Raw genomic sequence first — 144179 nt, 5'->3', positions numbered from 1 at the left:
CTAGAAGGGAAAGGGGTAAAATCTACTTTGGGAGAATTCCAGAACAAACAGCGCATCCGCGCAGAAACCAGGAAGCAAAGCCTCCTCCTACTCAGGGAGCAGTTTGGGGGAGAGAAACCCCAATGCTTTCATGGCTATTTTGTGACTCTTTACCCAGAGTCGGACCTGGTAGAATAATCAGTGATTAGATCATAAGCGCAGAGTGGAGAGATCTCAGCGGATGATGGACGATGGACGGCACTGGAAGAGATGTTGGAAAGCCCACCACGTCTTTCCCTGGAGGGTGTGGCAGGCAGGTGAGTTTAAGAGATGTGCCATAGGTGGGACTCCGCCCCACCCCCCACCCCCCCCGCCCAAATCTGTGGAAGGGACCGAACGAATTCAGATACGTCTGAGGAAAGCTGAGAATGCCAGGAGTGTTGAGCCACCGCCTGAACGCAGCACGAGGAGGAAGCGGCACCCCGCTAAGCAGAAACCCTCCCTCCGGCAGGCACGCGAGCGCCGGCCGCTTCAGTCGTGTCTGACCCTGGGTGACCCTGTGGACTGCAGCCCGCCAGGCTCCTCTGTCCATGGGGTTCTCCAGGCAAGAATACTGGAGCGGGTTGCCACGCCCTCCTCCAGAGGATCTTCCCGGCCCAGGGATCGAACTCCACTCTCTTATGTCTTCTGTATCGGGAGGCAGGTTCTTCACCACTAGCACCACCTGGGAACCCCTCCTAGGGCAGGACATACGGCCAAAATGATGCGAAAGGGCCAGGGCAGCTCCAGCCGAGAGAGGCGCTTGGAGAAATGCCCAGGCGATGTGGGTGGCTCCCCGCAGCCGCAGTCCAGAACTCCTGCAGTCCCAGCGGGGGCAGCATGGAGCAGATGGAACTCAGGAGTCCTGAGATTAGAAAAGGGGAGGAGCCCAAGTGTGGGGATTTCATTCAAAAGAGACAGCAACAAGGTTTGTCATCGATTTTGACTATTACGACCTTGAAGGCCAGGTGGCACTGGTAGCAAAACCAGGGATTTGACAAGGATGGAGGCCGATGTAAAGACTTATTCAGACTCCACGTGCAGACACAGCCCAACTACCCCACCGCTGGGGCCACAAGGACACAGAGCCACCCGCTCCCCAAGACCCAAACAACACATGATGGAGAGTAGTGCAGCGGGGAGGAAATAGGAAAAACCCAACATTTACCCCAAACAGACTATTTTGAAAAAGAAGCGATTTGGATGCTGCTAAACAGTATGTTTAAGTAACCCTCTCCAACATCTTCAGTACTCACCAGGGCAGGGAAGCATGAGAAAGATTAGATCAGTTATAGAAAATAATGAAATGTTTTTCTGAAAGTTGTTTAAGATTGGGGAAATTTCTGCCATAATCTCACCAAGATCTGACCTGTACTAGTACCTATTATATATAATCTGAGATACAGATTTAATTTATATAGAAGTAAGCATAATCCACTCCCTTCAGCCCATGATCACAGAGAAGTTAATGAATCCAAGAGAAAATTAAGAAATTTATTGAGAAATCAGAGAAGGATAAAATATGGAAATCAGGCTAAAGACGAGAGAAGCGATACGTTTCGAGGGAAGCGATACGCTTGTCCCTTGTGGAGTCGCCCAGTGGTGTGAGCAGCGCGTGCCCATCTCTACGCACACCTTTCCTTCCAAGTGACCCTTCCTTTGGCTGAGCTTGTGATTCATGGTTACTCGACCTGGGAGGTCAGGACTTTTGTTCAGTGATTGTGGGAAGAGGTGTGTCTGGATGGGAATGAGAACGACTATAACCCTGAATGCTGCTGGAAATTCCCTTGAAACCACACAAGAAACCAGCCTGGGGATGAAGGCAACACAAGGAAGGGTACGGAGCCATGGGTGGGAACTCGTCCTGTTCCTCGCCTGACGTGTGAACTCCCACTGGATTCTTCAGAAACAGAACCGATACACTTGATTTATTATTTAAGCTAGTTTAAGTGGCACTTTCTGTTATATTCAGTTAGCACAGAAATAGGGGGAAGATCCAGAAGGCTGAATATATATTTAACAGGAAACCCATAAAAAGAAAACAAAGCAGATCCAGTTAATGTAATAATATGAGGAACAGTCAAAGACGACTTAGCTGAACTAAAGTAAAGAAACCTCAGTTAGAAAAAGTTCGCTAAGCACTAGCAAAATTAAATAATCCTGTGCCTAAGCATTTATTTTCTTTTAATTTTGAGGATAAAAAACCCCAGAAGCATCCAAGAAAGACAAAAGGAAGAAGCCAAGGGGGAAAGGAAGAGGGAGAGAAAGGAAGTGGGAGCAGGAGGAGGCGAGTGGAGAAGGGGAAGGAAATTCTAGAGGAACAAAGCCTCAGGCTGGCTTCAAACTGCTTGCAACGCTAACAGAAGACATTAGGGAAGAGTCTAGTTTTGAAGGACAAATAATGATAAAACAATTAGAAGACTCTATGCTTAGATATGGAGAAGGAAACGGCGACCCACTCCAGTGTTCTTGCCTGGAGGAGCCCATAGACAAAGGAGCCTGATGGGCCGCAGGCCTAAGGGACTTCCCAGGTGGCGCTATTGGTAAATAGTCTGCCTGCCAGTGCAAGAGACCCTGGGTTCCCCTGGATGCGGATGTGGCAATCCACTCCAGTATTCCCTGGAGAATCCCAGGGACAGAGGAGCCTGACAGGCTGCAGTCCATAGGTCACACAGTCAGACACGACCGAAGAAACTTAGCCCACAGGCATGCTTGGATAAATTGTCTACTTGTGCAAGACACTTACATTTCTGTTTATGAAAAGACCCCGAATTTGAAAATAACGTAAGCAGGATGCACCTGCTGACTGGGAGATGAGCCCATGTACTGGGGTTACAGAGGAACTTCACAAAAATGTTGGTGGAAAAGGATGAAACTCACATTTCTAACCAGAGCTCATGGTAAATAATTATATGTTGAAAGTTTATTAAATAACTGTTGGTTATTAAAAATGATGTTATACTAATATATTATGTTAAATAATTACATGCAATGATAACATTTGAATATTAATCTCAATCTGGATATAAAGTTCCGACACAGAAAACACTGAAAAGAAACAGAGCCTCTGAAATAAATAATTCAGATGCTTTGAACAGAGTTTCAGAGCTGCTGCTGCTGCTGCTGCTAAGTCGCTTCAGTCGTGTCCGACTCTGTGCGACCCCATGGACTGCAGCCCACCAGGTTCCCCCGTCCCTGGGATTCTCCAGGCAAGAGCACTGGAGTGGGGTGCCATTGCTTCTCTGGTGTTTCAGAGCATAGGAAAGTAAACTGCAGGGGAAGGGAAAGCATTGTGCATCAAAGCTAGTGACAAAATCTTACAAAGATGTGACAGAGAAAAAGACTAGGCAACCCAGCTTTTTAATCAGTGTGGAATATTCTAACTAGAATAACTAGAAACAGAACCCAGAAGATAATTCAAAGAAGTACACGTTCTGTGAAGTTGTACCAGAGACTACATCGTGCACTTATCAAGCTCCATTTCTTTTTCCACCTGCGCACACAGCTGCAATACATTTCCCAGCCTGTTTTGTATCTTGGGTGGAATCATGTATCTTAGACGGAATCGTGACCAGTTCTCACCAGCAGAACACGAATGTGGTAGGGAGTGTCACCAGCTGCCAGGGTGGGTGTTCCGTCCTTCAAGCTCTCGTCTTTCCTGCCACAGGCTAGAGTTAAGGGATACAGAAAGAACTCTATGCCCCCCAGAAGATGGTGGCACCTCCAACCAAAGAGCTTGGGCTCCTCAGTGACTATGAAGCGGAGTCCCTCATTAACCAGCATTTGATGAACAGTGAAAGCAGGAAACACTTTATTGCATTAAGTCACTCAGAATACGAAATTTTTGTGACAGAAAGTAATCTCCTCTATTAAAAGCACTTATCCCAACATTTTAAGAATGGCTTAATATGAAAGTAAAATAATATATTACAATAGGAAATTAAAGAAGACAAAGTATATAATTATTTCATTAGCTCTGAAGAAAGCATTTAAGATTTAATACCCATTTCTGATTGAAAACTATTTTTTAATTTAGAGAAACTATGAATAAACAGATGTGTATTTTCAGTTGGCCACAGATACATGAAAACCATATTCAAGCCAATTGTACAACAGAGTGGTACAGTTTTACAGATACTTCAATTAAAGACAAGATGCTAATACCTAAGAGAAAGTTCTAGCCACTGCGTACGGCCGGAAGCTCAACAGTTGTAATCACTGGAAAGGAGACAAATATATAATCCACATATGCTGAAAACCTAGAACCGTTAACTGAGAACTTTTAGTTAATAGTAAAATTCACCCTGGTGGCTACATACAACAGACATAACACAATTCCTGAGAGTTTTAATGCATCGGAAAGATTCAAGGGGGAAAACCCTACAGTGAAGATCCGTGTTAAAGCAGAAAGGAGAACAAAGAGGAAAAAGGGGCTCGGGAGGAATATGAGGAGGAGAGTGTAGGATGTTTATCTGAGAAGTTTCAGGCATTATTGAGCAACACAAATAAAAGTAGAGCATACTGAGAAACACGACAGGCTGTATTCTAGTTAAAAAGTGCAATACTACAGTTTCCAAATCTCCTCAAAGAACATGCATAACACTGTATCTACCCTAAAGGACTTTTTCCCTTTTAGGCTTTGAGCTGATTATATTTTTTTTTCTAGTGGATTTTATGTAATTTTGACTTTTTCTTTACTGAAGATGTACTTTTATCAGAAAAATTAAACTAAAGAATAAAGTTTAGAAGGACAGTTACTTTTAAGTAGGTAGAAATGTTTAAGGGGAAATACTATTCCTGGCCTGCCTGTGTTAAGGGCTTCAAGTCTGATTCCACCCCACATCCAAGCAACATTGCTCCAATGTCCTCAGAAATCTCTCCCAGGTATAAGGGCGCTCCGCTCCTGGATCTGGCCCCTTAACTCTGCTACTATTCTGCAGCCTCCCTGGATTTTTATTCCCTGTCCCTGATGGAAGGGGGTTGTGGTCTTCTGTGTAAGAATGCTTTGAATCCTGATATGTCTTTAATTCTATGCACATGACCCTCTGCATCGGGCCAGCCTCTGCCTGCCATTCCAAGAGAATATCTTCATTTCATTAGAAGAGAAGGAAGAAGCAGGCAGAACCGGAACTCTGTGCTCCCGCCCGGATCGCAGGACAATTTCACTTCTAGTGGCAGAGAGATTTTTGACTATCCTTTGGCCAAAACTGGCTTTTACTCTGAACACCCCAAATTTCTTTCAGAGGAGTGTTCCAAGATGAATTATTCTGATTTCTGGGAAAAATCCTCCATGGCCCCTAAGCACGCTTTCCTTGCCATCCGCAGTGGTATGCATTGGCCCTGAGAAGCGTCCCCACAGTAAGCGGTGATTTCATTAAGGATTGACTGAAGCCATGGCTTTGATTCTCAGCTGCATTGCACTACGTGGATTGCCTGAATTACTTTAGTGCTCTGTGGAGACTAGATGAGCCAAGAAGCAACTGAATTAGGCATCAGAAGAAATTCCATTGTTACTTCGTATTATATTTTAATAAAGTTTTACTTGAATATATGTCTTTGGCACGCTAATATACTTGAATGGTCCTTTAAAAGGATTAGTCATTTTAGGAAAATAGTTTTTGACCCATCCTTCTTACTTTCCAGTTGAGTTGACTGTGACTTGGAGAGCTTCAATGACTTTCCTAGAGTCACACAATGAGTGGCAAGCCCAACCCTGTGACACCCAAGATCTGTCCCACTAGTGAGGAAGGGGCTTTGTGAGTCACCAGCAATAGCAGCATCATAGCCAGCAAGGTCCCAGCCCCGAAACACTTGGCATGACTTGGATGGCGCTTACTTTAGCTTCTAATCTCGCTCAGCCACCCATTCAGCGTGTCTGGACCACTCTTCCCTTTAGCTTCAGGCTTGGGGCCTGGGCCCTAGACTGCTGCTAAATTTTTGTGGTGAGATTAAACTCCAGGCCTCCTAATTTTCAGAAAACAGTTATCTGTTTATACCACACTCTTATCTTCAGTGACACTGGTTACAGAATTGAACCTGTGGCATGTAGCTTTCCAGAAGCCAGTGCTTCATGAGTTAGAAATAATTCAAAAATAGTTTCCTCTGACTGTTAATCTAGGACTTCATTTCCTCTTGTGGCTAAAACTATGATTGAAATAAAATGTAGACTCTTCGGGGCTTCCCAGGTGGCACAGTGGGTGAAGAATCTGCCTGCAATGCAGGAGATGCTGGTTGGATCCCTGGGTCGGGAAGATCCCCTGGGGCGGGCATGGCAGCCCACTCCAGTGTTCCTGCCTGGAGAATCCCATCGACAGAGGAGCCTGGTGGGCTACAGTCCAAGGGGTCACAAAGGGTCAAACACGACTGAAGCAACTGAGCACACAATAGTCTTGTTGACTATCAGGGCACGTTTATCTGGGTTCACAAAGAGGAAGACTGACAATCCCTTGCCAAGCAGCTCCTCGGGGAAGGGTGGGAATCCTGCAGCACCCGAGACTCCAAGCCCCTTGTGCTGGTAGATGGACCTGGAACCCTGTTCAGTTACTGTGCGATACAAAGCGGGAAGTGGGTGGGCCCATCACAGCAACATCGTCCTGCAGAATTACAGAGGCCACTTAGGCCAGGTCCCCAGGAGTTAAGGGTGGGCTAAGATTCCCTGCCAACCCTGCCTGTGCACACACGGGGGACTGAGGACTGTCAGTAAAGACTTGGGAGGACCGCCTCAGCAGGAGACCATCCAGGCCGCCGCGATTCATCTTCAGACCCTGGAATGTCTGCCCACTGCTCTTAGGCACATTTCAGCACCCTGTTGGGACTTAACATTTGGCACACATCTTCCCCAGCTCTGTTCCTAAGCTCTGTTCCTAAGCGGCCATGCCCTCCGCCTGGGCCAGTCTTCCCCTAGCCGCAGTGCCGTTGGGTTCTTCTGCTGCTGCCTGAAATGACGACATGAGAGCGCTCAGCGCCTTCTCATTCTGATACGCAGACACCCCAAGAAGGGTTATAATGGATGAAGACATTGACGGGAATCGTCAGATGATGGTAGCTCAGACGGTAAGCGTTTTGTGAAATGTGTGGTGTGAGGAGGAGGTGCTGTTGGAAAGCCCAGAAGATAAACCTAGCAACTTCTCAGTGTCTTGGGCAAGAATGCTGACACCAGGCTGCAGACACGTCAAAGCAGGGAGAGGGTGGGAGAGGACACCGCTGATGATGGGGCCGCTGCAAGATGGGGTCCGAGCACTGAACTGGGAGTCTGGATACAAGATGGTGGGATTCCACGAGCCAGAGGGACTCTCCCAGCGCAGAAGCGAAGTGTTAGTCGCTCAGTTGTGTCTGACTTTGCGACCCCACCAGGGAAGCCCCAGAGTGTGTGTCAAATATTATGGATGAGGACTTCCCTGAGGAAAAGGAGCATAAAAGACCTGCTTTTCACCTGCACTAGCCAGACCTTGGCTGACATTGATATGATTGATATGTTAATCCACCCCCCCAAAAAAAACCCAATAAGCTGATAAAAGCACAAAAACAGGGCATGAAGAAAATTTAAATGTTTAACTTTGAAAATAAAGTACTTAGAAAACATGAGGCCAGATGGCCAAAGCATTGCTCCACGGCAGGGGAGTTAGACCATGATTAGCCAGTGAATCACCGGTCCGTGCCCTCCCCTCCCCTACCCTGCGGCCAGACGCGGTGCAGGGGCCCCATTTCTGTCTCCCTTGGAGCCACGAGGTAGCCTCCTTGCCTTCTTCGTCACACTCCTGGCAATTATTGCCAAATCAGTAGAAACCAAGACAGAGCTCATTTGTTAGTCTGAGGTCAGCATTATCTTTGGAAGTAAGAGGGAAAAACTAGTATCAAAGGAGAAATTCCATGGAGGGACAGATTTTACTCAACACAAACGACTTTTTTTAAAAAGAGCAATTAGAATTGCTCAACCACGGCATGAGTTTACCTTGTGAAGTAAGCAATCTTCTTTCATGTTCATTTTTTAAGGAAAGGCTGTTTAATTTGTCAGAGAGAACTCTGTGTGGTGGGGCATTGAATTGTGACATCAAGGCTCCTCTGAACTATGATGCTTGTGATTAAAAAGAAGAAAATACAGTTTGCTGTAATTCCAACCCCACCTCCTATCCGCCCCTCATGCAAACATCTAGGCCTCCAGGCTTTAAACTGGAAAGGTCTCCAGATCAGTGGAGCTTGCGGAAACCAGACGATGTTCTCATCCAAGAGGACGACACAGTTGAACGAGGACCCTGATGGATCCCTTAAAGAAGAGAAAGTCCAACTATAGAAAGGGCGGTGGCTTCGCGTGTCCGGGATCCTTCTGGGCTGTCAGGAGAGCGGGACCATTTGGGGAGACCATTGGACCAAAATTAGCTGATGTTTGAGCACGCTTCCTTCATTCACCAGCGCTTGGCTGAGCTCGCTCATCCCCATGAGAAACCTCAATGCTGATACTAGTAGCCCCGTAGTTTACGAAAGAGAGAACTAAGGCAGCGGAGTCAGCTGTTGGACACAGGTCTAGCTGATGCTAGGGCACCTTCTTGTGGCAGAGCAGGAGAAAGAAACAACTGCGAAGCCCTGGTTCTAGAAGGAGCCAAATACCATAGACAGATAACTCAGCAGACCTCAAGTTTGGAAGAGAGGATTTGAGAGGTTGTCACAACCATCTCTTTCTGTCCTATAAGCTACATCATTTGTTTAGTCACAGCAGCCTGTTGTAACCTTGTGGGCTCATCTCTATCTTCAGCAAGCACCACAGATCCCAGCCTGTAGCAGGCCCCATAGCAAGCGTGATAAACCAAGACAACAGCTGCAAGTCTGGCCAGGTGATGGTCCACGCTGGCTGCCTGCGAACGTCACAGGGTGAACTTTCGAAGATACCCAAGCCAGCGCCTCACCTACAGAGCGGTGTACTTTCTGTCGCTTGTCAGATACTCTGAAAGCACACAACTGCCACACATAAGTCCAGCCAGACCGTAGAGCGTTTATTCCTTTGCTCCAGTCCCGTTTTTGTCACCTAAGCCTGTAGAAGTTTCTAACTAAAGGAACGCAGTATGATTTTAACTTTTTTTTTTTTTGTCCGCCCCATGAGTCATGCGGGATCTTAGTTCTCCGACCAGGTATTGAGCACATGCTCCCATCATTAAGAGTGCACAGTCTTAACCTCCAGACTGAATAGAGAGATCCCTTACTATGCATTTTTAACATCTTTTTTTAAAATTAATTTATTAATTGTAATTGGAGGCTGATTACATTACAATATTGTGGTAGTTTTTGCTGTACATTGCCATGACTCCGCCGCAGCTGTACACGTGTCCCCCCGGCCTGAACCCCCTCACGCCTCCCTCCCCACCCCATCCCTCCGGGTTGCCCTAGGGCTCTGGTTTTGAGTTCCCTGCTTCATGCATTGAACTTGGACTGGCCATGTGCTTTGGCATCATGGTTCACTGACATTCCTCTTATTAAGGGAGTCTGTCTGGTTTGGGACCCTGAACTGGTCAGCAAAATTTAATTTCCTGTTGGTAAGATTTTAAAAAAAGAATTCTTAACAAGAAATAAAATTTCATGTTCTCTAATAATCTCACTGGATCTTCAGGGCCTCTGCATGTCAAATGCCTGTTGCAAACTGATACTCTTATCACATTGGAGAAACAAAGTTCCCCTGAAGGGATAGACTTTTGGCAAGTTTGACCTTATTATATTTTTCCAGAAAACACAAGTTAAAATGACTGTGAGTAGAGATGGCTTAAGACAAGTCAGAGACCTGAACTCTGGGCTCCTGGACCGGCAATCTGGCCATTCTTCTGTGAACTTGCCCAAACCACAGGATCCCTCCGGACTCTAGTCCTCTCTGTAAAATAAGGGGAAGCTGGAAGGAGATTCAGTTAGGGCCTTCCAGCTCTGACATCATCAGATCACGAATCTTAATGAGGAAATCAGACGAGCGATCAGCACAATCTACACGGCATGTTGCAAAGCGCGGGGGAAGGTCTTTGGATTTGGAGACAAATGTCTCGTTTCTGCCCAAAGCTTGATGACCTTGAGCAAATTTGGGTTATCAGTTCAATCATGTACATGAATTATGTGAAAGTGTGAAACTAACTACAAGCTCTTTTGCAAAGTGAACAAGCTGAGACCCAAAATCCCTTTAAGAAGTTCAGATTTGCTTCCTGCTTCCTAAATGCCCATGTGAGAGTTTGCTCTTTTGTCTGGGAAAGTCCTCAGTTTGGGGTGAACCTAGATTCACCATTCACTTGCATGTAGATCTTGAGACAAGCTCCCGTGCAGAGTCCTATTTGGCAGAGACCTGCTGCCGCCTTTCTGAAGACCTTTAATTTGGGGGTGGGGGGTGTTTTTTCTTCCTATTGTTCTCAAAACTGCAAGTTTATGGCTTGCCTTTTTCAGCGAGTCGGCAAGTGTACGTCTGTGTGCACACACTTGAGTGATCACGTGCTTACGTTCAAGCAGTCAGCCCCAGAAAACCTGGGGAAGTGGACCACAGGATTGGATATGCTGGCCTGGGCATCATATTTGATCCAGCCAGGGGGTCAGAATAGATGCACCCAATTTGCCAAACCACACTCAGACTGGACTAGCATCAATCTCCAGGTAAAGGTACAGCTGAGTGATTCCAAATATGTTGTTTTGGGACTGTCAGGTTCTTAGTATACTGGTACAAGATCACGTTCTTGTTGTCAGGGGAGAAAACTTCTGTTTCCAAAGTATAGATATTCTTAGCACCAATCATTTTAACCAATCTGTGCTCCTTTCTCAAGTGCAAGGGAGTCGCTTATTTAATGGAAATTAGACTGTGATACCGAGAGCCCAGGAGGAAGGTGCAATACTGTCAAAACCAGTGGTGTGAAAGTACCCTGACCTTGAGCTCAGGCTGTGGCGGCTCCTTACACCAACACCAGATGACTTTCTTGGTAGTTAAGATGCTGCTGGGAAGAAGGATTGATAAGGTGCTTTCTCTTAACTCCTGCACATCTGCATGGCACCAATAGTCGCAAGGGTGGCTGGTTCAATGGAGGCCATCCATAGCTGGACCTAGAAACCCCAGGTCTTAGCACATTTATGACTCATGAAAACAGGAGCTAGAATTTGTTAAGAGGGTTTCATTTTTTTTAATTGGAGGAAAATTGCTCCACAATGTGGTGTGGGGTTCTGCCATCCAACAGCGCAGATCAGTGGTAGCTGCACACATATCCCTTCCTTCTGGGCCTCCCTCCCCTCCTCCCACCCTATCCCACCCCTGTAGGTCCTCACAGAGCACCAGGCTGGGCTCCCTGCGTTATACAGCAGCTTCCCACTAGCCATGCTGTGTACTTTCTCAATTTGTCCCACCCTCCCCTTTCCCCGCTGTGTCCACCAGTGTGTTCTCTTCATCTGCATCTCCATTCTTTCCCTGCAAAGTGGCTCATCGGCACTGCTTTTCTGGATTCCATACACTTAACATGTATTAACATACTGACACTGTGCGTCACCGAGTCAGCTCCTTCTCCCCGTGTGAAAGGACATGCCGCCGCTCAGGAACCGCTGGCACCGAGTGCGGGAGCCATACCTGCCCCCTGTATCAGGAGATGCACTCTGCTACACTCAGCTTCTCTGAGATTGCACACTGGGAGCCCCAGGGTCTATGCCAGGGACCACCTTCTGAAGCCAACTCTCTTTCCAGAGTACACTGCTTGGGAAACTGCCTAATTTGAAAAACGTGATCACTTTTAAACCTAGTTGGGTTATCTTAGCCTTACTATAAAGATGATTTGTAAAACATCTGTGCTTCATATGGACAAAGCCAGGGAAAATATTCAGCTAGGAGCTACATTCGTTTCACATCTGCAACTAAAATGCTCTGCGATTATGCTCTCTCTTGGGAAGAATCCATCCATATGGCCACACGGGAGAGCTGAATAAAATATGTTGCACCTTATTTTCCTATTATACACTTGATTTTCATTAAGGCTCCACATACCTCGTTCTCATGATTTATTTAATGTCCTCCATATTTCTCAAAAGCAGACGGCACTGTGGTATATTTTGTTTCTCCATGAGATAGATAAGGAAACCAAGACATACAGACTGACAGTTACCTCTCTCCACATGATTCACGTGATCTGAGATAAAATCCCTTCAGCCTCTCTTGCTCTCGGCACAGTTGCTCCACCTACTTCAATGTCAAATATGATCACATATGCACAGAATCAAAAGACAGAAAACACAGATTCATATTAGGCAATAAATATGTTTCCTAGCAGGGCACTAGCTCGGCAGTTATGAGTGAACAAGCTTGTCTTCAAATTAATCCCTGCAAAATCTACTTTACTGCATGAATCAACCTCTGTCATACATCTATAGATATTAATGCAAGTATTTTTTCAAATCGATCATGAAGTGCTGATTCAAATTGTGTAAAATTATTCTATCTGTTAAATGTCTAGATGACGAAGTTCCCAGATAGTCTTCGAATCTTCACACACAGACAAACTGCCTATAATCTAAAGAACTTATTGGGTAATAAATATTTCCACAGAATTTATTTACTTTTCTTCCATAGAAAGCTTTGAAGAAGAAACTGTATCAATATCCAAACTAATAATTAGGATTAGATGACAGTATTTATTGAGCCCTTCCTGTGTGCTAGACAGCCTGCTCAACACTTTGCATTAATCAACTCATTTCTTAATCGTAACTCAGCTTGACACTTTGCATTAATGACCGTATTTCTTCCTCGTGATAAACATGCAAGTTGGCCTGGGGTAGAGTAGGGCTGCACCTGAGGAATAATTTCCTCGAGCTCCTAGATCTAGACGAACCAGGGTTTTATTCTAGACACAACCAATTTACCTTAACCTCTAGGCCTGCGCGTCCAGTGCCGTTGCTATGCCCTGTGTCGATGCTTAAATTCAAATTCACTTAAAATTCAGTTCCTCAGTCACACTAGCCACATTTCAAGTGCTCAAAAACTGCACGAAGCCAGTGGTGACTGTATTAACAGTGCAGGTGTAAACCCTCTCCAGCATCACTGATAGCTTTCTCAGACAGTCCTGAACTAGAACATGCTCCATTTCTTGGAGACTACTAATTTCCTCACTTGTATTGGGGCTGGAGGCATGGGATGCGGGGGTCGGGGTACCTCACTTCTATCAGAAGGGTGTTGTACAATGTAAATTTTGGAAATAAATACATTGGCAAACCCCAATCTTCCTTGTCCTCTAAGACCGAATACCGCTTAACTATTATCCCGTCGACGGTTTTTTCCCAAATTCCCTTCACTTCAACCAGAGAAGAGGAGAGGTGGGGAATGGGAACTCAAGTGTATTGAGTTCCAATAAGGGCGCATACGCTCCCCTTTAATCTCTTCAGTGGCGTACACAGGGTGTATTATTATCCCCAATTGCCCATGAGGAAAATAACTTCAATTACTTGTCCAAATTCCCAGATACAACCCGACCCTTGTGGCTTGTAGAGTAAGTGTTGTGAAGCCAAGGGCCCTTAATCCTTCCCTCCTCCTCCTTGCATACCCAGGCAATGCACAGCCTATGGGACCTGCTCCCAGATTGTTAATCAGAATTATAGGGAATCATGGAAAGTATATTCAAACACTTGGAAACAGAAATAGCATTACTATGGAGATAACTGTTCTATTAAAACAGAAAGGTGAATTATGTATAAACTTTTGCATTTTCTGTATAGTCTGGACTGCAAGTCACCAACTGGAATGCCGAGAGAAACTGTGCAGAAAGGGTGGATGGATGGAACAAAGAGCTGCGGGCCCTCGGTGAGAGCAGCAGCGCGGCATCACCTGGGACTTCTTAGAAATGCAACTTCTCCTTCCCTGGACTATTAAATCCAAACATTGGGGGTGGCACCTGCAACCTGTGTCTCAACAAGCCCTGTAGGTAGTTCTGATTCAAGTTGAGGTTTGAGTACCCCTGATTTACACAGCAGGAACTGGCATCGTGATGAATGGATGATGCACACTCCCTCTACCCAGAGGGGCCCACCCATTACCTTACTGGAGTGAAGGTTCGTGTGGCCAGACCTTCTTAGGATTCGAATGTCGCAGAAGCGGAGAGTCAATGTCTCGTGGAGGGGGAGGATGGCTATAAGAATCAAGAAGCTTATTGCAATTTGGAAGCTAATGATACTCTTCTATTTCTCTACAACATTTTTAGTAAACTAAGTGGTATACAGATCAATGCTAAAATTTAATTTTCTCATTATCTCTAATTGTTTGAAACATACCCTCTCCTTTAGACTCTTTTATTACATCCAGAGTCTGTTCCAAAGTTACTCACTGTTAGTACATGGTTTTCAGGACTCCAGTAGGACCCATCAGGTAAAAAACGTCACAAAAGATACGTTATAAGATACAAAAAGTAGGTCATACTCTAGCAACACTAAATATTTAATAAGATCATCAAGATCACTGAAATTTCTCACAGGAGTTCTGTGGCGTCTGAAAGAGAGCGGTGGGAGTTTCTGTTTATCAGCTAAAGCAGTGCTGCTGAGAAACAATAAAGTAAGGACAGTTTGCTGTGTGTTTGGCGCCCCCTAGAATAGAAATTATTCTAATTTTCGACTTTCATTAAAACTTTGGGTTCCTCAAAATACTTCCAATTTTGTACATAAACTGAAATTTTATTAGTAATTTTAAGTAAGCTTTGTTTCCAATTGGCCTAATGTGACTGGACTACATTAGAGAGTTTTTTGTTCATAAAAATTTTATAAATTACTTTCAGTCTACAAAAGATAAAAATAATAAAATAAACATTTGCATATTAACCATTCAGATTAATAAACAAAGCAAAGCGAATATTGCTGAAGCTTTCTGTGCACCATCCTCACTCCCAGGCTTTCCCTTCTCCCAGAGGTAACTTCTCTCCCAAACATGCTATTTTCATTCCTTTGTCCCTTTTACATTCTATCACATACATCTGCATGTCTCCAGAATGCGTTATTCTGCTTTGCGTATTTTTAAACATTTTGCAAATGGAATTGCTCTGTATGAGCATTACTGAAACCTGCATTTTCACTCACTGTTATGTTTGTGAGCCCTGAGGTTGTTGATATTTGTAGGTCTAATTAATTTATTTTCATTACTGGAAAATGTTACGTGAGAAGGAATTCATCAACATTTAATCATCATTCCTCTTGCTGATATGATTTTTGGCTAGCTCTAATTTTGTGCTCTCAGAAATGCTGGTGCCAGTATTTTCTATTTCTACTGACCCTGCATATGGAGTTTTTTAAGTTACATAGCCCAGAGAGGAGGCGCTGGGTTACAGAACGCTGTAAATGATTTTTTCATTAATTAGAATTAGATATTGCCTTATTGTTTTGCAAGTGCTTATAACTGTTTACATTCAAGTGGAGCCTGAGCGCTCTTTTTTGAAATGTTTATTTTCTAATATTTCAAGTTGTCAGACTTTAAAATATTTTTGTTGACATGTGGATTTTTTTAAAAAAGAATAAACTTATGTTCATTATTTATATTCAAGTTGAACTTCTGGAAGCTAAGCATGAATTTAACCACAGGAAGACTTTGTAATAAAGTTAATTTGGTGCTTCTTTACATAACATGGTGGAAAGAATCTTCTCCTTTATTTTTTAAAAATGACATTAAATTCCTGGTTATAATGCTATTTGCATGCTAATTCAAAACTTTCTACACAAAATTAACATTGTGGATTTTATCCTGAATAAAGTGAACTGAATATATTATTAAATAGTTTAATTCTATGGATATTTTCCTCTCTCCAGGTGATTCAAAAACTTAGGAAGGCAAACATTACATACAGTAAAACAGAAAAGCTACATTCCTATCAGGAAAGAAACAGGAAAAATAGTTTTCACTCCCTTTATATAGCCTTTCCCCAACCACAGTCATTTCAAATGGATCTGTGGATGACCTTTTGGTAAATAGCCTCTTTTGTCCACTCTCCTTTCTCAAGGCACCAGAAAAGAAACTAAACATATTCTTATATGATTGAGCAATTGCATTCCTCAGCATCTACACAAAAGAGCTGAAAAACTCATGTCCCTTCAAAAACTTGTACATGAATATTTATAGCAGCTTTACTCAATGTTGTCAGAACTTGAAAGCAATGAAAATGTCCTTCAGTAGGTTAATGGATAAATAAACTTTAGTACATCCAGGAAGTGTAGTATTGAATATTATTGTTGTTGTTTAGTTGCTAAGTTGGGTCCAGTTCTTTTGCAATCCCATGGACTGTAGCCTGACAACCTCCTCTGTCCATGAGATTTCCCAGGGAAGAATGTAGAAATGGGTTGTCATTTTCTTCTCCAGGATATCTTTCCAACTCAGGAATTGAACCCACGTCTCCTGCATTGGCAGGAGAAGTCTTTGTCATTGAGAAACCAGGAAAACGCAGCATTGAATATTATTCAGTGCTAAAAAGAAATGATCTATTGAGCTATGAAAAAATATGGAAGAAACATAAATGCATATTTCTAAGTGAATGAAACCAATACTGTATGATTCCAACTATAGGACATTCTGGAAAAGGTAAGACTATGGCGACAACAAAAAAAATCAGTGGTTGCCAGGAGCTGCGGAGGGGAAAGCTGGTGAAGCACAGGGGGATTTCAGGGCAGCGAGAATGCTCTCTTTATACTATAAGTATTGATACATGCAATTATGCATTTGTCCAAATCAATAGAATGTAAAACTTCAAGAGTGAACCATAATGTAAACCACGGACTTTGGGTGATTAGGCCATGTCAATGTAGGCTCATCAACTGAAAGAAATACACCACTCTCGTGGGGAATATTGATAACATTGATAGTGTGGGAGGCTATGCTTGTGTGAAAGCAGAAGGTGTAGAGGAAACCTGGGTACCCTCGTCGCAGCTTTGCCATGAATCTAAAATTAAATTACTCTTTGAAAGCAGAGGCAAAGTGAAGCAAAAGCGAAGTAAAGGGGGTTCGATGAGAACCAAGCAACATGTAGTGAGACTTTCACACAATAATCACTAAAAAGGAGTTCTAAATAACGCATCAAGATAACAGCATATTTTTAAGCTCTCTTTTAAAATAAGCACAAAAAGATGAAGGGATTGCAGCAGAAGTCACCTGGACAGCAGCGGCCACGTCTGATAAGTGGCCTCTGACACAGTCAGGAAGAGACCCACGTTTCCCTGAATGTTGAGAAGCGCCTAGCAGGTGCCCAGATGGAGTTTTCATGTTGTCCCACACATTTCTGAGGCTCCATCCACTGGACGTGAGTCTGAGTGGACTCCGGGAGGTGGTGATGGACAGGGAGGTCTGGCGTGCTGCGACTCGTGGGGTCGCAAAGAGTCAGACAAGACTGAGCGACTGAACTGAACTGAACTGAACTGAACTGAGAGTAGATGTGCCTGGAGGATCCCAGGGGCGGGGGAGCCTGGTGGGCTGCGATTCATGGGGTCGCAGAGAGCCGGACACGACTGAGTGACTGAACTGAACTGAGCTGATCCATTTTCACTGATATTTTAAAATTTATTTTTTAACGTCAGATAATTTCAACTAATCAAATTCACTAATTATTCTATTTCGTATACTATTTAGAATAATTTAATAGTTTTTTCTTGTCAGCTATTAAAATTTCCATCAGCTTATTTTTTATAATGAATATTTATTTATAGAGCTGTCTTATTTGTGTAGTAACTGTCATTATATTTTCCTTTAATTCTTTAAACATCATTTTTTTAAAGAAATCTTTTAACATATGAGAGCTAGAAGTCTTTTTTGGCCCAAAGCAACATCGAGGGTGTTAAACTAAATATGGAATTCGTTTCTCCTGACTGCTTTTCCCCCCTGAGTCTGGGTCATACTTTTCTATTTCTTTCCCTGTCATACTCTTTTAAAAGGATAGAGTAATGAAATAACAGATTGTAAAAAGTCTGGATTCTGAAACGTTTTGTCTTAAGAGGGTTTGGTTTGTTTTGCATGAACTTGCCTACACTTATCTGTAGTTTCTGCCTCTCTGACAATATGGGGCCACTGATGATTTCCTACCGGCTGCCCCAGTGTCTGAGTAGCTTAGGAATCAGCCAACGATGGAGACGAGTGTGTGCTCGAGTGTGTCTATGCTCAAAATGTAAGGCTTCCACTCTGCAACTAGAGCACTGTGGAAAGGGGGGCACTTTCAAAGTTCAGGCAGTTCTCAGATCTGCCCTGGCTTCTACTTTTCCCGGGACCTTCTTTTATCTTCCATGACCTGCACACACAGATTTCCTGTCTTCCAAGGATGTGCGAAAAGTATTTAACCCTTCTATGGCTCTCCAATTTTCAAAGGATTACCCTTAAATTTCTAGCTGACCTGACGCTCAGTGCAACCGGGACTAACAGGGTAGCAGAGCTATGGATTTTCCCTTTTATTTCCTACTTAGTTTTTTTAATATACTTTTACTGACACCATAAGCCATAAGTTTTTACCCTTTACTCCAAATCAAGCTAACCACCCATGGCAGCAAAGTTATTGGTCTCACAGCTAGTCCAGCCCTGGAAAAACTACAACTGAGCTGGTGGTAGGAAGTTTAGCAGAAGATTCAGGCAAATAGCCTCAGGCTCCCACAGTTTTGGTGTGGGGGGTGAGGGGGGCTTTCTTGTGGCTCAGCTTTAAGAAAGAAAGAAAGCTGAGGGCGGAAGAACTGATGCTTTTGAGCTGTGGTGTTGAAGAAGACTCTTGAGAGTCCCTTGGACTGCAAGGAGATCCAACCAGTCCATCCTAAAGGAAATCAGTCCTGAATATTCATTGGAAGGACTGATGCTGAAGCTGAAACTCCAATACTTTGGCCAGCTGATGTGAAGAGCTGACTCATTTGAAAAGACCCTGATGGTGGGAAAGATTGAAGGCAGGAGGAGAAGGGGAGGACAGAGGATGAGATGGTTGGATGGCATCACCGACTCTATGGACATGAATTTGAGTAAGCTCTGGGAGTTAGTTATGGACAGGGAAGCCTGGCATACTGCAGTCCATGAGGTCGCAAAGGTTGGACAGGACTGAGGTACTGAACTGAACTGAACTGAACTGAACTTGTGGCTCAGCTGGTAAAGAATCCGCCTGCGGTTCAGGAGACCCTGATTGGATCCCTGGCTCAGGAAGATCCACTGGAGAAAGGATAGGCTACCACCCACTATATAGTCCATGGGGTCACAAAGAGTCAAACACGACTAAGGGACTTTCACCTTCACCAACAGTTTTTACCCAAGCTTTCAGCAGCTCTTTATGAGTCCATGCTTAATTTGCTATATGCTTCTGGTCAATCTCCAGAAGCCTGAAATACTTGCTTTTGATAATTTTGCTTCATTTTAAACTAGATTTTGTGGGGTAGAAGGTTTGCCATCCTCTTTTCCATAGTGAGAAGTCCCAACCATTTTCATTTATAATATAGGTACATTTACTACAATTTCCTTTTGATTTATAATTTTGTGGGGTGTTTTTTTTTTAAGAAATCTTTCCCTCTCTCCCTTGGGTGTTAAATATGACTTCTCATATTTCTTCTAAATGTACTTTCTTTATTAATTTAATTTTTCATTCACTTGGATAATTAACTATTGCATAGAGTATGGCATAGATTCTAATTGTGTTTTTTCTTTATGGAGGAATTATTTTATGTTGGCATACCTCTGGGACAATCAGCATGGTCTCTGTTTTGCTAACATCTTTACAAGTCATGATGGAGTTCATTCTCTATCTCATTTTCTTCTCTTTGGCTATTTTTGGCTGCATGCTTTTCAACATAAACTTTAAAGACAGTTTGTCAAATTCGTAATAAATCTTGTTGGACTTTCTGATGCAGTTGCATTATCTATAGATTAATCTTAGGAAAATTTATATTTTCAGAATAAATATGTTGATTTAAATTTTAATATCACTTTTATAGCATTCTCTCTAGCTAGTTGGAGCATGTATAGGAAGATATCAATAATGATGATCATCAACTCTTAATAACAATGTCCTTTATAGAATTTGGCTAACACATTTTAATTTTTTTTTTTTTGCATTCTAAGAGTTTTTTCATCTTATTTTTATAGTGAGTAGGTGTCCAATTTTAAAAGAAAAAATAGTTATTTTTAAAAATGTGTTAAAGAGAAAGTGGCTTAGGAATTAGACTGATTCAGGATCAGTGACCTCTGCGATGGGGGTAGAATACACACGTGGGATCAATTCTTCGGCGCTGTGGTGGCAACGTTCCCAGACCAGTAGAGGGCAGGCAGTTTTGTGGTTCTGATAAGGCATAATTTTTCTAATTAAAAAGAATTGGATTCAAATGCTGGTTCCTACATTGACTCTTTTTGTTGGCCATGCCCCAGTGTGGCCAAAATCCCAGTACGAGGGGACCTTAGTTCCCCCTTGTTCATGTATTCAGTCGAGTCTGTCTTCACAGCCCCACTGACTGTGGCCTGCCAGGCTCCTCTGTCCGTGGTAAGTTCCCCTATCAGGGATCAGACCTGTAACTGCTGCTTTGGGAGCACAGAGTCTTAACCACTGGACCGCCAAGGAATTCCTTTCCTTTATTCTTTTGATCTTCTATTTCCCAGTAGCATGGGATCAATAATCTCTATCCCTAGGATTTTGGTCAGTTTTAATGAAACAAAATAACGTACATCAAAGTAGTCTGGCTCTACTTAAACCCCCGTTTCCACACCCTTGGACGTGAACCCATCCCCACGGTTTCTGCTGGGCCTTGACTTTGAACTTGCCCGGCTCTCCTATGCTGCGTTCCTGTCGCGCTGTCTGCTCTGTCCTCACAGAACCTCAAACGTGAACTTGCGATTATTTGTGAATTTCCACACAGTTGGGTCATGATTAATTCTATAAAAATTTAGGCAGGGCTCGAGTGCACCGTCTTTTGCCATTTTTGCTGATTCTCTGGTGTTTAAACTCTGCTCCGAGCTTCACACCACAAGGACCGGCCCAGAAACTCAGCAGCACATCGGTGCCAACAAAACCGGACAAAGCAGGCAAAATCAAAAAATAAAATTAAGATCACCTTGGAAGCTGATTGTCGTCATGAAATGTCAGTGTATACACCATGTGTGTGTGTCAAGATCAGCACAGTGAATGTCCAGACACTGGTACAGTAAATGTTCACTTTTTCTTCCTTGTTTGGGTCGTCACCTTATAGCAGTATGAGAATCAATTTTAAGAACCCTAAGAGTTCTTATCTAAGAACTCTTAGATAAGTTTCAAGGGCCATGTCCTGACTCCTTCTCTCTTTCCATACACCTCACTTTCATCCTGCTGGGGACAGCTAGTGGCAATATCTTAGTGCCCCAGAAGCATAAATGCCTTCTCTGGCCACATTTTGTAGCCTCAGCTATCACAGGGACTGAAAAGTGGAGACAGGATGTGAGGGTTACAGAACATAACTCCGTTTCTGGAGATAGAATTGTGTGGTCCTTGCCTTGCCAGCCCATCTGCTCAACATTAGCCCCCAAATGAAGTTGTCATGTTCTGTTCATAATGAGCCTCTGTGGTTGGAGCAGAGTGTTTTGGGTCCCATAGTTCTAAAGAGTTTGCTCACCACCGAGGACATCTCTTAGCATGCATCAATGTCCGCAGTCCTCGGGTTCACTTAGAATCCCCTTCTGCGGCTGACAGAGACCCAGGACCCCACATGCATCCACGGACTTCTCTTCCTGATGGCTTCTAGACTTAATGGCTGAGTTCTGCAGTCATCCAACTCACAGTGGAGAAAGGAAACCAGAAAAGCATTCTTGCTCCTGGCTTCAAGCTGTGAAACAACTCCTTTCTCTAGCACTCTGCTGGGTCTGCTGTGTCCCCGCTGCTGTGTAATCATCGCTTATAATCTTTACAACAGATTCTTAAGACTGATCTTCTTAGAGATCATTTTACAGCTGAAGATATGAAATCTTAGAGAGTTTGAAAACTTGCTCAAAAATACACAGCTAATACGTGGTGAGCTAAGATTTAACCCCACTAGAGCTGGCTCTGACCACTCCCCGTGTTCCTGCCCATGGACACGCTACGAACAAGTGAGCAGCACTTGGCATGCTCTTTCTGATGGAAGGTTTAGGAAGAGAGAGGAAGACCCAACTCACAGGGCAATTCAGTGGGCATGCTGGGACCCACTCCCCCAGGCTTACAGCAAGAGATTGCTATTTTCTATATTAGTTAAGGAGGTTGGGAAAGGGCTTAAAATTAAATTCAAACATCAGCATTTATAAGCCGTTTAATTTGGGGCAAGTCACTTTGTTTGAGTGCGAAAATTATCTCTTGAAAATCAAAATGAGAATTCTAAGTACTCATATGATTACCATCAGGATCTAGTTCCTCTCCCAAAATGCTAGATATTCAGAGATTGCAAGGCTGCCAACTACATGCTCATCACACCACCCGCCATTCAGGAAGGTCCACATCCCAGTACGTTCACATCAAGGCCAAACTTCCCATTGTTTTCAAGTTATTATTTCCACATTTGGGGTTTGCAGCCTGACTTTAATTCTCAACATATCTGTTGATGCCCAGCAGACTGAAGTGATGCCCAGCACACTAAGCAGAAGTGTGTGTGCCTGGAGGCCAAAGAATATTCTTCAACTATAATGAAGACACAAGCAGGAGCCAGCGAGTCATCACAATTGGCTGAAATCAATGAAGATGAGACTAGATAGGTAATTAAGACCTTTATTGTCCAAGCAGAACAGGAGAGAACCTCCCACGGCATCACCCTCAACACCCCTACACTTGGCTGCCTGGCTTTGATAGGCTATCATTTCCCTCCATCATGTGCAACGGCAGCTCCAGTCCTCAGGTAGCACCTGACCAAGGTGTGGGCTCTCTAGGAGCAAGGCTTCTTCTAAGCCTCTAACGCAAGGCTCTCTTTCTAATCCTCAGCCCAGCCGCTAGGCTCTGACAGGCAAGAACACAAAGCAAGTTTGAGAAGTGTTTATCCTCTAATCGGGGGCCATATTCCCACTGTAACTCTCACTTCTCCTTTGCCATATCAGAGAGATCATGCTTTTATGGCCTGGCAGGTATTTATGGCACCTTTGTGCATTGATTAGGCTCAGCTGGTTTTATTTTACCTTTCAAAAGATACATGGAGCCTTTTGTGTGATTTTTTTTTTTAATCCTTCGACCAGGAGACAAAGTAAACTGGGGGAAAAAATGTGGTCCTGGAAAAAAATCAAAGGATGTCCTCCAATTTGTGAAATGCCTTTCTTTTTGTAATTCAGTCAGCCTGGGGGGATGTCTCTTTATGGTGTCTCACTTCCAAAGAGTGAGGAAGGGGGATGAAGGACTTGACTTGTACCCAAGCCCATAAAAAGGCTGAGGGAAAGAACAGCTTCCACCAGAAACAGATAGATCTTGCCGCCCCAATCCTGCACGGCAGAGTTTGGAATGTTCTCTGCAATGTGTCCGCATCAAAGCCTGGCTCTTCAGCTCCCTGATTTATCTGGAGGGATTCGCAGGATTAATGGCCTGATCTGGGAAAGCTCACCTTGCGCTGTAGACACAGTGGAAGACGTTTCAGGGATTACTGAGTCAAGGAATACTAATGATAGTGTGGTGGTAATTGTAGTAATGACTGTAAGTGATTATTATTTGTTCTGCACCTGGAAATCTGAGAAGCCATGATCTTATGTAATCCTCACAATGATATTACAACATAGGTTAACACTACATTTAATGTCTTGGCAGGAAAACTGAAAATCTGAGAAATCAGTAGCTAGCTTAAGATCGTCTTTTTTTGTAACTAGCAAAGTCAGAACTCTCCAGCTAAGTTCAGAACAAGCTGGTGCCTCAAGCACCATAGTATACTGCTGCTGGGTAATTAATGCCACTAATAAATGAGCTATGCAAAGCCTGTTGTAAGTGGTAAAGCTCTCCCCAGGGCAGGATGTTGGTGCTAGTACTGGGATGTATGTTGATGCCTGCTTGCCAGCTGCGGGTCAGACTCCTCTGGCTGTGCCCATGGCTAAACATTCAAGGAAAAGCTGTTGTGTCCTTCTGGCCTCTAGCGCTGTCCAGGTCCTGCTTCTCATCCTTCACTCTGGACTCCCTTTCTTCTCAGCCCGCATCCTGCTGCATCTGAGGCCTGACTTTCTTTCTCTAGCCTCCTTCTGATGGGTGATCTTACGTGACTAGCCTTGAATGGCTTTTGCTTGGCTCCACCTGGAGGCAGTGTTCTTAAGACGCGTGCCTCTGCCCCAGACTATAGTCCATCTCCTGCCTGAGGCCGCTCGCAAGTACATCTTCCATGTACCTGATTGCAATATGGTCTCCAGTCTTCACCCTTACCTGTGGTCCCCTCACATGAAACACTCCCTCTGGAATATTCTACCTTCTCTTGACTCAATTTCAATTTCTTTTTGGCCTCAGCATCTGAATCTGTGAGCTGGATTGCTGGCCCTGCCCACACTGTCCACTTGTCAGATTCCATCATGTTGCAGCTTGACAATAAGGGGGTGGTTGGAGTCCTCCTTGCAGGCAGAGTCCAGGTCTTAGAGTAACCCAAGTCTTAGCATCGGCCTGGTACGCAGCAGGGAAGTACTTAATGAGTGAACACCTGGTGCAAACATGAGTGAATTCCACACTCTGTATCAAGCCCAGGACTCTGGAGTCCCTACGTAATGATGTTAAGAGAGCTATACTCCCTCCCTTATCTGGAGCCCTCATCTGAGGACCATGAGAGGCTCAGAGGCAGGGCAGTGCCCTGCCGGCAGGCAGCCTGCTTCAGTTCAGAAAACAAAAAGTCCAAGGGCGCGGTCTACAACCAGAGGCTTTTTCTTCAACTTTTAGTTTTGAGATTGACATAAAGCTGCAGGAAGTTGTATGGAATGTGTCGGGAAGTCCTGGGCGCCCTTCATCCCGTTCTCCCAGTAGCAGCATCTTGTGTAACTACAGCACAATATCAAAACGGGGAACTGGCTTTGGAGAGTTCATTACTGGTATTTCATTTTTTACCAGTTTCCATCCTTTTTTTTCTCATTCACTTACGTATTTGGCTGCTTCGGGACTCAGCTGCGGCACACAGCACCTTTGCTCTTCCTTGCGGCACGCGGGACCCTCAGCTGTGGCACTGGAGCTCTCGGTTGTGGAGTGGGATCTGGCTCCCTGACCAGGGACTGAGCCCAGGCCTCTGCAGTGGGAGCATGCTATCTTAGCCGCTGGGCCACCAGGGAAGTCCCCCCTTGCACACTTTTGTTTGTGTGTGTGCCTGTGTATTCTCCACAAGGTTACCACCCTAGGCAGATTATGGGGCTTCCCTGGTGGATCTCCTGGAGAAGGGAACGGCTGCCCACTCTGGTATTACTGCCTGAAGAATTCCATAGACAGAGGAGCCTGGGAGGCTGTAGTCCATGGGGTCACAAAAGAGTCAGACATGACTGAGGGACTAACACTTTCACTTTCGCTAGGCAAAGTATAGTGACCACCACCACAATATTCTGAACTGTCCCATCACCACAATGCGTTTCTGTGCATCATTTCTTTGTAGCCACATTCACCCCTCTCTCCATCCCTAACTCCTGGCAACCACCGATTTGCTCTCCGTCTCTAAAATGTTATTTCAAGAATGTTATTTCAAGAATGCTGTATAAATGAAACTGTGCGATATGTAACCACTTGAGATTGGCCTTTATCACTCATCTTTATTCCTTTGAGATCATCCAAGCTGTTGTATGTACCGATATTGTATCCGTTCTTATTGCTAAGATAGCACTCCATGGTGTAGATGAACCAATCACCCCACAAAGGATATTTGGTTGTTTCATCTTGGCTATGACAATAAGCAGCTGTAAACTCATGCACAGGCTCTTGTGTGACCATAAGACTTCAATTCTTTGAGATTAAAAATCCAGAAGTACAGCTGTTAGATCATATGATAGTTGAACACTGACTGTTTTCAAGAAACTACCAAACTGTTTTCCAGACTGAAACATTCTAAATTCCCATTAGCCCAGCGTTCATGATCCAGTATCTCCTCACCCTCACTGGCACTGGGCATTGTCGCTTTTTTTTTCTTTTTTTTTAACTGAAGGATGTGCTTTACACAATTTTGTTGTTTTCTGTCAGCATCAACATGAATCGGCCATAGGTATACATATATCCCCTCCCTTTTGAACCTCGCTCCCATCTCCCTCCTCATCCCATCCTTCTAGGTTGATACAGAGCCCCTGTTGAGCTTCCTGAGCCATACAGCAAATTCCCGTTGGCTATCTATTTTACATACGGCAATGTAAGTTTCCATGTTACTCTTTCCATGCATCTCACGCTCTCCTCCCCTCTCCCCATGTCCATAAGTCTGTTCTCTATGTCTCTTTCTCCACTGCTGCCCTGTAAATAAATTCTTCAGTACCATATTTCTAGATTCCCTATATATGTGTCAGAATACAATATTTATCTTTCTCTTTCTGGTTCACTTCACTCTTTATTATAGGTTCTAGGTTCATTCACCTCATCAGAACTGACTCAACTGTGTTCCTTTTTATGGTTGAGTACTATTCCATTGTGTATATATACCACGCTTCTTTATCCATTCACTATTTTTTTTAAATTTCAACCTTTCTATTAGATATGCAGGCTTCCCTTGTGACTCAGCTGGTAAAGAATCCGCCTGCAACGTGGGACACCTGGGTTCAATCCCTGGGTTGGGAAGATCTCCTGGAAAAGGGAAAGGCTACCTACTCCAGTATCCTGGCCTGGAAAATTCCATGGACTGTATAGTCCATGGGGTCGCAAAGAGTCAGACACAGCTGAGCCACTTTCAATAGATGTGCAGTAATATCTAATTATGGTTTTGATTTGCATTTCCCTAATGACATTCTTGAGAAATCTGTATGCAGGTCAGGAAGAAACAGTTAAAACTGGGCATGGAACAACAGACTGGTTCCAAATAGGAAAAGGAGTACGTCAAGGCTGTATATTGTCACCCTGCTTACTTAACTTCTATGCAGAGTACATCATGAGAAATGCTGGACTGGAAGAAACACAAGCTGGAATCAAGATTGCCGGAAGAAATATCAATAACCTCAGATATGCAGATGACACCACCCTTACAGCAGAAAGTGAAGAGGAACTCAAAAGCCTCTTGATGAAAGTGAAAGAAGAGAGTGAAAAAGTTGGCTGAAAGCTCAACATTCAGAAAATGAAGATCATGGCATCTGGTCCCATCACTTCATGGGAAATAGATGGGGAAACAGTGAAAACAGTGTCAGACTTTATTTTTGGGGGATCCAAAATCACTGCACATGGTGACTGCAGCCATGAAATTAAAAGACACTTACTCCTTGGAAGAAAAGTTATGACCAACCTAGATAGCATATTCAAAAGCAGAGACATTACTTTGCCGACTAAGGTCCTTCTAGTCAAGGCTATGGTTTTTTCTGTGGTCATGTATGGCTGTGAGAGTTGGACTGTGAAGAAGGCTGAGCGCTGAAGAATTGATGCTTTTGAACTGCGGTGTCGGAGAAGACTCTTGAGAGCCCCTTGGACTGCAAGAAGAATCAACCAATCCATTCTGAAGGAGATCAGCCCTGGGATTTCTTTGGAAGGAATGATGCTAAAGCTGAAACTCCAGTACTCTGGCCACCTCATGCGAAGAGTGGACTCATTGGAAAAGACTCGGATGCTGGGAGGGATTGAGGGCAGGAGGAGAAGGGGACGACCGAGGATGAGATGGCTGAATGACATCACAGACTCAATGGATGTGAGTCTGAATAAACTCCGGGAGATGGTGATGGACAGGGAGGCCTGGTGTGCTGCGATTCATAGGGTCGCAAAGAGCTGGACACGACTGAGCGAATGAACTGAACTGAACTGAACTGAATGACATTCTAGGAATCAGCGAACTAAAATGGACTGGAATGGGTGAATTTAACTCAGATGACCATTATATCTACTACTGTGGGCAGGAATCTCTTAGAAGAAATGGAGTAGCCAACATGGTCAACAAAAGAGTCCGAAATGCAGTACTTGGATGCAGTCTCAAAAATGACAGAATGATCTCTGTTCGTTTCCAAGGCAAACCATTCAATATCACAGTAATCCAAGTCTATGCCACAATCAGTAACACTGAAGAAGCTGAAGTTGAACGGTTCTGTGAAAACCTACAAGACCTTTTAGAACTAACACCCAAGAAAGATGTCCTTTTCATTATAAGTGACTGGAATGCAAAAGTGGGAACTCAAGAAACACCTGGAGTACCAGGCAAATTTGGCCTTGGAATGCGGAATGAAGCAGGGCAAAGACTAACAGAGTTTTGCCAAGAAAATGCACTGGTCATAGCAAACACCCTCTTCCAACAACACAAGAGAAGACTCTACACATGGACATCACCATATGGTCAACACCAAAATCAGATTAATTATATTCTTTGCAGCCAAAGATGGAGAAGCTCTATACAGTCAACAAAAACAAGACCAGGAGCTGACTGTGGCTCAGATCATGAATCCTTATTACCAAATTCAGACTTAAATTGAAGAAAGTAGGGAAAACCACTGGACCATTTCAGGTATGACCTAAATCAAATTCCTTATGATTATACAGTGGAAGTGAGAAATAGATTTAAGGGCCTAGATCTGATAGATAGAGTGCCTGATGAACTATGGATGGAGGTTCATGACATTGTACAGGAGACAGGGATCAAGACCATCCCCATGGAAAAGAAATGCAAAAAAGCAAAATGGCTGTCTGGGAGGCCTTACAAATAGCTGTGAAAAGAAGAGAAGTGAAAAGCAAAGGAGAAAAGGACAGATATAAGCATCTGAATGCAGAGTTCCAAAGAATAGCAAGGAGAGATAAGAAAGCCTTCTTCAGCGATCAATGTAAAGAAATAGAGGAAAACAACAGAATGGGAAAGACTAGAGATCTCTTCAAGAAAATTAGAGATACCAAGGGAACATTTCACGCAAAGATGGGCTTGATAAAGGACAGAAATGGTATGGACCTAACAGAAGCAGAAGATATTAAGAAGAAGTGGCAAGAATACACAGAAGAACTGTACAAAAAAGATCTTCATGACCCAGATAATCACAATGGTGTGATCACTCACCTAGAGCCAGACATCCTGGAATGTGAAGTCAAGTGGGCCTTAGAAAGCATCACTATGAACAAAGCTAGTGGAGTGATTGAATTCCATTTGAGCTGTTTGAAATCCTGAAAGATGATGCTGTGAAAGTGCTGCACTCAATATGCCAGCAAATTTGGAAAACTCAGCTGTGGCCACAGGACTGGAAAAGGTCAGTTTTCATTCCAATCCCAAAGAAAGGTAATGCCAAAGAATGCTCAAACTACCGCACAATTGCACTCATCTCACAGGCTAGTAAAGTAATGCTCAAAATTCTCCAAGCCAGGCTTCAGCAATATGTGAACTGTGAAATTCCAGATGTTCAAGCTGGTTTTAGAAAAGGCAGAGGAACCAGAGATTAAATTGCCAACATCCGCTGGATCATGGAAAAAGCAAGAGAGTTCCAGAAAAACATCTATGTCTGCTTTATTGACTATGCTAAAGCCTTTGACTGTGTGGATCACAATAAACAGTGGAAAATTCTGAAAGAGATGGGAATACCAGACCACCTGACTTGCCTCTTGAGAAATCTCTATGCAGGTCAGGAAGCAGCAGTTAGAACTGGACATGGAACAATACACTGGTTCCAAATAGGAAAAAGATTATGTCAAGGCTGTATATTATCACCCTGCTTATTTAACTTCTTTTTTTTTTTTTTTTTTTTCAGAAAAGAGCTTGTTTTATTAATCAGTCTGATCAGTTTTACACAATGAAATATTGTATATTTTTATATAAGAAATATAAAAATTATAATATAAACTGTAGTATTAAAACATAAGAAACAATATTATTTTAAAGAAGAAAATTGTAAGAGATATGTTCCTACTGTAAAACCTTTTAATAAAAATTTTAAATGTCATGCTAAAACTAATTTTTCCCTAGTATTAAGCATCAGGTCTTAGAATGTAGGGATGTAGCAAATAAAAATGAAATGTTTATATAGTAAACTTTCTGAATACTATTGTCTGCTTATTTAACTTCTATGCAGAGTACATCATGAGAAACGCTGGGCTGGAAGAAGGACAAGCTGGAATCAAGATTGCCAGGAGAAATATCAATAACCTCAGATATGCAGATGACACCACCCCTATGGCAGAAAGTGAAGAGGAACTCAAAAGCCTCTTGATGAAAGTGAAAGAGGAGAGTGAAAAAGTTGGCTGAAAGCTCAATATTCAGAAAACAAAGGTCATGGCATCTGGTCCCATCACTTCATGGCAAATAGATGGGGAAACGGTGAAAACATTGTCAGACTTTATTTTTTGGGGATCCAAAATCACTGCCGATGGTGACTGCAGCCATGAAATTAAAAGACACTTATTCATTGGAAGGAAATTATGACCAACCTAGGTAGCATATTCAAAAGCAGAGACATTACTTTGCCGACTAAGGTCCGTCTAGTCAAGGCTATGTTTATTCCAGTGGTCATGTATGGATGTGAGAGTTGGACTATAAAGAAAGCTGAGCACAGAAGAATTGATGCTTTTGACTTGTGGTGTTGGATAAGACTCTTGAGAGTCCCTTGGACAGCAAGGAGATCCAACCAGTCCATTCTAAAGGAGATCAGTCCTGGGTGTTCATTGGAGGGACTGATGCTAAAGCTGAAACTCCAATACTTTGGCCACCTGATGCGGAGAGCTGGCTCATTTGGAAAGACCCTGATGCTGGGAGGGATTGAGGGTGGGAGGAGAAGGGGATGACGGAGGATGAAGTGATTTGATGGCATCACCGACAGAATGGACATGGGTTTGGGTGGTCTCTGGGAGTTGGTGATGGACAGGGAAACTGGTGTGCTGAAGTCCATGGGGTCGCAAAGAGTCAGACACGACTAAGTGACTGAACTGAACTGAATGTGTGCTAAAGTGTTAGTAGCTTAGTCATGTCCAACTCTTTGTGACCCTATGGAGCCCACCAGACTTCTCTGTCCATGGAATATTCCAGACAAGAATACTGGAGTGGGTAGCCATTCCCTTCTCCAGGGGATCTTCCCAAGCCAGGGATCGAACTCAGGTCTTCTGTTGCATTGCAGGAAGATTCTTTACCATCTGAGCCACCAAGGAAGCCCAGTCAGGTAATACTGGACTCTAAGATGACAACAAATTAACTCCTAAATGCTCCTGGCTTAATGAATATTTCTATGTTGCTTCCAGAAAGTTGCATTTGAGTCTGATGGCCTCCTTTTTTATGGAGCAAAACCATCTGGAAATGTGATTTTGAAGCTTGCTGAACAGGAAGGAGAGAGCTGAAAAGTGAAGTCGAGACTTTACACGACCTTAGCTCGGAAATGGTGCACGGCTCTCTTGCTGTGGCTCATTGGCCAGATCTAGTCAAATGGCTCCAGGCTAACGTCAAGAGTTAGGGAAATGGAATTGCTGTAAAGAGTGCACATCCCTGCCAATAACAATGAAGACTGAAATTCCTTTCACCCGGAGGTAAAATTGAGCTTGATTTAAAAGAAATGAAGTCATCTGACAATTTCTATGCACTCATTTTGAGGCTGATTTTTTTTTACCCACGCCATATGTTGTAGGCTGAGCTACCTTACGCTGAAGCATGCAGATGATACAGCTTGAATCTGTTTCACGCATATATCCACACAACATTCACTTTGAGTCATGCTAACGCTATTGTTTCATCTCCTTTAAAATACTCTGAAGAAGGAGCAACAGTCAAAACAAGGATTAACCCCACATAAAAGTCAGGTTTCGGATGCTGACTGTCCTCTAGGAGGTGTAAATATCATGTTCCAAGACAGCCAGGCTGCTGTCTGCTCTGCCTCATTGCCAGTGCAGTTGATGTCCACAGACCAGAATCTGAACTACTGCACATTAAATTCAGTCTCTGGATTATAGCACAATAAATGAATTTTTTTTCAAAGCCTTAGTACGTTCATTTAAGGACATGTCTGTGTCTTTAAGAGCTGGATAGAGTCAAACAATCTCAGATGACTATGTAAGCAACATGGTTGTTTTAATAATCATTGGCATTGTTTTTATCTAATTTTCCTGGGGACAACTGTTTGGTCAAACAGGGAAAGAATGAGGCAAGAAATGAAACTTGAGGCCTCCCTTGCCTAGAACTCAGAGGATGACAATCCACCCACATGACTGAAGTGCCCGTTGTCTGGACTGGTGGAGGTATTCTATTCCAGGAGCAGAGATTGGTGAGCTGGACAAACTCTGAGTTATTTCCAAATACCACTTCCAGTTTTTCTTAATGATATTTATATCATTGTTTGGGACATATCCATTTTCCTTTCTTTCCTAGAACTTACTTTTTAGTATTAATATCCCTCGGTGTCCAACATGAAGCTTCCAGCTTTGACACTTGCCATTTTGACAATGGGGCAGGGCAGAAGCAGGTAGTCCTTCTGGATGCGTGTTCCCACCTCTCCCCATCATGACAACCTCTCCTCAGATGGGTTTACTTACAGGCACAGCTTTTGAGTAGCCCTAAATTACGTGTCTGAAACAAAAACGTGTTTCATAATGAAGTGTGACTAACTTTATTTGAAGCTCAGCTCTGCACCTGACATGAGGGATAGAGGGCTTTGCCTCCCTCCACTGAAACCTCCAGGGACCTAGGCCAGCAAGGGGCAGGTCCCTCCCAGGGGGAGGAAGCACTCTCCTTGACACATTCTTAACACAGCAAATGTCTCTGCCACAACCCAGCTCCAAAATTGTTGCAACTTCAATGCCTGGTCCTCAAAGCCAAGCTGTCACATCATGAGGAATCAGTTTGTAAACTTTCCATCCAGATTTCAGTGTGAATCAGCCATCGCCAGTGTATCTGTAGTGGTTCTGAAATAAGTGATGTGTTTGTGTATTACACACGTGTGTATATATATACACATACACACACACATGTGTGCATATGAACACGTGCGTCTTCCATGTGCATGTGTAGGGGCACACGTGTGCCTCTATGCATCTGTATGTGTGTATGTGAATATGTGTGTGCATATGTGTGTGTGCATATATGTGTGTCTGCGTGCGTGCATGCTCAGTCCCTTCAGAAGTGTCCAACTATTCGGTGACCCATGGACGGCAGCTTGCCAGTCTCCTCTATCCATGGGATTTCCCAGCAAGAACACTGGAGCAGGTTGTCATTTCCTCCTCCTGGGGATCTTCCCGACCTAGGGATCAAACCCGCACCTCCAGCGGCTCCCGCATTGCAGGCAATTCTTTACCGCAGAGCCACCGGGGAAGCTCCCTGCATGCGTAAGTATATACACATAAAGGGTGTTTGTATTTAACACAAATCAAACGCTTGTTTCGAATATCAGTTCAGTTCAGTCGCTCAGTCATGTCCGACTGTTTACGACCCCATGAATCGCAGCACACCAGGCCTCCCTGTCCATCACCATCTCCCGGAGTTCACTCAGACTCACGTCTACTGAGTCCGTGATGCCACCCAGCCGTCTCATCCTCGGTCGTCCCCTTCTCCTCCTGCCCCCAATCCCTCCCAGCATCAGAGTCTTTTCCAATGAGTCAACTCTTCGCATGAGGTGGCCAAAGTACTGGAGTTTCAGCTTTAGCATCATCCTTCCAAAGAAAGCCCAGGGCTGGAGTATTAGTATATTTCCTTTATGCTTCAAGGCCGGAAAGAGCATGTTTGCAAGCCTGTGTGCTGAAGGGCTCCATGGAACTCGTGAACGCATAGCTCTGAGGCAAGTGCGCTTGATTGAGAAAGCATATTTGCCTCTTGTGATCAGTCTCTTTTGACCCCCAAGGGCACCACACTCCATTAATGAGATATAAGCTCCATGGAGCTCTGTCCTGTCCCTGGATACAGTGTCCACACCCCACTCTAGGGAAGGAGGCTGCCCAGTGCAATAGGAAAAAGGATGCCTTTTTTTTGAGATCTGGAAATTGTTACCAAGCTTTTATCGATTCTGTTCTCCTCCGCAATTCAGACGTCAGAAGGAAAACCATAGAAGGTAATGTCTGGCTGTATTCTGTTTGGAGCTCAAGACCCAGTGAGGTTCCTAGGGTGGGATTTGAGTGATCACACCCAACTGTAGGCAGCCCTGGAGGTAACTGGGAACTCTGGGACTGTGTCAGGGTGAAGGGGCAGATGAGTCTCACAGCATCCTTCCAACTTTAGGTTTCAGGAGACAAATAAACCATTTTTCCTCGAATTACCTTGGCATATTTGGTATTTGCAATTGCAGAGGTCTGAGCCTTGCTGTTTGTGCAATTTGGCCTGGAAATAGAGACCTCAGCACGTCTAGGGTGAGCTGTGTGTAAGGGCCGCGACTCTGCATACCTCATTTCTTCCCGGCCTTCATAAATTTCACTGCTGTCAGCTCAGTTTTATTCATGGGAGCTAACACAGGCAGCGGCCAGGAAGAGCGGAGTGAGCCAAATTGTCCATTTGAATCTATTTAGCATCTAGTACTGAGAAGTAAAGAAAACTGAGGGAAGGGGGAAGGAAGACAAGATGCTCTGGTGGAAACCTGCTAAACACTGAGAGTATTTGGCATGAGAACCTCAAATTAATCATCAGTGGTCTGCACCTCACAAGGAGACACTTTGGTCCCTGGAAACCTTGGTGGGGGTGAGATATAGGGTAGAAAAGCAAGTCAGTTTTCAGGGAGTGTGGTGAAAGCACAGGCATCCCCAGAGTCCTTACACAAACCACCCTTCCACGCAGCACTCAAGGCAGCAGTCCACAAATCTCTCATCTGCAGACTGGCTGCAGCATTGCAGAGTTGGAGGGGTTCACAGAGGATGCCGCTGCTGGACCCAGGCAGACGCTCCACAGCCCCACTGCCGGCCATCCTGCCTCCGGGACCAGCCAGCTCCACCACCACCCTCCCTGAGTGCAGTGCACACCACTGAATCCAGAGACACATCGGCTACATGAGTAGGTCAGACGATTGCCAGTGTTCCTGAAGCACAGGTAGCCATGCTCCCTTGCAGCTAACACAGCAGTAGCAGTAATCACGCTAATACTTAATGGATTCTATGTTCTCCTCTCCATATAACCACATATAAATTGCTTTATTAAATACTCATTAAAAACTCTTATTTTCTAGAACCTGTCCTTGAAGTTCTAAACTGATGGGAAGGCTGTAGAGTAGACCAGTAGAGTTGACCCTGCGCTAGAGTTGTTTAAAGAGGAAGTGAACATTAACTAGTTTTCCAATAAAAAGTAGTTAAAATTAACTAGTTTTCCATATTTAGTAGCAGCCATATTTTAAAAATCCTAAAGGAAATCAATTCTGAATATTCATTGGAAGGACTGATGCTGAAGCTGAAGTTCCAATACTTTGGCCACCCGATGTGAAGAGCCAACTCATTGGAAAAGATTCTGATTCTGGGAAAGACTGAAAGCAAGAGGAGAAGGGGATGGCAGAGAATGAGATGCTAGAGAGCATTACCAACTTAATGGATATGAACTTGAGCAAACACAGAGAGGCAGTGAAGGACAAAGGAGCCTGGTGTGCTGCAGCCCATGGGGTCGCAAAGACGTAGCAACTGAACAACAACAAAAACAAATAACTTAAAAACTAAAAATAAACAAGAGAGACTAATGTTACTAAACTTTATTTGGTCCAATATCTAAAATATTATCAACACATAATCAATATAGAATGATCAGCAAATACTTTGCATTCTTTTTTCAGTATTTTCTACTATATGCTATACTTATGCTCATCTCAATTTAGGTAATTTTCAAGGGTGGGTAGACGTTTACAGTGTACAATGATAATTTCACTGGGTGTAACATTTTAGATGGACAGATTTTTTTTTCCTTTACTGCACACACACACACAAAATGTTATTTTATTGTATTTTGGCTTGAATAGTTTCAGACAAGAGATCTGCTATTATTTTTATTGTTGGTCTTATGGATATCATGTTTTCCTCCCACCTGGTTACTTTTAGGAATTTTTCTTTGTACCTGGTTATAACAATCTGGTTGTAAAATCTGTAATTTGATTATCACATGTCTTCATGTGATCTTCCTTCTGATTCTCCTGCTTAGTTAGGGCTCATTGATTTTATAGGACTTCTGGGTTTGTAGTTTTCATCAAATCTGTAAAATGTTCTGTCACTTATGTTTTCAAATACTTTTCTCTTTCCTTCTAGATCCTTCCCTTCTGGGACTCACACGGTAGACCATTTCACACTGTGCCGAGGCTCACCGAATCTCTTTTATTATCAGTCTTTGCATCCTCTGGGTGCTTGCTTGTGGTTTTTATGTTGCTCTGTCTTCAAATCTTCTTCTTTTTTTTTTTTTGTAGTGTCAAACATGCAACCACTCCCACCTAGTGAAATTTTCATTTCAAATATTGTGTTTTTCATGCCTAGAATTTCCAGTTGTTTTTTTTTTATATCTGCCATATCCCACATCATGATCACATTTTCTTTAAACACTTGAACATATTTATAATACTTGCTTTAATATTCTTGACTGCTAATTCTATCATTTCTGTTATCATTTCTCAATGATTACATATATTGATTAATTTTTCTTCTACTGAGTTATATTTTTCTGTTTCTGTACATGTACAGTAATTTTTTATTGGATGTCAGACATTGTGAATTTTGCTTTTTAGTTCTCCAGATTTTGTATTCCTTTAATGAGTGTTGGCTTTTTCCTGTAAGGCAGTTAAACTACTTATAGAGTAGCTCAGTCCCTTCAAGTCTCATTTGTTAAGCTTGTCTAGGATGGGGTTTGACGAACGTAGTGTACTCAAAGAATGGTTTAGTCCCATTTCTAAGAGTTAACACTTCTGAGATCTCTATTAACTGACCCATCTATTCAACAAGATTTTCCACTCTGGGTAGTGGGAAATGGGGTGATTTCCAAGCCCTGTGCAAGCTGTGAGGAATTGTTTATCTTACAAGTTCTCTATAGTTGTTCTTTTCTGGCAATTGTTTCTTGCCTGGAATCAAAAGTTTTGCCACGCACACATTTAGATTGGTATTCAGCCAAAGACTCAGCTCAGCCCTCTGGAGCTCTTTCACAGCGTAACTCATTATTTTATGGTATTTTGTTCAACAAATTCTAGCTGACTGAGTCTTCCTGAACTCTGAGCTATGACTCGTAAACTCAAGAGACCACTAGGCTCTATTTGAGTTCCTCCGTCCTGTACTATGGTCTAGAATTTACTTCCAGGCAGGTCAGAGGGCTCATCAGATCGCCTTCATTGTTTCTCTTTTCTCAGATGGCATGGTCTGGTGCTGCCTATTGTCCAATGTCTAAGAGCAGACGTCGCATATATTTTGCCCAGCTTTTTAAAACTGCGTAATTAACAGAAGTCACTTCATGGATAAATACAGAAGATTTTTCTTTTAACTCAAGCTCCTTTAAACTTATTCCAGAAATATCACCTAAATTATTGTTTTAATATGGTAATTAAATTGTTATTACACATATTAAAATAAGTATATATACTAAAATAATGTCATGATTATTAAGAGAAAAGTATGACTTTGAATACCAATTCAATCAACTTGAGGTTCACTAGGGACATAACTACCATATTTTGGGAAACTCTATATAAAGATTTTTTAAGCTTTTAGGAGGACAAAGTCAGCATTTATACAATGGCGATGGCACCCCACTCCAGTCCTCTTGCCTGAAAATCCCATGGATGGAGGAGCCTGGTGGGCTGCAGTCCATGAGGTTGCTGGGAGTCGGACACGACTGAGCGACTTCACTTTCACTTTTCACTTTCATGCATTGGAGAAGGAAATGGCAACCCTATCCAGTATTCTTGCCTGGAAAATCCCAGGGACGGGGGAGCCTGGTGGGCTGCCGTCTATGGGGTCGCACAGAGTCGGACACGACTGAAGCGACTTAGCAGCAGCAGCAGCAGCACGCATGCTAAATTGCTTCAGTTGTGCCTGACTCTTTGTGACCTTATGGACTGTAGCCTGCCAGGCTCCTCTGTCCATGGAACTCTCCAGGCAAGAATACTGGAGTGCATTGTCATGCCCTCCTCTAGGGCAACCTCCTGACCCAGAAATCAAACCAGCATCTCCTGCATTGGGGCAGGCACTCAGCCTGCTTTATGGTCCAACTCTCACACCCATATATGACTACTGGAAAAACCATAGCTTTGACTAGATGGGCCTTTGTTGGCAAAGTGGTATCTCTGCTTTTTAATACACTGACTAGGTTTGTCATAGCTTTCCTTCCAGGGAGCAAGCATCGTTTAATTTCATGGCTGCAATTACCACCCACAGTAATTACGGAGTCCAAGAAAAGAAAATATGTCACTGTTTCCACTTTTCCCACATCTATTGCTATGAAGTGATGGAACTAGATGCCATGGTCTTGGTTTTTTGAATGCTGAGTTTTAAGCCAGCGTTTTCACTCTCTTCCTTCACTATCACCAAATGGCTCTCTTTAGTTCCTCTTTGCTTTCTGCCATTAGAGTGGTAATCTGCATATCTGAGGTTGCTGATATTTCTTCTGGCAATCTTGATTCCAGCTTGGGATTCATCCAGCCCAGCATTTTGCATAATGTATTCTGCATAGAATTTAAATGAACAGGGTGACTATATACAGCCTTGATGCACTCCTCCTTGGGAAGGGCATTATTCTGCTTACCATAGATACCTCTCTGAGAATTTCCTCTACTGATACTACTTGGATTTCCTATCATTCATTTTGTTGCAAAGCAATGTTTTAAAAACTAGAGTAGTATCCACCACTATCTATTTTGCAAACTGTTGGTTCTTCCCTACATTATCAACGTCCCTCTTGAAGTAATAAACTTTATAGACCACATAATGATGAGTTTGGTGATGCTAAATGCCATTTTTTTTACTTTTGCTATGCGTCATGCAAAACGACAAGCGTCATGAATGCTTATACGTAGTATACATAGTCTAATTCAATTCTCATGATACCCCCATGAGATAGGGTGTAATTATCATCTTATGGATGAGGAAGCACCTTAAATATTTATTAAATGATCACTGGGCTTCCCTGGTGGCTCAGTGGTAAAGAATACACCTGCCAGTGCAGGAGACACGGGTTTAATCCCTGATCTGGAAGATTCCACATTGCATGGTGCAGCTAAGCCCTCGTGCCACAACTATTGAGCCTGTGCTCTAGCACCTGGGAGCCACAACTGCTGACGCCCTCAAGCCCTAGAACCCATGCTCCACAACAAGAGATGCCACTGCAGGAAGAATCCTGCTCACACCACTAGAGAGTAGCCCCCGCCCTCGCCACAGCTAGAGAGACGTTTGCGCAGCAGTGAAGACCCAGCAGAGAAAAAATAAAAATAAACAAACAAATAAGTGATCACTATTATTACTATGCCAAATGAAATCTTAGAAAACAGTCAGGTCAGGTCAGGTCAGTCGCTCAGTCATGTTCGACCCTTTGTGACCCCATGGACTGCAGCACGCCAGGCTTCCCTGTCCATAACCAACTCCAGGAGCTTGCTCAAACACTCAGACTCGTGTGCATCAAGCCGATGATGCCATCCAACCATCTCATCCTCTGTCGTCCCCTTCTCTTCCTACCTTCAATTTCCCCAGCATCAGGGTCTTTTCCAGTGAGTCCGTCTTCACATCAGGTGGCAAAAGTATTGGAGTTTCAGCTTCAGCATCAGTCCTTCCAATGAATATTCAGGACTGATCTCCTTTAGGATGGACTGTTTGGCTCTCCTTGCCATCCAGGGGACTCACAACAGTCTTCTCCAACACCATAGCTCAAAAGCATCAGTTCTTCGTTGCTCAGCTTTCTTTATAATCCAACTCTCACGTTCACATCTTAGAAAACAAGTTATTTTAAAAAACAGTGAATTCTAAACATCACCATTGATTCACAATTTTGTCTTCCTAATATAAAATATTAATGGTCACAAAATAAATAGGTAATTTTCTCAAAGTTATACTGACTTGCATTCCTAGCTGACAGACATTAGAGCTTTTCACCTGCTTCTTTTGGGGGCTCTAGCTCATTCTTTCTGATGCCTACTTCTCAGATCTTCTTCTTTACTTTGAGATTTCTTATTTTGAGTTCACTTCTCGAACTGTCTCTTTTGTTCCAGTAACCTCACCCAAATATCCTTTAGTTGTATGTATTATGAATATAATATTACCTCTTTTTCCTTCTAACAGGTAACAATCATTAGCTTTTTGTTGCTTGAAAATCACTTGAACCCTCCACTTCGATAATACTTGACTTCCCTTCAAATCTCATACAATAAAATATCTAAGATCTGCCTGTCATTTCATTTTACATCTTAGTGAGAACTTTTTTTTTTTTTTTTTTTTTTTGGCTTGTGGAGACCTTGGCTTGAAGCTCAAGAAGGAGAGAAAAATAATCTTTTTAGTTTAATTTAAATCATCTTTTCCCACTTGGGACAGCATTATTCAAAGTAGAGATGTACTGTAGAAGTGAATTTTGCTATTACAATGTGAGAGTATGCGACATATATCAAAGATGCTCCAAATCCATAGGCAATTAGAAAATGCTGGAGCCACCGGAGGGAAAACTCCACATGAACCGCAGGCCCAGTTGGTCAAGTAAAGAGTGTCGGGAGGTACAGCCCAGAGCCCATTCACTCATTTCTCTTTTCCCTGAAGCTTTTACCAAATACCTCATTTATTACAAACTCAACTCTTCAGGCCAGAAATCACAGAACAGTCACCATGTGCTGGAGAAGACTCTTGAGAGTCCCTTGGACTGCAAGGAGGTCCAACCAGTCCATTCTACAGATCATTCCTGGGTGTTCTTTGGAGGGAATGATGCTGAAGCTGAAACTCCAGTACTTTGGCCACCTCATGCGAAGAGTTGACTCATTGGGAAAGACTCTGATGCTGGGAGGGATTGGGGGCAGGAGGAGAAGGGGACGACTGAGGATGAGATGGCTGGATGGCATCACCAACTCGATGGACATGAGTTTGAGTAAATTCTGGGAGTTGGTGATGGACAGGGAGGCCTGGCGTGCTGCAGTTCTTGGGGTTGCAAAGAGTCGGACACGACTGAGCGACTGAACTGAACTGACTGAAGGTACTACAAATGCAGAAGAACAGTTCAGACTTAACTTTTATAATAATCCTTTAAACTAGATGAGATATGGTTTAAGCCACCCTAGGAATGGCCAGTGACCCCCAGACTTGGTGCCTTAGTTACTGTGACCTTACCTGTTAGCCTGACCATCTGAGGACCCCCACGTTGCATTGGGCATGGAGAATCATTTTCACCTAATTATTTTTGAGCCACATCTACAGATGGTTTAAATTGTGGTAACTTTAGGACAATGATAATGTTTAAGATCAGAGGAGATGCTGTTTTGTGTATAAGAGGGAAGATTAGCTTATCCTTGTATAACGGCAAAATTTTTCAACAGAGTATGTGAAAAGTATGGTTTTCTTCCATTAAAAGGAAAAAGAAGATCTGTCCTAGGCAACAGCTCACAGAAAGTCTGCTGAGGTAGGAAAAAGGATATACAAAACCGGGGAGTTTGAGACTCTACTGGCCACTCTGTCAGAGGCAGAGAAAGTTGCCAACTACAGGAGAAGAGTTGGGCCCGATGAAGTCGCAAGCGTGCTTACAGCAGCTTAGTGGAAAGCTTGGGGGATGGAGACAGTCCTGGAGCACCGGAGTGATGAAGGCAGAGGTCTTGCTGTCACCAGATAGGAAAGCTCTCTGACCCCCTCCAGCCTGTGCTGGGCAGTATCCTCTTGAAGTTGTTTGCCCAGATCTTTATGGTATTTTCTTCCAGTAGCCAAATATAAAATTTTAGTCTTCGTTTTTATTGCTTGGAAGATGGCTCTTCTGAGCTTCCCATCACTCATACATTATTAGTCTTGATGGCGTTCGACAGGCCAGTGAGGTTCTGTTTTTGTTTATTCTCTTTTTTTTCCTACTCCATAGATTTTATTATCTCTATAGACCTGTCTTCTAGGTTATTAATTTTTTTCAGTTCAAATCTGTCTTTAAGACCCTTTACTGTTTTTTTTTCTGTTATTAATATTGTTCAACTCCAGAATTTCTATCTAGTTCTTTTTAAATAATTTCTATATTTTTGCTGGTGTTCTGACTTTACTGATACCTTGGTATTTGGCTAGATGCTATTGTCACGCTTTTCTTTAGCTCTTTATATATGGTTTCCTTTAATTCTTTGGCAATATTTATAACAGCTGATTTTAAATATTTTTCAACTAAGTCTTTGAGGGACATTTTCTATTGCCTGCCTGTTTTACCTTGGGCTCTGTTCTTGGCCAGTTTATTCCAACTTTGGCAAGAATCTTGCTTAATCAGTTTATCGAAAATCACCCTTGATACCATATCACCCTGGCCTGCCTAAAATCCTAAGTCAGTTTAGCCAAGAATTATCTACCTCTTGTAATTCTGTTGTAGCCACGTGCTCTAGGAAACAAACTCGCTCAGAAGGACCATGCAGATGGTGGAGTGAAGTTTATTACACTGGCGGGCCCAAGGCAGTCTCCTCTTAGGCAAGGACCCCGACCAGTTTATGTGAAAACATTATATACCCTAAGTGTACGTGCCCAAACCCGCCTCCCCAAATTCCCTGAAACTAATCTGAACAACGGAGAAGGCGATGGCACCCCACTCCAGTACTCTTGCCTGGAAAATCCCATGGACGGAGGAGCCTGGTGGGCTGCAGTCCATGGGATCGCAAAGAGTCAGACACGACTGAGCAACTTCACTTTCACTTTTCACTTTCATGCATTGGAAAAGGAAATGGCAACCCACTCCAGTGTTCTTGCCTGGAGAATCCCAGGGACAGGGGAGTCTGGTGGGCTGCCATCTATGGAGTCACACAGAGTCGGACACGACTGAAGTGACTTAGCAGTAGCAGCAGTCTGAACAAGGGGAAAGAAAGACACAAAGTTAACCGTGATTCATATGCCTTAGGCCTAGGTAGTTAACAGTGGACAATATCAATACGCTTGTGGTCATACCCCAATAAGCATAATAGAATGTATGATTCTATTCAGTTACACAGACAATTAGGGTATTCTTTTAGGCAAAGGGGAGTGTAGGTACAAGCCCTGGGACTCTTCCTTCAGGGGGCCTGGTTTTCCAGTTGGTATGTCGTTTCCATAGATACTGGGCCTATAGCTCAGAGTCCACAGTCTGGCCCAAGACGGAGTCGTGCTTTCAAGATGGAGCCTGTTCTGTCTGTTTCCTCCTTCAATTCCATCCATGGACACTGCCTCCACCTTGATCCTTAGCTATAAATCCCACTTTTCCATATTGTATTCACAGTTGAGTCTGACCTCTCTCCCCTAACACAAAACTCTATCATTGTAACACCCCTTAAATAAAGCCTTTCTTGCTATCTCTAGCAAGTGTCATGATAATTTTTCTTTAACAGGAACAGTCTAAAGAGTTACATACCTCAGGCAATAACTGCACATCACTGCTTCATAGCTGCCTCTGTGGGGAAACTTTGTTCTTTCTCCTGGTCACCTCTTGTTCTGCCATTGCCTCATAAAATGTGAGCATGAAACATGAATATCCCAGACCATGAGGCGGCGATTCAGCAAAATATGGAATACAGTTGAACTGCACTTTGTGGTATTTGCCTTGACTCCCAGCGATCAGTCACATGCAGAGAACACGTGTGCCTGGTACCACAAGGCCCTCTCCCTCCAATATCCTTCATACCGAGAGCAATGAAAATGCACAGAGCAAAAGACATCTTCAGGATAGATGAACTTCAAATTAAACGTTAGTGTGCCTCTAAGCAGTATGAAAATGAAATTATCCAGAAAGCAATTTGCAACCTTAGTGAGCTCCAGAATACATAATGAATTCTACGCACTGGCAAGCTTCAGTGCAAGGTTTTTGGAAAGAGAATATTTAGAAACAGCAAAACTACTGGGCTGCTTGGCTTAGAGTTCTTGAACTGCTTTAAAAATGACCCAAGCACTCTCCATTCCTGCAGACAATTTAACATACAATTCAACGCTATGTGTGAAAAGCCTTCCCTCTCCTCCTCCAGCCAAACTCATCTGAAGGAATATGGAAATAGCCCAGAGTATCTCCTCAGGGGCAAAAGGAAAACATTTGTAAATGTTTTTCCACCACCCAAGTTAGATGAGATTCTTACTGGGGCTGCTTGTAGGGGAAAAAAAAAGAGGGAGAGAACAATTATTCTGTCCAAGGCTAAGAAAGGAACACATCAAAATGGGTGCCTTCTCTCCATTTCACTCCTGGAAACATTAAAGCTACAAAAAATGCTGCCAGATATTTATTCTACTAATGAAATATAGATGAGGTTGTGTTGTCATAAAGCACTCCACCAGCCTCCTTTCTTAACACACAGAATATCCAAGCAAGAATACTGGAGTGGGTTGCCATGCCCTCCTCCAGGGGCATGGCACACACACACCTACTCATGTGTGTGCACACACACGTATACACAGACAGGTCTAACATGACAGATGTATGGGTCACTTTTCCCCCGAACTATGACGTGATCTGGAGGTTGGGACGATGTCTGGCTATTTCTTATTGAATATTGAGATAGAAAGGAAAAACTGCGGCATGTCTTTGAACAAAAAAAATGTTTTAATCTTTGTCAAACATTTAGTATCTACAGTATGTAACTGGCAGTGCGAAATGACAAAAGCACAGTACTTCCCTTTTAGGACCTTGTTACTTTAGTTGGGAGAGAGGGATATGGAAGGAAAATGTGTTAAACATCCAACTAATTGGAACACAAAAGCCAACCATCTCAAGGCCGTGCAAAAACCGTGAGACAAGATGAGGTTTGTCAGACTCTCTGTCCCTCCTCCGGCCACAATCAGTTCTGAACCCAGTGCTGGCATCCTCCTACTGACCACCTTCCTTGACCACCAGACAGACTCTCCTTCTTCCAAGGGTGGCTTTACCAGTAAAGCAAGACTTTTCACCCGCCTGCTCCATCTCTGGATAAAATAGGGCCAATATTTTGAGTTGTCTCTCTGTACTCAGAGAAAGCTATGTACCTGGCCAGAGAAGTGAGAAATTTCTCTTTATCAGTCTTATTGCCTGAAGGTCAAATAGTTTAGGGAGCATTGCCCTAAATTATTTGGGGCTTCCCTGTGGTTCAGCGGTATAGATTCCACCTGCAATGCAAGAGTTGCTGGAGACACGGGTTCTGTCCCTGGGTTGGGAAGATCCCCTGGAGGAGGGCATGGAAACCCACTCCAATATCCTTGCCTGGAGAATCCCATGGACAGAAGAGCCTGGCAGGCTACAGTCCAGAGGGTCACAAAGAGTCAGACACGACTGAAGTGGCCTAGCATACATGCATGTCCCAGATGACTAAGTCCGTCCCAGCTCAGCAGCTCTAAGGTGGTGAGCAAGAACTGGAGTTCAGCAAAGGACCAGAATTTCTCTGAGACTTTATTTTGGTCCTTGTATAAGCAGTTTCCTCTGCCTGCTCTGGAAAAAGTCAATTCAAAGAATATTTTAAATAGTAATGGAATAAGCAATTAATTCTATGCTAGAATCAGTTCAGTTCAGTTCAGTTTCTCAGAGGTGTCCGACTCTTTGCGGCCCCATGGACTGCAGCACATCAGGCTTTCCTATCTATCTCCAACTCCTGAAGCTTGTTCAAACTCATGTCCGTCGAGTCAGTGATGCCATCCAAACATCTCATCTTCTGCCATCTCCTTCCTTCCTGCCTTCAATCTTTCCCAGTATCAGGGTCTTTTCTAAGGAGTCAGTTCCTTGCATCAGCTTCAGCATCAGTCCTTCCGGTGAATATTCAGGACTGATTTCCTTTAGGATGGACTGGTCGGATCTCATTGCAGTCCAAGGGACTCTTGAGAGTCTTCTCCAACACCACAGTTCAAAAGCATCAGTTCTTAGTATGAAATTATAAAATAAATAGCCCTTAACATCATTGTTGTGCCCGAAGTCCGAGTCTCCAAAACTGAGAGAATAAGACATCCACAGCAATGCAAACGCATAAAGGGGTTTATTGCTAGCTCGAGCTAGGGCTCAGGTCTCATCCAGCGCAGTGGCGTCTTGACGAGAGCCCGAGCTCTGAATCGCATCTACTTTTATACAGACGGTTCTTTGTTCCTGTAACAGCATAGCTGATTGGCTAAACCATACGCGCGCGCAGGACTTTTAACCTCGTATCCCTATCCGGATTGGCTCGGGTCTGGCGCGGGCGGGGTCTACGGGGATTTTTTCTGATTGGCCGAGCTACACTGCCTGCCGGAGTTCCCAGTGCCTCAGCCTCCCTGGAGACTGAGCCTCAGGCCTCGCCTGCCCCTTAGAGCCTGTCCTGGCTCCAGTTTGGTCCTAATAATCATATTTTCAATAAAAGATGAAGCATTTAAAAAGTGAAGCATAAAGCAGCGTGTAGAATATGGTCCCAAGAAAACACACAAAGCCAATATACTTTACAGGATGTTTTGGTCACAGGAGATCTTTATATTCTTTTTCATCATAGTCTACTTTTTCCAAAATACATATATGTTAATTTTGTGATCAGAATCCAAAAGCACTTAGTAAAAAGAAAAGAGAGAAACATGGTTTGGGATGAGCTATCTACCACTTACAAAAGTGTTAACTAAAGCACAAATATGTTCACAAATTTACAACGAAATGCATATAATAACACAAAAGATATCATACATCTAGAATAAACCATTTACTTTCCCTAAAATATTAGCGAAACACTTAGTTAAGGAGACCCCAAGTAGCATCTGAATTTGAATATTTTCCCAAGTCTTATGGTACATCCTTTCTCTTTCTGATTGTGATCCACCCTGGTGCATGAAGAATCATAAAAAAAAATCTGGTCATTTCTTTCAATCAGAGCTGTAGAACCAGTTAAGAAAACTTCAGATTGCCATTGTGCAAACCTACAATTTTCAAAATAAATACATTCCTCAACCACAAATATACATGGGAAGAAAAGTATCTGTTAACAGACAAAAGAAGAATTTTCCCAGGGACAGAAGTGTATTACTTATGAATACACTTTGGTGGATGTATTTGATTATGACAATGAGTCACTGGTCATTTATTCATTTATTTTCTGTGCTGGAGATTGAGCAAGTTCCTGGTTATAAAGTGGGAAACAATGACGCAAGCCCTGTTTTAATGAAGAGTCTACTTTGAAAGATAAACATGAAGAAAGAAACTGTAATTGCCTACTGGGGGGAATTGCGTGAAACCCTCGATGGCTTCATTTGAATATGGTTCCAGGCAGAGAGATTAGACTGATTATCGTTCTCAGTAATGAACATAACTCTTTGGAGTCAAAGACAACCAAACTATAGACACAGAGATAGAGGTTTTAGGAGGTAACACATGGCGCTTAAGTTCACCAGCATGGTGGGAGGCAGGGCCCAGGGGAAAAGCCCACCACTGAAGGTTTCTCAGGGATGGAAGTATCTGTAGGACATTTAAGAGTAAGGAATTCTACCTTCAGCTCTGAGTTGCTTAGTGTACTTCTCTCAGATATAATCCTCTGCACAGCCTTCAGGTGGCACCACCTTGAAGAATAAAGGGATCGTAGTAACATCCAAAGAAGCATCATCACGCGAAAAGAGAACAGACGCTGGAAATCAGGGCCATCTGTGAGACAGAAAGTCAGGCAAACCCAAACGCTCAGCCTAGAGAACTGGAAGACACACACGCCATTGTGTGTGGCCAGGGTGGGAGCTGGCTGTGATTAGAGTCAGGAGGAGACACAGATAGACTGAGGCACCGTGAAGTCTCCAAACCACTTAGCAAAACGGGAGGCCCCGCCCCCTCTGCTCTCAGCGGGGTCCTCCTCCGTGCCTCCCTCGGCATTGCCCTAGACTGCTCCCCACTCGGTATCTGTACAGCCTGCACTGCAGTTCTTTCCGTCACGTCACGGTGATAAGTGGCTTCTGTGCTCGTTTCCAGGCCGTTTTGTGGCAGCACTTGGAGTTGCTTCTCTGTTTCACTTGCTTTGCTTCTTAGAAGAGGTTTCTTGGCTTCATTATCTTTTTTACGTGTCTACTGGTTCCTAAAATACTGTGCGATGTACCAGAATTTGCATCTTTATATTAATTTTTCCCTTTATGCGTCCTTTATTAACTCAATATAACTTTTCCATGCTTTTGGCTTCTGGTTAAAGGTAAGACATTTTGTATCTCAATGTTTTCCTCGTGATACAACCCTGGGCTTCTCACGGACTCTGAATCGCTTCCCTCCTTGTTCTTTTGACTTTCTTCTATTCATGTGTGTTCAACATGAGATGGAGAAGACGGGGGCTCTTAGACCACTTTCCAAATTTCCAAATATCTTACAGATTGCTCTTTCTAGTTTAGTCTGTTATTCCATATATGCACTATTTTAGTTCACTGACTTTCAACTTCCTTATCTGACCAACTAACCTAAAAATAGTCTACCCTCTTTCAAGACAACTGATTCCCCTGTTACATAATACTCTCTGAATGTTCTCAATTCCTCTCAACATTGTCTATTTAACATTCTTCCCCAGTCACCTGCTACGATTTCTGAAATTTTACTACATTTTATTAACTTTTTCATAGACTTTTCTAATTTAAAGTTTTTATTAAAGATATCTTTGGGTCCATACCCATTTTCCAAACAGGATGGAGTAAGGGGAGCTAGATTTAGCCTTCACATTATAACAAAAATTTTTTTAAAAAGACAAATTATAGGAACTAACATATACAGAGTACATCATGAGAAACGCTGGACTGGAAGAAGCACAAGCTGGAATCAAGATTGCCGGGAGAAATATCAATACCTCAGATATGCAGATGACACCACCCTTATGGCAGAAAGTGAAGAGGAACTCAAAAGCCTCTTGATGAAAGTGAAAGAGGAGAGTGAAAAAGTTGGCTGAAAGCTCAACATTCAGAAAACGAAGATCATGGCATCCGGTCCCATCACTTCGTGGGAAATAGTTGGGGAAACAGTGTCAGACTTTTTGGGGCTCCAAAATCACTGCAGATGGTGACTGCAGCCATGAAATTAAAAGATGCTTACTCCTTGGAAGGAAAGTTATGACCAACCTAGATAGCATATTCAAAAGCAGAGACATTACTTTGCTGACTAAGGTCCATCTAGTCAAGGCTATGGTTTTCCCAGTGGTCATGTATGGATGTGAGAGTTGGACTGTGAAGAAGGCTGAGCGCCGAAGAATTGATGCTTTTGAACTGCGGTGTTGGAGAAGACTGCTGAGAGCCCTTTGGACTGCAAGGAGATCCAACTAGTCCATTCTAAAGGAGATCAGTCCTGGGTGTTCTTTGGAAGGAATGATGCTGAAGCTGAAGCTCCAGTACTTTGGCCACCTCATGTGAAGAGTTGACTCATTGGGAAAGACTCTGATGCTGGGAGGGATTGGGGGCAGGAGGAGAATGGGACAACAGAGGATGAGATGGCTGGATGGCATCACCAACTCGATGGACGTGAGGTGAGTGAACTCCAGGCGTTGGTGATGGACAGGGAGGCCTGGCGTGCTGTGATTCATGGGGTCGCAGAGTCAGACACAACTGAGTGACTGAACTGCACTGAACAATGTTTAGACACTGAGCAGGAGGCATCCTAGGGCAAAAGCTCTAAGTCTATAATTGCCCCAGGTTGCCAAATGTCTTAAAGATGCTAGATGTTTTGAGCTACAGTGGGGGAAGGAAAAACCCAGGAAGAGCATGGCAGTCTCCATGAGCTTAGGAGACAGAGCTGGGAGCCCCAGCTGACCAAGAGAGCTAGAGTTTTCTGGGAAGAGTGCTTTACAGAGAGGGCCCCAGAGACCAGCAGACAGACACTTGAGTCTTTAGCTGAGGCTGATCAGCACACCTGAGCTAAAATGATCAGAGACCAGGGTTGAAACCAGGTTTCCCCTGGTGAAAGTACAAAACTCACATAATACATGGGGGATTAAGTAGAATATTCAGAAGAAAAGGGACAAAATTAGCTCCAAAGACCAACCTAACAAAATTTAAAGCAAATTCTAAAAAGTCAAATGGCTCAGTGATAAAGAATCCGACTGCCATTGCAGGAGACAGGGGAGACACAGGTTTGATCCCCGGGTTGGAAAGATCCCCTGGAGAAGGAAATAGCAACCCACTTCAGTACTCCTGTCTGGGAAATCCCATGGATAGAGAACCCTGGCGGGCTAGAGCCCATGGGGTTTCAGAAAAGTCGGACATGTTCATTTCAGTTCAGTTGCTCAGTCGTGTCCGACTCTTTGCGACCCCATGAATCACTGCACACCAGGCCTCCCTGTCCATCACCAGCTCCCAGAGTTTACTCAAACTCATCTCCATTGAGTTGGCGGTGTGTCTAACCAACTCTCATCCTCTGTCGTCCCCTTCTCCTGCCTTCAATCTTTCCCAACATCAAAGTCTTTTCCAATGAGTCAGCTCTTCATATCAGGTGGCCAAAATATTGGAGTTTCAGCTTCAACATCAATCCTTTCAATGAACACCCAGGGCTGATCTCCTTCAGAATGGACTGGTTGGATCTCCTTGCAGTCCAAGGGACTCTCAAGAGCCTTCTCCAACACCACAGTTCAAAAGCATCAATTCTTCGGCACTCAGCTTTCTTCACAGTCCAACTCTCACATCCATACATGACCACAGGAAAAACCATAGCCTTGACTAGACGGGCCTTTGTTGACAAAGTAATGTCTCTGCTTCTTAATATGCTGTCTAGGTTGGTCATAACTTTCTTTCCAAGGAGTAAGCATCTTTTAATTTCATGGCTGCAATCACCATCTGCAGTGATTTTGGAGCCCCCCAAAATAAAGTCAGCCACTGTTTCCACTGTTTCCCCATCTATTTGCCATGAAGTGACAGGACCAGAAGCCATGACGTGACAGGACCAGAAGCCATGACATGAGTGAATAGCTAAACAAAACCATTTCCATGTAACTGAACTGCATTTCAGAGCAAAGCTCAAGAATAACTTTAATGTACTTCTCATTTTTAAAGAATTATAGATTCCCATGCAGTTGTGAAAAATAAGATAGAGCCTGTGTGCCCTTTATGCAGTTTCTCCCGATGGTGACATGAGGCAAAACTATGGCACAAAATGACGACCAGAATATTGACCTTGATGAAATCTACGAATCTTATTCAGAATTCCCCAGTTTCGCCTGGATTCACTTCTCTGTTTGTGTGTGCATGAACTGAGTTCTGTGCAATTTTATCATAAGGGTAGGTTCGTGTACCCACAACAGCTTACATATAAAATGATTGCAGTTCCACAAGGACCTGCCTTGTGCCTTTTTTGTAAGATGTTGGTCTCCCTTCTGCACTCCTCCTTGCTGTCCCTAATTTCTGACAACCACCAATTGGTTCTCCATTTCTATAATTTTGCCATTTCAAAATGTTATAGAAATAGAATCGTATAGCATGGAACCATCAGAATTGGTTTTTCTATTCAGCATAATTTTCTGGAGATTCAACCAAGTTGTAGCAGATATCTGCAGCTTGTGTACATGCGTGGGTGCGTGTGTGTATGTGCGTGTGCGCGCGTGCATGTTTGGGTTTTTTCTGTAACTGTCCAGCCATGCTGAGTGGTGTCAGGTCACTGCTTTTCCCCGAGTTCACAGTGCTGCTGCTCTGTGTGTGTATTTGCTAAGTTATATTATTTCAAGTTTTTCATTAGATAAATTTGACTTTCTTTTTTGAAATTCAAGTTTGTCCCTTACTTTGTGAAATAACTTTTTTAAAGTTAGTCGACTACTACTCAGCCACAAAAAGAAACAAAATCATGTAATTTGCAGGGATGTGGATAGACCTAGAGACTGTCAGAGAGAGTGAAGTAAATCAGGAAAAGAAAAAACATCATATAATATTGCTTAGACGTGAAATCTAGAAATATGCTGCTGCTGCTAAGTCACTTCAGTCGTGTCCGACTCTGTGCGACCCCAGAGACGGCAGCCCACAAGGCTCCCCCGTCCCTGGGATTCTCCAGGCAAGAAACTGAAGTGGGTTGCCATTTCCTTCTCCAATACCTGAAAGGAAAAGTGAAAGTGAATTCGCTCAGTCATGTCCGACTCTTCACGACCCCATGGCCTGCAGCCCACCAGGCTCCTCCGTCCATGGGATTCTCCAGGCAAGAGTACCGGAGTGGGGTGCCATCGCCTTCTCCGAGAAACGTGATGCAGACGATCTTATTTGCAAAGCAGAAACAGAGACCCAGAGGTAGAGAATAGACATGTGCCTAACGGGAGGGAAAGGGAGAGGGGATGGATCGGAAGAATAGGGTTGATGTGTATACACTGCCACGCACTACTGCGTATGGAATAGGTGCTGATAAGAACCTACCGTGCAGCCCAGGGAACTCTGCTCGGCGCTCTCTGGCAACCTAAACGGGAAGAAAACCAAAAAGAGAGGGGATATACTGACATGTGTAAGGAGAGCTGATTCACTTTGCTGTACAACAGAAACCAACACAACATTGTAAAGCAACTGTACTTCAAAAAATTCATTAAAAACACATTTATATGTCAAGCTATAAAAAATAGTGTCATTTGATAGACATAATTGTTTATGGTAAAGTTGACATACATGTATTTAATGCATATTTCTCTTCTCCTGTTAAACAGTTCACTATAATTTTTTTTAAAGTAGCTATTTTGTGAAGATATGTGATCCAGAAAGGAAAGGTATCATGGGAAGGCTTATCTGAAGCTATTTAGAGCAGATATAGATGATCTCACTCTCTTTTTCTCCAACTGAGTCATACATTCAAACTTCTTCTTTGAAAGGTTAAGGAATACTGATTTTAAAAATACTAAGTGAAGAATCAAGTTCTTATTTTTTCAAATATCTTGGACAAATCACATATGTTTAAAATTTGTTCCTGTGTTTATCAGTTTTGCAAGAGAAGGCTTCATCTTACACAGTGTTTATAATCAAATGCAAATCATTTGTAATCTAAAACAAATCATTTTTTTTTTAAAGAAGTTTACAAAAACAATGCTTTTGGTCTTTTGCAGTTCTCATTGTACTTTCTCATTACTGAGTAGCAGTCTGTGGCGGGACTGTACCATTGTTTTTCAGCGCTCACCCACAGAAAGGCATCTGGGTTGTTTCCAGTTTTGAGCTACTGTGAATGAAGCTGCTATGAACCTCCTTATAGACTATTTTCATGAGAATGTAAATTTTTGTTTCCCTGGAGAAAATCCCAAGAGACAGTCGCTGTTGAGTCATACATTAATTGCACTTAATTTTCTCAGAAACTGTTTTCCAAAACCATTTCACACCTCTACCAGCAATGTTAGAGTGATGCAGACTGCCAGCTTTTGGGGAGATTATCACTTTTATTTCAGCCATTCTATAGGTGAGATCTCACTGTGGTTTTAATTGGCATATGCCTTATGGCCAAGTATGTTGAGCCTCTTCTGTGTGCTTGCTTTCTGTATATAAAAGGTTACTCAGCGAGATCCATTTTTATGATTGGATTCATTGATTTTTTTAACTGTTTAATCTGAAAGTTCCTTATATATTCTAGATAATAATGTTCCATTAAATATGTAGTTAGCAAGTATTTTCTCCCATTTTACAGCTTGCCTTTTCATCTTAATATGGCAAAAGTTTTTAATTTTGATAAGGTCCTATTTTCAATTTTTTTCTTTCATGGATTGTGCCTCTGATGTCAAGTCTAGAAACACCCTACCCCCAAATCCCAAAGATTTTCTCATATATTTAACTCTAATAATTTCATAGTTTTGTGTTTAACATTTAAGTGTATGGTCTGTTCTAAGCTAATTTTTGTAAAAAAAAAAAAAAAAAGTGAGGTTTAGGTCAGTGTTCAGTTGTTTCAGCACCCTTTATTGAAAAGTTATGCTCCTGAGTTGAATCCATTTCTAGTCTGTATAAGGATCAGTCCGCGTATTCACGCGGGACTTTTTCCAGTTCTCTGCACTTTGTCCTGTTGATCCATTTCTCTGCCAGCATCACTGTCCTGATTACTGAAGCCACCAGGAAGCCTGAGCATCAAGTTGGCTAATTTCTCCACTTTCTTATTCTTTTAAAAGTGTTTTATCCACGCACACCTTTGCCTTACCACATAAATATTAGAATTAGTTCATCGATGTCTACAGAATAGCTTGCTGTGTTTTGATTGGGGTTGTGTTGAATATAGACCTTGGCTCAGATGGCAAAGAATCCACCTGCAATGCGGGAGACCTGGGTTCGATCCCCTGGGGAAGGGCATGGCATCCCACTCCAGTATTCTTGCCTGGAGAATCCCCATGGACAGAGGAGCCTGGTGGGCTACAGTCCATGGGGTCACAGAGGGTCGGACACAACCGAGTAACTAAGCACAGCAGTGCTGAATCTCAATCTAGAAATCAACTTGGGAAGAATGACACATTAGCAACACTGAATTTTTCAGTCCATGAACGTGGAAGAGCTTTCCATTTCTTTGGATCTCTTTAAAACTTTTTTTTTTTTTTTAGTGTTCTGTATGCATATAGATCCTGTTCAAATTTTCTTTTAGATTTATACCTCAGTGCTACATTTATTGTGCTAATGTATTGATTTTTTAAAAATTCAAATTCCTATTGTTTGTTGCTGGCAGAATGCTTTTATCATTAATGAATCTGGGATTTTGTTAAAAGACATATTTTTTTGCCAAAAGTTCTACTTTAAATACTGTATATATGATAAATACGTTTTATATAACAAAGGTAAGACACAACCTGGCCCTTTTACATGTTTGAAGCTGAAATAAATGTTTCTACTAATCAGTCCTAGTCATGCTGAGTCTGTGCTTGATGCTGTCTACACAGTTCAGATACACGGAAAGTTTACTTGTGCTGAATGTGGATACATCACATCCACAGAGGATGGATTTATAAATCTGTCAAACTTGTATAGAGCCATTGCTCAGATAATCTAAAAAAACGCCATGTAAACTTCTGGTAATTTACAATCTATAAATGATAGATCATTTTACTGTAGGAGTCACAGGAGAAAGGGGGCATTTTGCAGACTCAAAATCATCACGGGACAGGTCCTGTGGAATTCAATCCGTCTCCAGCACACAGTTTAAAGAGTTAGCAGACATTTGGTGCTGACAAATATGTCCATAAGACATTCGGTCAAATTTCAAGAACCTTTTGGCATAGGCAAATGTCTTCAAGGACATTTGGACAGGACCAAATGGTCTTGTAAATATCAAGAACTTTTTGGCATGAACTGAATGTCTTGTGAACATTTGGACGGGACCAAATGGTCCTGTAAATACCAAGAAGGCTATGGTGCGAACCAAACGTCTTACGGGCATTTTGGGTAGGACAAAATGATCTTGCAAATATCAGGGAACTTTGGGCACGGACCAAATGTCTTATGGACATTTTGGACTAGACCAAATGTCCTGCGAGGAATTTGAGGATGAGATGTCCTGTGCCTGTGTGTACATACATATGGAACGGGTGTTCATGAGGAGAGAAGAAAGGTTTATTTCATCACTTTAGGACACAATCTAAGTCATTTTAATAAAATCTATCTTCATGTTTCAGAGCCATGGAGAAAAGACCCATTGTCTTTGTCAATGTGTTTTCCAAGGGCTATAGGCACTTCATCTACAAGAGCAGGGCATGTTTTTAATGGGTTGGTAGAAAACAGCACTCATATCCAAACACAGGGCCAGTGGTATATCTATCATGCAACTTGGCCTTGCAGTTGGAGTTGAAAGCTGCTCCTGTCAAAGGAAATGTCAGATGACTCAGCCAAGAAGGTGGTTTATTAGTTTTGGCAGCAGACAACAGGTGAATATTTCTTGGAGGAGAGAGGTTTTATACAGTCTGAGAGAGATTGTTTGTACAATCTGCCCAGCCATGGCCATGGTTATTTAGATTGATAAATTGGACAATATTTCATTTCTCATGAGCCTGATGACCTCTGCTGATGGGTTGATATTGCCACTATTTGTTTAACATGATTGGACTAAAGTTCTCACTTCACCAATATACTCTTCAGCTCCCCTGAGGAGCAACATCTAGGGTCTGGGGCATCTGTATGTTCTGTGCCAGTTTGGCAGGAGCCTGCAGAAAATTCCTGCTGCACCTTTTTAATGAGCTGGGAAGTCTAAATGGCTGCAGCTACTCAGCTATAAAGTGTATTTTATCACGAGAGCTTGCCGAGGGGATTATATCACAGCATGGTGGACATCAAATCTCCAAGGACACTGGATATACTCTGTATGCACCACAAGGAAGCCTTATCCACTCTGAGACCCCAGTTTGATTCCTGAGTCGGGAAGATCGCCGGAGAAGTGATAGGCTACACACTCCAGTATTCTTGGGCCTGCCTGGTGGCTCAGTTGGTAAAGAATCCACCTGCAATGAGGGAGACCTGGGTTTAATCCCTGGGTTGGGAAGATCCCCTAGAGAAGGGAACAGCTACTTGCTCTAGTATTCTGGCCTGGAGAATTCCATGGATTGTATAGTCCATGGGTTGCAGAGTCAGACATGACTGAGCGATTTTCACTCTCACTTTCATCCACTCTGATGGGAGAGACAGGTGGATCTGTGTGACAAGTTTCAATTCAGTTCAGTTCAGTTCAGTCGCTCAGTCGTGTCCAACTCTTTGCGACCCCATGAATCGCAGCACGCCAGGCCTCCCTGTCCATCACCAACTCCCGGAGTTCACTCAGATTCACATCCATCGAGTCGGTGATGCCATCCAGCCATCTCATCCTTTGTCGTCCCCTTTTCCTCCTGCCCCCAATCCCTCCCAGCATCAGAGTCTTTTCCAATGAGTCAACTCTTCGCGTGAGGTGGCCAAAGTACTGGAGCTTCAGCTTCAGCATCATTCCTTGTATGCAAAACACACTCACACAGACAAATACTAAAACAAACCAATGGGTCTATCTGAGAAGCCATGCAGTACATTTAAAAGGTATTTCCATTTAACATGGACCATCTGGATTCTGCTATCAACATTTACTAGCATTGTGACTTTGAAAGTCTCTTATTGTTAGGGAAACTTGTTTTCAGCATTGGAAGAGTTGGCCTCTAAGCTATAATTGAGGCCTGATAACTAAGATAACGTTTTTAAATGTGAAGAAACTTCTTTCATCATAGAAAAGCATAAAATCATCACAAGAAAAAGAAGCTTTCAGTGGAGAAGCAGTAAGTATCAGAAGATAAGAGATCTTAGAGGTCTTCGTGTGTTGCAGAATGAAAATGAGGCTGAGGAACGGCTTCCCCTTCTTCACTGAACCTAGGCCCAGGGCGCATCCCTGAAACGCACTCAAGTTCAGTGTCTGCATCGGGGAAACGAGCCACACGCCTGCTAACCTTGACATGAGGGACTAATGAAGCTCATAGTGAAGACGTGCTACCATACAGAGATAACACTGAGCATGCATTCTTCATAGCATCAAAAGAGAATTTGTTCAATTCAGCCCGTAGAGACTCCACATCCCAGTTTCCATCTTTACTGGGACCACCGTATGAAAACGGTCGTTCTAGTCCTAGGAATAGTGACCCTAACAGCTCCATTTATTGTCTGCCAGATACTAACGTGAAAGTGAAGCCACCCAGTCGTGGTTGACAGTTTCAACCCCAGGGACTGCAGCCCACCAGGCTCCTGTGTCCATGGGGTTCTCCAGGCAAGAACACTGGAGTGGGTTGCCATTCCCTTCTCCAGGGCACCTTCCTGACCCAGGGATCAAACCCAGGTCGTGCGCCTCCTGCATTGCAGGCGGGTTCTTTACCTTCTAAGCCACTGAGGGAGTCCGCCAGGTACCAAGCACAGTGCCAAATGTTTAAATGCTTTGTCTCATTTAATTCTCCCAACTCGGCAAGGGCTGTGTCATCAGCCGCACTTTGCATCTGAGGTACTTAGGGTTTAAGGCAGTGAAACACATGTAAGTTCCCATAGCTGACTAGAGTGAAAGCCTTAACTCCAGCACAGCTCTTCACAAAGAAGCAAGGCTGATCATAATCGCTGAACTGAGAAACATTACCCAAGAGTCAGAAAAGTTTACAAACTCTTGAACTCAACTTTTGGATATCTTTTAATATTCTGTAGCACATACCAATACGTACACAACCCCTCCCCCAGATGCGTGCCTCTAGGCAATGACCTACCTGAGGAGGGGTGTGGACAGGTGGTGCGAGGCAGGATAGCCTTGACTTAGCTTACGCTCTCATTTTTCCTCCACAACAATCTATGACATAAAAAGGGCACAATTTCTAATCCTAGTTTTAGAGATGGAGAAACTCAGGCTTAGAAAGTTCCCGTTTGCTATCTCGTCTCTCCCTTCCTAAGGAGTCTTCCCGCAGCCGGTTTCTGTTCTGTGAGATATTTTTATTCTGAGGGTTTGGAATAAGACTTAAGTTATCTAACAAACCCCTGCTGATTCTTCCACTGCCCTGACTTCATTGTTATCATTTTCAATGACCCTTTCACGGGAGAAAGTACATTTTTTTAAAGTGAACCAGATTTAGTCATTTCCAGTATTCATTTTCAGATTAGCTTAGTCATTTCTGTTATTCATTTTCCACCCTTCAGCTGTATGGGCTCTCCAGGCGGCACTGGTGGTAAAGAATCCGCCTCCCAATGCGGGAGACTCAGGAGACATGGGCGCAGTCCCCGGGTGGGGAAGGTCTCCCGGAGTAGGAAACGGCAACCCACTCCGCGTTCTCGGGCACTGATCCGTCCCAGTCACTGTCCCCACCTGTGAGGGTCTCCTGGCCTTGTTCCTGCTGAGGGGCTCCTCCTAGATATGAATGCCTCCCTGCCACGCCGTCTGCGCAGCGAATGACACCGTGCACTGCGTTTCACCCGTGGCCTTGCTGTGCGCCATACACGCGTGCCCGCAGAAGACCGCTTCACCGCCAGGTGAGCAGCATTTTCAGCCCCAACAATGTCTCGTGTACACGTGTATTTACACATACACGTTCTCATGTATTAAATCGTGGCCGTGGCAGTCTTGCATGGACCCACGTAGGTCACGCTCACGGGCAAGCGTGAGACACTGATCCAGGTCTCGGCTGAATGCCTGTGATGGCTCTAGAGCGCAAGAGCATGGGAGGCCATCTTGCTCTCCCCGCCCTCTCTCCCTGCCTCCCTGACGAAGCTGCCGTGAGATTTTCTCATCTCCTCCCAAGTTCTGGTGAAGTAGGAAGGCTTCAGGCTCCCCGCTCAGGATGGAGCGGCAGAATAGAAAGCCCCTGAGCTAGAGCTGGCCCCTCAGCGAAGGGAGTCCTGTCATGCAAGCTGCAGTGACCTCGCCACTTCGGTCTGGGCGTCACCCTGGGAAGGAGCCTCGGGGAGCTGGCACCTTTGGGCGCCCTTCCTTCTGATGTTAGTGTGGGCAATCAGCTGTCTTTATCTGACAGTGGTTGTGTCCCTTTACCAGTTGGATCGGTCAGACCTCACCGTTCGCCTTCTGCTTGACAATGTGTGTGTTGTGTGTGCGTGGATGTGAGTGCACGTGCCTGTGTGTGTTTTAAATTAAAAAGAGACGCCGTCACACCTCACCCTTCTCTATGCCCAGTCCTTGTTCCTTAAGCTGGTCCTTTCGCCTTTTCTGGCTTTAGTTCATCTCTTCATATATTTAAAAACATGAGAATCTTTCCACTCTTTGTCTTGCAGAGCTGGGCTAGTGTCCACAATGGACGTGATGACGCAGCTTTCTTCACACAGCCCTTCCGCTTTCGTTCACGTGAGCCTTTTCAGACCTCACTGTTCATTTATCAGATACTTCTGTAGTCCTTACCATTGCCAGCTACTCTCTAAGGGCTTTCTAAATACTTACTTTTCCATCTTCATAATGACTTTGAGGTAAACATCATTGCCAACTATATTTTACAGATGAGAAAGGAAAGGTGCAGAGTCTAACTTATTTACTCAAGGTAATAAAGCAGTGACTGCCAGAGCTGGGCTTTGAACTTAGCTAGCTGACAGCGGACTGTAGACTTGGAAACACTCGTCTCCACCACCTCTCTCCGTTGGCCTATCAGGTTATTTGTTCATTTAAATAATACATGTGTATTACTGTTGCTTCTCCTGTTTCCCCTCATGAAAGATAAAAATATTTGGCCCTTTTTCTCTCATTTCTACTTTCTAATTTCTGTCAGTTTTATGTTGTCAAGGTTTTAACAGTCTCTGTTTTGTTTTATGATGATAATTACATTTTCCATACTTTGTCCACGGTTGAATTCAAAAGGTAAGAAATGATATTTACATTGTTATTACTAAAAATATTGTTCATTTCATGGTAAAGTGGTCTGCTAGAATTATATCTCTGTATGGTCTCATGATACCATCCCTGGACAGCACATTTTCATAGCACTGAAATAAAATATATTTGGTTTTCTTATTCTGCATCAGTTGCTTGAAATATAGCACATTTGACTTTGTTTCACATTTGGGCCACAGTTTTCAAGCTTTCTGTTTTTCTTGGATTTTCTCATTGTCTTTCTTGTTTTTCCTTTGTAAGAAGAATAATATGCCTTTAACATATCTTCAGTTTCATCCAAATCCTCAATTATAATGTCTGTGGCATGAGATACTCTATTTTTTTTCTCCAGAGAGATCCTTTCTGGAGTTTTGTAATTTGCTGCTACAATCTCAAAGCCTGCTTGCCTTGGTAAGCTGCAGAGCTGTCATCCTAAGACTCTTATTTACTGCATCGCTGGGTCCCCAGGCTGCACTGAAGACCCCGTTTCTGTGTTTGCTCCTTTGCTTCGGGCTTCGCGTTCTGCTGGCGTATAATCTTCCAGCAGCATCAGTCACCAGCTTTCCCCCAGCTCTCTCTGTATGTGGTTGTTGTTCGGATGTTTTCTCTGTCTCACATGTTTTGTCTCCTATTTTCTGCCTTTTTGTCTTTTTTCTACTACATCCTGAGAGTTACTCTTTCTTCCAACAGTTTTTTGCATTTTAAAAAGCTTTTTATTTTGAGATCATTGTAGATTCATGTGCAACTGTAAGAAATAACAGAGATCTTGTGTATACTTTACCAGTTTCTCACTTATGATAATGTCTTGCATAATTATCATACAATAGAACTATCAGGAAATTGACGTTAATAAAATCTATCAACCACAAAAGTACGTCACCAGCTTGATATGTGCTCGCTTGTTTATGTATGTCTGCATCAGTCCTATGCAGTTTTACTGGATGTGCTGATTTACAGGACCACTGCCGCAGCCAAGACAAAGAGCGGTTCCGTCACGAGACCCGTGGTACTGTCTTCAGAAGCTCGTGCGTGCGTGCATGATAAGTTGCTCGGTCATATCTGACTCTTTGTGACCCCATGGAGTGTAGCATACCAGGCTCCTCTGTTCACGGAATTTCCCAAGAGAGGATACTGGAGTGTGTTGCCATTTCCTACTCCAGGGAATCTTCCCGACCCAAGGATCAAAACCTTATCTCCTGTGTCTCCTGCTTTGTTAGGCATGTTATTTACCAACACCTTCTTTTCCCTCCCCACTTAGCACCTGACAAGCACTAATCTGTTCCATCACTATAATTTAAATATAGCATTTCAATAAATAATATAGTACTCTTAAAATGCCTTTTAAGTAGGACTATACTTTTCCATAGTTTATTGTGATCCACACAGTCAAAGGCTTTGGTGTAGTCAATAAAGCAGAAATAGATGTTTTTCTAGAACTCTCTTGCTTTTTCCATGATCCAGCAGATGTTGGCAATTTGACCTCCTGTTGCTCTCCCTTTCCTAAAATCAGCTTGTACATCTGGAAGTTCATGGTTCACGTATTGCTGAAGCCTGGCTTGGAGAATTTTGAGCATTACTTTACTAGCATGTGAGATGAGTGCAATTGTGCAGTAGTTTGAGCATTCTTTGGCATTGCCTGTCTTTGGGATTGGAATGAAAATGGACCTTTTCCAGTCCTGTGGCCACTGCTGAGTTTTCCGGATTTGCTGGCATATTGAGTGCAGCACTTTCACAGCATTGTCTTTCAGGATTTGAAATAGCTCCACTGGTATTCCGTCACCTCCACTAGCTTTGTTTGTAGTGATGCTTTCTAAGGCCCACTCAACTTCACATTCCAGGATCTCTGTGAACTGCAGGAGTTGGTGATGGACAGGGAGACCTTGTGTGCTGCGATTCATGGTGTCGCAAAGAATCGGACACCACTGAGTGACTGAACTGAACTGAACACAGTATGTAACCTATGATGACCTTTTTTGTTCATTTTTTAAAATCCAATTGTGTGGGTCAATAGCTCTTTTTTATTGTTTCTTATTCCATGGCATGGAATCCCAGTTTAACTGACCATCCGCTGAAGGACATTTGGTTATTTTCAATGTGGGCTGTCACTACAAAGTTTCTAAGAATATTCAGGGACAGATATTTGTATGTTTCCATTTCTTTGGGATAAATGCCTGAAAAGAAGTTGCTAGACCATGTGATAAGTGTGTTTTTCACTTTTGTTACAAACGTCTGGTTCTAGAGTGACTATATCATTTTGATTCCCTACGAGCGATGTATGAGTGAGCTGGTTTTTCCACATCCTTGTCAGCACTTGGTGTTAGTACTTTTTTAATTTTACCCGTTTTAAATATCTGGTATATAGTGGTATCTCATTGTGATTTTGATATACACTTTCTTAACGTCCAATGATTTAAATATCACTTAATGCTCTTAGTTGTCATTCGAATTTGCTTTGCAGTAAAATATTTCTTTATGTCTTTTACCCATTTTCTAATCTGATTATTTTCATTTTTACTGCTGAGTTTTTGAGTTCTTTTAGTTCAGTTCAGTCACTCAGTCGTGTCCAACTCTTTGTGACCCCATGGACTGCAGCACGCTAGGCTTCCCTGTCCATCACCATCTCCCAGAGCTTGCTCAGACTCATGCCCATTGAGTCAGGGCTCTTTATATATTCTAAGCACAAGTCTTGATTCTGTATGCACTCTAGGTAGAAGTCCTTGTTCGACATGCAGTTTGCAAATACTTTCTCCCGGTTTTCAGCTTGTCTTTTCATCCTCTTCACAGAGTCACAGAGCAAAAGATTTTAGTTTTGATGATGTCTTGTTTATCAGTTTCTCCTTTTAGAGATCCTGCCTAGTCTAAGAATTCCTCACCTAGCCCTATGATCATTCACCCAGTGAAGGAAGGATCTTTGAATTGTTTTCAGTTTGAGGCTACTACTAATAAAGCATTATCAAAAAAGTTTTACAAATAAATGTGATGCATTTTGAGTTAACCGTTGTGTAAGGTATGAGGTTTAAGTCAAGGTAAATGTTGTTTATGTATTTTTTTGCCTATGGATCCCTGGCTGTCCTGACACCATTTATTCATTTATTGAAAAGATGCTATTTCCTCCATTGAACTGTCTTTTCACATTGGTCAGAAATCAGTTGGGTATGATTGTGTGGGTCTATTTGTGGGTTTTCCATTCTGTTTCACTTTCTATTTCAGAGAGTGTGCCCTCAGTCATGATCTTCATTAGTCTCTCATATCAAGATGAGGCGGGTATTTCGGTTTCAACTGCACTGACATGGTCACTGAGGCTCAGAGGGTTTTGGTGATGTGACCTTGCCAATAAAGAAGAGATGTTCTGTCCTAACACTTACCTCATGCTCATTCTGCAGCCTGTAAATGCCTATTATCCTCTGCAATTTCACTAAGTCCTCCCTTTAATAATGAAGCAATAGTTCCAAGCTCATTCTTTCTATAAGCCCAGCATTACCTTGGTACCTAAATCAGTCAAGGACACTACAAGAAAAGAAAACTAGAGGACAATATCCCTAATGTACATAGATGCAAAATACCAGGAAACTGGATTCAACAGCATATTAAAAGGGTCATACGTCATGATGCAAGTGTGGTTCAGCTCAGTTCAGTCGCTCACTCGTGTTCGACTCTTTGCGACCCCATGAATCGCAGCACGCCAGGCCTCCCTGTCCATCACCATCTCCCTGAGTTCACTCAGACTCACGTTCATCAAGTCAGTGATGCCATCCAGCCATCTCATCCTCTGTCGTCCCCTTCTCCTCCTGCGCCCAATCCCTCCCAGCATCAGAGTCTTTTCCAATGAGTCCACTCTTCGCATGAGGCAGCCTAAGTACTGGAGTTTCAGCTTTAGCATCAGTCCTTCCAAAGAAATCCCATGGCTGATCTCCTTCAGAATGGACTGGTTGGATCTCCTTGCAGTCCAAGGGACCCTCAAGAGTCTTCTCCAACACCACAGTTCAAAAGCATCAATTCTTCAGCACTCAGCCTTCTTCACAGTCCAACTCTCACATCCATACATGACCACAGGAAAAACTATAGCCTTGACTAGACGGACCTTAGTCGGCAAAGTAACGTCTCTGCTTTTGAATATGCTATCTAAGTTGGTCATAACTTTCCTTCCAAGGAGTAAGCATCTTTTAATTTCATGGCTTCAGTCACCATCTGCAGTGATTTTGGAGCCCCCAAAAATAAAGTCTGACACTGTTTCCACTGTTTCCCCATCTATTTCCCATGAAGTGTGGTTCACTATAACACAGATCAATAAATGTGACATGCAACAGATATAGAATTAAGAATGAAAATTAGATAATCATCTCTATAAATGCAGAAAAAAGAAACATTTGACAGAGTTCAACATCCTTTCATGATAAAAGCTCTCAACAAATTAAGTATAAAAAAAATGTACCTCAACATAATGAAGTCCATATCTGACAAGCACACAGCTAACATCATAATGATGACAAGCTAAAAGTTTTATCTCTACAATCAGAAACAAGACAAGCATGCCCACTCTAATACTATATGATCTCATTTGTTATGGAATCTAAAAAAGTCAAACTCATAGGACCAGAGTACACCAGTGGTTGCCAGGGCTGGGGCCCGTAGGATGGTGGTGGCAGAGAAAGGGAGATGATGGTAACAGGGTACAAGCTTCCAGTTATAAGATGAGTAGGTTCTGAGGATCTAATGTACAACGCTGTGATTGTAGTTAACAATGCTACATCACGTACTTAAAACTTATTAAGAGAGCAGGCCTTAAGTGTTCCCATTACACTCAAAAAAGTAACTGTGCAAGGTGATAGGTGTATTACTTAACTCAAAAGTGGTAATCATTTCACAACGTATCGATATATATATATATATCAAATCATCACCCTATACAGCTTTAAAGAATCACGTTGTGTAACCAAAATGCATACAGTGAAATTGGCAATCGCCCTTCAGTAAAGCTGGGGAAAAACAATGGACTCACCATCAAAATTAAACCAGAGCCAAGGACAAGCTCCCACAGTCGACTCTGAACACGGAACCAAGCCTGATTTCATGTGTTTGCTACATAAAGTTTGAGCAGCAGCAGTCTCACAATTCTCAGCCTTATTGCTGGTTGCTTCTTGTTCCAAAACACACCCAGGTATTTGCCTGAATCAGGACCTCACATCCCCATTTCAATGAGTCTGATATCCAGGCTGCTGTTGTGAAGAGATGCCTGTCAGTAAGCGCTTTGGAGGGGACAAGGCACCGTGCATTCAGCCCATGACCTTCCCTCAAGCTCCTGCGGAGAAGCTCTGGAAGGAAGGGGACCGTGTCAGTGAGCACCGTGTGGACAAGTCAGCATGAATCACAGCCGCTCTCGCAGTGATCAGCACCGACTATGCAGACAGCTGCAAGGAAGAGGTCTTCCAGCTGGGATTTATTTTCTGCTGCGTCTCCCGTGGTATACTCTAAAAACAAAACATAAGCAATGTTCACTGTAGGGAAGAACAGCAGACACATGAGAGAATTTTCTTTTTTGCTGCTCAAATCTGATGGCAATTGATTTAAATCATGCTTTTCTATTGATTAATGTTATCTTCCATTTGGAAGTATTGACCTAACTTCATCTCTTGATTAAATAGAAAACTTGAAATTTGAAATTATTTTGTTAATAAACACAGAATCTAAAAATAAGAAAGTCTCAAGAAATGAAACTGTGTGTTTTACCTGAATTATAAATGAAAAAACTATGAGTGACTTACAGATTGCTTTAATCTAGACATTAGCTAGTGTTCTCTGGCTTATCCTCATTTTTAAGTTTCTTGCAGCAGGACATACGAAATGAATGCTAGTCACATATTATGCATTCTAACCTTGGAATGCCTATAAATTTGTGCAAATGAATGTTTTACATATTTACTTTTGCAATCTGAAAAGGGCTTAAGAATATGAACTGCTTAATGCTCATTTAGTTAGGAATGCTGTAAGTGTCACAGTTCAGAAATTTCTGCAAGATTTTTTCTTGAATTACCTGGCAGTTCCTGATTCACACCATGGGGCCAGATGATTTCAAGCTGGGCAGGGTGGTGGACCCATCCCACTGCCATAAATAGGCAAGCATGAAGTGTGGCTCCCTATGATTACTGAACCTAGACCTGCATTTCACATGCCACTTTGAAATTTTCCGCAAGCCTGACTTTACGATGAGAGATACAGTCCAGATTTTCAGTTCTGAAGTGAATTTCCTTATATATTTACAAAGAGCATTGCCAAGAAGCTGAACTCTAATGAAATGTCCTCCTTAAGAGCCAGTCTTGCTTTGTGAAATGTCCACTGAAAGGATGCGCTCAGAGGAATTCAGACTTCGTTCCATCTCTGGGTCCTCTCCAACGAGCACACAGACCCGTTTGGCACCAGTTGTATCCCAGCTTTCCCACGAGGCTCTGGAAGAGCTCCAGGACTTCATTTAGGCTCTGCTTCTGCATATGGGTCTGAGCACCAGGAAGGAATCGTGGAAGACACCGGCCTTGGGAAACAGAGCTGCGGAAGAAACCTGGAGGACAAGGAGGGCACCCGTGCGTTCGCCGTGTTGGTCTACAGAGTGACCTGGGAAGCCAGGTCTGAGGCAGGGACCTCGTCCTGGGCTCCCAGGAGGGAAAAGCCAGATGTTCAGCCGTGGCTCTCAGCTGCTGGTGCTCAGGGACTCCATGCAGCCAGAGACCCCAGAAACCGGACGTGATCATCAGAGGAAACAAGGAAGAGAATATGCATATCTATGTGCGCGTGACACAAAACGAGGCAGCAAAACAGACAGAGACGCACAGAACAGACCTTTGGGCCCTGAGGGAGAGGGAGGGGGAGGGACGATGTGGGGGAACGGCATTGAAACACGTGCACTATCATGTAAGAAACGAATCGCCAGTCTAGGTTCGAGACAGGATACAGGATGCTTGGGGCTGGTGCACCGGGATGACCCAGAGAGATGCTATGGGGAAGGTGGTGGGAGGGGGGTTCAGGGTTGGGAACTCATGTACACCTGTGGTGGATTCATGTCAATGTATGGCAAAACCAATACCGTATTGTAAAGTAAAAAAATAAAAAATCGAGACTAAGAGAAAGAGGGGATGATTATTCTTCAAGAGCCAGTGAGTTGATAGATGGAAAGCTACCTGGGCTTTAATTCCTCGGTGCCAGACTGCGGTAATGACCTTCAGCAAGTCTCTCACAACCTCTGCACCTCAAGCTTCCTTTCTGCACAAAGAAGGCACTGGATAAAGCAGTCCTTTAGATAACTTCTAGTTCTTTCATTTATTTGGACTTAAGAATATTGGAAGAGGGGCTTCCCCGGGGGCTCATTGGAAAAGAATTCACCTGTGATGCAGGAGACACAGGCTCTGTCCCTGGGTCAGGAAGGTCCCCTGGAGGAGGAAATGGCAGCCCACTCCAGTATTCTTGCCTGGGAAATCCCATGGGCAGGAGCCTGGTGGGCTACAGTCCATGGGGTCACAAAAGAGTCAGACATGACTCAGCAACTGAACAACGAAAAGAAGAACGCTGGAAAAGAGTCGTGCTTCCAGTGGCCTTTTCAATCACAAATCCTCAGCAATTCATAGATCACCGTAAGCAGAAATGATAGAAGTGATACAGATGTATTAATATATCCAAAACAGATATTCACTTTCCTTTTATGGAACGTAAATTGTAGCTCTCAAGCCTACTTTCACACACATTAGCAATTGCAAAATATAGGTTAAATGATAAGAACACAATAAAATTCAGTTAATAATTGGAAAACCCATAGCTACTTCCCAATCAATTTAAAAAGTTGAATATTCCAGAAAATGAGCAAAAGATTTGAACTGGGACGTTGCCAAAGATGCAAGTAGTCAATTAACAAGTGAATGTTTTAATAGGTCTAACATAAGTGTTAATTCGTAGAATGATATATCCTTGTCACCAGTGCAGTAAATCAGCCAAATACAGGTAGAACTGTAAATCAGTTCTGTTTTTAATTTCCACAGAGAAATCAAGTAATAGAAAGCAAGAATATTACATGTACACACTGCTCTTTATGAAATGGATAACCTACAAGGTGCTACGGTAGAGCACAGGAATATAAAGCAAGAATCTTAGGTGTACACACTGCTGAATTTGAGATGGATAACCTACAAGGTCTTACTGTATAACACAGGAAAATCTGCTTAATGTTATGTGGCAGCCGGGATGGGAGGCAAGTTTGGGGGAGAATTGGAGACATGTATACGTATGGTTGAGTCCCTTTGCTGTTCACCTGAAACTGTCACAACACTGTCAATTGGCTATATGCCAACATGAAATTAAAAGTTTAAAAGGAAAGAGCGTTAAATGTAATGAGTCCTTTGAGTCAGAAATTCCACCCCTCAAAATACATTCTGAAGAAACGATCAGAAGTGTCCACAATATGTAAGGAGTCATGTTCACTGAAGCACTGTTTACAATATCAAAATGATAAAAACAATTTAAATCACTAAATTTATTTTGATACACCCAAATGCTGCCATTAAAACTTTTGATTTGAACACACTTTTCACTTTCATGCATTGGAGAAGGCAGTGGCTACCCACTCCAGTGTTCTTGCCTGGAGAATCCCAGTGACGGGGGAGCCTGGTGGGCTGCCATCTATAGGGTCGCACAGAGTCGGACACAACTGAAGCGACTTAGCAGCAGCAGCAGCAGTATTGAAAATGCTACAGTGGAAACTGGAAATGGAGGATATATAGCTTGATTGCAGTTCCATAATCCTGTTCTACAGCTGGTCCTCCATATGCGTGGGCAAATAGGTTCCAGGACCCCTGTGGATCCCAAAGCGCACGGATGCTCCAGTCCCTTATGGTGTGAAATGGCCTAGTACTGTAAGCCCTCCCTATTCATGGGTTTAAGGGGTAGGAGAGCTGATTGTATAAAAACAGATTAACGTGTAGTTTTATTTTGCCTTACTTTACTCTCTTTTCCAAATCCCCAACAATGAATGTGCATTACTCGATCATCATAAAAATAAATATTATTTTAAAATGAATCAACGTTCAAAAATCCTTCCATAATATCTACTCCATCTTAACATGCCCTTCCTTATTCTATGACTGAGCAATTCCACTCCTAGGCAGATACAACAATGCATACATATGTTCACCAAATTTTATATCTTACAGCATTCATAGCAGCACTATTTATAACACCCCCAAACTGGAAGCTGTCCCAAGCGGCCATTAGCAATGGAACAAATTGATAAATGGTGGGATAGTCCCACAGTGGAGTACCATAAACAAAAAGATGAAGGATGCTTAGCTACACGCAATGATGCAGAGGAATCTCACAAATATCACATGAAGTGAAATGAAAGAAGCCAGACATTAATAGCACATACTTTATGATTCCATTTATACAAAGTATGAAAACTGGCCAAATTGACTAAGTCATCGGATACTCTAGGGAAGTATTTGGGGAAAGAGAGTGCAATGGCTTCAGGGTGTGGTCAGGTTGTTTCCATCTGAGGTTGTGCAGTCCCTGGAAATCCGTCCAGATGTACCTCTGTGCCCTTTTCTGCGTATCTATTATACTTTAAGAGAAGGTTTAACTATAGATTAATGAAACATTTAGCTAATACGGCGGAAGAAGTAGCAAAGATGGGAAGGCGAGGGAAGGAGCGAGATAAATGCAAGCCTGGGTACCCGAGAGGAGGACACCTTTTCCAAGCGATAGAGAGAGAGGTCAAGGAGAGGGCGTGGGAAGGAGGGGAGGAGCTGGCCCACTGTTGTCCTGCGGTTTGCACAAGAGCCTCGGCAAAGGGGTGTGACCTCTCAGCCACTCTTCCCCGGTAACTCACACCACTGCATCGACACTCTTTTTACCCTTGCCATTCCCTGGATCTGGAAGACTTGTTTTCTCAAATCTGTTTTTGGCTAACTCCATTCAAGTCCTCAAAGCATTCAAGTACCACCTTCTCCAAAGGGCCATTCACTGACCACTTATTCAAAATAAATAACCTCCCTCCAACCACACACTCAGCCACTAGTCGCTACTCCTGTTTTATTTGACCTCATAAGAATTATTGCCATGTGTAATTAAATTGTATACACACAGTGAAGAAGAAATGTAGATGGATGTTGATATATAGGTTTAGATACAGATACAGACATTTGTTTGCTCCGCTAAAATAATAGCTTTGCAGGGACAGGCACTTTATCTTCGCCCATTTTTCTCTCCCTAATGACTTCCATGGTTTCCAAAATATCAAAGTACGTGTTGAAGGAGTATTGTTCACTTGGGCCCCACTTCTCATACAATGTGGGCCACACTTGTGAAGGTGCCGATGTCATGTTCATGGAAATAGCCTTTCTTGGTGAGCCTTCCTGCTCTTCTGTGCCTTGCCCTCCTTGGGAGCCCAGCAGTATTCTGAGCAAAGGGTGAGGCCATGGTTGCAGCTTCCCAGGATAATTGGAAACAGACCCAGCAACTGCACACACTGAAGTTAGGAAAGCGGCTCTTTGGAGAATGGCGGGGCGTGGAGGGCCTTTGTGTTTTTGTTGAGCAATCTGAGCTGCTGGACACATTTCATGCAAAGGGTCAGCATCATACTTCTCAGGAACTCCACTTGAGAAATAGTAGATGGACAGAGGTCAAGATAATCTGAGCCCATACGGACCTCTCTAGTACAGGGGACTGGAGTAAAATCTTGTGAAGTGTTCTCACGGGCTTGTGTGTAGTCAATGTTCAAAAATTCCCAGAGTGTTTGGTTCACATGTGATTTCCTTATTTCTGTATTGAATTACAACAGCATGAAGGCAGCCATCTGAGGTTCTTATTACAGCTGGGGGAGCTCAATGGGTCTGTTCCAGTTCTGGGAGGTAATACTAAAATTTACCTATACGTTGGCTTGTGGCTCAAGTAACTACCTCATTTGACGTTTGTCACAATTCATTGAATAGGACAGGGCCTTATAAGTGTTCCCTTCTGCAGATGTGGAACCTGAAATTCAGAAGTGGGGGCTCGATTGCTTAGTGCTATCCCTGTTACGACAGTTGCCCATGTGGCTGGATATGCTTATTAGGTCATTGCCTGCCGAGATCAAAGCACTAGTAGATGGCGCAATTGAACCTCAAATATTTCTGCTTTAAGAAAACAATAAAATCCTTACTATTTAGCATGTTTTTCCTTTTCTTATCTATTCTGTCCTTCCATTTCATAATCTGGTCCCTAGACTTTGTGTATTTATATTTTGAGACTTCTTACAGTTCCCCCGAGTGTGAATCATTTTAAAACAAGACAAAACAGGATGAAAAGAGCAGACAGAGAATCTCACTTTTCAGTAAAATCTCAGCCTTATTCTTAGTAAGTATATCTTGTTGCCATTTATTTTCATGGCTTTGCCAAATAATTATATGGCCAACAACTTGGTCTTTCCTGGTAGCTCAGATGGTAAAGAGTCTGCTTGTGATGCACGAGACCTGGGTTCAATCCTTGGGTTGGGAAGATCCCCTGGAGAGGGGAATGGCAACCCACTCCAGCGTTCTTGCTGGAATTCCATGGACAGACCATGGGGTCGCAAAGAGCCAGACACGGCTGAGCAGCCAACCCTGCACTACGCACATAACAGCCTGAAGCTAATAGTCTCCCGGTTCAGTTCAGTTCAGTTCAGTCGCTCAGTCGTGTCCAACTCTTTGCGGCCCCCTGAATCGCAGCACGCCAGGCCTCCCTGTCCATCACCATCTCCCGGAGTTCACTCAGACTCACGTCCATCGAGTTGGTGATGCCATCCAGCCATCTCATCCTGGGTCGTCCCCTTCTTCTCCTGCCCCCAATCCCTCCCAGCATCAGGGTCTTTCCCAGCGAGTCGGCTCTTCGCGTGAGGCGGCCAGAGTTCACTGGCGCCACGAACTCAGGGAGCGTTTGACTTCGTGATGCACCCCTAGGCTCCTCAACTGTGTTTACAGACACTCAGCATTTTCTAATCAGTTTACTTATAAGGTCAATTCTTCCCTTCTGTCTTGCTTGACTACCAAATGTTCTAACTGTGCAAACAGGCAGAGTTCTTTTCTAGACATTCCTGTTAAAAAGCAGCCACGGGCTCCTCTAAGCCCTGTGACCCGTGTTATCCCCTGACTGTCTCAGGCCTGCCCGGCTCTGGGCTAATACAACCTCGAGCGCGTCTGTAGGACCATCAGGGGCTGAGGTTAAGAAAGCCCCAGTGAGCTGGTGGGCCCCTTGATGCCAGCAGAAGCGGCGGGTTTGGTCTTCTGTCCTGAGCTCTCTGTCTATTGCCTTTCTTCCATGTTGTGCGGATTTCACCTTAGGCCTGTTTGTCCAGCTCTTATGCTTTCGTTTCCAGATTAGAGTCAAATTCCCCAGGGATGTTAGAACTCTGTCTTGACTTGTGAGGTCATTTTATCAGGTCTCGAGGAGCCTTTCCTGTGCTGACCTCTACATCCTGAGCCCAGTTCCCTCCACTGTAGGTCAGATTATGGAAATGTACCCTTTCCGCAAGCCCATTGCCTATGCCCAGAGATGCCTGATGCCGTAGCCTTCACACATTATCTAAATAAAGCTCATGAGACACCAACACCACTCTGAACCATCGTGCCCTCTTCAAAACTATTGGATATCTCCTCTATGGGCAGGAGGCAGACCCACACGCAGAAACATTCTCTCATTTCCAGATGCACTTTCTCCAGCTTGCTCCTCAAACCCAGCAGGCCTCGCGGGCAAACGTCTCTCATAGCATCTGCATCCTCCCCCACTCCTCTGCTGCCGGCGGAAACCCTATCATTAGGCCCCATGCCAACTTCCCTCCTTCAGGATGCCGCTGGACCCCCCGGCTGCTCTGACACTGTGTGCTCTTCGAGTGGTAACTTTGCAAAATCATCTCACTTAAGGATAAGGACTCTTCTTTATCCAGTGATGCTCTGTGTTTGCCTGTTCTTGGTATTTCTGGCCAGTGCACTGATATTTGGCCTGCCTCATTTTCCAGTGCAAAGCAGATAGAGGACATGAAATTTGTATAGAAAAGTCCTCACATTGACTAAAAGTGATGTTTTGGGGACTTCCCCGATGGCCCAGCGGTTAAGAATTTCCCTGTCAATGCAGGGTATATGAGTTCAATCCCTGGTTAGAAGATTACAGTCCCACACACCTCTGAGCACCTAACCCCACGTGCTGCAATAAAGATCCCACATTCCACAACTAAGACCCGAGGCAGTCAAATAAATTAGTGAGTAAATATATTCAAGTGTTGGTTTGACAGTTTCCGGGTGTTCTTAGTTAGTGTGGCTGCTATAACAAGGACCATAGGTCAGGTGGCTTAAACAACAGGAATCTATTTCTCAGAGTTCTGGAGGTTAAGAACGCCAAGATGAAAGCGCTGACAGATCCAGAAACTGGGGAGAGCCTACCTCCTGCTTTGCAGGTGGCCATCTTTTCACGGTATCTTCACATGGTTGAGAGCAAAGAGAGAGATTCGCTGTCTCCCCCTCTTTCTCAGCTATGGGGACCACAGCCTCCTGACTTAATTGTCCCCCACAGGCCTGACTCTAATACCATCAGTTTGGTGATTAAGCTTCAACATAGGAACTTGGGAAGTGTACAGGGTAAGGACACAGCCCATGGCACATGACTTCCAGACACTCTGGGTGTCAATATGCCCTGGAGAACCATGTGAGGTGGGGGCGGGCGGGGGCTGCCCATCAAGCCATGTGGCCAGGGTGTCTTGGCAGGCTGGGTGCAGAAAGCATTTAGCACAGGGCTTCTCTGCATTCTCTGCCTCACCGGGTCCTGTGAATGCAGCAATGTACAGCGCATGGTCCCACAGTTACTACAGGACCCATGAATGGCTCTCACTGTGATTCCATATGTGTGAAACTAGAGAAACTTTAGGATATACTTGGGGCATAGAGGGAGAAAAACCATTTAGTCCAACCTGGAAGTTGGGAGTACTGCCTGGGAGACGTGACACCACAAGTGAGTTCTGGACTGCGTTGGTGGTCTAGTGCTTAAGAACCCACCAGCCGGTACAGAGGACTCAGGTTCGATCCCTAGTCCAGGAAGATTCCACCTCCTGCTGCTGCTGCTGCTGCTAAGTCGCTCCAGTTGTGTCTGACTCTGTGCAACCCCGTAGATGGCAGCCCACCAGGCTCCTCTGTCCCTGGGATTCTCCAGGCAAGAACACTGGAGTGGGGTGCCATTTCCTTCTCCAGTTCCACATGCTGTGGGACAACAAAGCCCAGGCACACCATTGAGCCGGTGTGCCTAGAGCTCTGCAATGAGAAGACGCTGCAAGGAGAAGCCCGAGCACCACCACTGGAAAATAGCCCCCACTCGCTGCAACTAGAGCAAGCCCATGCACAACAATGAAGACCCAGCACAGCCCAAAAAAAAAAAAAAAAAAGAAAAGTTTGTTTAAAAGCGAGTTTTCCCAGGATAACTAAAAGTGGAACAAAAATAGAAAAGCAAGAGGGGCATTGTGAAAAGAGATATCGCCAGCCTGCCATGGGCTGAACCCTGCTGCTCGGAAACAGGTCTGTTGGAGTCCTAACCTAGTATTTCAGAATGCAACTATTTGGAGATGGGGTCTCTGCAAAAGTATTAAGTTAAAGGGAAGTTATTAGGGTGAGCCCTACGCAGATATGCCCAATATCCTTACAAGAAGAGGACATTTGGACACAGAGAGCCATAGGGAGAATACCACAGGAACATGAAAATGGCCATCTGTTGGGCACGGAAGTGGGACCTGGAACAGATTCCCCGAAACAGTTCTCAGAAGGAAGCCAGCCTGTCAGCACTTGGATTTCAGAGTTCCAGGCTCTAGAGCTGTGACACACTGCATTCCCGCTGCTTCAGTCACTCTGTTTGTGGTACCCAGCGAAAGAATTCACATCTGAGCCACTTGAGATGACTGTCAAAAGTCAGGCGCCCAATCCCAGACCCCAGCAGACTGGCCAGGCCCCATGTATCCATCGCATGCCCGTCGGCTGGCTCCCTGGACAGCTTCTGCTGCTCACCAGCCCCGCCTTGCTGTGTCTGAGTCTGAAGAATTGGTGAACACTCACTCGCCACTGTCAGCATTCAATCACTCCTCATCAGAGCTCTTTCCGTATTACCCATATTTGTTATCTACTCACATAAACAGCAGCAGGGCAGGGGAAAGCACCTAGCACCTTGTACACAATATTCTGATGAAGAATATCCAGCTTTAAAGCTTATTCCCTGAAGCCAGATCTTGAGAAAGATGAGAAATTCAGGATGTTGGATTTCATTATCTATGGACTTTGGCCCACTAATCTGATCTTTTATTATCTTTAGAAAGCTGGAAATGAATAAACAAACACATGCCTGTTCCTACTTAGAGCTGGAAAGCTGGTGTCTATAAAACAGCCCATCAGCAATCCTTCTTTTACTCTGAGATACTTAGGAAGCAGTGAGGCATTTCTTCATCATTAAATCAAACTGCTCAGTTCTACCCCCTGGCTCTGCAGGCCACAACAATAGGGGCTCTGAAGGGGAACTGCTCTTTGCCCTAATTCTATGCTGGATCCGTCCCCACTGAGCACATCAACAATCCGTAACAGGGGACACGGTCTGTTGATGGAGAGAGTGGGCTGAATGGACGCCACTCGTTTCAGTAAGTGCCATAAGGGGAGTGTCCGCTGCGAGTGTGCAAGGTTCCACCCAGCACAGCCCATCTTCAAACTGAGATGCCTGGAGGCTTCCGTGCTGAGAGGTACCCTTTGTTCTCCCAACACGCTACACCAGCTCACCCAGGCTGGCCCAGTTATCCCATGTTGCTGACCTAACACTGCTTACCCCTCTTTTTTAGGTTCCTAGCCCCGCTAGGAACAGTGGGGCCAAGCAGTTTTGTTTGGCTGCTGATGTAGGTCTTTCCAGTTCAGCCCCTAAACCTCAGAAACCTCTACCTTTCCTGCTCTGCCACCTAGAAAGGGACCCCAACTCAGACAGCAGCAACAGCCTTCTTGGCCATGCCTTTCCCTAGGGAGGGGTCGACCACAGGGCACTCCCCCATGACTCCAGGAGCATCCCATTACTAAGGAAATGTGATTTGACAGGTAATTTTTTTTTTAACAACAGATTTTACATATCTTTTAAGAAGCTATTGTTTTCATTTTTCTCTTTAAATATTACCTTTTCAATGAGAAAAGGAATGTAGGAAAATACTTGTGTGTTACATCTCCACACCGGAATATAATCCTTCATTAATGACTTATCATGCATATATATGAATTTTTAGCTATGTTGTCCATTAGGAAGCCACTAGTCATATATAGCCTTTCAAATGTACATGATTTCAAATTAAAAGTTGATATTCAGCTCCTCAGTCATACTTGCCACATTTCAATTCACTGTTCAAAGCGACATGTGGCTAGTGGCTGCCATATTAGTAGAGACTGATGCTGGAGCGGCAGTGAGTGGCAGCTGTGCAGCGCTGGAGCAGCAGGCTGCCGAGGGAAGATACCCCACGTCCAGGGTCAGGGAGACCCCAGTAAGACGATAGGCGCTGAGAGACGGCATCAGGAGGCAGACAGACAGAAGCCATGATCACAGAAAACTCACCATCTAACTAAAACCTAACTGATCACATGGACCACAGCCTTGTCTAACCCAATGAAACTATGAGGCATGCCATGGAGGGCCACCCAAGACAGACGGTCATGGTGGAGAGGTCTGACAGAATGTGGCCCACTGGAGAAGGGAATGGCAAGCCGCTTCAGTATTCTTGCCTTGAGAATCCCATGAACAGTATGAAAAGGCAAAAAGATAGGATACTGAAAGATGAACTCCCCAGGTCAATAGGTGCCCAATATGCTACTGGAGATCAGTGGAGAAATAACTCCAGAAAGAATGAAGGGATGGAGCCAAAACAAAACAATACCCAGCTGTGGATGTGACTGGTGATAGAAGCAAGGTCCGATGCTGTAAAGAGCAATAGTGCATAGGAACCTGGAATGTCAGGTCCATGAATCAAAAAAAATGGAAGTGGTCAAACAAGAGATGGCAAGAGTGAATGTTGACATTTTAGGAATCAGTGAACTAAAATGGAATGGAAAGGGTGAATTTAACTCAGATGACCATCATATCTACTACTGTGGGCAAGAATCCCTTAGAAGAAATGGAGTAGCCATCACAATTTAAAAAAAAAAAAAAAACCTCCAAAATGCAATACTTGGATGCAATCTCAAAAACAACAGAATGATCTCTGTTCATTTCCAAGGCAAATCATTCAATATCATGGTAATCCAAGTCTATGCCCCAACCAGTAATGCTGAAGAAGCTGAAGTTGAACGGTTCTATAAAGACCTACAAGAACTTTTAGAACTGACACCCCCCCAAAGGATATCCTTTTCATCATAAGGGACTGGAATGCAAAAGGAGAAAGTCAAGAAACCCCTGGAGTAACAGGCAAATTTGGCCTTGGAGTACAAAATGAAGCAGGGCAAAGGCTAATAGTTTTGCCAAGAGAACACACTGGTCATAGCAAACACCCTCTTCCAACAACACAAGAGAAGACTCTACACATGGACATCACCAGATGGTCAACACCGAAATCAGATTGATTATATTCTTTGCAGCCAAAGATGGAGAAGCTCTATACAGTCAGTAAAAACAAGACTGGGAGCTGACTGTGGCTCAGATTATGAACTCCCTACCGCCAAATTCAGACTTAAATTGAAGAAAGTAGGGAAAACCACTAGACCATTCAGGTATGACCTAAATCAAATCCCTTATGATTATACAGTGGAAGTGAGACATAGATTTAAGGGCCTAAATCTGATAGATAGAGTGCCTGATGAACTATGGACGGAAGTTCGTGACATTGTACCGGAGACAGAGATCAAGACCATCCCCATGGAAAAGAAATGCAAAAAAAGCAAAATGGCTGTCTGAGGAGAACTTACAAATAGCTGTGAAAAGAAGAGCAGTGAAAAGCAAAGGAGAAAAGTAAAGATATAAGCATCTGAATGCAGAGTTCCAAAGAATAGCAAGGAGAGATAAGAGAGCCTTCCTCAATGACCACTGCAAAGAAATAGAGGAAAAGAACAGAATGGGAAAGACTAGAGATCTCCTCAAGAAAATTAGAGCTATCAAGGGAACATTTCATGCAAGGATGGCCTCAATAAAGGACAGAAATGGTATGAACCTAGCAGAAGCAGAAGATATTAAGAAGAGGTGGCAAGAATTCACAGAAGTGTACAAAAAAGCTCTTCACGACCCACATGATCCCAGTGGTGTGATCACTCGCCTAGAGCCAGACACCCTGGAATGTGAAGTTAAGTGGGCCTTAGGAAGCATCACTACAAACAAAGCCAGTGGAGGTGATGGAATTCCAGTTGAGCTGTTTCAAATCCTAGAAGATGATGCTGTGAAAGTGCTGCACTCAATATGCCAGCAAATTTGGAAAACTCAGTAGTGCCCACAGGACTGGAAAAGGTCAGTTTTCATCCCAAAGAAGGGCAATGCCACAGAATGTTCAAACTACTACACAACTGCTCTCTTCTCACACAGTAGTAAAGTAATGCTCAAAATTCTCTAAGCCAGGCTTCAGCAATACCTGAACTGTGAACTTTCAGGTGTTCCAGTTGGATTTAGAAAAGACAGAGGAACCAGAGATCAAATTGCCAACATCCATTGGATCATAGAAAAAGCAAGAGAGTTCCAGAAAAACATCTATTTCTGCTTTATTGACTATGCCAAAGCCTTTGACTGTGAGGATCACATCAAACTGTGGAAAATTCTGAAAGAGATGGGAATACCAGAGCACCTGACCTGCCTCTTGAGAAACTGTATGCAGGTCAGGAGACAACAGTTAGACTGGACATGGAACAACAGACTGGTTCCAAATCAGGAAAAGAGTATGTCAAGGCTGTATACTGTCACCCTGCTTATTTAACTTATATGCAGAGTACATCATGAGAAATGCTGGGCTGGATGAAGTACAGGCTGGAATCAAGATTGCCGGGAGAAATATCAATAACCTCAGATATGCAGATGACACGACCCTTACAGCAGAAAGTGAAGAGGAACTAAAAAGCCTCTTGATGAAAGTGAAAGAGAAGAGGGAAAAAGTTGGCTTAAAACTCAATATTCAGGAAACTAAGATCATGGCATCTGGTCCCATCACTTCATGGGAAATAGATGGGGAAACAGTGGAAACAGTGTCAGACTTTATTCTGGGGGCTCCAAAATCACTGCAGATGGTGATTGCAGCCATGAAATTAAAAGACGCTTATTCCTTGGAAGGAAAGTTATGACCAACCTAGATAGCATATTAAAAAGCAGAGACATTACTTTGCCAACAAAGTAGTTGGCATCTAGTCAAGGCTATGGTTTTTCCAGTGGTCATGTTAGGATGTGAGAGTTGGACTGTAAAGAAAGCTGCTGCTGCACCAAAGAATTGATGCTTTTGAACTATGGTGTTGGAGAAGATTCTTGAGAGTCCCTTGGACTGCAAGGAGATCCAGCCAGTCCATCCTAAAGGAGATCAGTCCTGACTATTCATTGGAAGGACTGATGTTGAAGCTGAAACTCCAATACTTTGGCCACCTGATGCAAAGAACTGACTCACTGGAAAAGACCCTGATGCTGGGAAAGATTGAGGGCAGGAGGAGAAGGGGACGACAGAGGATGAGGTGGTTGGATGGCATCACCGACTCGATAGACATGAGTTTGAGTAAATTCCGGGAGTTGGTGATAGGCAGGGAGGCCTGGCGTGCTGCAGTCCATGGGGTCGCAGAACATGGGGCAAGGCCGAGTGGCTGGCCTGAACTGATAGGACACTTGTATCCCTGAAGCTTCTGCTGGGCAGCACGGGGCCTGTGAAAGTCTTTGTCTCTGTGCCCATGTGACATGCACCTGTTCTTCGTTTTACATAAATCTACTGCTTGGCACATACTGTGCTGTAACTGTTTGGTCACTAAGTAATATCTTACAGAGTTTTTAGTGCTACTGTGTCCATAATGCCCATGTGCTTTTAGCCCCTGCGATTTCTATATTGGTGGAGTTTCGATTGTTCCATTTTTATTTTATTTAATGTTTGCAATTACAGGTGAGGTCACAGCTCACATCCTTGTACATCCCTGTACCTGCCTTTGCATGAATCTAAGTGATTGTTTTCCTAGGAGAGTTAACAAGAATTTCTAAGAAGTAGAATTCTGAGTCAAAATTTATGGCCATTTCAGGTATTACATTGCTAAAAATTGCCCTTTAAAGCAGCTGTATCAACGTGCAGTTGCTTTAATCCCTTCCCTTGTCATTACTGATTTTATCAAACTTTGAACATTTCACCACACTCGTGGTTTTAAGTGATATCATTACTGCTTTAAATGGATACTTCTAGGTAAGAAATTGACTATCAGTCAATACATATTGCTGACAATTTTTATTTCCTTTACTGTGCACAGCCACTTTAAATATTTTGATGATTTTTCTATTTGTGTTTGTCATTTATTGAATAAAGGAGGTTTTCATATATTTAGGATATTGGTCTTATACCGATTACATATGTTTTAATATTTACTTATAACTTTTTCAGCTTTTTGAGGTAATATCTACACTTTTACAACTTTTTAAAAATGTTTTTGATTTTACAGTTTTAAATGTTGTCATCATATTGGTCAGTCTTTATGAGTTTAGTATACATTTCTTATTTTACGTCTTTTCACCCCTGAATCATAAACATCCTCTCTCCTAAATTATTTTTAACTTTTAAAATTACTATTGTTTAATTCTATAACCCACCTGGAACTTATTTTTATGAATGATATGAGAGGTAGAGAGCTAACCTTTTTCTTAATGTTTGTAGCTGAAAGTTCCCACACAATTATATTAGATAGCCCATTCCTCTCAATTGACTTTAAAGCTTATTTTCCTATATTAACTAACCCACATCTGTGTGAAAATCCTATACATTTTATGCTTTCATAAGTCTGTCTGTTCTTGAACATTGTTTATTAATATATTTTTTCTTTATATTAAATTATGATAGATAATAAGGAAAATGGTTACTTCTGTTGCTTCTTCGAATTACTTTGGAGATAGGAATCAGAATTATAATTTTACAATTCATAAAAAGACACTAACATTCTATGAGTGTTGAATTGAAATTATAGATTTCTTAAGAATATATGGATATATTTACAGTATTGAGTTTTTCCTTCAGTGGAAATGGTTTACCTCTTCATGTATTTAGCTTTATTACTTATGCATAACTATATTTTTATTTATAAAGAATTTTATTCATAAAGATCTATATTTCTTGCTAGAGCTATTCTTAACTGTTGTATAGGTTTTATTATTACTGGAAATCAATTATATGGCCTATTTGTTAACTGGTTGCTACAGACATATTGAAATACCACCGATATATATTTTTTCTGTTAGACAGTGACCATAAGTGGGTCATTAGGACTGATGGCAAGTGTGGTGCCCACAGGTTTTACCCACAGTTTCTAAATCATTATTTTTCAACGTGGGGCTTAGCAGTGTAATGTGGTCATTTAAGGCAAATGTGACATTTTGCAAGTGCCCCATTCTCACAATGAACTGTGTCCAGACTGATGTCTCAGCTGTATCTTTAAGAATTATTTCTCTGCTGGCTGTGAGAGTGGATTCTGTAGGACGCGATATATGAAAGGACCCACTTCACTGTGAAGCGGGTTGCTTGTCTGGAGTGATGTTGTGTGGAATCCCCCACAGGCGGATCTAACAGTCTAAACCTTAGGTGGTAATGTCTTTTCTGAAGGCAGAGAAGACAAACCCACACCTAGGATGCATGTTAGTCGTGGTCAGGGTGATGCCACGCCCCTGCCAGGGTGGGGCATCAGGCTTGATGTGACCAGCTTGCTACCAGGTGGCTGTAAGGTCTTTGTGAAGGAGGGTGCTGATCCCACACTGCAGGGTCGGTGTTAGACTGTTCCAAGTAACTTGGCATTAGGTGGATCAGACCTGGCAAGTAGGAGCCCCTACTTTTGAGCAAGCCTATTCCTCCAGAACCTCCATCCTTGTTACCATAGCAACGGTGCTCATGTACCAGTGGTGCCAGCACGAGGGTTGCCAAAGGTGTAAGAGGTCTGAGCTCAGCTGGCTGAGTCATCCTCACCACTTGGCTGTTTGTGCCTTTTCTATTGTGAGTGCTCGCAGCGGACATTAACGTGATACAAAAGTCTCCACACTCCCTTTCCATCCTTCCATACACACGCATGTTCTCACACTTTCTCGTTTCCAGTTTTTCAAGCTTTCTCCATCAAGGGCCTTGACCAACAAGCCAAGAGATTCAAAATGCTCATGAGTTTACTTTTAACCTTGCTTAGAATGTTTTCTCTTTCTGCACATAAATATGTAATAAGGTGTATGCTTGCATGCCAAATTGATTCAGTCATGTCCAACTCTTGGCAACCCTATGGGCTGTAGCCTACCAGGCTCCTCTGTCCATGGGATTCTCCAGGCAAGAATACTGGGGTGGACTGTCACACTCTCTTCCAAGGGATCTTCCCAGCCCAGGGATCGAACCCATGTCTCTTACACCACCTGCATTGGCAGGCATGTTCTTCACCAATAGTGCCACCCTGGAGAAGCCCATGCAATAGGGTACAACACCCAAACTGCACATTCCGAGACTCTTCTCTCATCACTATCTGTCAAGACTACTCTGTGCGTGTGCGCATACTAAGTGGGGCTTTAACGCACTATGCAGGGGACTGTGAGTGTTCACCTAGGTATCTGCCTTCAGTCTTCTGACTTGTTTCGATTGCTTACATTAAGCAGTACACTTGCTAGCTACTATATATCTTGTCTCTAGAGTACCATTATCCATTAACCATATCTCTTTTTGCTATTTAGAGCCCCAAGGCCGCTCTGATCTTCCTGATCATTATAATACCTGTGCCTACTTTGACTCTGATGTCATCGGACCAGCTGTCAGCTGGCCTCTAATGGTTGGTAAATCTATAATCGCCATCGTTACTAGGCATCACAGTTCCCTAGCAGCATCCTCTGTCATCAACCTGGCCTGTGAAGGAGAGCCATCGCTGACGCTAGAGCCAGAACATTCCTTATATCTTTGGGATAGAGTCATAGAGTTACAAAAAAATCGTTCATAGGCTTGAAATGAATTCTGTAATGTGGTGCAAGTGTAGGAAATTATGAATAAGCTTACCGATGCGTATAAAGAATGCAATTTTAACATTTGTCTTTAAACTTGACTTTCAATTCAAATGTTTTCTGGGGAAAGTCCCTCATGTGATGTGTCTCTTACAATGGAACAGAAATCAAAAGGAAATTGGGACTTCCTCTACGTACATTTGACAAGAACATTCTATACTTAATCTGTGTTTTCTAAAAGTTCTCCAATTATAAAAAATTATCTCTAATTGTAATAACTCTTAATAGAAGGAGTCATAATAATAGCTAACCTTTGTTGAACATTTGCTTTGTGTCAGCGCTGGGCTAGATATTTAATTGCATTATTTGAGAGAAATGAAGGAGGCTGCAGAATGAAAGAGACAGGGCAGAGTAAACCATCACCTGAGGATCAGCTGACTTTATAAAGAGAACCTCTCAAAGGAGGGGGTGGGGATTAGAGTAAGGACCCCATTAGAAAGCACCAACCACGCTGATTAACAAGAGACCTTTTTAAGACCCAGGTCCTCTGGAAGGCTGATTTATTTCCATTTATTAAATGCAGCTTTCCCTTCTGGAGATGCTGTGTAGGGAGTCTATACACGTGAAATCTGTTTTTCCTCCACATCTATTATACATAATACCTTAGGAAAATAGCCAGCTTTTCTGACACGGGAGGGCACATATAAGGTAGTGTGCCTAAATTCCAAGTTAGGTGGCACCTTTGAAATTCACTCTGAAGGGCTCTGGGTGCATTTCCAACAACTCAGACAGCCCTCAGAGCAGCAAAACCTAAGGCGCAGGAAGAGAACGGTGCCTGGGGCTGAGTGGCAGAGAGAGCAGTTTTCAATGTTTTAACGTTCCTCTTGAGCAATGCGAGGTAAACCAGTGACTTGGGATCTATAACTCTGGAATTATAGTCCCCTCTTGCTTTGCTCCTTCAAAATACAACTTCCAACTCCTGGAAACAGCAAGATAAAGAAGCAATTTTCCTGCAACCCTTATCACACTGCTGTTGTCTAATGGGCTGAGAAAAGTAAGACAGGCTCTCTTTCCTTTGGAGGCAGGACACTTCAAAAGAGCCACTGGCCTACCTTAAGTTAAAGGCAAACTGAAAGATGACCACATGCCATGGTTTAAGAATCCAAAAAGGAGGCAGATTAGAAGGAGCACATTCCGCAGCAAACAGAGATAACTTTTACATGTGCATGCATGCTAAGTTGCTTCAGTCATGTCTGACTCTTTGCGATCCTATGGACTGTAGCCCCCCAGGTTCCTATGTCTATGGGATTCTCCAAGCAAAAATACTAGAGTGGGTTGCCATTTCCTCCTCCAGAGGATCTTCCCAACCCAGGGAATGAACCCAGATCTCTTACGTCTCCTATTTGGCATAAGAGGACGACAAAGGATGAGATGGTTGGATGGCATCACCAACTCGATGGACCTGAGTTTGAGCAAGCTCCGGGAATTTGTGATGGACAGGGAGGCCTGGCTGTGTTGCAGTCCATGAAATCACAGTCAGACATGACTGAGTGGCTAAACTGAACTGATATTGGCAGGCGGGTTTGTTAGTGCCATCAGAGCACATGGGAGACCGGCCTGAATTCAAGGAACCGTACCTTGAATCTAGCTGGGGCAGCTTCCAAGTGGTCTGCCCTAGACTTCTATGCCTGCCAGGACACATTGCCATGGGCAACACAAGTTCGTCATCTTAATGTACTGTAGGGCGGAAGTCTGACATGGGTCTCACTGGCCCCAAATCCAGGTGTCAGCAGGACTGCATTCCTCCTGCAGGCTCTAGCAGGTCTGTTTCCTTGCTTGGATCCATTTTCCAGCTTCTGGAGGATGCCCCTGGCTAGTGGCCCCTTCCTCCATCTTCAAAGTTTATAATACTTCACTTTTGACACCTTTTTTCCTGTTCCTACCATCACATCTTTTTCCCTGGCCACAGCCATGACGTTCTCCAATTTCAGGACTCCTGTGATGACATCTCCCCATCTCAAGATCCTTATCTCATCTGGAATGTCCTTTGGCCATGAAGATAACATATTCACAGGTTCTCAGAATTAGGACATGGACATCTTTGAGAGTATTACTGTGCCCACCATACTACCCAGTGTGACATACTATAAAAAGTTCATGATGAGAATGAAAAGTGAGATAGTTACTTCTTAAATAACTGTGTGCCTTGGCTTTATTTACAAATGAGTTAAAGATATCCATTGCATGGTCAGGGTTCGTGTGATGTCTCCCTATGGCAGCACATTATCCAGATTCATCTGTCTGAGGGACCTCCTGGGTTTCTCATACAAAGGGACCACTTTTGGAAAGCGGGCAGCGTAAGCATGCAGCAGGAAGATGCAGTGGGTCCTGGGAAGCAGGGGCCGGGGAATGGCAGGCTTGGCTTCCTGCAGGGGCTGAGAGGCAGGCAAGCCAGGTTTGGGTGGAAGCTCAGGATTGAGACACAGGGCTTGGAGCCCCAGGGGAGGAGCGAAAATGAGGTGCAAATATTAATGCATATATATGGAATCTATAAAGTGGTATTGATGAACCTATTTGTAGGGCAGGAATGGAGAGGCAGATATAGAGAGTGGACGCATGCACACAGTAGGGCCAGGAAAGAGTGAGGCGAACGGAGAAAGTAGCCTCGGCATGTGTACACTGCCGTATGTAAACTAGATGGCTGGCGGGAAGTTTCTGGATGGCACAGGGAGTCCAGCCTGATGTTCTGTGATGACATAGAGGGGTAGATTGTGGGGAGGGGAGGGCGGCTCAAGACGGAGGTGATATATGCATAATTTCAGCTGATTTGTGTTGTTGCTAGTAAAGTAATGCTTGAGATTCTCCAAGCCAGCCTTCAGCAATATGTGAACCATGAAATTCAAGATGTTTAAGCTGGATTTAGAAAAGGCAGAGGATCCAGAGATCAAATTGCCAACATCTGCTGGATCATTGAAAAAGCAAAAGAGTTCCAGAAAAACATCTATTTCCACTTTATTGAGTATGCCAAAGCCTTTGACTGTGTGGATCACAATAAACTGTGGAAAATCCTGAAAGAAATGGGAATACCAGACCACCTGACCTGCCTCTTGAGAAACCTATATGCAGGTCAGGAAGCAACAGTTAGAACTGGACATGGAACAACAGACTGGTTCCAAATAGGAAAAAGAGTACGTCAAGGCTGTATACTGTCACCCTGTTTATTTAACTTCTATGCAGAGTACATCATGAGAAATGCTGGGCTGGAAGAAGCACGAGCTGGATTCAAGATTGCCAGGAGAAATATCAATAATCTCAGATATGCAGATGACACCACCCTTATGGCAAAAAGTGAAGAGGAGCTAAAAAGCCTCTTGATGAAAGTGAAAGAAAAGAGTGAAAAAGTTGGCTGAAAGCTCAACATTCAGAAAACGAAGATCATGGCATCTGGTCCCATCACTTCATGGGAAATAGATGGAGAAACTGTAGAAACAGTGTCAGACTTTATTTTTCTGGGCTCCAAAATCACTGCAGATGGTGACTGCAGCCATGAAATTAAAAGACGTTTTCTCCTTGGAAGGAAAGTTATGACCAACCTAGACAGTATATTAAAAAACAGAGACATTACTTTGCCGACTAAGGTCCATCTAGTCAAGGCTATGGTTTTTCCAGTGGTCATGTACGGATGTGAGAGTTGGACTGTGAAGAAAGCTGAGCACTGAAGAATTGATGCTTTTGAAGTGTGGTGTTGGAGAAGACTCTTGAGAGTCCCTTGGACTGCAAGGAGATCCAACCAGCCCATTCTAAAGGAGATCAGCCCTGGGTGTTCATTGGAAGGAATGATGCTGAGGCTGAAACTCCAGTATTTTGGCCACCTCATGCAAAGAGTTGACTCATTGGAAAAGACTCTGATGCTGGGGGGGGGGGGGGGCGCGGGGATTGGGGGCAGGAGAAGGGGATGACAGAGGATGAGGTGGCTTGATGGCATCACCGACTCGATGGACATGAGTTTGAGTGAACTCCAGGAGTTGATGATGGACAGGGAGGCCTGGCGTGCTGCAATTCATGGGGTCACAAAGAGTCAGATACGACTGAGCGACTGAACTGAACTGACGGCAGAAACCAACACAACATTGTAAAGCAATTTTCCTCCAATTAAAAGATAAACTTAAAAACAGAGAAGAGCTCCCGGTGGAGTAGGACTCCCTCACACTTGCACTCCTTTCCCAACCTCTGTCCCGTCTAGGTGGCTTCCAGCTCTGGTGACCGCAGTGTTTCACCGTCTTTTCTCGGGAGAGTCTTCTTTCCCCAGACTTTCATGCTCTCTCCCTAGACTGTTAGGAAGGTAGGTAAAGCATGTTACTTCCCTGAGATCTGGAAAAACACAGGCTCAATTGCAGCTTATATTTCCCTCTTGAAAAAAAGAAAAGCAATCCAGGTCTATTGGCCCCCAAATGCATATTTCAAACACGATTAGAACAGTTTTCTTTTCTAAAGTAACTCCTTTTACTGTAAATTAGAAACAATTCGATATTCCATCCCTAAAGAATTTCATATGAATCTGTGAATTCATTCTGGAAGCATTTTTCTACAAAACCAAATCCATATTTCCAACTTAGCAGAGTTAATAATAATTCCTTCACACCAACTAATACCCACATTTACTTGCTGTGCAAAGATAGTCTCGGTGGGTTTGTTACTAGTGTGTTTCAATCCACGGCTGCACGCTGTGCCGCACCTTGAATGAAAGACCAGAACTGGAGGGATCCAGCTCACGCGGCACTTGGCTTCCTGGAGACACTGTGGAATTTCTTGGAGACTGTATCTAATCCCTTACAACACTAAAGGGCTCAAATTTGGGCCCTGAGTACTTTTCAAAAAACAATTCAATAATGACATGTTTCCGGTGAGTTGATCACTGATGGACAATCAATTCTGAACATTTTCATTAACTCTTCTTCAAATCCTTCCATAGCACCGAGCATTGTGAGTAGCCACCCCAACCTCTAGGGGCAAAGGTTTTGTCTGGAGATCTTCTATATTTCACCTCAGAACTCAGAAAGCATCTATGCTTATGAGGAAAAAAGGACATCTTGAGTGCTTTGGGTAAGTTTATAAGTGCCAGCCAACATAAGATCCTGGAGCAGCTCACAGCACATCAGAGAAGGTAGAGGATGGGGAGGCTGATAGACTTCGAGACAAGTTTGTTTCAGGGTCCAGGGCTCTAAAGGATCTGAAGCAGCAACTTGCTCTGAAGTCCTCCAAAGTTAGGGTAATTGGACATGTCCATTGCAAACAGAACATGACGATGCCATTTGCTGTTAAACCCTTTTATACAAGCTGGTCTCCCAACAAAAGAGGAATTCTGGGCTAACCTGAGGAGTCATTTCACCAGATATAAGATTTTGGGGTGGGAATCAAGGCTGCTGAGAACAAGCCAAACCTTGCTCTTTGGTCAAATAATTTCTTGTTTATGGTACCCAGCTGGCAGCTAAGACGAAAACCGGGAAACATTTTGCCCATCAGCAAGGCTGGAAAACATCAGAACAGATACTACTCAACTGAGCGGAACCACAGAAAGGGTATTTCTGTGATTGACATCTTCCACCAAAGCTGCCTCCAAAGAATGGATTTTTTTTTTTCAGAGTCCACCGATCTGTCTGAGGCTGGTACTTATGGGCCTTTAGGTAACTCTCTCCATGCCCAGATCTGATTAACCTGACCCAATGGTAAGCATGGTGGGAGGCTTGCTACAAGAAGACAAAGAGCTGACTTGTTTGAAAAGACCCTGATGCTGGGAAAGATTGAAGGCATGAGGAAAAGGGGACAACAGAGGACGAGATGGATGGATGACATCACCGACTCAATGCACGTGGGTTTGAGCAAGCTCTAGGAGATGGTGAAGGAGAGGAAAGCCTGGCGTGCTGCAGTCCGTGGGCTTGCGAAGAGTCAGACACGACTGGGCAACAGAACAACAAAGAGGGTGAGGAAGCAATTCGGAAGGGTAAGATCACGGGCAGCTGGGTCCCTCCTGTCTCTGGCTAACAGCCTTGGAGGCAGGCCATTGATGCCCCTAAGCTTTAACTTTAGGAAGAAAACAATTTGTCTGCCTATCCCAGTTCATTTCAGTTGCTTAGTCATGTCTGACTCTTTGTGACCCCCATAGAATGCAGCACGCCAGGCCTCCCTGTCTATCACCAACTCCTGGAGTTTACTCTAACTCGTCCATTGAGTGGTGATGCCATCCAAACATCTCATCTGTTAGCCCCCTTCTCCTCCTGCCTTCAATCTTTCCCAGCATCAGGGTCTTTTCCAATGAGTCAGCTCTTTGCATCAGGTGGCCGAAGTTTTGGAGCTTCAACTTCAGCATCAATCCTTCCAATGAATATTTAGGACTGATTTCCTTTAGGAGGGACTGGTTGGCTCTCCTTGCAGCCCAAAGGACTCTCAAGAGTCTTCTCCAATCTAGTGCTATAAGCATTGATCAGCTCCCCGGAGCTACGATGGCCACACTGCAAATCTAGGTCCTCACGATGGGATGCAGTTCCAGAGATGCTGGGAACATCCCAGATGGCTTTCTTTTCTCTTTTGGCCTTGTCCTACTCTGTGCATCCACTCAAGCGCACACAGGCTGCTGCACGCACACGCCATCTGTACGCAGTTCACCTCTGTTTCCCTTCAACATGCATTAAGTTTGACTAACTCAACAGACTTTTGTAAAAGTGAAAAACACAAATATTTTGTCTAGTTGTGGTTGCAAAATCAATATGTATAAGTGAATGTGTGAAGATAAGAGAGATATTTTACAAAGTAAGAATGTAATCAGAAGTAAATACTTGGGGAATGCAAAATAAAAAGAAAAAGTAGTGCCAAAAATTTATTCTAATTGAATATTTGTAGCTCATTTCCAGCTGGCAATAGATGTCACAAATAGAGATGAGAGATAAAACACGACTCTCCACTGGACTTGGCATCACTTACCAAATCTGTTTCTTATATGCTCACAAGCTACGTTAGTTCAGATCTCCGCTTTTCTTGACATTTAGAAATTCTCTACACATATGAAGGCTTGAAATGCTTGTCATTTGAATTAGTAAAGTTTTTACTTTTCAGAAAAGTCTCCACTGTTTCTTCATGTCAGGCTTTGAAGTGAAAATTTCCTCTGGGTGCCAATTAAGACCAAAAAGACAATATTTTCAACAATCAAATTAACAAAAATTTAAATGAAGTTACCTTCAGAGAGTTCTAAACCTTGCCAGCTCTGTTATAAATTGGTACAATCTTTCTGGAAAGTAACCTGAAATATCCATCAAGAGTCTTAAACATCCCATTTATTTTTAGTGCATTATTTCTACTTCTAGGAACCTAGAAACTTGGACAAATACACATGAATAATAGTTTCATATCCATATGATTAAATTTTCACCAACTCTAATGATGAGTTAGGTCTATATTTATTCAAAGAGAATGATGCTTGTTATATTCTGATGTGAGAGAAAAATAATTTTCAAAACCCTGCAAATACTGAACTCCTTATGCTACAGATATATGTGTGGGTTTCTTTGTAAGTATATCTCACTCATACATATAAGTAGTGACCAATGAAAATGAACTGGAAACAAAATTCCATAAGCATGTCTACTAAAACTGCAAATAATTCCACTTATTTTGGTGCTTTCAATTATTTGAGATCTCAGACTATTTGTTACAGCTATAATTAAAAATAATAAAGCTGTTTTCATTTGAATGCACTTATGGTTAAAAGTTCAGAAAACGAATGAGAAATACAAACATAAGAATTGCCACGACAGTCCCCGAGTAGAGATGATATCTGTGTGTGTTTCCCATTTTTCATTCCGGATTTAGAGGATTCAAAGTACATGTGTATTTATTTCACGGAGAGACATGTAGAGAGCCAAATGTCAATATATAATACTTCAGTCTGAATTTGTATTTTGACTGATACATAACAGTTCATCAAACTGACCTGACTTCTATTATTCATGCAAAGATTCTCTTCTTGTTAAATATTTAACTTGTTTGCAAATATTTTGCTACTCTGATAATACAGTGATGGACTCTTTGCACATATATGTTTGGATAAGATAATAGAAACATTGATAAGCTAAAGTACATATGCATTTAAAACTATATATTTGTATATATAAATCTATATATATAAATAATCTGTATATATAAATCTATATATATATAATCTGTATATATAAATAATCAAATATACTATATAATCATGTATAAATAAATAATTGATGAAATGAAGTGCAAGAACACTTGAATAAATAAATATATATATATATAATCATCAATTATTTTTCAGAAAGTTTACATCAATGTATAGCCCCATGTTGAGAATAACAATGATAATTATGATAAGATTAGTTAATGCTATGTAGCACTTACTACATGCCAGGAACTTTTCTAAGAATTTTGCATGCTGACTCTCACTCTGCCAAGAAGTCTTTGAGGATTATTAATCCCATTATACAGATGATATACTGAGGCACAGAGATGGTGACAGCCAGTGACTAGACATCAAACCCAGGAGGATCTGCTCAGGTCAGCCTGAGCACTCTGCTTTAAGGCCTGCCTAATAACACACTCTCATGCCTTGGAGAAGGAAATGGCAACCCACTCCGGTGTTCTTGCCTGGAGAATCCCAGGGACAGAAGAGCCTGGTAGGCTGCCATCTCTGGGGTCGCACAGAGTCAGACACGACTGAAGCGACTTAGCAGCAGCAGCAGCAGCAATAATACACCGTGTTCCTTTTGTTTCCCTTTTGAACTTTTAATTTTATATTCAGCTGGGCTACAGTTAATTAACAGTGTTGCGATGGTTTCCGGTGAACAAGGGCAGGGACTCAGCCATCCGTATGCGTACATGTATCTGCTCTCCCCCAGCACCCCCTCCCATCCTGTCTGCCGCATAACATTCAGCAGACTTCCATGTGCTGTACAACAGGTCATTGTTGGTTATCCGCTCTAAATAGAGCTCACTGTGTTTCTTGTATATTGTATTATTTTCTCTTTGTTTCTAGCCTGCATGTATGGTAGACTGACTTCTATAGAAATTTCACTTTCATACAGTCATGCTTATCATTTTTTCATTTGTGGCTTCTGCTCAGATGATCTCTGGAATTTATTGTCTACATATTGGATTCAAATGTGCGTTTAGAAACAGTTATTTTAGTCTATCTGAAATATAAGTGTAAGTTGTGAGATAAGAATCCTACTTTTCTCAAGTGGCAAAGTAGTAAACCCAATTATCACTTTATAAGTAGAAGAAATAAATTTTCTTGTAAAATGAATAACAACCAAGGCCCAGAGGAGTGTGAAGCCAACGCTAAGGAGAAATTGTGAGGAAACGGTATTTTCTTTAAAATCTAAAACCCATGCTCTAAACAGCGCAAGGAAGACATGCTCCAGAACAAGAAGGCTTGCTGCTGACAGTGATCAGAAATTGCCCCTCTATACCCTGCATCCTGAATCTTTCTTCTCCTTGGAGCCTTCATCTGACTCCAGTGCCATCCTCAGCCATTCACCCCCCACTGCATATGGGACATCCGTCTCATTTTTTTGATAGCAGGCCTTCCCTTTGTTTGGTTTGTACCATGGAGCATTTTCACTGAGAACTTACTAACCCAGACAGACGCTGTGGGCAGCATAAAGTGGCACGGGCCTGCTCCTGTCCTCAGATCTTGCTTGTTCCTATGAGACGGCCAGGCACCCTGGTGCGTGGCTATCTGGCCTGGGGAATGAGCCCACATTTGCTCTCATGCCACAGTTTAGCTCTTGGCCCAGTCCCTGAGGCTGCTTTCCTGTCCCCCAGCTTTGTCTTTCCCTGTCAATGTTCAAAAGACCAAGAGTGGGCTCCTGTGTGTGTGGCTCATCTCAGCAGAGCCTGGAGAACCAACCGGGCTTTATGTGGATGAGACGTTGCACTGGGACTTCCCTGGATAAGTGGCTAAGCTTAAGTGGCTAAACTAAGTGACTAAGTGGTCCAGTGGCTAAGACTCCGCACTTGCACAGCACTGGACGTGGGTCCCGTCTCTGGTCCTGGGCAGGAAACTAAAACCGCAAGCTGCACAGTGTGGCCCAAAAAAAAGAGAAAGAGAAAGCGAGACACCGCATCTCCCGTAGGCGGAAGCCGGCCAGCAGCCGGGGCCCGTGGCAACTGTCTAGTCCTCTGCTTGACGGCATCACGTTCCACATTTATTTCCACCACACATTTGTCTCAGATCACTTTCCCCTTCGGCCCATTTCAATTCAAAATTTACCACTCATTCTGTCTTATCCCATTATCTCTAGCATGTCTTGACTCATTATCATAGTTTGTGGGTACCCAGGAATGTCCCATTAGGTGATTTAGAATGTACAGGCACTTTTAGAACTAAGCCCTAGAGTCTCAGGGAAACTGTTTCCCTTAAAAAGGAACGAGACAAACTCTTTATCGTTAAATGTCCTTCATATACTAGGCATTTTAAATATTACTTCATTTAATGATCCTACAATTTCTCTGAGGCAGGTGTTGTTTCCATTTTACAGATGATGAATACTAAGTTCAGAAAGGTTAAGTAACTTTAAGATTCAAGATCGTGGTTGTTCTTTGGTTGCTAAGTTGTGCTTGACTGTTTGTGACAGGATGGACTATAGGCTGCTAGCCTCCCCTGTCCATGGGATTTCCCAGGCAAGAATACTGGAGTGGGGTGCCATTTCTTTTTCCAGGGGATTTTTCCCAACCCAGGGATCGAGCCCACGTCTCCCGCATCGGCAGGCAGATTTTTTACCACTGAGCCACCAGGGAAGCCCAGTCCAAGGTCAGTTCAGTTCAGTTCAGTCGCTCAGTCGTGTCCGACTCTTTGCGACCCCATAAATCGCAGCACGCCAGGCCTCCCTGTCCATCACCAACTCCCAGAGTTCACTCAGACTCACGTCCATTGAGTCCATGATGCCCTCCAGCCATCTCATTCTCAGTCATCCCATTCTCCTCCTGCCCCCAATCCCTCCCAGCATCAGAGTCTTTCCCAATGAGTCAACTCTTCACATGAGGTGGCCAAAGTACTGGAGTTTCAGCTTTAGCATCATTCCTTCCAAAGAAATCCCATGGCTGATCTCCTTCACAATGGACTGGTTGGATCTCCTTGCAGTCCAAGGGGCTCTCAAGAGTCTTCTCCAACGCCACAGTTCAAACGCATCAATTCTTCAGCGCTCAGCCTTCTTCACAGTCCAACTCTCACATCCATACATGACCACAGGAAAAACCATAGCCTTGACTAGACGGACCTTAGTCGGCAAAGTAATGTCTCTGCTTTTGAATATGCTATCTAGGTTGGTCATAACTTTTCTTCCAAGGAGTAACCGTCTTTTAATTTCATGGCTGCAGTCACCATCTGCAGTGATTTTGGAGCCCAAAAATTTAAGTCTGACACTCTTTTCACTGTTTCCCCATCTATTTCCCATGAAGTGATGGAACCAGATGCCATGATCTTCGTTTTCTGAATGTTGAGCTTTAAGCCAACTTTTTCACTCTCCTCTTTCACTTTCATCAAGAGGCTTTTTAGTTCCTCTTCACTTTCTGCTATAAGGGTGGTGTCATCTGCATATCTGAGATTGTTGATATTTCTCCCGGCAATCTTGATTCCAGCTTGTGCTTCTTCCAGTCCAGCATTTCTCATGATGTCCAAGGTCACTCAGCTTATAAATGGTAGACTAGGGATACAGACCAGATATGTCTTTCTGTAGAGTTGATGTTCTTTCCACTCTGTTGCCTCCTTGAATCTCAACCGTGGGAGCTCATCTGGATTTCCTTTGTGGTGAAGAAGGGAAAGTCTTGAGAATCACTAGCAGTTATTACAAGGCAGCATGAAGTCTCATATCCTTATCCTTAATGGACAGTTTATTCTTTCAGTTTATTGGGCCATTTATAGTTATTTCATGTCTTCAGAGCTTCAGCAAGAGTTTTAAGTCACTTCAGTTTGAATTTTAAACACAGGACTATGTTTAAGTCCAATTCACTTAAGGGGGATGGACAAGTAGGAAAGAGCGATCCCTGCCCCAGGGACCAGTAGAAGGGCCCCTTCCTTGACGTATACAGTTCAGAGTAGACTAAACTGGACATCAGATAACCGAGCTCCAATCCAGACCCTGCTACAAGAAGCCCTTGTAAAGCCAAGGCTTCCTGAGCCTCAATATCCTTCTCAGTAAAATGGAGAGGGTTGGACCATTTGGAGGATGATGAGTAGATGTTAATTCCCATGCCAGTTTTATACACAGGGCCATAGCTCCCTGCAATACCATGCTGGGAAGGATTTTAAGGCTTAAGGCAAGGAGTCTGCTAATTCCTGAGGTCCACCCAATTTGGACCCAGAAGATCAGAATGCAGGCATCTTCACTCTCCTAGATCCAAGAAACCACTAAGTTCCCTTTAAGTTGCCATATAAGTCTACCCCTTGGCTCTTGCCTAAATTTAACAGCCTCATAAACAGAAGCCCACCTGGACAGTCATGAACAGAGGACATCACAGGACATGAAAACGTGAGGACTCATAAGAGCTGGTCCTCGCTGGGGAGGTGCAGGAAAGTTAAAAGGAGAAACGCTTTCAGACACCCTTCTCACCCTGCAGCTGTTTTGGAGGAATGGTGCAGTATTTGAAGTGAAGAATACACTTGTCTTAGGAAAATGGGATCTAATTAAAATTAAAAGCTTCTGCACAACAAAGGAAACTATGAAAAGACAGCCTTCTGAATGGGAGAAAATAATAGCAAATGAAACAACTGACAAACAACTAATCTCAAAAATACACAAGCAACTTATGCAACTCAATTCCAGAAAAATAAACGACCCAATCAAAAAATGGGCCAAAGAACTAAATAGACATTTCTCCAAAGAAGACATATGGATGGCTAACAAACACATGAAAAGATGCTCAACATCACTCATTATTAGAGAAATGCAAATCAAAACCACAATGAGGTACCACTTCACACCAGTCAGAATATCTGCGATCTAAAAATCTGCAAGCAATAAATGCTGGAGAGGGTGTGGAGAAAAGGGAACCCTCCTACACTGTTGGTGGGAATGCAAACTAGTACAACCACTATGGAGAACAGTGTGGAGATTCCTTAAAAAACTGGAAATAGAACTGCCTTATGACCCAGCAATCCCACTGCTGGGCATACACACCGAGGAAACCAGAATTGAAAGAGACACATGTACCCCAATGTTCATCGCAGCACTGTTTATAATAGCCAGGACATGGAAGCAACCTAGATGTCCATCAGCAGATGAATGGATAAGAAAGCTGTGGTACATATACACAATGGAGTATAACTCAGCCGTTAAAAAGAATACATTTGAATCAGTTCTGATGAGGTGGATGAAACTGGAGCCGATTATACAGAGTGAAGTAAGCCAGAAAGAAAAACACCAATACAGTATACTAACACATATATATGGAATTTAGAAAGATGGCAAGGATGACCCTGTATGCAAGACAGCAAAAAAGACACAGATGTGTATAGTGGACTTTTGGACTCAGAGGGAGAGGGAGAGGGTGGGATGATTTGGGAGAATGGCATTGAAACATGTATACTATCATGTAAGAATCGAATCACCAGTCTATGTCCAAAGCAGGATACAGCATGCTTGGGGCTGGTGCACGGGGATGACCCAGAGGGATGTTGTGGGGAGGGAGGTGGGAGGGGGTGGTTCATGTTTGGGAACGCATGTACACCCGCGGTGGATTCATGTCAATGTATGGCAAAACCAATACAGTATTGTAAAGTAAAATAAAGTAAAAATAAAAATTAAAAAATAATAATAAAAGATTAAAAGATCCCCCAAAAAAAATGTAAAGCCTTGGGCTTTCACATTAAAACAAATAGATCTTACAGGGTAGGAAAAAAACGTATTTACATGATTTTTTAAACTAAGGCGGAAAACTTGAAGGAAATATAGCGCTTTTGTAACTGCTCTGCTCCCAAGAACCCACAGGATCTGCTCCTTTCCTGCTAGCTTTCCTCCTGTGGGAAGCTTGGAAAGTCCCCATAGAAACAGTGACAGGAAAGTGAGGGCCAAACAGTTCACTCAGGAAAAGAGAAGCTGATGGAGGCCCCAGGGTCCTGTCTCTACTTGGAAACAGCAACACTTGACAGTGAGAGCCAGACTGCAGCCTCAGGAAGCTCCCGGGAGAAGTCTCGTCCCCAGCTGGGGCCTGTGAGGTGCTGCAGCGTGAACTCTGTTGAGCAGTCTCCCGAAAATGGGGCCATTGTGCTGAGGGAAATGGTAAGGAAGAAACATCTTTTGCTTCTAGCCTGCATAAACGCATGGCTATTCATTAACTATAGTCTCCACCTTCCAAACAGCCTTCAGGTCATCATACTCATTTGGCAAGTATTAATCGAGCATCTATTATACTATGCACCAAGCATGATACAAATCCAATAATCTACTTAATATCCTGCTGGTGTCTCAGGTCCACGACTGCCTTGAACCTGGTCTTCTTCTGTATGTCCATCTGAGTAAACACCACCATCATCACCCCATGATCTTAGCCAAGAGTCAGGCATCATTCTCCTCCCTAGCCCCACCCCCCTCAGCCGCAGTTCACTCTTCATCACTGAGTCAGTCTCTAAGCCCTGTGCATTTTAGGACAACTCAGAACTGAGTCAGAAAGAGCCCTTCAGTTGTCTTCTCTCTGTGTTTTTGGAACTAAGACTCAGTCAGTCAACACCTGCTGCTGCTGCTAAGTCGCTTCAGTCGTGTCTGACTCTGTGCGACCCCATAGACGGCAGCCCACCAGGCTCTGCTATCCCTGGGACTCTCCAGGCAAGAACCCTGGAGTGGGTTTCCAGTGCCTTTTCCTCAGTCAACAGCATCTGCTTCCTATTCTGAAAGCATAAACCTCTGATACTTTCCCATGGGCTTGGCAAGCAAGTCATCCTTTCCCCAACTCACCCCAGCGCCAACAAGGCTGAGTTCCTCTGGGCAACAGCAGTGGAGTTCAGCCCCTGTGAGCGTGGCCAGTGTTGCTGAGGCTGCAGGGCCAGTGGGGCCCTTAGTGGGGGCAGGTACGGCCACAGAAGTTACACCAAACCAGCCCTGCATATTGATTTTGGCCAATGTCCTGCCTGGCGCATATCTTCCCTGGTGCCTGATCAATGTCTAGACACTGTTGCATGGTCTTTCTAGCGGTGCTTCAGATTATCCAGCAGCCTTTCCACAAGTCCCTTTTCTTGGTGTAACCAGCCAGGGTCAGTTTCTGTTGTATGCAAACAGAGATTTTGCCCAAACGAGTATCAGAGTGCTGGGTCTCTTCTCCTGGTGAAGAGAGGGGAGGGGACAGAGCCCCACGTGACACCTGGGCTGTGGTCTTAGCAGTAGGGACCAAGAGAAATGGAGCGCTGGCCAGGACTCTGCAGCACCAGATGCAGCCAGGCAGAGAAATGTGGCATCGGGACGGACATCCACAGCGAAGCCAGAGAGTGGGGATCTGATCTGAACCGAGTCCTCAGGAGTCCCATGGAACTGGGATGAGACAGAAGAGACCACCGCAGTGGATGGTCAGTGGAAACACTGGACCAGGGAGCTGAGAGCAGAGGCAGGGCAGCCCAGAGCCTCCTGCAGATGCGCCTGGGCCAGACCATGGGATCAGAAGCCAGTGAGGCTGCCTGCACGTCCTGGGCCCCTTTGGCTCCTCCAGGTCTGAATTCTCTCTCCTGTGCTCCTCAGTTCTCCAGGGGGCTTATCCTCTGATTGCCCGCATACCTGAGTTCTCGATCGCTTCACTGTGTCCGACTCTTTGCAAACCTGTGGGCTCTTGCCCACCAGGCTCCTCTGTCCATGGGTTCTCCAGGCAAGAAGACTGGAGTGGGCTGCCATTTCCTCCCTGAAGGAGCCTTCTTGACCAGAGGTCGAGCCCGCGTCTTCTATGCCTCCTGCATTGGGATGCGGGTTCTTTGCCACTGGTACCATCTGGGAAGCCCACACACAGACTCGGTCTCGCCCTGACCTGGCACACTATTTCCTCTGATTATCTGGTTATTTCAGTGATGTCAGTTTCCCGCATTGGATTCCAAGTTGCAAGCGGAGAGAAACCATGTCTGCAATGACTCACCACCATGTCCCCCGGGCAAACCAAAAATACAAATGCAACAACGACTTGTTTAATTATTATCTAATAGAGGAAAACTCACTCATTATAATAATTAATGTAGCCTTAATATTGCATCCTCACAACTCAGTGAGGTAGTCATTGTTGCCTCTGTCTCACGCTTGAGAAATCCAACACAGATGAAGTGATGTCATAGGCCCATATGTGAACTTGACCCAGGTCCATCCTCACTGTTGTCTTACAGTCTTTTCCAGCCCCTGCACTCAGATGCGAATTAATGGAAAGGGCCCAGGACTTGTAATAGGGACCACTCCTTTCTACCCATTCGACATTGGAGGAAGTCTCTCTCTCTCTCTCTCTCTCTCTCTCTCTCTCTCTCTCATGTTCTAATCTACGGCCAAGGAAGTCAGGCAAAAAACAGCGGGTGAGTCTGGTGACCTCCTTTGTGTTATGAGCATATTGTTTCCATTTAATTTGAAAGCTCTAGAGCAAGTTGTATCCAGCTGTTTGTGACACATAGCCCGCCAGGCTCCTCTGTCCATGGGATTCTCCAGACAAGAATACTGGAGTCAGTTGCCCTGCCTTCTTCCAGGGGATCTTCCAGATCCAGGGATCGAACCTATGTCTCTTACGTCCCCCTGCATTGGTGGGTGTGTTCTCTACCACTAGCGCCACCTGGGAAGCCCCCAGGGCAAGCAAGAGCTTTACAAGTTTTAAGTTGCTCACCCCAGTCAACACTCCATTTTAAACTGTAAGGACTCAGTTCAAGCTTTAATGTCATCTGCTTGGAGTTTGTAGGCTTTTAAACCTGAACTCTTGGGCCAGCTACCACTGTATCCTAATTACACATGACTCCGCCGATATTCTCGTCCCTTTCCTCCCTGACATCTCCTGATGAGCCCAGGGTCTGCTAGACCCGGGCAGCAGGTCCGACAAGAAGCCGGTATTACAGGACTGCTGTCTCCCCTCTTGTCAGTATATCTAAGGGGTATTTTGAGTATTTTTAGGATAAGCACCCAAAGATGTGAGACCCTCAGAAAAAAAAAAGAAGCCTACAAAAATGCCTCGTATTATTCAGAGCAATTCAAACCATATGTTTCTGCTGCTTTAACTGATTCTTTTACAAGTAAACTGGTAAAATGCACTCTTCTAAGAGCTGTTTGATGTCCCAAGAGCTCCCAAACATTTTACAAGCTGTTTTCCTTAGAACCAAAGGATGTGTTCAACTTACCTAAAAGATTGTGGAAGGCACCCAAATCTGAAGGATTCCTTCACAACCTTTGAATTAGATGCAATAAATTGCCTGCCTCTAACTCTCCATGACAGATGAAATTTGTAACTGTCCTTGTGAAACCACTGATTTGGTTTCTGGGAGCATTAGAAAGAATGTCTTTGGAGGGAGCCAAGACCTTAGGAAAATTGTGACATTTTAAATGTGGCTTTTCTGATGCCAAGTCCCTTTCTCTCAGCTGGAAGTTGCTACGGAGCGGGCAGAAAACAATTGAAGTCCAACTTTCATAACCTGCTCGTCTCCAGGATCTCCTTCTCATATTTTCTTTTGAAGATTTGTTTAACAAACAAGTGGCGTTTCTTCTTCTGTTCTAGCCAGCAGATGATAATCCTCTCACCTCTGTGCTGGGCTGTGCTTAGTTGCTCAGTCCTGTCCGACTCTTTGCAACTCCATGGACTATAGCCTGCCAGGCTCCTCTGTCCTTGGGATTCTCCAGGCAAGAATACTAGAGTGGGTTGCCTTGCCCTCCTCCAGGGGATCTTCCTGACTCAGGGATCGAACCCAGGCTTCCCCCACTGGGGGCGGATTACCATCTGAGCCACCAGGGAAGCCCAAGAATACTGGAGTGGGTAGCCTATCCCTTCTTCAGGGGACCTTCTGAGAATCGAGCCAGGGTCTTCTGCTTTGCAGGTGGATTCTTTACCAGCTGAGCTACCAGGGAAGCCCCATCTCACCTCACACAGTAGATCTGAGTCCAGCTGAGAGCAAAGATCCATTATATCTTCATCAGCCTGCCCTATCTTATTGAGACTCACTGTATGACTTCCTTTTGGCTCTTGCAAAGAACCTTATTATAATTCTACCTCCACTTTCTAGGGCTTTTCATAAACATATTTCTCTCTCAGGTATTAATTTTTTATTCAGACAAAAAAATACAATAGTAGCTTAAACATCTCACTTTGTCCAGAGACTTAGTCTCTGAAAATTCTCCATGAATTCTATTTTTTATGTTTTACTGAGGTATAATTGACATAATGATTCGATATTTGTATCGTGAAATAATCAACACAGCCAATCTAATTAACATCTGTCACCACACACTATCACAAATTTTTTTCTTGTGATAAGAACTTTTAAGACCTACTCTCCTAGCAACTTTCAAATATACAACACAGTATTATTCACTGTGGTCACCATACTGGACAGGACATTCCCATGACTTATTTATTTTATAATGGTAACCTGTGAATTCTCTTAAGCCTTACAGATTATTCTAACAACGCGGGACCACTGTCTCAGCAATCCCTCATCCAGGTAAGATAAGCGAGGCTCCAGGGGAAATTAAGGACAAAGCTGAGACTCAGGGTCCTGGGTTTAAAAACCACTGCACCTTCTACTCTGGGGGTCTTAAGCACAAAATACTTAATGGAGCTTCACAGCCAATCTACCCTATGAACATCTATAATTGAAACAGCAAAAAAAAAAAAAAAAAAAGAGCAAATTTCTAGCACGAAGGAAACCAGAGAGGATTTCAGCTAGTTAGATGCCTCGCTGAGAGATGGGCATCTAACTAGCCAATTTTAAGATTAGTCCAATGGGAGGGCTACCCTTTCCAGTGAGCTGATGAAAACCTTTAAGACCAAAGGGAGAATACAAGTAAGACTGAGCAAGCTCATTCTACTTTAAGAAAATACAAACTAGTCAAATTAAGAGACTTCTGGAACTGCGTAATTGTGTACAGGAAAAAAAATAGCCTTGGGCACCTGGATCTTTTCACAGTGGAAGAACTGTTTAGAGAAAAGTCAACTCTTGGCTGTAATTACTGGTTATCCAGTACTTTGCAAAAGCCCTCGGTGTTTGCAGTGCCAGAGCGATTCGATGTGAAATATAGCTTCGGTCACGTCTTGGTACAGACGAGAAAGAACATGGGTGCTCTTTCTGGCTCCAGCCACGCTCCTGCCTTCCTCCATGTCCAGAGCACAGGAAGAGGGTGACTTAGTGAACTGGGCAGCTCCAGGTCCTTGAAGATCCAAGAAAGTGTCCTTCTGAGCCTCGTGACCAGCATGCACAGAGCACACTGAGCCCTTTCATACAAGTCCCACCAGCTTCAGCTTAATGTTCATTCATCCAGTCTACTGTCTCTCGGCAAAGAAAGAGAAGCATCACACGCGCGGAGTCCTGCTTTCTGCCTATCATCTGCCAAAACTGCCCTCTTCACCTCCAGCCCCGGGCTCATACTCTCCTTGAAATTCTCATGAGAGATGTCACTTTTAAAAAATGTAAAGGGCTTGTTGACACGCTTAATGTGATGATCACTGCCTCGGATCATCAGGAGTTCGATACCACCCATTCCATTCCAGAGGGGCCACCAAGCTCACGGTCTGTGCTCATGAAAGGGAGTCTCAGAAGCTATTTGTTTGTCCACGGCCTCAGCCCTGAGCCTCCTTCATCCAGCACCACGTGTTCATCCAGTTCTCTATCCCGTATCATCCAGTCTCATCACAGTTTTCTTACAGAGAACTTAGTTCCACCTTCTTACCTAACACCTTCGCAACACACACACACACACACACACACACACACACACAGGGCTTCTCTGGATCCATCCTCTGTTGTATGCCCATAAATACTCATAATGTATTATTTTGGTGATGCTTGTTGTTTAGAGAAAGCAGTGTTCTTTGGAAGGAATGATGCTAAAGCTGAAACTCCAGTGCTTTGCCCACCTCATGCAAAGAGTGGACTCATTGGAAAAGACTCTGATGCTGGGAGGGATTGGGGGCAGGAGGAGAAGGGGACGACAGAGGATGAGGTGGCTGGATGGCATCACGGACTCGATGGACATGAGTCTGAGTGAACTCTGGGAGCTGGTGATGGACAGGGAGGCCTGGCGTGCTGCAATTCATGGGGTCGCAAAGAGTCGGACACGCCTGAGCGACTGAGCTGACTGACTGAACTGACTCACTAGTTCATCTGGGGATCAGATGAACACCTTGGCCAGAGCATCTTTTTCTGAGACGGTGTTCCCGTGTGCAGGTCCTCATGCTCATGGCTGGTCCCTAAGCATCCTCAGCATTGCGTGTCATTCACAAGCACAGGTTTAGGAGCTGGAGGAACTTGTGTCTCAGTCGTGCCAGCACGGCATCGTGCCTGTGAGACCTTGAACAATTTCTCAGTCCTCTGGCCCAATTTTGGTTTAACTCAAAGACAACTTGCCTGTTCAAAGTGTTGCTGGCAAGGATTAGATGAACTTAGCTTTGCCGTTTTTTTCCTTCCGTGCCGTCAGCCTCCTGTGTCCGCATTCAGTGCAGTGCCGCTCAGGAGCAGCGCTTGGTGACTCCTCTTCTCGCTCCACAGTCTTGTCCCAAGCAATGCCACCAGGTCCTTAGCATCACTTCCCACCCACAATCAGATGGCGCACACATGTGTTCCTCCAGCCAGGCCCTTTCTCTGAGCTCTGAATGTGGATATTGCATAACCAACTTGGCGCTTCTTCCTAGGTGACCCAGGAACTGTCAAATCAGCACATCCAAGATTAATGGCGACATCCAGACTTCCCTGTGGCCCAGTGTTTGGGAATTTGCCTGCCAGTGCAGGGGACGTGGGTTCAATCCCTGATCCAGGAAGATTCCGCGTGCGGCAGTGCAACCAAGTCCGTGCACCACACCTACTAAGCTGGCAACTAGAGCCCTCAAGTCGCAACTGCTGAAGCCGCACGCCCAGAGCCTGCGCTCCGCAAAGAGCAGTAACCTCTTGCTGCAACTAGAAAAAGCCGTGTGCAGCAGTGAAGACCCAGCACAGCCCAAAACTAGAAATAATTTTAAAAAAAGAGCAAGGAGGCATCCCCCCCAAAGTGGGGGGCAACATCCCCCACCCTGCTAATCAGCGTTCTCTTTCTCCACGAAGGGCAGCACCACCCACCCACCTCTGCAAGCCACAGGCCTCCTCTCATCACCTGATTTGCCCACTGCCTCTCCAGACACAGCCATCACCGAGCGTCACCAACCCACCTGCAGCAGCAGAAGGAACTCTTGGGCTATCCAGCTGCACCCAGCCCCTCACTCTTCTGCTGATCTATGGATGCGCTTCATCCACCCATTCTCTTGATGAATATTGATCAAGTGCCTACTACTGCATTGCTGATTTCTGATGCCTTGATCCTTAGTAGGTTTAAACACATAACTGAAACATAAACTATATTTAGACAGCATCTTATAGTCTCCAAAGGGCTTTCTCATTTCTCATAAAAACACAGTGGAATAGGAAAACAGAGATCAATAGACCCATATTCACATAAGCCAACAGAATCCAGCTCACTCAGGGCTACACCACAAAATCCCCTCGAGGCTCAGATGGAACCCAGACAGCAGGTCTCTCATTCATTGTACTTTCAACCTACTCTGCTCTGTCCACCAGCTCACCAGGTGCCCCTTAGCTGATTCCCCCTCAGAACCTCAGCTGGTGGTTCCAACATCGGGCAAACACCAGAATCACAAAGCCTTTGTTAAAGGGGAGGGTGCTGGCCCTGCCTGCAGAGCTTCTGACCCAGCAGCTCGAGGGAGAGCCTGAGAACCTGCATGTCTAACAAGTTCCTGATGCTGCTGTTTCGGGGACCAACAGGCTGAAAACCACTGCTGTAGGCTGACTCATCCACCTGAGTTCTTGTGCCCACTTCTTGTCGCCTTCTTCACGAAGAAACTTGGCCGTACCTGTGTTTTCTGCCTTGACTCACCTTTGAGCAGAGACCGCTGTCTTCCGTTCTAAGGACCATCCCTTACTTCTTGACCCTGACAAGAAGACCTGCATTGAGGCCATATGGGGGCTGCCTGGTTCTTTAAGCTTTTACCACTGACCAAAGAGGTTTGCCACGTGGGTGCTTGTCAGACCCCACTGTTACAGCCTCACTGCCTTTCAGAATTGTTCAAAACATGGCTAAGGAAAGCAAAGTTTATGGGGAATTTAGAGACTCTTGTTCATCCATTTCTCCAAATACCCCCAAAGACTCACTACTGCATTGAGACAAACCAGCTGATATGCCCAGCCTGGTCCCACCTGGCCCCATAGCATACCCTCCTCCTCACAAAGCCCCAAGAAACACTGGTTTAGTGACCTGTGCGTTGGGCCGGACCGTCACGCACACCCAGGGCCCTGCAGGAAACGTCCTCTGGGCGCACACTGTGTGAAGCAGCCTCATCGCTGGCCCCAGGGGGCTGTCCCTCCCGATTTGTTCCCAGCATCATTGTGCTTCGTGAGCGGATGGCATGGCTTTGCCTCACAGACACTGCAGCTCTTATGTTAATAACTGGTTGTGATCACCTCTCTCTTGGCCACTAGGCGACTTGGCACCAGCTCTGTGGCCCTCCCTGGAGGTCTGTGGAACACCCGTCTGCCTATCTTTCCCTTGTTTCATTATCACACTTATTTGGAATGTGTGGTGTTTTGTTATGCTATATGACAACATTTGACCCATCCCGAAGCGTGACAGGTACGGGAAGATAGGTGGGAATATGGACCGACAGCTGAATAGGCAGAGGGAAAACGCACCAGTTTGTCACTGCTGGTCAGCGGCCAACACTCTTCCCACAATGCAAGGCCCAGCTCAGCGCAGCCACGATGAATGCGAGCGTCTGGACCAGGGCCCAGAGGGCAGACCATCTGATTTTGTTTCTGACCTTCAAGATGTCGTGTTTGAAGGGGTTTTCAAATGTTACAGACCCCCAAATGTGCCATTTTTTCTAGTTAAATTAGCCCAGAAGTATTAATCACTCACTTCTGTTTGACTCTTTTCAACCCCGTGGACTGCATGTAGCCTGCCAGGCTCCTCTGTCCATGGAATTTCCCAGGTGACAATACTGAAAGGGGTTGACATTTCCTTCTCCAGGGGATCTTCCCAATCCAGGGATCAAACCTGGGTCTCCTGCATGGCAGGCAAATTCTTTACCATCTGAGCCACCAAGGAAGTCCCAAATTAGCCTAACAAATTAATTAATACATAAATGAACCCAAAACTGGCTCTGAGCTTTGTGAACTAATATTTTCTGGCAGTATTGTAATCAGTATGATGTTTTCCAAAATAAATTTGCAAAAGGCATTAAATTATATGTGAAGGTTTGTACTGGCCTTAATATCTAACATATATATGAAAAAATAAATATTCACATGTAGCTCATCATAGCAGTATTTCTTGTTACATGATAAAAAGGCTAATGATGACATATGCTATATGAAACATTGGGTTTCCTTAGTAGCTCAGTGGTGAAAAATCCACCTGCCAAGCAGGAAACAAAGATTCGATCCCTGGGTCAGGAAGGTCCCCTGGGGAAGAGAATAGCAACCCACTTCAGTATTCTTGCCTGGGAAATCCCATGAACAGAGGAGCCTAGAGGGCTACAGTCCATGAGCTTGCAAAAGAGTCAGACAGAACTTAGCAGCTAAACAACAACAGCAACATATGAAATATTAGGGGGTAACCAAGTATTGATCAACAAAACTATACTGCGATGTGAAAAATATAATTTGATAGTAAGTAAAATCAAGGTCATAAAGCTAACTGTCAGACATAAGATCAACTATGATAAGAAATATTCTCAGAAGAAATGACAACAGTGTTTATAGTAATGAGATTTAGAATAATTTCATCTTGTCTCTATTTTCCAAAACATTTTATTATGTGGTCATATTACTTTAGTAAAGTAAAGTATATGAAATAAATTTTTAAGCATTACCATTGAGACTGGAAACTCAAGTTGTTTAAGAGCATAAACAGGCAGCCCACAGGCCCAGGCTCAGAGCACGTGCAGAGATGCCAGAAGTGAACAGAAGTGAACAGAAGTGAGCAAAGGCACAGACGCGGCTCCTGTATGGGCACTGGGTGCCAGACCCACAGGAGGGCCAGGGGAGATGAGCGCCCAGTGTGCCAGAGTCTCCGAGTGTCCACGAGCCTAACTGGATACACCAGCTGTTGGCCTTAAGCTCTTATTGTCACAGACCATAACCTCGGAGAACACTTGGCTCCCCCCACGAGGCTGTGGTCTAAACATTTGCTGGCTGGACTTTTCCACTGAACACAGACGCCAGCCCACAAGTGAAGGAGAATTACACATTTGAATATGAAGCAGAATTTGTCTCATTTCAGGTGGCTTTGATTTTCCAAATCTTGGGATGATAACTATGACTGAATCAGAAGCATTATCTCAGAACCCCATCCAGGGACGTGGGTGGTGGCAGGGGCCTTCCCTCTCCCTACAAGCTCTTCTTCTGCAAATGATGCTCTGAGACCAAATGACCCTGGGAATACCACATGCTACAGGGAACACAGACATCCTTAGGTTCCCAGTGACTTTCATGGACTCCTCCCTTTAAATACTTTCTCCTACTTCTCACCAGTGGGGTAATTTCTGATATGTTCTGTTTTAAAGGGAAGCTTCCTGCTCTGTGGAAAACTCAAAGTTGTGGATTGGCATTCCTGGACCCTCCTGAGTGGGCTGGATGCTGCAGAATCTCCCAGGCCCAGAAAAGCCATTGATATAAGACAAACCACAGGGCCAGGTTCCTCATCAAGACCCCGTGCCTGATGCATGTCATAAACTTGGGAGCTCTGGAAAGCCCAAGTCAAAGATGAACTGACAATGGCTGCATTTTCCAAGGGGAATGCCTGCCCCTGAAATGAGAGAGTGGCCAGCTCCATCGGTCAGCATGGTCCTGGTACTGACCTAAGAAGGGACGGACAGGATTTATCCACCATGACTTTCTCAGCCACGGCTAGGCTCCATGAACCTGTTTCACTCAGCACTCACTCATATCCTTTGCGCTCTGAGATTAATGCTCCAGGTGAGAGACTCTGAAAGCAACATATCACAAGCTTTTGCCATCTCATTCTTATGCCTCCTATAATCCTCAGACTCCCATCCCCAGAAGTCAGGTACCAGCAACCCACATTGCCTGTGAAGTAGTTAATACTTAAACCGGGTCGAAGGATGCATGTTGTTCTTAGCTTTAACAACCTGAAAGGGACTTCCCCGACTATCTGGTAGCTGAGATTCTGAGCTCAGAGTGCAGAGGACACGGGTTCAATCCCTGGTCAGGGAACTGAGTTCCTGCGTGGGGCATGGCATAGCCAAAAAATAAATAAACAAATAAAAGTTTAAAAATAAAGACCTGCGAGATTCAGCTTTACATCCTGCCTGCATGCCCCAGGTCCCTATATCCCCAAACAAACCAGGCAGCTCTTAATGAAATCTCTGGACAGGGGAACACAATTTGTGTTTTAATTCTCAGTTTTCTTGAGGGAAAGTAACTTTTCCCATTGTCCCCAGTGAAGTAACCAAAATCTCTCCTGTTTTTTTCCTAAGCTCCATCTTTCCAGCCTCTTCATCATCTTTGGGACCATTCCCAAGAAGGCCTCTGGCTTCTCTAAATCTCTCTTAAAAGCCTTCCTTTTGTACTAAATGAAAGCAAGCTGACACATTCCCTGGACCCAGAAGTCTCTAGCTTTGCGTGGCCTGCAATTTTTCAAGAATGAAAAAAAAAAAAAAACAATAAAAATCGCATGTCTTTGAGGAATGAGTCAGAGGCATTAAAGCAACTCCCTGTGCAGGGGACTGTCTCCACAGGCTTGATACCTTGGCCCTGCTCTAGACATTTCTCATACTGGGAAGAGGTCTGAAATGTTAATGCCTTGGGACCCAGCCACAGTTTACAAAAAGCACCTTCTCCTTCAAAAGCTTCTGTGTTAACCAAAAGTGATTAAAACCAGGTCCTTGCCAAGGGCGTTCTTTCACAGTTCTGAACAAGTAAGGAAAAGCAGAGATGATTATCCGGCCGGCCCAGCAGAGATTTGCTCCTTTCTATAAAAATATACATGCTGACAAAACAACAGCTGTAGATTTACAATTTGTCTGATTTGATCACCTTTCAGCACAGGAAAACCTGGCTTGTACACTCCATTAGAGGGGCTGCTGTGGGGACTATCATAGGAGACAAGGCCCAGCCTGGGACCCAGACCAGAGATCAAGCTCAGATATCACCTGAACATCATCCCTGAGATTCAGCTGGAATGTCCCAGGCGCCCAGGAAAGGTCCCTGGGTTTCTGTGTCCCTGCAGCTTCACGGTTGACTCTGCTGCAGCACATTGTAGGGTGTGTGGTGATGTGTGTATCTGTCCATCTCATGCAATAGCTCATGAGCTCCTTGTTATTTCAGAGGGAGCCCATTAAGCTTTATCTGAATCGCTAAGGGCTTTTCCCTGGAAAGCCAAGAGAGCTTCTCTTTCTTTTAAACAGACATACAATGGGAAGAATCAGTGTCTTCATTTTCACCCAGACAAAGCAGTGCTCATCCAGGCTACCGACAACATCGTCTCAGGCAGATGGTGAAGATGTTGCAGGTTCATTTCCAGAAACAACAACAACACAAGCAACACAGCAAACAGAAAGGAAGCCACGAGAACTGTCTGGTCCCAGCACCGCAGAGCGATGTTCATACCGAGCGACGCCACTCTCCCTTTCCACTCCATGCACTGGAGTAGGAAACGGCACCCCACTCCAGTGTTCTTGCCTGGAGAATCCCAGGGACGGCGGAGCCTGGTGGGCTGCCGTCTATGGGGTCGCACAGAGTCGGACACGACTGAGCGACGCCACTCTCCCTTTCCACTTCCACGCACTGGAGAAGGAAACGGCACCCCACTCCAGCGTTCTTGCCTGGAGAATCCCAGGGACGGCGGAGCCTGGTGGGCTGCCGTCTATGGGGTCGCACAGAGTCGGACACGACTGAGCGACGTCACTCTCCCTTTCCACTTCCACGCACTGGAGAAGGAAACGGCACCCCACTCCAGCGTTGTTGCCTGGAGAATCCCAGGGACGGCGGAGCCTGGTGGGCTGCCGGCTCTGGGGTTGCACAGAGTCGGACACGACTGAAGCGACTTCGCAGCAGCAGCAGCAGCAGCAGCAGCATACTATACTGAAGTGTCTTAAATGTGCAATATAGGACCTTTTTTTTTTAAGTGTACATATCTCCATTAAAATATATATTTATTGCTAAAAATGCTAACAACCATCTGAGTCCTTGGTAAGTCATAATCTTTTTACAAGAGTAACATCAAAGATCACAGATCACCATCACAAGTGTAATAATGAAAAAGTTTGCAATAATGTGAGAAATGCCAAAATGGGACATGAAGTGAAAAACGGTGCTGATAGGCTTGCGTGATGCAGGGTTGGCACAGGCCTTCAGTTTAAAGTAGAAAAAGAGAAACAGCAGTTTGGTTTGGTTGGGGATATAGAGACCTGGGGGCATGCGGGCAGGGTGGAAGGCTGAACCTTGCAGGCCTTTCTTTTTTTATTTTTATTAACTCTTTTTTTCTTTTTTGAATCATGCCATATGCAGGACCTGATTTCCCCCACCGGGGACTGGACCCGTGCCCCTGCCCTGGGAGCTCAGGATCTTAACCACCGGGGGGCCAAGGAAGCCCCTTAGGTCTTTAAAACAGGAACAGTGTATGAAACACAGTGAAGAAAAGCACAGTGAAGCGAGGTCCGCCTATAACCGTAAGACGGATCCACGGCACTGCTCCTGATGGGCAGAACCCAGCTGCAAAGGTCCCCGTTCGTGGACACTGAAGAGGCAAGGACGCCAGACAGGACAATGGATGATCTTACCCAGCACCTCCACCATCCAGTAGTACCCACCCTCTTTCCCAGAGGCAGCCTTAGGAAAGGATCTGTTCAGCTCTCCACCATTGAGAAATCAAGTAGAAATCAAAACCATGCAATTTAAAACAATGAGGTCCTATTTCCAGTCTATAAAATTAACAAAGTTTTAACTAATAATGACAGTTTTCATAAGGCCATGTTCTAATAAATACTCTCTTACACTACTTTGCTTGTGGTGGGGGTAGGGGAGATGTATTGGTGTACATTTTCCAAAAATCAGAATATATTCAAGGATCTTAGAGATACAAACAAAGATACGTGCTTTAACATGTCCACTGAAGCTTCATTTTCAAATACAGAAATCTAAAACGAACTCAGCTATGAAATAAATGTGGTGATGCACTAGCATACACTAAGCTGTGCAAAGCATACACTAAGTAAATGTTGAAATTTCACCATCTCGACACAACTGAGCTTTATTTCTTGCTTAAAGTCTCATATATGTTGAACATCTCCAGGCAGCTTTCCCCCAAGCAAACTCTTAGATCCATGCTGCTTTCACTTGCCGTCTGCCGTCCGCCGCTACGGATGAGGGGACAGAGAAGCCTGGGGAGCGCACTGGGTTTTTCCTTTAATTATTTATTCACTTGCGGCCGTGAGGGGTCTTGGTCGCTGTGCATGGGCTTCCTCCAGCTGCAGCAAGCAGAGGCTGCTCTCCACGCGGGCGCCTCATGGCGGCGGCCTCTCTCGTGGAGCACAGGCTCCAGGCGCGTGAGCTTCAGCCGCTGCAGCGCGCGGGCGCAGCAGCTGTGGCGCAAGGCTTAGTTGCTCTGCGGCACGCGGGATCTTCCCAGATCAGGGATAGAAGCCGTGTCCCCTGCGTTGGCAAGTGGATCCCGCTGGACCACCAGGGACGCCCCTGGAGAACACACTTCTCTGGGGCAGCAGCGTGGCTCTCCTCATCTGCACTTGCCCTCTCTCACTAAGCTGTTCCTGCAGAGTCATGTCCCAGGCTCTCCACAGCATTTCCTGTCTCTCAGCGTCAGGGAAATGCATGTTTCCAGACCTCCTCTGCAGCCTGATTGGACCAACAGGCTGAAGCTCTGGACAATGGGACATGGGCACCTTGCACTTTGTGCCTAGGACAGCACTCCTGGTCTATTCACCTTTGAATTTCATGACTTTGCATTTTCCCCATTTATTCCTTTGCACTATGTGTCCCCACGTGAGAATATAGGGCTTCATGAGGAGAGGAGTTTGGTCTGTGCTGTTCATTGCAGCACTTCTGAACTAGACTATATATCTGTATGTGCGGGGGCAAGGGGACAGGTGGAAGGAAGAGAGGAGAGAAATAAATGGTAAATGAGTAGATTTTCCGCACAGTGTGCTTAACCGCTGAATGAGGACACATGGAACGTGTCAAAGGATGAAGCTCTGGTCAAGGACAAACCCTAGTGTGAGACGGCTCAGAGGAGAATCAGGGAAAATGGCATTTTGCTCATGTGAAACAAGCCTTATTTCTATCCTTCCATATGGGCATCCCACTCACAGCTCTGTGATCATCCAGGTAGCACCAAAAGGCTAGTGACTTCCTAGGTGTGGAGGAAAGCACTCTGGGCTGGGGGCCAGGAGACCATGGGCCAGTTACAGCTGCGCCCTGGGTCTGAGATTTTCCGACTGTGAAATTAGAGGGCCAATGCCGTAAAACACTAACAGATGCTAAAATTCTTCAGGAACTGAATTCAATATGTATAAGTGAGATCTTTCTATTTGGAAAATGGACTCCAAGCAGATTTGTTGCATGAAAGCATGTTTCGATAACATTCTCTTGGTATTAGCATACAACAGAGAAATGATCGCCATGTCAGCCCAGCAAGACTGATATCAAGAACCTTTTGTTGAGGCTAGAATACTGTTCCATACGATTTTCTAATCTTGGATTGCTGACACCAACTTATCAAGTGGGAGACTGGGGCACGGAAGGCCTAAGCAAGTGTTCAGAGTAAGAGGGTGTACACACCCAGCTAATATTCAACCCTTTATAAAATCTTGACCTAACCTGAGTGAATATTGGACTTGAGAGGCATAGCCCTTTGGGAGGTCATGCTGCTTCAGAAGAAAATAAAGAAGTGCCAGTCTTTGCTCTTCTTCACCAATCTGTGGCCTAAACACCAGGGCCCTTTAGAAGACACCCAGAACGGCAGACAAGCACCAGGAGGAAACAGTTAACCCAAAATTCTACCAGCCCAGGTGGCTCCGGCCTAGACGCTCCATCTCCATTCCCCAAACCATCATGATGGATAAAGAAGGCCAGTCCCCCAAAGACAGACATTTGAGATTCTTGAAGATTCTAGGTCATGCCCTCGTGTCACCTTTTAAAAAGAACCAGCTTGAAGCAGGAGGACCTTCTTTGACATTCTGTTCCCTGTCCCAAGTGGATTCTGCAGGCTCCTGTTGGGCTATTCATTTAATACGAAGCAAAAGCAAATGATGATGGTGCAAGGTTTCAATGCTGCCATTCCCTTAAATGCTAGGAATTATCATGCTGCCCAGAGGAGAGAGCTGTATTCAGATACCCCTAGAGTCAGCGTGGCCACCTCCTCGGCGTCTGGCCTCTACTACCTAGTTTTCCAGTGTCTTTTCAGAGAGGCATAATAATGGGGCCTGCTCCAAGGAACAGATTGAGAAAACACAGCCTCTGTGTTCCTAGATGAAATCTGCCCCAGGACCTCAAAATACTCGGAGGAACAATAGAAAGAACTCCGCACTTATTAGCTGTGGGAACCTTAAAATGAGAAGCCACTTGAGTGCAGTGGTAATGCAGAATAGAATACCCACGTCAGACAAACCAGAGCCCTGGGAAGGGAAATAAAACTGTACCTGCCTAGAGCAACAATCTAAGGAAGAAAAAAATCTAGACCAAGCGTTTTTTATTACAAAGGTGGGAAACAAAATGGAAGAAATTAATCGCTCAGTCTCTACATTTGAAGTCAGTGTGTATGGGCTGAATTTCCTTATCCAAATGTAAAGATATCCAGATAGCATAAGATTAAAATTGTGCATCAAACCATCTAGAAAACAAAACCTGACATCAAAAGCAAAATTATGGAGGACCACAACCTCCACAGTGATGGAGGGAATACACTTCCTGTTCCTCCTGCTGAAACACTTCCTGTTCCTGTAGAGAGGAAACTGCGGACTGGCCAGGGGCCTCAGAACCCAAGCCACGACATGGTGGTGAGTTCCTCGGATTTTCTTTTGAATTCATATCTTCTAGACCAGGTGCTAGAGAAGAAAGCTACCTGAAAAGGCCAACAGGTACAGAAAACAAGGGCTCGCCAAGAAAAGGCTTCTTTTAAACAAGCGAAGAAACACAATTAGGGTAGCCTCACAAGACTGAAAAGATCTGGCAATATCCATTCTACTCCAGCCAGACATCACAGAAACAAGCGCAGCCCTGCCTTCCTGCCCACTGACGGGCAGACACTCCACTCTCACTAGGGCATGGTAAGGCAGTCCTCCTTGAGATGGGAGCAAGGCAACTAAGCAGGGATCATGGAATTTCATCTTCACCGAGCAATAAGGAACTCTTTCCACGCCCCAGAGTCAGCGCAGCCTGAACTTTAATGCCCACCCAGCAGTAATGAGACAGCCTTCACATTCATGGCTGGGATGGAGTCAGAGTTTCCCTGCAAAAATGCAAGATTCAGTGACTACCCAGCGTCTCATACCATAATATCCAACGTGTCCAGGATGCAATTAAATCTGCAACTAAATATTCTATGAAATCTATACACCTGTGCATATTTGTTGTTCTTAGTCACTCAGTCATGTCTGGCTCTTCTGAGACCCTCATGGGATTTTCCAGGCAAGACTACTGGAGTGGGTAGTCATTTCCTCCATCCGGGGATCTTCCTGACCCAAGGATCGAACCCAAGTCTCCACAGGTCCTGCACTGCAAGCAGGTTCTTTACCACTGAGCCACCTAGGAAGCCCACCCCTGTGTGCATGTATATAATATATGTGATTAAAAACATACAAGAAAGTTTGGTTCTAGAATATTAATGGTGAAGATCTTAGGATATTAGGAATTCGGGTGGTGCTCACTTCTTTATAGAAAACAGAGCAAAATCACTTTCTCGCTGTCCATGTGTCCCGGCATTCCTGTGAAATGGCATTGGCAGTTGTCCCACAGGCCCTTGGGGTGGGGGGGATGCTCCAGGGACAGCTGAGCACATGTCTCTGTTGGGGCTACTTACACTGAACTTGATGCAGAGTTGTCCCTGACAAAGGATGCATTTCATTTTCCCACAACTGGGGCATTCATGCTGCACTCTCTAATACCTTGAAGGCAGGCTAGGCTACAGCCAAGTGAGGCAAAGGGCTGGCTGGGTGCTGGTCTCCCTGGGGGTAATTGGGGACCTCTGGCTGAATCCTCAGAGCCTGGTATTCCCAGTGGCCCAGAGCCAGGCAGGTGAGATTGCCTCCCCAGCCCTGGAGCAGAGTGGGCTGGGGTTATACAGAAGCCGAGAGAAAAAAGTCAGAAATGAAGTGGCTGAGATCCATCCTTTTTAACATTAAAAGAAAATCCAATTGTCTTTCTACAGGCCCTTAAGAAATAAGAAAAAAAAAAAAACAGAGGCTTATACTGACACAATTAATACTTTACTTAAAAATCAATTGTCAATCAAACATTTTTACATCAAACCAACCCCATAGATAGAGAAACGGCAAAGTACAGTCCATGGGGTTGCAGAGAGTCAGACACAACTGAGCAACTAAGCGTGATAAAGCTCAAGGAAGTGCGAATATCCCACAAAGACTCTGCCAATTCTTCTGAGAGACCGTAGTCTACTCAGCGAGCAGACAGCTGCAGAGCAGAACCAACCAACCTGGGGGTGGAGTGAGGAGAAGGCATGTGCTGGCAGAGGGCTGGGGGTCAGTCTCCTGGAACCATAGCCCATCGGGGCAATCAGAGCCAGCCGGCCCCCAGTCATCAAGAGCCAGCCATCATATAGAACGAGAGAAAAGCGCCCGTAAGAAAGCGCCCTGCTAAGCTCCTGCACTCTGTGTCGGTGCGGTGATGATCCTTCTGCAAGGGATGAGGACGAGCGCTTCCATTGCTGCCGTTCCGTCTCTGAGTCACTGTCCAGCTCTCCTGTGACCCTGTGAACTGAAACACCGCCAGGCTTCTCTGCCCGTGGGCTTCTCCAGGCAAGCATACTGGAGAGCCTTGCCATCTCCTTCCCAGGGGATCGTCCCAACCCAGGGGCTGAGCCCGTCTCCCTCACTCGCAGGCGGCTCTTCACCGCTGGGCCACCAGGGATACCAAGCACACGGGCGCAAGCGCTGTTTGTATGCTCTCGTAATTCTTTGACTCGTTGTTTTCCCTTGGTAGATTTTGCTCACCCTCCCTCTGCATAGATGCAGATCAACTCATCCTGCCTCATCTGCCAAGTGAATTAGCAGTTCACTGCAGGGCTGAGTCATCGGGTTGGTGTTTCCTGGTTTATGGTATAGGCCAGAGTCAGCCAAGGTTCCCTGTGCCCCTGCTCACAGGGGTTCAGAGCTTGCAGGCACATCTTCCTCATCTACACACAGGCTGAGCAAGATGAAGCTCAGCAGGCCACTAGCAGGGTCCCCAAAGTCCTTCCCTCCGACCCTGCTTTCTGCATGTTGAGTGGATTTCAGGCTCTCTGCGGCAGCCTATCCCTTCCCTCTGAGATCCTGAAAATCTGGAAATTGCTGGCTCCAATGCTATCAGCTTCCTATCATCCAAAACTTCCTTGATGTCTCAGGGCCATTTATGGAATCGCTTTCCATCTTCCAACTGCTTTGCAGACATTTCCTTAATTTCTCCACTTCCAAGATAAACACATGGGCCGAACCTGAAAACATGAAACTGGAAAGTGTGGATTCTCAAATCATCAAGGGAAGACAGAAGAGCTTGTCCAAAGACAGACCCAGGGAAGGGCGTGATGTAGCCAGAGAATCTTCGGAACATAAATGGAAAAAGCAGAGGATGGTGGGAACATTTGTTTAATAAGCATTTACAGAGCGCCTTCCAGGTGCCAGGTTTCTGCATAGTCGCAGGGGAGGAAGTGAAAGGGCCAGCCGGGGGCCAGAAGGTGCAGGGCTTGACCAGATGCGCATGGCCTGCCTTCTGTGGTATTAGGGTCTTCCTATCATGTGACGGTTGAGGTCCCTAACCAGACCCTGTCGTGTCACTGGGAGCAGGCACTATGCTGCTCCAGCTTCATGGAGTGAGAGGCGCAGCCACAGAAATGAAGCCCTTGGCCAGAAGAAAGAGTTCAAAAGAGTGCAAAGTTCCAGTAAAACTCGATTTTTAAAAATATTTTTAAATTTTTCTTCCAGTTTTATTGAGATATAATTAACATACAGCACCACAAAGGTTTAAGGTGTATAGCATAATGATCTGACTTACATATCTTATGAAATGATTACCATAACACATTTAGTGAACATTCTTCATCTCTTACAGACACAGAAGAACAGGAAAAGGAAGCAAATATTCTTTCCTTGTGATGAGCACTCTTACAAAACCCTCTAATAACTTTCATATAAAACATATCGCAGTATTAATTATATTAATCATAGTGCATGCTGCTGCTGCTAAGTCGCTTCAGTCATGTCTGACTCTGTGTATATTACATTCCCAATATTTGTTTATCTTATAACTAGAAGTTTGTACCTTTTGATCACCTCTGTCATCATAGATATTATATTATTATTAATTATATTCCCCACAATGTATATTTCATTCCTGGGACTCATCAGTAAAACTCAATTTTTAAATAAAGTTATCAGATCAGAAATCCAAACAGTGAGCACTTAAGAGCAAGGAGGTATATAAAATAAGAAACTGCTGCACTCGCACTTTTTTTGAATGGAGGAGAGTTACGGCCCTTGTGCTTTCAGTGCCTGGGAAGGGTTATAAATAGCCAGGGGGGAGAGATTTTCCCATATGCTCTATCAAACACACTCACACACACACACAGACTTTAACACTCTTGATTTTTCAGACATTCCAAATTTTAAAACAAATACGTTATTGGAATAGAAGCATGAAGCGTGCCAAGCTTTCACCAGCAACCAAAGGAGCCAAAAGCGTGAACATGTGAAAATTCAGGACACAAACCGGGAGTCTGACCCTTGGTGGAGAGAGCGGGTCCCTCAGAGCCAGGCACAAGGGGACCGGCACGTGAGGGAGGCTTCCCACGCAGGAGCCTTGCTTCAGTAACTGGACAGAACAACTGGGCTGTGAATATCCACCCTTCGTGGTGCTGCCAGACGGCTCTTTCCATGGAAGGGTCCAGCCCAGCTTGGGGAGAGGAAGCTCTGGAAAGTTGGGAAGCATGCTTATTCCCATTTAGACTCGTCTCTGGGACCTGAGGGGTGGGAGTCAGACCAGGAGGGACACATGCCCCTTTACAGCCAGTCTTAGAAGGAGCCTTCTCCAAAGGAGGGCAAGGATGGCCAGAGCTAGAGACCAAGGTCGCTGGGAGGGAAGACAAAAGGCCAAGCTGGAGGCAGGTCTCGGCGGCTGTTGAGATGGGCCCCTTGCTGCGTCTTCAGGCTGTTCCTCCTGCCTCTTGTCTTCCCCAGATGGCCATTCTAGAAGCTTCCAGGTGACTCTGATCTGGCCCGAGACCCACGATTCACAGAGTTCTCCAACTGGAGGAAACACACAGAAGGAGACCGAGTCCGAGGGAAGACCAGGTCAGGGATGGACTTTGGTTTTAGCCTAAACCACGGACAAGGAAAACCAGGGCTTTCTCTCGTTCAGGGTACCCATCTAGGAAAAAAAAGTCAAGTTGGGGGCACTCCTTGGTGGCCCATGGGTTGGGACTCTGCACTCTCACTGCAGAGAGCATCCTTTGATCCCCGGTCAGGAAACTAAGATCCTGTGAGCTTCACAGGGCAACAACAAAAAAAAAAAAAAGATTAGTGAATAGGATTCAAGTTGGGAGCAATAGTTTTTTTTATAAAAAACCGAGCTGGGAGATGTTTCAAGGTTACACAGTTATGATGACTTCCACCTACACAGGATTCATTCTTGTCCTGGAAATGATCAAAGGAAATCTGCTTATAGACAACAATGCCACAAGAATACAACCAGGAGGCCAGTTGGGGAGGAGGTGCTCGCAGGCCTAGGGGCTGCTTTGCCGAGCGTGGAGGGCATTTGCAGCAGAGTAAGCGATAGAAAGACGTATTTATCATGCACTCATCTCTTTACTCTTTAATCAAATGCTATTTTCTGAGTATGCTGGGAACTGAGGGCAAGGGAAGAGACAGCAAGTAATTCATTTACAAATGTCTACTGAGCTCCTAGCACGCATAACAATCGCGTCCTTACTGTGTGTCCTCACTTGGATTCCTGTCAAGTAGGGGGACTGTCTTCATTCTGGGGGTGAAGGTGCCCCTGTGTTTGTTAAATTTTGTCTGTACCCCAACTCTGGTGTACCTCTTGTAGGTTCAGCCCACAATCTTCCTATAAGGTTGATAAGGTTATGATGCTATGGAATAACAAAGACACTGCTGTGTTGTGACGGCTAGAACAGTTTTTAAGACAGGAACTTCCTGCGACAGAGAACAAATGATGTGTTACTTCACAACAAATGGAGAAAACGTTGTAATCTGTTCAGTTACCAAGGCATAGCCCAAGTTACGGTGTAATTTGGAATTCTAGGTCAGCTGAGTTTACACTATTTATGGATTTATGCCTGCCAAAGAGACGATTTGCAACTTGAAATGAAATCCAGTGTTTGACTTTGGAACTGGTGTTCTAATGCAGCTTATTCAGTTCTCAAGGCTATTAATGCTAGTTAGATTTAGAAATCTGAGGGGCAAAAGCAGTCATGAGATATTTTAAAATGCAACCCTATTTGTAAGCCACTAGCCTCTGATGCTACGTATTTTGCTTGGTGCCCGGATGGGGAGCACATTTTTATTGGCCTGCAAGCTCGCAGCTTGCGTGTTAATAATGGGTACACGCTTTGGTATTATGCCAGCCTTATCCTAGCAACTGTTTTTGGATGGACTATTTCCAGTGAAAACAATTGCTTCCCAAGTAGTTTTAAGTGAAGTACCCAATTAGGAACAGAAATTTGCAATGGTTGATAGAGTCTCAGCTTTAAGAAATAAACTAATTGTCAATTCCAAGCTGCCTGAGAAGAAGCTACTCCATAATAAGAAACCACAACCAGGAAATGATAAGCCATTACCAAGAGCAGTCTTTAAAAATCAAAGGAAACACAAGACTAAGAAAGCTGCAAAGCAGGAAGTGACTAGAACCAAGACTTGGCACCTACCCCTGCCTCCCAGAGCACCCCACAGAACACTGTGTCTCCATCAGCATCTGGAGACGGTGAGACAGACGAAAAATTCAAGATCCTAAAGGGGACCCAAAAGCAACTGAGCCTTGAAAGAATAAGCAGCAACTGAAATATGACTAGAAAAACAATCAGTTGGAGAAAATTCAAAAAGATATCACCCTTCTCCGGGAGCTGGAAGATTCGGAATTGGTTATGTTAAATATTCAGAGAAGGCAAGCTGTAAACATAAACCAGGAAACACATCCTGTGTACTAAACCTGGTGGAGCACCCTGAATGCCGCCAGGCCACCACAGACCCACCGTGCACTGCTCATCTATAACGCGACCGTTTAGCCAAGCTTTGACACACACGTGGAAACGAGAAGTGTTAGTCACTCAGTCATGTCTGCGTCTGTCTGTGGCATTCTCCAGGCAGGAATACTGGCGTGGGTAGCCATTCCTCTCTCCAGGGGATCTTCCCAACCCAGGGGCGGAAGCTGGGTCTCCTCCACTGCAGGCAGATTCTTTGCCATCTGAGCCACCAGGGAGGTCCTTAGTTAATAATGTCCACTAAAGCAACTTTCTCTACCTTTCAACACATGCTGAAGAAAAGAGAGATCCATTTCTTAGCTAAGCTCAAGACACTGAAAATCAAGTATCAGTTTTACTCAGCATAATGTACCATATATGGGGAAAGACATTTTAAATTTAAATAAATGTAACCCATTTGACTGCTTTAAAGTAGTGCAAAACAAGCCAGGTGAACAAAATCTTTTTTCTCTAACTTGGGAATGAATGTTTTGTCCTAAACCTGTACTAACACACTAAGTTGATCAGCATAATCTCAGAGTAATCTAGTAGAGAAGTGAATTGCTTTATAGCACAGTTCTTTTGAGAATCCTTAAAGTTTTAATATTTAAACCAAGACTCAGGCTTGCTCTATCCAGTGAGGAACCCCAGAAGAGCCTGAATACAAGGGTGTCATTTCCCCGTCACAAAAGGAGTTTCCGCAATTTTTTTAGTGGCCTTGAATGGTCAGAGATAGAGCTGGACACATAATACTGGTCTGCGGAAGTCCCCATTCATTTATGCATACGTATTTCATGCCTCCCATGCGCTAAGCTTCGTCTAGACATAGTCAAGATATAATAAAATGTACCATGTGGAGTCTGACAGGAAGGAGATTAACATGTTAAAGTTTTTAGCAGGTAAAAGAACTTAAAAGGGCTAAGAAACACACAGACACACACACACAAGAGAACGTGGAGAAAAGGGAGGCAAGAAGGGCATCCCCAGAGAGACTGCTTTGAGAAACCAGAGGGAGGGAGCCCCGACCGGTGGTGATGCTTGCGAGGGAAGCCCAGGAAGTCGGGTTTCCTCCAGCTCTGAATCCATGGAGATGTGGTAACAGAGATGCTCTGAGAAGCAGGGCTCTGTGAAGCAACCCCTGCAGGCAGATGATGGCTGAAGTCTGTGGGGAGGGTACCATCTGCCCACTGAGCGGTAGGTCTTCCCGGGTTTTTCTCCATTTTCAGTTTTTATCTTGAATCCAAATTTGAGGTGCTTGCCCTGTTGCAGGACACAGAATTTCGTTTTGAAACTTTGTGCAGCTGAGCCTAGGTACCACACATACTGTACCTCCATTCTAGAAACCATGCTTCTTGCCATGGGGGTGGCAGGATGCTATCCTTAAACTTTATCATGTGGAAAGCAGGCTGGTGAGGGAGTGTGTTCCTGTTGCCATGCTCTCTATTTCTGCGTTGATCTTGACCAGGCAAACAGAATCTCCGTGCCACAGGACACCTTCAGACTGAGGTTATTGGGAAGGAGATGCTTATTTAGAGCAACAGCTACTTAGGGAGGTAGGAATCTCTCCTAAAGGGAAAAGGCAATTCTCCTAGAAAAATAAAGGCTCTCAAGGCAAAAATTTCTTGCCATTGCCCAGGGAGGGATAACAGAAATAAAAGGCTTCATTTCCTTCCTGCATATCTTAGTAGAAGCCACCCAAGCCAGCCAGGGCACTGGTTTCCCACCACAGAGCCTCTGATGAGGTGAGCCAGGCATCGCCTGGAAAGCAAAGGGCAGCTTCTGCTGAAGGGAAACAGACCTTCCCGTGAGTCCTCAAGAAAATGCTGGAATCCCTCCTCGCACTGCTGTAGCCCTGTGACCCACATCCTTCCCTTAATTCCTTGGCCGGAGAAACGGCAGGAAAAGGTTTCACTTCCCTCTGCTCCTGGAAAACCATTTGAAGTCTGGTTCCTGTCATCCTTGCAGCCGGGTCCTTTCTCTGGGAGAAGCTGATTGAGTAGGGTGACCAAGAGATTTATTCTCAGGCCTGAAACCAGAGACCAGGGAAGGCTCTGGGAAGGCAAAGGAGAACAAGAATCACGTTGAACTTCTAAAGTTCCTGCTGTGGTTGGCAGGGGGATGGAGGAGGGAAGAGGAGAAAAGGAAGATGCTTCTGCCTTGCTTCTGCTCCACTCCAGCGAGGAACCGAGTTCCATCCTGCCCGACACCCGCCTCACGGGCTCGGGATATTGATGGGAACGCAGTGACCCAGGCAGCATACTTGCCACTCACACTGTCTTAGAATCAACTTCGTATGACCCCAGGCCTCCTTGGAATCTGCTCTCTATCCATTCTGTAATCAGAAGCTGTCATTTTGTTCACATACAGTTTACTAAGTTATTTCACACTTGTTCACTCAAATCAGTTTATAAGGGGGAGAAAGCACCATGGGGGGACTCTGGACTCTAACAGTGAGCAAGAGACAGATGGCTGTGTCCTCAGGGAGCTCCCAGCCTAGAACAGAGACAGGCACGAAAGAAGGTCTTAAGCCCAGGATGTGGTGATAAATGCCAAGAACACAAAGAGAACCTGAGAAGCAATGTGCCAGTAATTCTATAAGTGCAAATGGGTGCAACTCCTAAGTTAAAAGTCAGAGAGGGAAATAGGAAGCAGTGCATTAATCCCTGGAGACAGGGTCATCTTTGGAGGGATGACAAGGTTTTGAAACTGGCCATCTGTGCATGGAAGAGCTTATACACTGAACAGTTTCACTGCAGGTTGGTGGGATGACGGACCAACAATGATATCAGTGACCCTGAAATGCCAGGACGTGTAGCCCTTTTCTCTGAGTGGTTCAGTTGTTCCATGAAAAACCCTGCGATTTCCCACGTTGACAGTGGAAGTCTAAGGATGTCTCTAAATCTGTTAGCAACTAACTTAATTTTCCTTTTCTCACCCAATTTTATTTGCTTGATGCCTTCAAATATAGAACCTCTTTGTTCCCATTTCTTTAGCAAAAGAAATCTCATGCATTCACTTTGGGTAACAGAGGTGGCTGTACAGATTGTGGTACCGAGTGCAAAATTAAACTGTGGTTCCCCCTGTTCAAAAGATGGAAAAAAATGTTGTTAAAAGTTCTTAAATATAAAGCTTTTCCCTTCCTCCATGATCTGACCTCTCCTGAAATGATTTAGAAATATAAATTCAAGTTTGTATCAATTGTCACTAATTATTTTTAAAATAAATACTTATTTAGAGTTAATTATTTTTTGGCTGGCCACTATTCCCTATATTCCAAGTCTTCTCCAAATTTAATTATCAATATTTGTGTTTTATTTTGCTGGAATAGATTTTCCAAATTTCCTGGTAAGGCTTCTCACTGGTAAACTTCCAGAGTGCTTAAAAGGCTTTAAGAAACTATTTTCCCCTAGTACTTATTTGTTTTTATATTGCTTGGGATAGAATTCCAGTTAAAAAATCGCCTGGCAACAATTTTGAAGATATTGCTCTTTTGCTTTCAGAAATACTCCCTTGCTTTTAAGAACTACAATTCCAATCTGTTCTTATTCCTTTATAAAGAAATTACATTCTCTTTTGTTTTGCTTTATTAGCCTTTAGGAAACTTTTTCCCGCAACATCACCGCAGTGTGTACACGTGATTTGTGTGTTGCATCTGACCTACCTCACACTCAGCGGGCTACTTAGACTCAAGGACTCCTGCCTTCGTTTCTGAAATTTTCGTCCTCTGTTACTTATCCCTCCCTTCACTTCCCTGCTTTTTTCTCCCCCCCCTTACAAATTGAATTAGGCAGAATTTGGAATAATGTGATAAGTCTCTCTGTCTCACTATGCTCCTTCAATACATTCCATTTCCTTGTCTTTGGGGCTATATTTGGGAAGAATTCTTTGTTGACCTCTTCCAGCTTACAAATTCAATTTTCAGCTACATTAATTCTGCTCTTTAACCCACTTTTTTATTTCATTGACTTTATTTTCTTTTCTCCAGATCTCTGAGTTTTGAAATAATTTATTTAGAAAATACTCTCATCCATGTTTACATTATTATATCATTTACTAACATTAATTCTATTCTAAGGAATGTTTTGGTGCTTTTAAAGTTTATTTCCTGAGGCAATATCTTTTTCATGTTATTTTTAATTTCAATGTGCTTTCAAAGTAATTTTACATATCCTTCTAAAGATGCTGAGTTTCTCCCAGTGTTTCTAGGTTCTTTACATTTGTTTCCTTGACTGTGAGATAGATGGATACATATCACTGCTGAGTTAGGTTTGCCAGATATATAGATATAGATACATGCTGGATTCAGAAAAGGCAGAGGAATCAGAGATCAAATTGCTGACATTCATTGGATCATCAAAAAAGCAAAAAAGTTCCAGTAAAACATCTACTGCTTTATTGATTATCCAAAGCCTTTGACTGTGTGGATCTCAACAAACTGGAAAATTCTTAAAGAGATGGAAATACCAGACTACCTTACCTGCCTCCTGAGAAATCTGTATGCAGGTCAAGAAGCAACAGTTAGAATTGGACCTGGAACAACAGACTGGTTCCAAATAGGGAAAGGAGTATGTCAAGGCTGCATATTGTCACCCTGCTTATTTAACTTATATGCAGAGTACATCATGAGAAATGCTGGGCTGGAAGAAGCACAAGCTGGAATCAAGATTTCTGGGAGAAATATCAATAATCTCAGATAGGCAGAGGACACCACCCTTATGGCAGAAAGCAAAGAACTAAAAAGCCTCTTGATGAAAGTGAAAGAGGAGAGCGAAAAAGTTGGCTTAAAGCTCAACATTCAGAACACTAAGATCATGGCATCTGGTCCCATCACTTCGTGGCAAACAGATGGAGAAACAATGAAAGCAGTGAGAGACTTATTTATTTTCTTGGGCTCCAAAATCACTGCAGATGGTGACTGCAGCCTTGAAATTAAAAGATGCTTGCTCCTTGGAAAAAAAGCTTCCCTGATCAACCTAGACAGCATATTAAAGAGCAGAGACATTACTTTACCGACAAAGGTCTGTCTAGTCAAGGCTATGGTTTTTCCAGTGGTCATGTATGGATGTGAGAGTTGGACTGTGAAGAAAGCTGAGTACTGAAGCATTGATGCTTTTGAACTGTGGTGTTGGAGAAGACTCTTGAGAGTCCCTTAGACTGCAAAGAGATCCAACCAGTCCATCCCAAAGGAAATGAGTCCTGAATATTCATTGGAAGGACTGATGCTCAAGCTGAAACTCCAGTATTTTGGTCACCTCATGCAAAAAACTGACTCAAAGAAAAGACCCTGATGCTGGGAAAGATAGAAGGCGGGAGGAGAAGGGGACAACAGAGGATGAGATGGTTGGATGGCATCACCGACTCGATGGACGTGAGTTTGAGGAGGCTCCGGGAGTTGGTGACGGACAGAGAAGCTGCAGTCCATGGGATCTCAAAGAGTCGGACACGACTGAGTGACTGAACTGAACTGAACTGAACTAAACATATAGATATGGATAGATACATATTGAAGGAGCAGCATATGTCTTCCCAGGAAGACAGTCTATTCTGGTATTTAATATTTCGTGTATTTTGGGTGATCAACTAACAAGCAGTGCCAACTACTAACTATCTGACTTTGAGTAAATTATTTGTCTTCTCTGATACTCAACTTTCTAATCAGAAAAATGGGTACAGCATAAAAACAAGATTAGGATTAAGTATGACCTTGCAAATCTATACACTCATGCCTGGCAATAGTAACCAATAACACAAATGTTAACTGGAGTTTCAGTTGGTTCAAGTCAGAACCCAGGAGTGGGAGAAGTTGACACCCCAAGAACTGAGTCACTTACGGTCGAACTGGTAACGTGATGATGGATGAAATATTTTGATAAATAGGAGATGTCCAAGTACCTTGCTCACTGTTGCCTCGTTGAAACCTGCCACTCCACCTCCATCTCGTGCCCTGAAATGCCGGGTGCGAGAAGCCCTGAGGAGCACCATGAAGCCCCAGGCCTGGCAGGAAGAGAGTCTATAGCCATTGGGTGTCGCAGCCTTCTGCTGAGGAGAGGAGCCCAGAGCGTGCCCTGGGATTTCCGTCCTCCTGGCCCATCTGTTCGGTGTTTCTGACTTGATTTCCACTGGTAGCTTTTGAGGACAGCAGAGCATCTTCTTTCCTCCCAAGAAATAAGCAAGGCAAACTGTAGCCAAAATCAGCAGCTGCTGGTGTGCTTAACTGGGACAATATCTCCCAGAGCTGTCGAGGCGATATGATAGAAGGGGATCGAAGAAGCTTGAGGGTCTCTTCCCAAGACATAAAATAAGTTTCAGCACCAAAAAAATATCACATCGCTCACTTCCACACAGGAGACCCCCAGGTGTTTTGCAGAGACACTGTCCAACTATTTGTGGTGGGCTGCGCTGGCCCATAAGTAAATCTCCAATTGTTTCTGCTTGCCTGTTTTTTCTACATTGCCCAGCATCTCCTTGAAATGCAATTCCCAGGACATCCTGATAGCAGGAGAAACCCTGCACCCAGCCGTGAGTACATCGTTTTCTAGACTAGCCATCATTTCTGCCCCACCCCCAGCTCTAAAATCAACGTGAGTACAGACTTGTGCCAATCTGTGGACACCGGGTTTGTCCAAGCATGGAGAAGGGGACACAGTGTGGAGAAGACGGGCTGGTGAGCTCGGACGTTAATCAATACTACCTGAGAGCAGCCAGCTCCTCAGTTACAATCCTAGCAAAGAAAAACTAACCTGGGGCAGGGGAAGTCATCCCCACGCCCATCCTCACAGTCCAGTCCTGCTCTCTTCCCTCCACCTCAGCCTGGAGGATTTAGTGAAGCTGAATCGCACCCCCCCACAACCGCCACCACCACCCCCCCCCCCGCCCCCTGGACATCCCTCTCCAGCCCAAGGGCCAAGAGGCAGGATGACTGCAGGGTGGGAGCAGACTTACATCTCTCCAAGTGTTGGAAGAGCGGATGAGTCCAGCTGAGAGCTCTTCTTCTGAAGTGCTTCCAGCCCCGCCCGTCTGGAGAGAGCAGGGCTGCGAACAGGAGTGAACAAGGGCCAAAAGGGAAGGGGTCGCCTCTGGAGCTAATGCCAAGGCTGGAACCTTGCACCTCCAGACCAGCTTTTGCTGGAGATTAGTCTGGCCTTGGGTCAAGAATAAGACCCTAAATTGGGGCTGAGAACTGAGCATCCCGGCTGAGCCACACGGCAAATCAGGCCTGCTGACATGTCGCTGCCCTGGGTGGACTCTCCTCTCCCGAGGCCAGCTTGTTCCCGGTGCTGTGGGACTGTCCTTCCTACTATGACCTCGACCCCATTCCCAGAGTTAGGCCGTATCCAGGTCTCTCTGAGCTTGCCAGTTGGCGCTAGTGATAAAGAACTTGCCCGCCACTGCGAGACTTAAAGAGACATGGGTTCGAACCCTGGGTCAGGAAGATCCCCTGGAGGAAGGCATGGCAACCCACTCCAGTATTCTTGCCTGGAAAATTCCATGAGCAGAGGAAACTGATGGTTCCATAGGGTTGGCAGCAGCTACACACAACTGAAAGAACTTGGCGCGCACACAGGTCCCTCTCCTCTTGGGGAAGGGCTTTTCCTGGGATGGCCAGGGCTCTGTATGGTGCCAGTGATCACTTCAGGATCACAGCTATCAAATTTCTCTTTGATCCTTCCATTCGGGTATCCCCTGCCTCCCACACTGGGACAGCTTTGACAGCTTCCCAGACTGGACCTGGGTTTCCACTTGCTCTCAAGAGGCATGGAGCAGAGGAAAGTGCTTCCACTAATACCACTGCCGCTGCCTCACCGTCTCAAGCCAGCAATGTCCTCTCAGCCCGCATAAGTCACCCGTGAGCCTCACCTCCAATATGAGCTCCTCCAGGAATCCTTTCTTGCCCCCTCCCAACTTGGTTTAGGTGTCTGCCCTCCCACCCTGTATGCTCCCTTCCCTCCGTCTTACACTAATTGACTTCCGCTGTGATCTTGTCTGTGTTCAACCCTGGACCACGAGCCCTCAGATGTCAGGAACCGTGTCTACCCTGCCCTTTTTAATGCGATGGTCCCTCACTCCTAGCTGGCACAGCAGAGGGCAAGTAGGTAGTATATCCCAACGGAGATATTCTGTTTCTCTGGAATTGAACTTGTCAAAGATGTAGGTAAGACAATTCAAGATTAAAGGAGGCTAAACCCAATGTCTGAGTCTGGTTTGGATCCTGGACCAGAAAAGGGGCATTTGTGAGACAATTGGTGAGGTTGGCATGAGGTCTATAGAGCAGATGAGGGCCACATCAAGGTAATTGCATGATTTTGATCTCTGCACTCATGTCATATTAGATATAGAGCTTTCCAGGTGGCTCAGTGGTAAAGAATCCACTTGCCAATGTAGGGGACGTGGGTTCAATCCCTGGGTTGGAAAGATGAAAGATCCCTTGGAGAAGAAAATGGCAACCGACTCCAGTATTCTTGCCTACGGAAACTCATGAATAGAGGAGCCAGGCAGGCTGCAATCAGCAGGGTCGCAAAAGAGTCGGACATGATTGAGCAACTAAACAACATATTAGACATAACATCGGGGTTGAGCAAAAAGTACAGGAATTCTTTGTACAATTTTTGCACACTTTTATAATGTAAAATGATATTCAAATATGTAAATGTTAGATGCTCTGTCATGTCTGACTTTTTGCAACCCTATGAACTGTAGCTTGCCAGGCTCGTCTGTTCATGGGATTCTCCAGGCAAGAATACTGGAGTGGATTGCCATGCCCTCCTCCAAGGGACTCTTCCTGACCCAGAGATCAAATCCAGGTCTCCCACATTGCAGGCAGGTTCTTACCATATTAATATATACAAAACTACATTAAAATATAAATTTACAAATGTAAGCAAAGAAAAAGTATAGACTAATTAGAAAGAATGAGATCCAACCTTAGGATTCCCTCTGACCTTGATTTTCTTGGTAAATTCAGCATCAGTTTCTTTACTTCCGCTCTTCCCTTTCCTATAAAAAGTAGGCACTGCACGTCTCAGGGGGAGAAGACCCTTATTGCTGAGTGTCTGCCTGAAAAGGTTGTAGGGTGTATGACGCAGTGGTGTGTTGGTCCCCAAAGCCCTGCTCAGTGACATCAAACCAGTACACCAGTTTCCAGATGAATTTCTTATCAATGGGCAGACGAGGGCAGTTCCAACCCACTGTCCCGCGCATCTGTCAGCTGGATGGGGGCAGGGCAAATGATTCCGCTGGACTCGAGCAAACACTGGAGCTGCTTCCTGCAGACCCGCCCAAGTTTTAACCTGCTGAGAAGGACGACGCCTGAGATGTTCATGGGTACGGGCTTCACAAACAGGGACGAACACCAGGAAAGAGAAAACCCCACACAGTTCTATAGCCCAGCCCCCGACTCAGCACCCCAACCCCTCAGGCCAACCCGACACGGGTCGCCCTCACCTTTGTCTTCAGGGCATGGATGGGACTGTCTGAGTCGGGACTGGAGCCTCCCTTCAGATGTTAGGAACGCAGGAGGGGCTGCAGGTGAAACTCCAGGCCTGGTTCATCAGCTTGAGACTTAAAGCTGAACAAACATCCCCTGCCGGCCAAGGCCAGGCCCAGCACCCTCTGCGAGCTCAGCATGGTTTTGCCGCCCTACTTCCATGCCTCGGAGCCATTCGTGAGGCACCATAGCCTCTCGCTCCTAAACTGCAGACACTCAGAGGCAGGAGACCCAGCGCGTAGCCACCTGACTCCTGGAGAAATGGAGCCAGCCTCGGCTCAGATACCCAGGGTGACATGGTGACTGCTTTCCCACAAGGCTCTTCCTGGGGTTGCTAAAGCAGAGTGAAATGAAATCTGTCCCTGGCAACTTCTACCTACAGATCAAAGTTCTACCCTCTAGTGACTGCTCAGAACCCGTTTGTTTTCTCAACTGCATTGTAGCTTTTTAAACATCTGGAGACAAGCATCATTTTTCTCCCAAGTCTTTTATTTTTTTCAGACTAGACAGCCCTATTGGATTCCACAGTGTTTCCACACATCTCTATACAGCACGGTTTCTAGATTCCCCGAGATGTTAACCTATCTCCTGCATTTATTTTCTAATGCATTCTATTTTCTTCCTCTAATGCAAAGGACAGTTAGAATACCAAGTTCCAGACCAAGTAGCCAGCACAGAGGACAGGAGGACTCTCTGTTCCTCTGACCCACACTCCGTTCCTCCACGGACACACAAGTGTTCCTTCTTAGCGACGCGTGGTGACGCTGGCTCCCGCTGAAGTCGTATGACACCTAAACTCCAAAACATTCACCATCTGATATTTACCCAGCTAACTTCCGAATGAAAGATATTTTATGTTAGCACTGTGCATCTGTCTCTGCAGTTAACACAAATTTAGCTCCTACTCCTGGGCCTCCTGAAGGCACTGGAAGGCCTTCCTAAAGAAATGCGTCATGGTGGGTCCAGGTATGCTGCCTGAGAGGGGAGAACACAGCAGAAGGCAAAGCTCTCCAGATGAGGCCTCACTTACTCCTAGCGAAACAGAGCAACTGAGATGTGGAGATGAAGCCAGAGGAAGCCAGTGGGCTCCAGAGGGGATGCAAGGGTGTGTGAGGGACTCTGAAGGCAAGGGGTAGCCCCGGATGTATGAGCACTTGGAAGCCAAACGGGAACCAGCAGGACAAGGCTGGACAAGGGCCTGGACAAGGGCCTGGGTGACACAGACCTCTTTCTCCACCTCCATCCACAGTAGCTGAGACAAAGGCTTCAGGCTGGCTTAGCTACTTCTAGAAGAAAGATTGTTAGAGAGATTGCATGTACACCTCACAAAGGATCTGATTTACTGCTCCTGAAGAAAAGGGCCGAACCTTTTTCATGTTGATAATATCCAGACTCCCAGAGGGGCATCCATTTGTTTCAATGAAAGACAATAACATCTCTGCTGTGCCACAGTCTGCAGCAGGCAACGCCACTCAGGAAGGCAGCACCCGGAAAACACTTCCCGCAAAGACAAAGGACACATTAAACTGATCCCTAACAAACACATTTCAACTGCTGTGAGCTGTCAGAAAGAAAGGCAATGTGCCGGCTTTTCTCTCAGCACGTGAAGGAAGTCCTTAAAGTGCAGCACTGGGATTTTACCAGCCAAAGCATCAGCAGCAAAAAAGACAAGGCAACCTTGACCTCCTGCAGGATCCCACAGAGTTTCAAAGTGTCCATGCACAAGGGTGGGGTCAGCTGTGGCCAAGCGGTTCCACCGATAAGCCATCCACGGATGAGACGGTTGCTAGTCTAAGGTCACTGTAGGCGCTTCTAGGTGGTAATGATCCCAAGGTGGTCTTGTGCACACCCTGTGGGCCCAGGAGCTGTGGAGGCTCCCTCTTCGTCTTGGGTTGACCCAAAGGCATGGTATTCAGCAGATATTTTACCCCATTTCTGGTCTGAAGTTGCGGCAATTTGTTGTTTCATTAAAGTTGCTCATTTTCTCCACATTCCCTTCTTAGATTTTGTTGTTATTTCAGTAGTATCCAAAGCATCTCTAAAGCACAAACCTCGGTGTCTAGACATTACTATTTAATTAACAGGAAAATTCACAGTATACTTAATATTAAATGAATGTATACCAATTAAAAATAAATGGCCTTAATGAGAGGTAAAGCTTCCAAACCATTCTGAGAGTAAAACACAAAGGAAACAAAAATAGTCAAAATTTACGAAATGTTGCAATATCTGAGAAGAGAGTGAAACAGCAATGACAGCTGAGAGAGAATTCACTCTAGGCCAAGTGATATTCTAAACGCTTTATGCTAATATTAATATCAGTGTATTGAATAGCGTTAGTGTTAGACCATTTGGATCTTCACAGTTCCGTGAGTTACAAACTTTGAAGCAGGTGAACCTTAGACGCAGGGAAAGTAAGTGGCTTTCTCGTGGGGTTCCTCTAGCAGCTTTAGGGGGTGGAACTTAAGCCCAGGGCCCACACCCTTAGCTACTGTGCCTTACTGCTCTTCCCTGGACACAGTCTGTTAAACACAAGCCGTAAAATCAGACTGCAGAAATGAGACCTAAGGCGTAACTGGCTACAGTGACTATTGCTGGGCGGACCAGCGAGAGCCACCCCCTGGCGCAGCTATCGTCTGGTTCTATAAGGAGAACCCTCCTCCTTACCTGCACCTTCCGGAAGAAGCATCTGTGCTCAGGGCTGAGTTAAAGGAGGACATCTGGCCCCCTTCCCTGAGAGAAGGAAGGAAGATACGCGTGGACAAGGATCCAGGCCTGCAGCTCCAGAAGACGGCCTCAGAATACAGAGAAGACTGGCCAAACTCTGATCATTAAGGCGTGCAAGGGAGAGGGGAAGGGGACAAAAAGTCCTTTCTCTACTGGAGTATGGAGAGTTGGGGTTTTTTTTTAATATGTGAAATTTTTTTTTTAATTGGCTCAATTGACCTACCTCCTCCCAAAGGCAGAGAAAACACAAATACGAGCGTGGGCTGTTTGAACTGCTGTGTAGCAAACTGAAAGTTTTATAACTCGCAGAATGTCAGAGGCAAAAAGGTAAAGGCCCTCAGGCAAGCCCCTTCCTTTGATGCCTGAAACCTGGGTGGGGGAAATCTCATCCATGGTGATGCCACAGAGGCGGGCAGCAGGCAGGAGCACAGGGCCCAGAGCTGAGGCAGGAGCACAGGGCCCAGAGCTGAGCCAGGGACCTGCTGGGAAGGAAGAAACCTCCAGGCTTCATGAGGATCACGAGAATCCAAAGCATCAGCCTTGCTGGCCCCAAATCTGTGACTGGTGCCACTCGTGCGGAAATATTAAGAAGGAGCAGAAGTAAAAATGGTAGCCTTGGGAGCCGCAGACAAAGGAAGGCCGCGTGGCCAGAGCAACGAGGCGGCTCACAGAACTCGTCCATGTGTATCACGTGCTCATATTTCCATCCAGAGTCCATCTTTCACAGTTTCGACGAGCCAAGCTCCTGCCTTCACTGCGTCTTCAGCCCAGACCAGCTCCACGTTCACACAGAGCCCGCGCCTGCCGCCCCCCAGGTTGCACATCCCTCCCATCAGCGTTTCATTTGCAAGGCCGGTGAGTCTCACGCAGTCTTCATTAGCGCCTGGACCACCGGCGCCCCCGAGGAATACTGGCTGAATGGACTAATCGAAACTCTCACCATCTAGGATAAGAAGAGCATTCCCATTTGTGGACAAAAAACAGAGGCTCTGGGTTTTTTTTCTCCTCCTAAGTGTAATAACTAAGATTTGGTTCCAAAGCTTCTAAGTGTCTTCTAATCACGCTACATGCTCAATGCAAAGTTAGATGTTAAGTTGCAAAGTACTGCGTTCACCATCTTTTAAATTTTTTAAAATTGAAGTATAGTTGATTTACAATATTATATGTTGTAGGTATATAATATTCAGTTCAGTTCAGTTCAGTTCAGTCGCTCAGTCGTGTCCAACTCTCTGCGACCCCATAAATCGCAGCACGCCAGGCCTCCCTGTCCATCATCAACTCCCGGAGTTCACTCAGACTCACATCCATCGAGTCAGTGATGCCATCCAGCCATCTCATCCTCGATCGTCCCTTTCTCCTCCTGCCCCCAATCCCTCCCAGCATCAGAGTCTTTTCCAATGAGTCAACACTTCATATGAGGTGGCCAAAGTACTAGAGTTTCAGCTTCAGCATCATTCCTTCCAAAGAAATCCCATGGCTGATCTCCTTCACAATGGACTGGTTGGATCTCCTTGCAGTCCAAGGGACTCTCAAGAGTCTTCTCCAACACCACAGTTCAAAAGCATCCATTCTTCAGCGCTCAGCCTTCTTCACAGTCCAACTCTCACATCCATACATGACTACTGGATAAACCATAGCCTTGACTAGACGGACCTTAGTCGGCAAACTGATGTCTCTGCTTTTGAATATGCTATCTAGGTTGGTCATAACTTTTCTTCTGAGGAGTAAGCGTATTTTAATTTCATGGCTGCAGTCACCATCTACAGTGATTTTGGAGCCCCCAAAAATAAAGTCTGACACTGTTTCCACTTTTTCTCCATCTATTTCCCATGAAGTGATGGGACCGGATGCCATGATCTTCATTTTCTGAATGTTGAGCTTTAAGCCAACTTTTTCACTCTCCGATTTCACTTTCATCAAGAGGCTTTTGAGTTTCTCTTCACTTTCTGCCATAAGGGTGGTGTCATCTGCATATCTGAGGTGATTGATATTTCTCCCGGCAATCTTGATTCCAGCTTGTGTTTCTTCCAGTCCAGCATTTCTCATGATGTACTCTGCATAGAAGTTAAATAAGCAGGGTGACAATATACAGCCTTGACGTACTCTTTTTCCTATTTGGAACCAGTCTGTTGTTCCATGTCCAGTTCTAACTTTTGCTTCCTGACCTGCATACAGATTTCTCAAGAGGCAAGTCAGGTGGTCTGGTGGTCCCATCTCTTTCAGAATATTCCACAGTTTATTGTGATCCACACAGTCAAAGGCTTTGGTATAGTCAATAAAGCAGAAATAGATGTTTTTCTGGAACTCCCTTGCTTTTTCCATGATCCAGCGGATGTTGGCAGTTTGATCTCTGGTTCCTCTGCCTTTTCTAAAACCAGCTTGAACATCAGGGAGTTCACGGTTCACGTATTGCTGAAGCCTACCTTGGAGAATTTTGAGCATTACTTTACTAGCGTGTGAGATGAGTGCAATTGTGTGGTAGTTTGAGCATTCTTTGGCATTGCCTTTCTTTGGGATTGGAATGAAAACTGACCTTTTCCAGCCCTGTGGCCACTGCTGAGTTTTCCAAATTTGCTGGCATATTGAGTGCAGCACTTTCACAGCATCATCTTTCAGGATTTGAAACAGCTCAACTGGAATTCCATCACCTCCACTTGCTTTGTTTGTAGTGATGATTCCTAAAGCCCACTTGACTTCACATTCCAGGATGTCTGGCTCTAGGTGAGTGATTACACCATTGTGATTATCTTGGTCATGAAGATCTTTTTTGTACAGTTCTTCTATGTATTCTTGCCACCTCTTCTTAATACCTTCTGCTTCTGTTAGGTCCATACCATTTCTGTCCTTTATCGAGCCCATCTTTGCATGAAATGTTCCCTTGGTATCTCTCATTTTCTTGAAGAGATCTCTAGTCTTTCCCATTCTGTTCTTTTCCGGTATTTCTTTGCATTGATCGCTGAAGAAGGCTTTCTTATCTCTCCTTGCTATTCTTTGGAACTCTGCATTCAGATGGTTATATCTTTCCTTTTCTCATTTTTTTTCGCCTCTCTTCATTTCACAGCTATTTGTAAGGCTTCCCCAGACAGCCATTTTGCTTTTTTGCATTTCTTTTCCATGGGGATGGTCTTGATCCCTGTCTCCTGTACAATGTCACGAACCTCATTCCATAGTTCATCAGGCATTCTATCTATCAGATCTAGACCCCTAAATCTATTTCTCACTTCCACTGTATAATCATAAGGGATTTGATTTAGGTCATACCTGAATGGTCTAGCGGTTTTCTCTACTTTCTTCCATTTAAGTCTGAATTTGGTAATAAGGAGTTCGTGATCTGAGCCACAGTCAGCTCCTGGTCTTGTTTTTGCTGACTGTAAAGAGGTTCTCCATCTTTGGCTGCAAAGAATATAATCAATCTGATTTCGGTGTTGACCATCTGGTGATGTCCATGTGTAGAGTCTTCTCTTGTGTTGTTGGAAGAGGGTGTTTGCTATGACCAGTGCATTTTCTTGGCAAAACTCTATTAGTCTTTGCCCTGCTTCATTCCGCATTCCAAGGCCACATTTGCCTGTTACTCCAGGTGTTTCTTGACTTCCTACTTTTGCATTCCAAAAGTATATAATATAGTGGTTCACAATTACTTTCTTTTGAACTTCTTGTTTTGTATTGGGGTATAGCCGATTAACAATGTTGGTGATTCACAATTTTTAAAGGTTATAGTCCTTTTACAGTTATTATAAAATATTAGCTATATTTCCTATGCTGATATTATATCCTTGTAGCTTATTTCATGCATGCTAGTTTGTGCCTCTTAATCCCCTGGTCCTATAACACCCTTCCCTGTTTTCCTCTCACCGTTGGTAACCACTCGTGTGCTCCGTTTGTCTGTAAGTCTGTTTCCTTTTTGTTATGTTTACTAGTTTATTTTGTAGATTCCACATATAAGTGATACCATACTGTGCTTGTCTCTCTGTTTGACTTATTTCATTTAGCAAAATACCTTGCAGTCCATCCTCGTTGTAAATGAGAAAATTTACTTTTTACAGCTGAGAGTATTTCATTATACAGACACACACACACCACATCTTTAGCCATTCACCTGTGGATGGACACTTAGCTTGCTTCCATATCTTCTCAACGGGAAAAGAAGAGTTATTGATCAATTCACTAAAAATCAATTTGCCAAAAGCCAGTTTATGAGGCATATCAGATGAATATCTGAAACACAGTGAAGAAGGTTGTTGCAGCTGCTTTGCTGATAAAAGCAGAGGCAGGGGTAGACGCCTCGGCCAAGGCAGTGCCATGCAGAAGGTCAGGTCATAGATCCACGAAAAGGGCATGCTGGCAAACGGCATTTAAGGGGAGAGCCACCCACTCAGATATAAAGTGATGTGTGCAAACACAGAGAGAGCTAAACTTTGCTGCAAAATCCACAATAAATCAGAGAGCAGGTCAGTCTGTGATTTGGAATTCCATCACTTCATTCTCAAGGAACTAGCCATTGGCAAAATATTTTTCAGTGAACTCTGCTGCTTCCCACAAAAGACCCTAAGAGAGATCTATACCCTTGGCTACCAGAACATTCACTTTGGTCACGTACTCAAGTGCAGGAAATTTAAAGACGACTGAACTTAGCTCTCCACAGTCATCTTTCCCCTTACCCCGCAGCTCAGCTCTTTGGAAAAGAAGGCTGATGTCATCTCCGTGATCTGTTCCAATGCTTCTTCCTGTCCGTTTCCATCTTCACTGAAACACCCTTTCTTTGGGTGCTTTCTCCCTCATTCTCTTCTTCTCATCCTCACTCTCCTGCTAATTCTTGTTCTTTCTTCCTATAAACAAGGATATAAATTACCACTTAGCGTGAGCTGTGTAGTGTATCCCTGGTCTTTATGGAGACAGCATGCTCCATAATGGATCGCCTTTGTGGAAAAGTGCAATCCCTGTAATTAGGAGCACTTTGATGGAGAACTCAAGCTCTATAACTCAGGAGATCATAAGCATTTCTGCTCTGGTGAAGTTCAGTTTAATGCAAAAGAAACATGTGTTTCCTGTCCCTTATTCTAAATCGATTGAGCCATTTGTCTAATTTAAACACTCTATAAATTACATACATCCTCCAAAGATAGGGACGAGGTCGACATACTTGATATATGTTTTTTCATATGGCTTGAATCCATCTCTGTCTTCCACAAGGCCCCTTAGCTTTATCCTGAGTGGACGGAGGCCCATAACTCTCTGATCTACTCCATTTTCTCTGACACCCCTTAGGATTCTTGTTCAGACAATTTGGCCAAAGAATTACGGCTGACTTTCAGTCGGCATGGATTGAAGGGAAAACTAGCGCCGCGTCCTTCACTATGCTGCACTTCAGTAGCGCAACCATCAGAATCTCTGCCACATCTCTCCTCACTTTGTCCATCATTTTAGGAGACTTGAAGGAAAAAGTCAAAGAGGAAGACTGGGTGTGGCTGCCTGTGGCTCGGCTTGAACTCGCTGCACCCCTCGGATTCCTAGGAGGCAGGTCGTGACTCTGTGAAAATGGAAGTTCCAGAAATGCGAGCACTCCAGGCATCCCTCAACAGAAGGTGGGACATTTCAGAGAAACGAGTAGACACCCCACTCTCATAGCTTCTCATGCGTCTATCAGGAAAACAGGGTTTGGAAAGTTAAAAGCAGCTTTATTCAACTCCCTAACAGGGAGGGGTCTGGATCATTTAGTTTCTGCCAATCGGATGACTTTTTACATTTTAATTCGAAATAAAATTGTGTAAATTCTGCAAACGGACTATATACACCAGTTAAAAGAGAGATTGGCAGAGCACATGTTTCAAAAAATGAATCAAATATATGTGGTCCATAAGATAGTCACTTCGAATATAACAATACAGACAGATCAAAAGTAAAAGAGGAAAGGGATTTATCATGCAAACAATAGTTAGAGAAAACAGGAAAAACTTTATTAATATCACATAAAGTAGGTTTTCAGAGCAAACATAATTACCAGAAACACAGAGAGACATTCTTTAATGATAAAAGAGTTGATCTACCAAGAAGACACAGCAATCCCGAGTGCATGTGCCAAACAAGGAAGCTGCAGAATTCGGACACTACAGAGCGACAGACCTGGGAGGAGAAAAGCAAATCGGTCACTACAACTGGGAACTTCAAAACCCATTTCCAAGACGATAGAACAGCAAGACAGAGAACGGACAAGGACACTGTCAGCCAACAGGAACTAATGGGCGTTTAGAGAACACCTCAGTCAACAGCAGAATATGCATTCTTTTCCAGCGCCTACAGAACACGTGCCAAGCAGATACTATCTTCCGCTTTGAAACTGGCTTTAAGAATTAAAATCACAGAGAGCGTATTCTCTGATTACAATAAAATCAAACTAGAAATCAATGACAGAAAGTTCCCAAGAAGATCTCCAGACACTCAGAAGCTCAACAGCACACTTCTAAATACTCATGTGAGTCAAAGAGCGCATCTCAGTGGAGACCAAAACTATACTGAACTAAGCGAAAGCGAGCATATAGCATCCAGGTTGTGTGACGCAGCTAAAAGCAATGCTGAGCGGGAAAACAGCGCAAGACGCATATATTAGAGAAGAGAAAAACACTGAGTCATCTAAGCTCCCTCGCCCCCTGAAGAGCCTGGAAAAAGAAGAGCAGAATAAATCCAAAGCAAGTTTCTGGAAGTAATAAAGATAAGAGCAGAGATCCGTGAAATTGAAAACAGCAAATCAATGGGGAAAACAATGAAACAAAGTGCTTTGGAAAGACTGATGAAATTGACAAGTAAATATCTAGCAAGATGGACAAATTAGAAAGAGATAAGACACAAGTTTCCAGTATCAGAAATGTAACATGGGACATTACTATAGACATTTCAGACACATGAGAGGGTAATAAAGAAATACTATGAACAACTCAACACACATAAATTTGGATATTTAGATTAAATGGACCAATTCCTTGAAAAGGACAAATTACCACAGCTTACTCTGTATAAATAAATAGTTTGACTGCCCTATAGCTATTCAGGAAATTTAATTTGTAATTTAAAAATCCCCCACAAGAAATTGCCAGGTACACATGGTACCACTGGAAAATTCTACCAAATGTTTAAAGAAAAAGCACTAATTCTATACATCTTTTCCAGAAAATCCCTTTAAAAAAAAGAATTCCTTAAAAGAAATGGAGTAGCCCTCACAGTCAAAAAAAAGAGTCAAAATGCAGTACTTGGATGCAATCTCAAAAACGACAGAATAATCTCTGTTCACTTCTAAGGCAAACCATTCAGTATCACAGTAATCCAAGTCTATGCCCCAACCAGTAACACTGAAGAAGCTGAAGTTGAACAGTTTTATGAAAACCTACAAAACCTTCTAGAACTAATACCCAAAAAAGATGTCCTTTTCATCACAGGGGACTGGAATGCAAAAGCAGAAATTCAAGAGATACCTGGAGTAACAGGCAAATTTAGCCTTGGGGTACAAAATGAAGCAGGGCAAAGGCTAATAGAGTTTTGGCAAGAGAACGAACTAGTCATAGCAAACACCCTCTTCCAAGAGAAGTCTCTACACATGGACAAGAGAAGACTCTACACGTGGATATCACCAGATGGACAATACCGAAAGCAGATTGATTATATTCTTTGCAGCCAAAGATGGAGAAGCTCCCAACAAAAACAAGACTGAGAGCTGACTATGGCTCAGATCATGAACACCTTATTGCCAAATTCAGACTTAAATTGAAGAAAGTAGGGAAAAACACTAGACCATTCAGGCATGACCTAAATCAAATCCCTTATGATTATACAGTGAAAGTGAGAAATAGATGTAAGGGACTAGATCTGATAGATAGAGTGCCTGATGAACTATGGATGGAGGTTCGTGACACTGTACAGGAGTCAGTGATCAAGACTCTCCCCAAGAAAAAGAAGTTCAGAAAGGCAAAATGATTGTCTGAGGAGGGCTTACAAATAGCTGAGAAAAAAAGAGAAGTGAAAGGCAAAGGAGGAAAGGAAAGATATACCCATTTGAATGCAGAGTTCCAAAGAATAGCAAGGAGAGATAAGAAAGCCTTCCCCAGTGATCAGTGCAAAGAAACAGAGGAAAACAATAGAATAGGAAAGACTAGAGATCTCTTCAAGAAAATTAGAGATACCAAGGGAACATTTCATGCCAGGATGGGCTCAATAAAGGACAGAAATGGTATGGATCTAACAGAAGCACAAGATATTAAGAAGAGGTGGCAAGAATACACAGAAGAACTGTACAAAAAAGATCTTCATGACCCAGATAATCACAATGGTGTGATCACTCACCTAGAGCCAGACATCCTGGAATGTGAAGTCAAGTGGGCCTTAGAAAGCATCACTATGAACAAAGCTAGTAGAGGTGATGGAATTCCAGTTGAGCTATTTCAAATCCTAAATGATAATGCTGTGAAAGTGCTGCACTCAATATGCCAGTAAATTTGGAAAACTCAGCAGTGGCCACAGGACTGGAAAAGGTCAGTTTTCATTCCAATCCCAAAGAAAGGCAATGCCAAAGAATGCTCAAACTACCGCACAACTGCACTCATCTCACACGCTAGCAAAGTAATGCTCAGAATTCTCTAAGCCAGGCTTCAACAGTACATGAACCATGAACTTCCCAAAGTTCAAGCTGGTTTTAGAAAAGGCAGAGGAACCAGAGATCAAATTGCCAAAATCCATTGGATCATCGAAAAAGCAAGACAGCTCCAGAAAAACATCTATTTCTGCTTTATTGACTACACCAAAGCCTTTGATTATGTGGATCACAACAAACTGAAAAGTTCTTCAAGAGATGGGCATACCAGACGTCTGACCTGTCTCCTGAGAAATCTGTATGCAGGTCAAGAAGCAACAATTAGAACTGGACCTGGAACACCAGACTGGTTCCAAATCAGGAAAGGAGTACATCAAGGCTGTATATTGTCACTCTGTTTATTTAAATTATATGCAGAGTACATCATGAGAAATACTGGGCTGGATGAAGCACAGGCTGGAATCAAGATTGTCAGGAGAAATAACAATAATCTCAGATAGGCAGATGATATCACCCTTATGGCAGAAAGCAAAGAACTTAAGAGCCTCTTGATGAAAATGGAAGAGGAGAGTGAAAAAGTTGGCTTAAAGCTCAACATTCAGAAAACTAAGACCACGGCATCTGGTCCCATCACTTCATGGGAAATAGATGGGGAAACAGTGGAAACAGTGACAATCTTTTGGGCTCCAAAATCACTGCAGATGGTGATTGCAGCCATGAAATTAAAAGACTCTTGATTCTTGGAAGAAAAGTGATGACCAACCTAGACAGCATATTAAAAAGCAGAGACATTACTCTGCCAACAAAGGTCTGTCTAGTCAAGGCTATGATTCTTCCAGTAGTCATGTATGGATGTGAGAGTTGGACTATAAAGAAAGCTGAGTGCCGAAGAATTCATGCTTTTGAACTGTGGTGTTGGAGAAGACTCTTGAGAGTCCCTCGGACTGCAATGAGATCCAACCAGTCCATCCTAAAGGAAATCAGTCCTGAATATTCATTGGAAGGACTGAAGCTCAAGCTGAAATTCCAATACTTTGACCACCTGATGCGAAGAACTGACTCATTGGAAAAGATCCTGATGCTGGGAAAGATTGAAGATGGGAAGAGAAGGGGACGACAGAGGATGAGATGGTTGGATGGCATCACTGACTGTATGGACATGAGTTTGAGTGAGCCCCAGGAGCTGGTGATGGACAGGGAAGCCTGGCGTGCTGCAGTCCATTGGGTCACAAAGAGTCGGACACGACTGAGCGGCTGAACTGAAGTAACTGAACTTTCCAGAAAATAGAAGAGGAGGGAAAATTTCACCAAAATTTTAAACTTCTATTAAGAGAATGATAAGACAAGCTTTAGAGTAAGAGAAAAGAGTCTCAAATCACATATACAACAAAGGACTAATACCTAGCACATATAAAGAAGCCTCAAAACTCAACAATAACAATGATAGTTGAATTACGAAATGCAAAAGACACACAGAGGCATTTTAACAAAGAGGATATACAGATTGAAAATAAGCATGAGAAATGATATTTAAAATCATTAGCCTTAAAAAAATAAATAAATAAATAAATAAATAAATAAAATCATTAGCCTTTAAGGAAATGCAAGTTAAAACCACATGAGATATCACCACATACTCATCAGAATGACTAGAATTAAAAGTAGTAACACCAGCAAATGCTGGCTTGGATGCAGAGAAACCAGATCATTCATATATTGCTGGTAGGAATGTAAAGTAGTCAAGACACTTTGGAGAACAATTTGGCAATTTCTTAAAAAACTAAAATTTAACTACAATCACGCGCACTCGGGTGCTTAGTCATGTCCAACTCTTTACAACCCCATGGACTGTAGCCTGCCAGGGTTCTCTGTCCATGGAATTTTCGAGGCAAGAATATAGGAGTAGGTTGCCATTGCCTGTTCAGGATGCAACTATGATATGACCTAGTAGTTATGGAGTTGAATTAAATTGATTGATTAAGTGCTGACACCTGGAGCAACGAAGACTAATGTTCACATAAAAACTTGTCCACATGAACTGGAGATTACCATCCCAAGTGCAGTGAGTCAGAAAGAGAGACAAGTGCTGCATGACATCACTCACATGTGGGGGCTACGATGTGGCACAAAGTCTATCTGTGAAATAGAAGCAGCATCAAGGACGTAGAGAGCCGACTGGCATCTGCCAAGGGGGCAGGGGGTCGGGGAAGAGAGGGGGTGGGAGGCTGGGGTTAGAGGTGTAAGCTTTTATGTACAGAATGGATAATCAACAAGGCCTTACTATAAGCACAGAGAGCCATATTCAATATCCTATGATAAGCCATAATGCAGAACGAACATTTCCAAAGGAATGTGCGTGTGTGTGTGTGTGTATACATATGTATATCACTGAATCGCTTTACCGTATAGCAGTAATTAACACAAGATCGTAAAT

Source organism: Ovis canadensis, chromosome 25 (genome assembly GCF_042477335.2).
Source record: "Ovis canadensis isolate MfBH-ARS-UI-01 breed Bighorn chromosome 25, ARS-UI_OviCan_v2, whole genome shotgun sequence".
Taxonomy (NCBI): Eukaryota; Metazoa; Chordata; class Mammalia; order Artiodactyla; family Bovidae; genus Ovis; species Ovis canadensis.
This window is presented reverse-complemented; position numbering follows the sequence as displayed.